General features: G+C 41.4%; 6 protein-coding genes across 7 annotated transcripts; 4 read left to right on the top strand and 2 right to left on the bottom strand.

Moving 5' to 3' along the window:
- The first annotated feature begins 37449 nt into the window (after nucleotides 1-37449).
- On the top strand, nucleotides 37450-83723 carry fam20cb (FAM20C golgi associated secretory pathway kinase b). The gene is made up of 11 exons (XM_026316240.1): nucleotides 37450-38740; nucleotides 38992-39167; nucleotides 42991-43069; nucleotides 75360-75452; nucleotides 78606-78721; nucleotides 79369-79549; nucleotides 79968-80077; nucleotides 80245-80326; nucleotides 80938-80997; nucleotides 81100-81250; nucleotides 81943-83723. Exons 1-11 carry the CDS (start codon nucleotides 38229-38231, stop codon nucleotides 82057-82059), a joined length of 1677 nt encoding a protein of 558 aa, XP_026172025.1. The 5' UTR covers nucleotides 37450-38228; the 3' UTR covers nucleotides 82060-83723.
- Nucleotides 83724-88168: 4445 nt separating this feature from the next.
- Nucleotides 88169-89834, top strand: foxl3 (forkhead box L3). The gene is made up of 3 exons (XM_026316424.1): nucleotides 88169-88275; nucleotides 88937-89105; nucleotides 89361-89834. Exons 1-3 carry the CDS (start codon nucleotides 88169-88171, stop codon nucleotides 89832-89834), a joined length of 750 nt encoding a protein of 249 aa, XP_026172209.1.
- Nucleotides 89835-94145: 4311 nt separating this feature from the next.
- On the bottom strand, nucleotides 94146-106425 carry tom1l2b (target of myb1 like 2 membrane trafficking protein b). Of its 2 annotated transcripts, XM_026315695.1 has the most exons (15): nucleotides 106307-106425; nucleotides 105827-105911; nucleotides 104988-105066; nucleotides 104551-104700; nucleotides 103349-103483; nucleotides 103082-103228; nucleotides 102066-102182; nucleotides 101755-101888; nucleotides 101509-101560; nucleotides 99709-99877; nucleotides 99015-99141; nucleotides 98763-98832; nucleotides 97730-97789; nucleotides 96795-96831; nucleotides 94146-96682 (listed from the first exon to the last, which is right to left on the bottom strand). In XM_026315695.1, the coding sequence occupies exons 1-15, from the start codon at nucleotides 106356-106358 to the stop codon at nucleotides 96534-96536; spliced, it is 1563 nt and encodes a 520-aa protein (XP_026171480.1). In that variant the 5' UTR covers nucleotides 106359-106425; the 3' UTR covers nucleotides 94146-96533. The 2 variants fall into 2 exon arrangements, with proteins under 2 accessions (XP_026171480.1, XP_026171481.1); XM_026315696.1 differs by lacking the exon at nucleotides 97730-97789.
- Nucleotides 106426-107160: 735 nt separating this feature from the next.
- On the bottom strand, nucleotides 107161-110137 carry atpaf2 (ATP synthase mitochondrial F1 complex assembly factor 2). The gene is made up of 8 exons (XM_026315783.2): nucleotides 109568-110137; nucleotides 109434-109478; nucleotides 109126-109274; nucleotides 108643-108740; nucleotides 108476-108556; nucleotides 108251-108363; nucleotides 107925-108040; nucleotides 107161-107615 (listed from the first exon to the last, which is right to left on the bottom strand). Exons 1-8 carry the CDS (start codon nucleotides 109683-109685, stop codon nucleotides 107478-107480), a joined length of 858 nt encoding a protein of 285 aa, XP_026171568.1. The 5' UTR covers nucleotides 109686-110137; the 3' UTR covers nucleotides 107161-107477.
- LOC113135609 (glucose-induced degradation protein 4 homolog) lies at nucleotides 110126-114793 on the top strand. Its single transcript, XM_026315785.2, has 6 exons — nucleotides 110126-110519; nucleotides 111818-111877; nucleotides 111979-112086; nucleotides 112198-112299; nucleotides 112397-112527; nucleotides 113626-114793. The coding sequence occupies exons 1-6, from the start codon at nucleotides 110328-110330 to the stop codon at nucleotides 113687-113689; spliced, it is 657 nt and encodes a 218-aa protein (XP_026171570.1). The 5' UTR covers nucleotides 110126-110327; the 3' UTR covers nucleotides 113690-114793.
- Nucleotides 114794-119334: 4541 nt separating this feature from the next.
- On the top strand, nucleotides 119335-122301 carry LOC113135680 (NADPH oxidase organizer 1-like). The gene is made up of 8 exons (XM_026315884.1): nucleotides 119335-119439; nucleotides 119531-119611; nucleotides 119742-119814; nucleotides 120046-120229; nucleotides 120313-120512; nucleotides 120671-120781; nucleotides 121035-121152; nucleotides 121361-122301. The coding sequence occupies exons 1-8, from the start codon at nucleotides 119365-119367 to the stop codon at nucleotides 122037-122039; spliced, it is 1521 nt and encodes a 506-aa protein (XP_026171669.1). The 5' UTR covers nucleotides 119335-119364; the 3' UTR covers nucleotides 122040-122301.
- The last annotated feature ends 640 nt before the right edge of the window (nucleotides 122302-122941 follow it).

Genomic DNA, 122941 nt, shown 5'->3' with positions numbered 1-122941 from the left:
GATTGCAACTATGTGCTCTGGAGCTACAAAGTTTTGAACATATCATGTATTTATTGCTGCTTTTGCGTTTTCCATAACTTTATTTTAGTGTGTCTCTGCTGTTCGGGTGTTAGTGCAGATTGAAGTGAAGTGGGAGGTTTTAGATGGATGTATTCAACTTCTGATCCAATTTACAGGCTCTCCAGGTAGAGCTGTTTCACATGAGAAATTATGTATGCAGCAAAACTAAGAGTGCAACAATCTGATTGGCTGTTGATGGGTAATGAAATAAAATAAAAATAAACTATGGCCTGTAAAGGGTAGCGCTACCAACACTGCAAAATACATCCATCCATCATCTATACCCACTTATTCCTAACCAGGGTCACAGGGATCTGCTGGAGCCTATCCCAGCTCTCTTTGGGTGAAAGGCAGGGGTACACCCTGGACAGGTCACCAGTCCATCACAGGGCCACATAGAGACAAACAACCTCACACACTCACACTCACTCCTATGGGCAATTTAGAGTCACCAATCAACCTGACATACATGTTTTTGGACTGTGGGAGGAAACCAGAGTACCTGGAGAAAACCCACACAAGCACAGGGAGAACATGCAAACTCCACACAGAAAGGCCCCTGCTGGGTTTTGAACTAGAAACCTTCTTGCTGTGAGGCAACAGTGCTAACCTCTAATCCACCATGCTGCCCTTGTACTTACTTGATATATAATATACTTAAAGTATATTTTGATCTATAAATCTAATTTTAAATTTAAACTGTTTATTATTTACACAGACACAGAGCAACATTATCATTCACTTAAAGTTGTATTACTAGCTCTCCACCAACCGCTGAAGAACACATTTATCCTTTGAGTTGCAAAATGTGCCACTATGTTCAGCATATAGTCACTAACCGTCTCTTTGTTGCTGGGCAGGTAGCATACATTGAGTTTTTTAGAGCTCAGAAATAAACGTGCTGTTGTTGGAAACAACACTGAGAGCAGTGAAACTGATCCAAAACAGTACAGTTGTCAGCTATGAAATCAAAAACAATGAGCTGCAAGATGCTAAAACCCTTCACAGAGGTAACTGCAGAGTTGAATAATTCTCTGTGGATTTGTCACATCATTTCAGCCACTGTTGATCTAAAAACAGGAATTAGGGTTGCTTCAAACCCCACATGTCATCAGAAATCTGAAATGTTTATTGCAGATGTATGAACATCTATAAACCACATTGTGCACTGGCCAGTGTATTTCACCCTAGTGACCTGCTTCAACAATTGATTATGCTGACTGGAAGCTTCCCCAACAAATGGACACACAACACCCACCATTGCTTTGACCCGTCACAGAGTTATTATTTTTCACTTGCTTTTTATTGCCTTTCTTTCCCCTCCGTTGCTTTCAGCCAGCACCCTGACAGAAGAGCTGTAACAGTAGCAAAAAATAAATAAAGAATGCATTAACATTATTGAAGTATTGCCACGGTGTGTCAACTTGACACAGCATCATCCATGCTGATAAATATTCACACCAGTGCAAACATTTAAAGATAGTGAGTAGAGTTATGTTTTATGATATAAGATTAAGATTGTTTCCAAATTAGAGCTGTGTTTTGTCAAATACTCAATCGCCTGTTCCAAATGAAGTGTATTTTAATCAGCCAGTCACGCCGTTATCAAAACAAAACTTTAAGAGCTAATTTATCAGTTCAGTTATACTTTCATCAGCTCTTTTTTTTTTCTTCATTCAGTTCCTCCGTTTATTCCAGCCAAGTATTTTTGGCCAGCAAGTCTGCTGCCTGTCATCGTGTTGGCCGAGTTTCCCTCCTCACTGAGCTCTGTAGGAAATGAATGGACCTCTGGTGACTTGTTGATCACGTTGCTCACAGTGGGAACATATGGGAACATCTTAGAAAACTGTGAGAAACATGTTGCGCCAACATGATCTGATCCGCAGAGGTCAGTGTGATCTATCTGTTGTTCCTGCATTTGTTTTGCAGTTACGCAGATATGATGATGATGAGGATGAGGATGATGATGATGGACGGGCAGGATGCAAAATGTTTATTTTTCTGTGTGATTACAGCTCATTCAAATTTATCAGCTCATGTACTAATGACTAGACTAAAACACACAAATGAGCTGCAGTTTATGTGCAGTTGTTAAATACACAAATGCAAAGCTGAACTTCGGATTCTTGGGTCATTTAGAGACAAGGCTGAAGAGGAACTCACTGCCCACAAGCCCTGAAGAACCAGAATTAAACAAAAATCCAGCAAAATGTGGCTTTATCAAACTAAACACCATCCCCAGCTTTTGAGTGTGTGAGCCCAACTTCTTTTAGGTTAAAGTTTATAACATAACCTTTTTTTGCACTGCAGAACTCTGCTTCCTAAGGCAATGAAAGGTTATTGTTGTATCTGGCCTCCACTTGACACAGTGACCGTTTCACTGCACTCCATCCGCTTCCTGGACTCCTACTCTACTGTTTGCTAAACTGATGCAGACCCTATTAAACACCTCTCAAAACGTCCTCTCAGTTGAATATCACTTCCAAGTCGATAAATAAGTCCTTTTAGAGAACACTCCTCTGATGTCGTGGGGGCAAGACTTCTCAAGAAAGTGATGAGGGGGAATGTCTTTAGTGTTTTAGATGTGTTTTAATGTGACAACATCAGTTTGGACAGAGCTGTTCCTTTCCCTTACAGATGCAACTGACTCTGCACAAACGCTTCAAGGCTGTTTGGATGTGATGAGTCTCAAGGTTTTCTGTTCCTCTCTCATCATCTGCAGTATTAGCCAAACATAGAGTCAGGATCTTTATTCTCAGCCCGTCTGTTATTGGTTGCCTGTGCCGCTGCGCTGCTGAATGTCACCCACGCCTGGAACAATTAGTCGATTAATTCATTGGTCTATCATCTATTTTGATCAACAGTTAGTCTTTTCAGTCATTCTTCAAGCAGAAACAGTGACAGGGTAGTAAAAACCCTCTGAGTTAAGCTTCTCAAATGAGGACTTGCTTCTTTTCAGTGTCATGATTTATTATAAATGAAGTGTCTTTAGCTTTTGGACTTTTGATGAACAAAACAAGATGTGACCTTGGGTGCTGGGACATTGTGATGGGTATGTTTTATTGTCTTTTCATAGACTGTGCATTTAATTGGAAAAATAATAAGCAGATGGATCGATAATGAAAACAAGCAGTAGCTGAAACCTTACATCTTCACTTTCCCTTCTTGTCAGTACAAAGGGCTCATTTTAAATTACTGAATAGGTCATATAATGTGGCATTAGACTGATATTATTCTTTGTCTGGTAAATCTTTCCCTTCACTTTCATTATTGTGTTGGAATTAATGTGAACAAATTGAGTTACAGCAGGTTTAAGATGTTTTGTTTAAAATCGCTGTGTTCTGTTTAGTTCCCGCAGCAAATTTCCTGCAAGCTATAATTAGTTGCATTTGCTTGATTGCACTGGTTTACAGATTTTTTTATTTATTTTTTTTGTTTGTTTTTGTTACACCATTATTGTCTAATGGAAACATAAAGTGGATTGATCTGATAGGTAGGGTAAACTAAAGGGATGTGCTGAACCCAAACGCACCATGTATTCTGGCGACGGTCACGTACAACACATGAAAAAGTGAATTTTGTTGCCCTGTAGACACTTCCCTAGTAAAGGCTCCATGCTCAGGTGGCAGTCAGACCATACAGTTTTTAATACTTATAGTGTATCCTCTAGCTTTCTGATGCTACAGCAGCTGTGAACTGCGAGGAGCTGTGATTCAGCACCTAATTAGATGTGATGGTTTAATCAGCCTAACAAGGCACAGTCAGTCAGTCACTCCGACAGGCTCCTAATAAGTGTTTGCACTGTGTGTGAGCTGACTTTTGAGTCCCGTGTATGGATGGAGAAGGGAAGTCTTTTTGCCTTGAGTGGGTTTTATTTTTTCCCTCCACACAGAATGTTATCAAAAGCCGATTGATAATTGAAGAAGGCCATGCTGATCAAACCACAGAAGGAGCACCTGATTTTTGGTCAGCTTAGAGGATTATGCAGACCAGTGGGGGAGAGGAGGAATAATGCAGACACCCTACATGGTTCAATATAATAACTGCAGATGTCATAAAGAATGTCCTTCGCTTTAAGGAGGGCTATTTAAATAAATTCCATTATCAATATGCTGAGACAGTTTTTACATCACAGAGAAAAAAGTGAGTGTGAGGGAAAAAGAGTGAATGACAAAGAGGAGACAGAGAGACAAGGAGAGCGAGGGAGATGTAAAATGGTGTCTAACAGAGATGAGGAACAAAAGAAGGGGTGGATGAGGGTGAGGAGATATGATAATAGATTCACTACAGAGCCAAACCAATTTCCATTCTTAACCTCATCCAGACCAGCTGATTATTAAGAACACAGCTGGGGTCACCTTGCTCCAATTCTCCTTTCTTCTTCCCAAATTAAAGGCACTTATGGATTCATGACATGCATACAATGGATAGAGATGCTCTCCGTTATATTCCAGTATGTAAATGAGGATGCTCAGAGTTAATAAGTGAGATAGGATATGTATAAGAGTATGTTAAGCAAGTATAATGTCTGTTTCTGGGCTGCATGTGAAAGGTTAGGTTTTAGAGTAATCAGGATCCGAAGTGTTGAGGTTCACTTGCGTGTGACCTTAGAGCTCGAGCTTAGTTTTAAACTTGCCATTCATATCTTTGAGAGGCACTCGAGTCATTAACTATTGCACCCTCATGAAGCTGACATGCTTGTTAGAGAGATGTTTAAAAGACTAATTCAATATTTCGAGAAAGTACATGCCAAAACTCTGCATCCTTACTTCCCATAATGCAACTTGATAGCACCTTTATTGGCCGATTTCTGCCACATCTATGAAACTCCTCAGCCCTAGTTCCCAACACCTCTAATTTGATGGAAGTATTTAAATAATCGTCAAATCAAATAAAATCATTGTTAGAGTAGCAGAAGTGAAAGTGTGTCCAGTATAAAGAAAAAACAGTTAGCTGCATAATCAGTTCTCTCACACACACCCAAACACAGGGTTAAACTCTCCAGCCTCACACTGGTCCATGTTAGAGATATTTCTGTGACTTAATGTGTTTCCCATTACGCTGCGGTGAAAAGGGACCATGATCTAATGAGTTTGGAAAGCAAAAAAAAAAAAAAAAAACCAAAAAAACAACGCAGCCAGTTAAGGCCAGGCCTCTAGGCAGAAAATTAAATGTGATGAGCTGAGAGCCAGAGAAAGAGACTGAAGCGATATATTTAATAAGTGTCAGTAATCTCTTGGATTATGTTCCTGATTATGAATTTGATAACTGTAGCACACGCAGCCATGTAACATGGAGGCCCATATACACAGCACCTCTTGATTGTATTTTGCTCCGCCCGAAGGGCACACATTACATGATTTCCATCAGAAAACACCACATTACATCCTTCCTCCAGCATCCAATTTCCTCGCGGTGTCTGTGCAGCCTAACAGGTTAATAGGTCCAGTGGTAACCCTCTGGTAAATTGGTTGCTCTGCAGTGGTTAGGGGAGTAATGAAAGAGGCTGATTGCAGCCCACTCACCTGTCCTGATCCCCGGGGTCGCACCATCAAACTGGCCGGTCACACCGCCGCTGGTGCTCCTGGCCTGGCCTGCAGATGGCTAATTGAATGAGCCGAGGCTTTCAGAGGGAAGATGGAGGAGATGGGAAAAGCCATGTGACAAAGGAGGGACGGAGGACAGAGACCGGGAGGAATGAAAGGACAGGAATAAGAACATTTACTGCAGATTTAATTATGATGATAGGCAGCAGGCTACAGGTGATGCATCAGGTATTGTTTGTGACTCAGATGCCTCTGATAACACACAAATTTAACACACTTTCTCTAGAAGTACTGAAGTTTGCAAACCACATTATCAGACTGTACAAATGTGGTGAGTGTGTTGGACATGAACCTTATTTTTTTTTTACCCCTTGTCTGCTGTCTGTAAAATGTTTGCTGATGGGGGGAAATTTAAAAAACATTAAATCAGGGATGAACCAAACCTGATGGAGCCATGTGACCGACAACTTTCCTCACAGAGAGTTAACAAATAGTTTGCTATATCACAAGTATTCACTTAAATCATTTAAAGCTTAAACCTCCTCTAAAGTATCGTATCTCACTCAAATAGGGAGCGTCACACTCATTTCCTGCCTGTTTGCTCTGACTTCTTCTTCTAACCTTTAGTACAAATTAAACACACATTTTAGAAAACTTTAAAAGGGGCTGGTTGAATTTTTTTTTTTTTATGCTCTACTCTCAATCACTTCAAATTCTTCATAGAGATGTGAGAATAATCAAAGATTATTTCACAAAATGCTATTCTTGAAGCAGTAATAACTAATGGTTTGTGTATCATAATCAGGCTCTTGTAATTAGAATGTATTAAAGTATCACTACACAACAAGTTCTCCTGTTGTTTTTCTTTGCTGCGATCTGCTTCCATACAACATAGAGAACCCCTTTAAATACTATGTACAAATGAAACAAAGCAGGCTGTAAGGCCATTCAATCAACATGACCAATAGCAGCCTTTTGCAACACGCCAGCAAACCAGTGTTTGAATAACCGCTGCTTTCCTTTTTTTGCCCAACATGACCCCTGGACTGTGAGTCTGAATATTTAGAATATTTATAGGGGCAACACGCAGAGGAAGGAGCTCTGCAGCACATTATCCCAGTGCGAAATTCATATGCTATTCCCTCTCACTGCAATAAATGCTTTACAAAGCATTTTTTAACCTAATAAAAAATAATAATGCACCACATGCAATTTTTTCCTCAGCGAGAGATCCATTTCAGCGCTAGCTCTCGCCAGTTTCCCTTGCTCTGATTATCACAGTGGCACTGATCTTTTTACCTTGAATGTCCAGTTATATCTGCAGTGAAGAGGAAGAAGTAGTTAATGACTTTGGTTTGAAGGACAAAAAGTTGTAAAGAAATGATTTACAGTCCCATGGCATAGATTCTGAGACTCTCTGATTTAATTTTTTTTCTTTCTTCGTACTGCACGACTGTTGACACAAGCAGGTAGGCAGAGAGACAGGTGTGGATACACACATAATCAGGCATTTCAGGCAGGCAAGCTGTTTGACAGGCCGATCGTCACACATTTCAGCCTTCGGGCAGAAATTCAAGAAGGTGATCAAATAGTCTAGTGTTCAGACACAAAGCCAGACATTTAGGAAATTTAATATTGATACAGTCAGACACAGTCAGGTGCTCAGACAGGTGGTCGGCCAGTTCAGCACTCAGGCAGTCAGGGCAGACGTTCGTGCCAGTCAGACAGACAGGCAGACGGTTAGATAGGCGTGCTGCTGTGTTGGGAATAACAATAACATTCAGCTGGTGCCGTTTCAGTCCTACAAACACAAGCAGCATGGCAGATTAGCCACTCTCCGCTGACCAGGAGCTCTGGACAAGCCAACAGAGCCATGGAGAAAGAATGAATCATTTAACAATGGGTCCCTCTTCCTGGCGTCTGTGGAAGAATGGCTGCCAAAAAGACAACTGTGAACACTGGAGGATTGAGCATGGCACGTTTGTCTTGGTTAGAGACACAGCGTCTGGTGGAGAATTTTCAGTTAGGTTCCAGAAATATTTCTGAGTGAAAACCTTGAGATTTGGGGAATGTATATGGAGAGGTATATTTTGTTCTCTACGTGATCACAATGCAAACTCCAGGCCCGACTGTTTGGTTAAATTGACTGGAATGGTGCCGTTTCAGCCTCATTAGTCAATCGCTGTTAGAATCGGCGCAGTGATGCCGAGTTTCTGGCTTGGACATTATCTATGACTTTCCCTCCACCAACATTAGTGATCAGTCATTCCTTTAATAGATCACTTCTAACTTCAGTGCAGGAGGTGTAGAAGGACATCCCAACAGCATAGAAACAGCAGGTTGTTGTACCTCTTATTAAAAATACAACATGACCTGTGCTTGACTGAGGCTGCTGCGGCTGAGGAAATGTGATGGATTTGTATCTGGTGCTTTTTAATTGTTACAGACTGATGCCAGAACGTGACATTTAGAGCTGAGATATTCTATTTGGATCTGCATCAAACTGAAGTGAACCGGTTGCATCAGCTGCTCGTAAGATTGTTTTTTTAAAAAAAAGTGTCAGTTATGCTGTAGGCCCTAAGTGGTGATTACTCATCAGCACAATAATATGATTTGCATCGCACAAACCAGTTCTTCTGTGTGGAAATATTTGCACCCATAACATTTTGGTCGGCACATCTGAGCTGACACTTCAGAATACTGTTTGATGTCAGTTGGGAGTATTTAATGTACATTTGACTAAAATAACACTTTACACCTCTAATTGCAGTCATTTTATTAGCATCTTTCACTCCTTTTCACTCTTTTCACTCCACACTGTATGAACTATGAAGTATGTGTATTTCTTCTATTGCAGTATGTATATAAATATGTCATAATATGCCCCACTTTAAAATCTGGCCTTTGGTAGTCAGGTGAAATTCATGGTTTATGGTAGAATAGATCAGACAATTATTAAGTTCTATGGGTTAGTAATCCCTAGTATAGTTACTAGACTAAGAATTTATGGGATTTACATGCAAACTTTTTTAAGGTTTTACAAGTAGCTGGTTCAGCTCAATCCTGGTCCAACTCACCTGGTGACCATTAAAGTCTGATTTTTCACTTCTTAAAGCAGGAAAAGCTCTGATGCTGCTCATAACATCAGTGACATCTATACAGATGTGACAAAAAGGCCATAATTAACTTCATTAATTAAAGCTGTGTTTCCTACTGAGATATATCATAGTACTGCAATATTCAGCTTTATCGTGTTCTTTGGGCCTACTTTGAATCTGCATAGTTAGCTCAGACACTTTAAATATATTCACAACTCTGCCAACTCTGTTAGCTGATCTAAATTCTGCTCACATACTGTACCTCCTTCTGCCAGGTTGTTTGTTAAGGTATTTTGCCAGCTTACAGCCGCTAAATGATAGAGAGAGATTTATTCCAACTCCTGCTCAGGTCAAAAGCCTTGTTTTGCTTCCGGGTGCAGCTTAATAATGCCCATAACGAGGGCTGACAGACAATTAATATAAATTAAAATGGACCAAACAGTGCCTGCAAACTTGTCTTCATTAATAGGTAAGTGACAATATAATTTTTGTGAGGTACTCTTGCCAAGAGGCTCGTACAATAGCCTGTGCACAGGCTGCCATCCTATGAGTTATTTCATTGTTTTTGAGCATAATTAGCTTTTGATAAAGCATTATGAGGGGGTGTAGATGAAGGCAGGAAAGAGAAAGGGTAAAATAAAACTGCTCTAACAGGGTATTAGCCTCTGGGCCCTGTCCTCTTACTGTGGGGCCTTGGCTTTTCATGTTGTGTATTGGGTTATATTATTTTAGAGAGTGGTATCTTGTGCAGGAGAGGGCGGTCCTCACTTTGATATTTTTCCCCTTGTGGTTTCCCCTGAACCATTTTTCATGTAGGTGCTCCACTTCGTATTGATCAGGCCTCATAAACTGTGAAAGCGTATAGGGGCAAGGGATAGGTCTGAAAGCAGCCCTAAATAGGTTAAGGCTGGGCAGAGAGAGCCAGCTGGGAGGAGAGGAGCAACAAGAGCCTCAATTCAGAGCAGCTCATTTGAAGGCACTGCTGAGACCATGTATAATCCCCTTATGAAATTAACTAAATGTGCAAGGAGCTCTTGATCCATGTCTGCCTTTGTCTCATGCAAATCTGTCTGCTGATATTTTACCTCCTGGATTTTCTGCAGGTCTGACACTGTCAGCGTGAAAAAGCTAAAAGATGCACAGAGTTATACTTTTTCAACTCTAAGCAGATGAATGTGAGACCCAGTGGAAATCTTAAAACACCAGGACCTGTGCCAGGTTCACAGGTTCCATCCTCAAACAAACAACAAAGATTAGTGATTTACAACAGTCAGATAGAAGCATAGGCCTGCACTCATGTTTTCTATATGTGTTTCAGTTTAGTCCATAAGTGCACAGTCACATTCTGATTCCACAGATCATCACATCTTAATCTAAATCCATCTCCCTTTATTACACTAGTGTCCTGGTTGTCCTTGCTACACGTACATGACTGTGGAGGGAGCAGAAGGCAGAAAATCTGTGTTTGACTGGTACAGTGTAAAGTATATTAAAATGTACATGTCTCGCCTATGGCTGTGCTGAATGTCTTACGTGTGTGTGTGTGTGTGTGTGTGTGTGTGTGTGTGTGTGTGCGTGTGTGTGTGTGTGTGTGTGTGTGTCCTCCGCCTCATCCGGTATATGGAAATGAAGTATGAGCTGTAATGGCGTAGCAGGGAGCCACAGTCATCTGTCTTTGTTCAATGCTGATGTCCTGTTATATATCAGAGGCAAAGATGAATTCGGTTAATAGACTGTGACACAGCCATTAACTACAGCTGTAATAGAAGTGTAATGGAATCAAACAGCCATTTCTCGCCTCAGCATTGGCAGTCACAGGTAAATGTTTAAAGACCAGTCGCTGTTCCTTTCTGCACTGTCCTTGCTGTGTTTCTTTTTTATTTCATCCAGTCCTTGTTCTTTTTTAAAATTTTTTTATTACATATATGCACATTTTCATTTGTATTTTCCCCCACCTGCTCCATCCCTCCTCAGTCCCCACACTCCCATGGCACCGCAGCCATCTTTAAACCGCACTCAGCCTCTTCACTCACATCAAAGACAGCAGACAAAAGTGCCCAGTTGTCCATTTTCCTACTGTTACTCGCTGCCACCAGACAGATCCATGATGTCTTCTTTTATCCTCAGTGTCTTGGGAATAAAATGTGACATTGCCCCCCCCCCACATATCCTCTCTGTAACCCCATTTGTAACTCCTTGTATATTCCTGTATGAAATTACGGTATTGATTGGTGAAATTGTCGTTTATGGCCGAGCTCTTGAGTTTCAGGAGATAATGGAAGTAGTGTTATGCACCAACCTCGACAGAAAATCATTGGGAAAAGGAGAGCGATCATATCTGTCCAATGAGAATATGCAGATACTGTATGACCAATGCGGTGGATATGCAGTTGTTGTTGTGCATTACTTTGTTCATGAATACATCACTTATGGCTGTAAAATGTAGAAAACAAGCCATTTGATATTTCTATTTAAAGTCAATGACTTTTGAGTTTATATATGTTTTTATAAATATATTTATATGTCCTTCATAAATGTAAATATTATATATGTATGGAGTAGGCTTTTCCCTGGACACTTCCTCCAGTTCTTCCGGGGGGGACACCTAGGCGTTCAAAGCGCCAGCCAAGAGACATAGTCCATCCAGGGTCCTGGGTCTTCCCCGGGGACATGCCCAGAACACCTCCCCAGGGAGGCGCCCAGGAGGCATCCAGAACAGATGCCCAAACAACCTCAGCTGGCCCCTCTCAATGTGAAGGAGCAGCGGCTCTATTCCAAGCTCCCCCTGGGTGACCAAGTCTCTAAGAGAGCGCCCGGCCACCCTGCAAAGGAAGCTCATTTCAGCCGCTTGTATCCAAGACCTTGTCCTTTCGGTCATGACCCAAAGCTCATGACTATAGGTGAGAGTAGGAACGTAGATTGACTGGTAAATTGAGAGCTTCGCCTTTCGACTCAGCTCCTTCTTCACCACGAACAACAAGATCCCAAGATACGTAAACTCCTCCACCTGAGGTAGGATCTCTCCCCTGGCCTGGTGACGGCAAGCCACCTTTTTCTGGTTGAGAACCATGGCCTCAGACTTGGAGGTGCTGATTCTCATCCCAGCTGCTTCACACTCAGTTGCAAATCGCCCCAACGCACGCTGGACATCCTGGCTTGATGGTGCCAACAGGACAACATCATCTGCAAAAAGCAAAGATGAAATCCTAACCCTTACCCTCCTCTCCAGCACCCTGGCATAGACCTTCCCAGGGAGGCTGAGGAGTGTGATCCCTCTGTAGTTGGAACACACCCTCCGGTCCCCCTTCTTAAAAAAAGGGACCACCACCTTGGTCTGCCAATCCAGGGATACCGTCCACCAGGTGGTGAGTTGACAGCTCTGCCCCTCTTTTCACCTGAGTATCCAAGACATGAAGGTCAGATGATACGACTACAAAGTCGATCATCGACCTCTGGCCTAGGGTGTCCTGGTGCCATGTGCACTGATGGACACCCTTATGCTTGAACATGGTGTTCGTTATGGACAAACTGTGACTAGCACAGAAATCCAACAACAGAACACCACTCGGGTTCAGATCGGGGAGGCCGTTCCTCCCAATCACGCCCCTCCAGGTTTCACTGTCGCTGCCCACGTAAGCATTGAAGTCCCCCAACAGAATGATGGAGTCCCCAGTAGGAGCACCTTTCAGCACCCCCCCCCCAAGAGACTCCAAAAAGGCTGGGCACTCACGGCCGAACAACAGTGAGAGACCTGTCCCTGCGTAGAAGAGAGTCCAACCCCTCTCAAGGAGTTGGGTTCCAGAGCCCAGGCTATGCGTGGAGGTGAGCCCGACTGTCTCTAAACGGTACTGCTCAACCTCCTGCACAAGCTCAGGCTCCTTCCCCCCCAGTGAGGTGACATTCCATGTTCCTAGAGCCAGGTTCAGCGTCCAGGGATTCAGTCGTCAAAGTCCCTGCCCTTGACCACTGCGGGTGGTGGGCCTACAGAAGGGCGGCCCCATGTCACTCTTTCAGGCTTTGGCCAGCTAGGCCCCATGGGGGGAGACCCAGCTACCAGGCACTCGCCAACGGGCCCCAACCCCAGGCCTGGCTCCAGGATGGGGCCACGGCTTTGCCGTACCGGGTAACGCCACGGTCCTTGCTGTTCTATTCATAAGGGGGTCTTTGAGCCACTCTTGGTCTGGTCTGTCACCTAGGACCTGTTTGCCTTGGGAGACCCTGCCAGGGGCATATAGTCCCAGACAATGTAGATCCTAGGATCATTTGGGCACTCAAACCCCTCCACCACGATAAGGTGAATCAGGGAGAAAAAAAAGCTTAAAAAAAGCTATTAATTAATTGTAATTACTGTACTGTAAAAAGTTATGCACGTCTACAGCGTTTTTTTTCCAAATGAACAAATAGGGACCACCTGAGAAATGAGATGTGTGAGAGCTTCCTTAAGTTCCTGTGTCTGATCCTTAACATTTGTATTTTTGACATGCAACATCAGATTACATTTGTGCTTCGACGCACAATGGAGGGATACTGAGCTGGCTAAGACATACATCAAGGGCCTGGGATGTGTGTTTGCATCCCATCCATTATCTCTTACTAAGAACTTCAGTCATTTTCAACCCGATTCCTCTTTCTCCACCTTACACCATCAAACCAATCGATTCTGACCAAAATGCTATCAATTGCCTGACTTTGGACTGGCATGCCTGTGCATGTGCATCTCTGCAGTACAGTGCAAAATCAATGGCAAAGCACATCTCCTAAACATACTGACATAAGATCTGTAATGAGATATGCCTTTGCCCCTTGACCGCAGCCTCGGTTTGTGGCAGCTAACGGATAAACTGAGAAATATTTTATAAATGAAATCTGTGGATATATCTTGTAGGCTGTCGCCCTTGGAGATGTGCTCAATATAAAAATAACCAGTATGTATCTCATTACAATACGAGAAGAGCTGTGCTGAAAGATAAGATCTGTGCAACTTCTATCAGTGCCATTGGCCTTGAAGGGCAGTATTGGATGTCGGTGGACTGTGAATCAGTTGATGAGATTGTCAGAATCAGCTTGCATGATGGGAAAATATCTGAAATGTTCCGAAGTGGTTAGAGTTTTATTTTTAAAAGCACCAGTTCAAACAAAGAAAAAAAAAAAAAAATCACTGGCCACACCTACACACCTCTTGCAAGTGATTTTCAGAAGGTTTACCTTCGCATGCTAACAGGGACATATTTCAGAGATGATTGAGGGTGAATGAGCTCCATGTTGTCCAGCTGAGAACAATCATGCAGTGAAATATGAATTGTGTCTGCTTGTTGTTTACCAGAGCTGTGTAGCTGCTTCCTGATTAATCAGACTCACCTGTTTTCGGCCTCGTCTGGGACTGGACAAACCGAGCAGCGCATCATTACCTGGTCTGATTAGACCTGGATGGCTGCAGACGGCCACCACGGGCCTCTGCACCTGCTTCTTCTGCCAGGTAAAAAAAAAACAAACAAACAAAAAAAACAAAACTGCATTTTAACTTTCTGCTGCTCCTTCATTTAGTTGGGTTGGTGATTGGTTTGTCTGTCTTTTTTGTTTCTCCTTTCAAAATTCACATCTTTTTAATTTCAGCTCATTGTTCAAAATTTGCTCTGCGTTTTCCTGAGATGAATGCGAAATAATGAATCTTTAATGTTAACATCTCAGGCTAACAGCTCCACTGTTTGCTCAAAAGTGAATCAGGCTCAATTTGTCCTTCCATCCACTGTTTCCCCCCCCCCTGTCCCGCATCAGTGTTATGAGTCATTGCTCTCCACAGTACAATCCACTATTCTGGCTGCTTATGTGGCTGCCTGCTCAGGATTTAGTAATCTGGTGAATGATGTCATCCATAGTTCGCGCACACATACACAGTCGAGGCCTCTCGTGTCAAAAAGTCCTGTTAGTCAGACAGGTGGAGAATTACAGCTGTGAAAATCGTGATTCGCTCACGTTCTGCAAACACTCACTCTAATGAAAATGCACCTCCAGTTCAACATGTGATGTGAAATAAAGATGTTTTCAAGTCGAGCTGAAAATTTTAGCTGGACCAGCGATGACTCACGTTAATATGAAGAGTGTGCCTGTTTTACGTTTTAGTCATTGCGTGTCAGTATTCACAGCAGGTGCATTTAAACCCATATAATCCAGAGGGGTTTTTTTCTTCCTCCTGGGTGAGTATTATCTGAAAAGTATGCTGTCTAAAGTGGCGGTAAATTTGGCACCGTTGCAACAGAGGAAAGTGCCAACCCCACTAACTAACCACTTTGTTAGCAAAAAGAAATGAAGCAGCCAATTTGGTGAACAAAGTTTATAGAAGATGGTTGGAGGCAGAGAAAAACAGCACTATCCTCTTCTGTAACAGCTTGTTACTTCTCTATATGCAATGCACATATTGTATGTAATAAATCAAAAAAAACAAAACAAAACCCTTCTGAAGACCTGTTGTGCACACAAAGAGGGAACATAATAAAGAGGATAAAAAGCGAGCATACATGTAGAGAGGAGCTGTGAATGAGATGTAAATGTGCTGCTCACCTTGGTGTTGCGGGATCTTACTGTGTTTAAAGCGTTTTATTTTGAGACCTGATTGCTCTGCTCCCTGTGAAAACCTGTTCAGGAGAATATCAGTGCAGGTGGAGACACAGGCGCTTTAATTGTTTGTGTCTATGCATTCGCAGACGTGCACCTGCGTGCGAATGTGTGTGCGTGTACTTTTTCGTTGGTACAAGTGTTCACATCGAGCGTGTTTGCACCATGTGTTTGTGCGTGTGTTCAATATGGAGTATGTGGATGGGGATTTGACTCTGTGTGTTTACAGTGTGTACACATGTTAGCGGGATAAATTATGAATCAAGGCTGCCAATGGTATCTCAAAGAGACAGGTGGATCTCATAGAAAATCAGCAACGTAGGCTTGTTATTTACATTACAAGTCTCCAGATCATAAAGCATGTCACGCAGGTCTTTGTGTCAGCATGTTTAACTCTTTAAAATGCGGCATTTGTCCCTTTTGAGATAGTTTGCAGTTCACCTTTGCAAATTCATTTGAGCGTGAAAGGTTGTGTGAAATGTATCTGAGCAGCAATGAATATTAGCAACTTCAAAAATGGTTTATGACACTGACACAACAACAGTATAGGAAACCCATGCCTCACAAGGAGCCTAGGAGAGAGAGAGAGAGAGAGAGAGAGAGGGAGAGAGGGATGCCACAAAACTCTATGGTGTCTTGAAGATAGTCAAACAATTTTCAAGACCAGCAACTTTCAAGTCTATAAAAATTGATCTGTTTGTCATGAGAGCAGACCCATTTGGGGTTCTTCAAGCGTGAAATCTTCGTGAAATGGCTGTATCAATCAGAAAAACAGAGAGACAGAGATTGAAAGATGATAGAGGGAAAGAAAGAGATGAGAGAAGAGGAGTGAGTGGAAAAGCCAGAGAGAGAGAGAGCGAAGAAAACGACAATATCACCTTAATTTAGTCCTTGTCTCAGGCTTCTTTCTAGAAGAAAGGCAGTCTTCCAGCTGTTTGTCTCTGAGCTAAGAGCAGCAGAATAGCACTACACTATCAGAGCAGTCAGCTCCTGTTGCATCTTGTATATCTTTATGTTCCTAATAATGCACGGCTGCTGTCAGATAAACGCTTTGTGTTGGTGTTCAGCATCTATGTAAATAAAATGCATTGTGACTTCAGCAGCCAAGAGGCGGATTCTTTTCTGTTGTCGCTGAGTTCAGACACAGATGGGAACAATAGCAGCTCAACAAGCACCTCTTCATGTTCACATTGCTGCCAGAAAACATTATGCACCAACAAAGTCACATTGTTGGCTTTGATTTTGAGAGTGTCTGAACTAAGGTTGATGAAAACCCCAGTCACAGGCTACATTTTGTGTATTTATGCAAGAACCTGTAGGAACAATGCAGGTACAGTTCACAGTGATGAAATCACTGTTTAGGGCTGGGGTATTTAATGAACAGTCAATTGTAAGGATTGGAATAATTCTGTTTTTGAAGATCAATTTGCAGGGACTTGTTTGTATCGAATGTTTAAGCCAAGCAGTGGGAAATCTCAAAAATAATGTTAATATAGAAGAAATAGAAAAGCCTATAGTTAATGCAACAGGAGATGGATCTCATCTGTGACATCTGGGTGAGAAACCAGGGGTCTCTTAGTGTTGGGACAGTGAGTTTGAATTGCCCACTGTGGCATAGAAGCATCTTAAGTTTTGCTTTTTAGTGTCAAAACCCTTGACTCTCTCAGGCTGAATGCATGTTTATATTTTGTGACGCGAGCGACTGCATCAAGTACCTTTGAATGACTCACTGTGTTAAGGCATTCACTTAAGTAGTTTGCAACACGCTAGTATTGGTTGTAAAGATGCAAACAAAGACGGGAAAGCAAAGTTCTGTTGGTGACTGGCAGCAGTGCAAAGCTGTCATTTTCTGACAGTCTGTGAACACATCAGCTTTGCTTTCTGTGCTTTATGTTATTCATGAGTCCAACAATGTGTTTTCTGTTGGTCTCACTCCGCCAGTTTTCGCTCTCCCCTCTTGTTTTTTTTTTTTTTTTTTTATAACCCCCTCTTGGTCCTCTGCCACATGCTCTCTGGAGGTTGTGAATGTGTTGTTAGGATCAGCAGTATGATGGTCATATCCTGTCTCTGTCTAAGGGTGACATTCAGGCGTTACCATCCTTATTTGAAGCAGACAACCAGCTGTCAGGGAAACATAATAGCAAGCTGTAACTGCATTCACTACCTATTATGGTCACAGAGAGCACCTTGATGTTTCTAAGACCTTATAAACTATATAATAGAATTTATGTATATAATTTATGACAGCTTGATGTTGTTTATGTTTTTTTTTTGACATTATATCTGATATGAAAGCAGGACACAGACATTTTTAATCAAATGATCAATATTAAATGATCATAAAATAAAATAAGAGAAATATAAATTTGCTTCACGTTTTTCAGGTGTTGAGATATCTGCCTCAGAGAATTTGTAAGTGGTGAATAGAATAGAGAAAAAAATACATTTCAAATGCCCACATTACGCAGAGTAATCCACAGTTAATATTTAGTCAACTTTTTATTCACTGACAACTATTAAGTTTGTGGATTTTTCAGAGTAACAGGGCTGTTGAAATTTGAATTCTCCACAATTTGCATATTTTTTTATTTGTTTTTTGACATCTGAGCGCTGACTTCAGAGCTAGAAAACACACCGTGAACTTTCATGCTTAAATGACTGAAAAACTTAATTCTTTATTGGCTATGAATGTTGATACTTGGAGCTTTGGTTTAACCTCGTTTGCATTCCTCTCAGAGCTAGCCTGGCCTGCAGTGTCACATGTAGCCTGAGTAAATGTGTAACTAGATAGCACTTCAATAAGTGAGAAAATGTGTGTTTTTTTTTTTTTCTTAATTTTGTGAGCAGACTTTTTGCAGGTTTATCTATGGGGCACAGACGATCAGTTACAGGGTCAGTTGCAGAGCACAAAAAGTGCACAGCTTTCCTAGAAAAAGATTTCACTCTGAACGCAGAGGATGACCAGCCGTCTCATCAAAAAAAAAAAAAAAAAAAAAAAAATTGTAGCCATTAAGTCCAATTTTAGGAGTATAGTTGAGGCTAAAAGCCCTAAAAACTGTCGGTGCTCATGGTCGGTGCTACTCCCCCCAGCATAACAGCAGCACCCACCTACCACCACACATACATACACACGACTAACACCTGCAGCTCCGCTGCTCTTCCTCCATTTGTCATCGGCCTCTGAGAACAGAGAGAGAGAGGGGAGAGGGGGAGAGAGAGAGTACCTGAAAATGAGTATGGTGGTAGAGATATAATTGCTTTCTTGTCTTTTTTGGTTCCCTCCCAAAAGGAGGAGGCAGAGCTGTGAGTGACTGAGGTTATCTTCACTGCACTATCTGCTGAAGAAGCACATTAATGAATAGTGCATTAAAAGTTTGAGTCTGTGCCGCACAAAAAAACACACTACCCTGCAACTACTGTAATTTGAAAACCACAATAGCCACTGTGCAATCTGAAAAATGAAAAATAAAGGCCTTTAGGCAGTGTGCACAGAATTTCTTTTTATTCAAACAAAGCAAAGGAAAACTAACATTCACCTATTTGTGGCTAAAGCCTAATGGATTTATTTCACAGTTCAGTTCTACAGTTTATTTCACAAGTACACAATTTTCTTTCCAATCATAGCATATAAGCAAATATACATTCAGGTAAACACAGAGGTTACAGTAGGTAACAGAGACTAGTGCAAGTAATGCAAACCAAACTGGGCTGCAGGATGTATTCAGGTAAAAAATGATGAGAAAAAAATGTAATCAGAAGACAAAAGATTGTTGATAATGGTAACATGATACCTTGTATCTGCACCTTGAACCAGTGAGGAGGCTGTTTGGGTGGCTCTGTGAATGAAAAACCCAATTACTGTAGTGTGAATGTTTGTTTAATTAGCCTTGTATGATAGGCTGCCCATCCATTACGTGGCTAATTGCCATCCTATCAGACCAAATAAAACGCACTATCACACTCCGGAGTCTGCATCATTGCGCCAGATGATATAATTTCCTAGTGAATCATCTGGATAACGAAAGAAGAAGAGTGACTGACGAGGTGGTGGAGGCTGAAAGTGAGTGTGTATGTGTGTGTGTGGTTGTGGAGGTGCCTGCATAAGATGGAGTGTAAGAATCCAGGGCTATAATTCAAACCTTAGAGCTGGTCTGAAGAAGGAGCCATAGCAGCAGCTAGAAAGAAGTGTTTATTTGTTTTAATGAAGTGTGTGTGTGTGTGTGTGTGTGTGTGTGTGTGTGTGTGTGTGTGTGTGTGTGTGTGTGTGTGTGTGTGTGCATGTGCGTGTGCGTGTGCGTGTGTGTGTGTGTGTCTGTTAGGACCACACCAGAAGTACTCAGTGTCTCCTCTAAGCTCCCCATGGAGCACAGTGAGTCTTGAGCTCATCTGAAGATAGATCTGCACTGCACAAACCCTCGTACACAAACTTACTTTATCTCCACAGCCAGCAGCACTTCTCAAATAAAGGAACTGAAAATTCCTGTTTCTTTACCAGCATGTAGATGCCACACCAGCTAACCCTGGCCTGGAATCAGTTTACTTATTCAAAAAAAAAAAAAAAAAAAAAGAACAAACTTCCCCGCCTTAAGTCCTCCAGTCATTTACTCTCATATTTGCTCCTTTTAGGGCCCAGCCACACTGTATTCTCCTGATGAAATTGAAGCAAAGAACGACTGAGTAGATTTTCACATCGGCTGGCCCATGTGAAGTAGAAGAGACTGTCATTATGCTGTTCAGTGGAGCAGCAATATCTCTAGCTGCTTGGGGACATCGGGTGCCTTAGCATAGCCGGCCTGCCCTCCTGCCTGTCTGCCTGCCCACCTCTAACCAACTGTTTTCCTGTCTGCCTGCCTGCCTGTCTGTCTGCCTGTCTGCCTGCCTGTCTGTCTGTCTGTCTGTCTGTCTGTCTGTCTGTCTGTCTGTCTGTCTGTCTGTCTGCCTGCCTGCCTGCCTGCCTGCAGGGTTGCAGGTGAGACTCACATTGCCAGACTCCTAGTCGGTCTCCCCTCACATGTAGTTGTGGGTTTACCTGTGTGTCAGAAGAAAGGCACGAGCTGTACCCCAAGGATTGGGCTCTCAGCTCCAAGACAGCCTGGCAGATAATAGGAGCTTCTCTGGAAGATTACTGGGCCTTATTCTCTCCCCATCGGCCTCTCAGTTTCTCCCTTTCTCCCAGCCCCTGTTTTAAACCCAGCTGGTAAGATTGTCGAAGCAATTCAACCGACTCTGTCAATGTCTCTGTCACCTTCTTTTGTGTTATTTTTGCTTTTGCTCACACTCCACTTTTTCCACCGTCTTTTCCTCCCACTTCTCCTCTTCAGGTACTGTATATAGGTTGGCAAATGTTTCAGGGAGAGAGGAATCACACATCAGCTGCTCATCCTCTCCTTCTTCCCATTCCTTCCTTATCATCCTTTGCTCTCTCTCCCCTGGCAGCCTATTCTTCTCTTTTATGTTAAGACCTTGACAGTTGTGTCCTCATAGACAGAATAGCAGCTCAGCCCGAGACAAATACAGATTCTGTCCAGTCCCATGATGCATTTTGTGGTTAAGTCTTGGTGCACTGGAGACCTGATAAATGATCGCTCTATCTGAGTTTAATTTCAGGCTTGTGTTTTGATCTGCTGCCTTTGTCTGCTTTGGAGAAATCAGTAGGAAAAAGCTGCCACACATTCTAGTAAAAATAGCTAGATAAGCATAGCAGATATCGTTCTCAGATTCATATATATATATATTATTTATAGGTGTCATTTTTGTATTATTAATGAATCACATGACTAATTATATGTGGAAGGTGTACTTCATCGTGATGAGCCCACAGTAATGAGCGCAGACTCAACAGCTGCACAACCCAGTAGTGACACACAGAGACTATCTAGTGAAGTCGTCTAGGAGGAGTTGGTAGAAATCAGCAGACTGAATATTAGGCGTAGTGTGCTCTCACACCTTCAGGCTTTAGTCTGTATAAATTCAACTCTACTTCATTTTCCCTCTTGGTGTGGTATGAACAGTGTTATTGCACTTGGCTGCAGACCAAAACAACTGCCCCGAGACCTTCAGTTTTTGAGCTTCATTTTCAAACTCCATGATTTGCCTGAATTTGTAAATGCAAGCAATTATAGTAAACAATCACTAGGGCGACAACCAACACGCGCAGGTTAACCTCCATTGGCAAATAGTCTCTCCCATGTCACAGAAACATGCAGTTATTAATTTTTTAAATCATTCGGACCAGAGCAAATGAACTAGGGCATGAAAATAATGTTAGATTTGCCAGAATTAGTCATGCGGGCAACTTTTTACTAACATGTTCACCATATCAACTTAAGTGATAGTATGTGAGTGTTGTGGTCACAGCTTCTGTTCACTGCCCCCAGATGGCCAAAACATTATGTACTGAAACACTAAAACGCCCAGACCTTCTGTTATTAGACTGCAGAATTTTCAGACCTATTCCCTTTACTGTTTATATAAAAAAAAAGAAACACTTCACAAAATGGGGATTGAGTAATGAAACTAAAGTTATGCCTTTAAAAGTCAGTTGTTTATCCGCTAGGGCTTATTACTTTGAAACGCATAGAGTAGTTAAAATATGGCTAATGAAGAAAACAGACTATAATTCTTAGTGAGTTTTTTTCCCCCTTTCCCCCAGTGCTTCTCCAGGCCCCGTGGTCCTCATCCTGACAGCCAATGAAATCAAGCCTGGCACCCACAGCCCAACATTATTAGCAAATGCATAAGAAACTCTGCATTTGCCTGCTGGCTCTGTCTTTCCCTCCATCTTACTCTCAGTCAACACACCAGGGCTACAATTCCCTCTGACAGGTTTCCAGCCCAGTGTGTGTGTGTGTGTATGTGTATGTGTGCGTGTGTGTATGTGCCGTGCGTGTTAACGTGTGTAATGGTGATAGTGTCATGTGTGCCATGATACTCGTGCTATAGAGCAGCTTTTTTGCTAATTGCAGCTATTAGGCCTCTAGAGACCATCTCAGAGACTAGCATGGTTAATGAGAAGAGAACAGTGAGATAAATGAGACATTGAATATCTCATGTTGGAACAAAGATGGAGTGATATTAGATGTGCAGTCGAGGAGCACTTGGAGCAGTTTTAAGCTTCGTGACCCTTTTTTCTAACTGCATTAAAGAGGCATCAGTCAAATGTCTTTTGAAAGGTAATAATTAAGGTTGTTATTCCTTTGCTCACGATCTATTGTGATTTATGCTGTTGTCTTCTCACTTCTTTTTCTCTGTGGAAACCATCCCAGCTGCTTTTTGACAGGGTTTCATAAGCCAGAGGTTGCATAGACGTTTGAACCCACACTTGCCTGTGGGTTCAAACGTCTCAAACCCACACTTAACGTTTAAAATATTGTCACTGTCAGGTTAAAAAACATCTGCAGCTCTAAAATTCTCCTTGTCAGGCAGTAAAATGTACAATTTTGACACTTGTTCCGACTGTGCATAAATTCATAGAGTGGGCCCAAGAAATAGCTAACTGTGCTAACAACGTCGGCTCCAAGCCTGGTTAACTGTCTGTCTGGAAATAAAGTGATAATAAGAAGCTTTTTGTGAGCACTGACATAATGGAGCCCTAGCCAAAGTCTATTTTTGATCATTACCTATTATAACTAAGTACACATGTAAAAAACAAACTTTAGGGATATACATTCTTTCCCCAAAAGTATGTTTATTTCATTTTTTGGAGAAATCTATTTTAAACAGATGGGGTTTAAATAAATCTAAACTTTACCTCGTACATTCCTGTCAGCTCAGGGTTTGACATTGGAAAATTAGAGCTATGTCTTTACATCTACATATCACAACCTCTGAAGTAAAGGAGGGCAGCACATTGTTCAGTATGTACATATACAACAGGAACTGTGAATAGAACAGTGAGAAAATGTGACTAAAATATTCAGATTGACATGTTACAGTTCACGTATATTTTAACAGGATTTCTGGAAATGTCTCTTTGGGGACTAATTTGCAATGAGCACTCATAATAACAGTGTGCAGCAGATGCTTTCAGTGATGATGATAGCCACATGGTGAGGCATGCTATAGCCATTCATCCCTGTCTCTATTGTCAGTCATAATGAAGTTATACTCTTCATTGTGACCGTTCAGATTGAGAAACATCAAAGTTCTTTGTTCCTTCTCAGCTCCAGATGAATATATTCGGTCCTTCCTCCTCAGTCTCCTCTTTTCTCTCCTGGCAGTTCTTCTCTGTTCTGCTTCTCTTTCAGGCTTAAATCTCTTTGCTGTCGCTCTCTACTTGCTGATGATGCCAGTTTTTTTTTTTTTTTTTCCTCCTCTGAAACTCATCTCCATTTGGGATTTTTTTTGTACAAATCGTTCTTTCCCATCAAAGTCCTTAATCTTAAGCCTTTTCTTTTCAAGACAAAATCAATACCTGGACACAGCAGGAGGTGAAGAACCAAACACTGGCAGCAACAGACAAAACAATTTGTATCTTTTAATTCAGCTTAGAGGTCGAGGAACTGGAGGTTTGATTTTTCATCCTCTGGACAAGTGAACTGATCAATTTAAAAGGGTAGCTTGACAGACAGGGCTGCTGCTGATCAAAAGGCCTCATTAACATTTCAGTCTGCCACTGCCCAGATAACACAATGATGGTCATATTGAGTTGGGTGCTGCCTGTCAGATGTGGCGGATGACCAATAATGATGGTGATATTTCATATATGTTATCAGAATCTCAATGCGTCTGTCTTTCAAATAACAGACACCACGGGCTTTAATGTGTCTACTTTGCCGTTACCTTTTTTTATTTATTTATTTATTTTCCAAATTTTGAAGAAAAACTGAGTAATTGCTGCTTTTAATTGAAGCTGGAAATTGAACATACCCAGGGTTCCCCAGGACTTTAAAATCCTTGAATGTTTCTGGAGACCAGAATTAATTTATCAATGCCTGTCAGCTCGCTGGACTCCCAAAAGATCAATAATTCACATCCTGAGGAAAACCATAGCATGGACTTTTTCAGTGATTCAGCTTTTTAAAAATCCACTTGACAACATTAGGAGACAAAAAGACACATAAGGTTAATTAAAGTTTGACTCCAAAAAAAAAAAAAAAACAAAAAAAAGTGATCATTTGACAGCTATGAGTATATGGAAACACTGATCTGTGTGGTGCTGTAAATGTCATATATGGTCACTTAAACAGGACATCCCTTTTATTTAATTTAACTTCCAGCAGGTATTTTTATGAACAGCGACTGACTAACAGCTGGAGGAACATGGTGACAGTGAGGTGAAGCAACAACACATCATGCCCTTATAGAGAGAGAGAGAGAGAGAGAGAGAGAGAGAGAGAGAGAGAGGGGGGGGGAGGAAAATGTGAGGAAGAGAGTGTGAGTGAAAGAGGAATAAAAGACAAATGGAACAGTGAATTTGAAAAACACTGACTAAAACACTCTGAATTTGCCAGATTGAACAAATATCAACAAACTAACCCTGTGACTAACAAAGATATGATCTTACCTACTGTACTTGTCAGCCAATACTATTATGATTGCTCTTCTGCCAAGGCAGGCCTGCTGCCATGTTTGACTTATGCTGTTTGGCTGCTGTTCAACTAAAATGAACAAGACTGAGTCTAGACACACACACACACACGCACGCACCACAGGAACTTAATTGCAGCTCAACTGGTCCGACCATTCAGTGTCACCTTCTGTGTCCACACTACTGAACAGGAAAGACTTGAGAAAAAGAGCAAAAAATAATGAAACCAGGACTCTGGCAGATGGTGATATGGTATTGGATGTTTTCCTGGCATTATTTAGCTCTATTTAAAAGGCCCAACAAGTAAGACTTTTACTACCACATAGAACAAAATGTCCTGATGGGGGTCGATAAGGGTTGTTGATCAATACTGGTGACTCAGTGATTGCTCAACCACGGAGGCTAAAAAGCCTTTTTCTCCAGACAAACAGGAAAGCAGAGCAGCTGTTCTGCCTGTATTCCTGTTGTATTTATAAATAACCTCACCCCTGTCATCTATGAAGCATATTTCGATTTTGTTGCAGTTTTGTGGCTTGTGACAGATAAAGTTTGATAGAGGAAGTAGATTACTGAGTGCCCCTTTTTAACTGCTAATAGCACAGCGAACATGCCAATAAATTTATGTCTGTGAGTGGCTAATGAAATGAAAGAAATTAAACCATAATGGGCCTTAATAGGACACCGCACCATTATGAGCCTTTAGACCAGATTTGGCTTCAGGTCTTCAGTTATGCTGAACCTCACTGAAAAGATTTTGGATTGTTCTTCCATATTTCTGTAAATACTGTGGTTTAATGTTCTGTTTACAGTTTTAGTGATAAAATGCTCTCAGGCACTGTTTAAGCAGTGCATTATGATCAGCTATCTGTCTTTCTCAGCACAACTTAAGGAAAATAATGAAAGAATGTATATGATACATGGGCGTAAATAAGTATTTTACATTTTGAATTATATTTAAGGTTTCCACGGTGTTGTGGTAAACTAATGTTTTGGTATTTTTTTGTGCATCCCACCTCCTGCTGTATGTGCTTGTACAGTTTGAAATGTTAATCTCCCGGAAGAATTCGATGCATAATCAAAGATATTTCATGAAGATGATTTATGTGGTTTATTTTGGATAGGTGCATTATAAGTTAGTGCATTCATCTAATTCTATCCAAATTCTACTAAACACATCAAACGGGGAACAGTTTTATTGGCCGTGTATTTACTTTATTGGCTCCCCTCACTATGCAATTACTGAAATCAGTCCAATCAGGTCAGTGTGCAGCGGTTGAGCAAGAACGCCTTACATTTAGAGGTTTTTTTTTTTTTTTGTCATTTGAGTTAGAGGAGGTGCATGGGTTCAGTAATATGAAGGCCTCACCATTAAATGAATTCACTATGAGTCATTTTTAACTAAGTCTACTTGTGTGATGGTGCGTGCTCACAATCGTGCATATCTTTCCAAACCTTCATCTCCATGTCACACTGCTGTGTTCAGGAGACAAGAAATCAACACATATTTCAACATACGAGTGTGTTATTGATCTGTGTAGTGTTGCATTACATGGTAATGGCAGGACTGTGGGTAAACTGGGCTGTTGAGTAATGATCAGTCTCAGCACCACTATTACAGTAGCTGAATCAGGAGTATTTGCCTTCCAGAGTTTGCTGGCTGGGCTGCAGAGACACTGGACACGTAGTTGCACTGTAAGCCGTTAAATATCTATATTCACCGTAGTGTAAGGCAAGCCATTTGTGAATTTTGCTGAACAGGGGTGAGCAGGCACTGCAACTGACTGCTTAGGAGTGAAACTTTTCAGTTTTGCCATGCTATCGACGTAACTATCGAGATGGCAGTGTCAGGTTGGTCATCCATGTACTGTAGGTCCAGACTTAAATATCTCAACAATTCAGTTTTCACATTGGTGGCCCTCTGAGTTTCCCTCCAGCACCACTACGAGGTTTATATTAGTCAGTTTGATTGACCTGACATCCATGACAAGTTTGCAGTCGCAATTTCAGTCTTGTTGATGAATACATGCCCTAGTTCTAGCTTCAAAAGTTACATAGTTTCCTTCTAAATGAAGCATCTGTGTGTGTTTCTGGGGTAAACAAAGTTTGCAAGCTAGTGTGTGTTTGTGGAAGTGATTGGATGCATCAACTAAATCAGCTCCTGTCTGTCCCATTTTCCCAATCAATCCCACTTTGGATACTGCAGCAGCCCTCCAGATATTTCCTCTGGCTGGGGATCAATAGTAGGATTGAATGATTGAAGACTACTAATCCAATTGCCCCCCATCCCCTCCACCCTTATGTGACCGAGATCTATTTAGAGACCCTGAATTGTTTTCCCTTGCGCTCTTTAATTTAAAGTGGTCTAAATGACAGATAGAGACAGAGGGTATTAGTGTCTTTGGGCTTGATTGTGATCACTGGCCAGAGTGCATCTAAGCTTGGTTTGAATTTGTCACTCTACACAAACTCTGCTGGTATCCATTTAGGTGAGCACTGTTACAAATCAGCTGGCTTTCCAGCATATTTACCTTGGCACAGTACCCACTGCTCTGAAATGCCCTGGATGCTGTAGGCGCTTCCTTTGAATTTGAGCCTCTTTGAAAGTCTAGGACACACAACACAACACGACCCTGTCTCTGTTATGTTCAGCAAACAAGCAGCACATTTGAGCCCTGCCGAAAACCACTTCAGCCTCACCATCTATTTTGGGTGATTGCCGGAGCCGTCCATATCGGTGCTGATGGAGAACGATGAGCTCTGCAGCCTTTATGTACTGCCATTGATATTTAGATGTATGCACAATCATCCAAACAGTTAGAAATATCTTGGTTTCACTTTCAGCCCTATAGGACCACTTGGGACTCAAAAGAAGACCCTGAATTTTCCACCCTGCTATACAGACCTTGGCAGCTCACAATAACCCATCTGAACCACCTTTGTTAATACCCCTTATTCATCCTCGGCCTTTTAGAGTTCCAGCTGCATCAAGTCTGCGAAGGACCTTCGGCAGAAGGAAATGAGACGAGGCGGGAGGCCTGAGAGAAAACCTTTTACTGGTTTAAGATCAGCCAAAGGCATTAAGCTGCTCTCAGAGTCCAGACAAGCTCCAGCAAAAAGCCCAGGCAGGCAGGCTGGAGCTCAGACATCAGGAAATCAGATACAGGGAAATAACAGAGACACACCGAGGCAAGGTAATCTTGGGAAAACAGAAAACTGAAGCTTAATGTTAGTTTTGTATTAAGAGGAAAATTAATGATCAGGAAATATTGATACTGATTTATTTTTATCATGTTGTCTCGAGCTTCTCATCATCATATCTATCTTAGGCTCATCTGGCTCTGTTGTCAGTCTGCACCTTTCAGCTCCCACATACCTTTCTTTATCTCGTACACTTGGAAGTTTTTCCCTTTTTCTTTCCCAGTAAACCACTGGCAGGTGGCAAGAAACTAACGCTATGCCGTTTTTTTTTTTCCCCCCACAGCGATCCAAGTGCGTCATCAGTCTAATGCAATCAAGGCCGGCCACCTGCCCTGGCCACCGCAAACCACCACCTATTACAACAGAGCTTTTGTCTTTCCAGGCTCGAGAGGAGGAATGAAGGAATGAGAGATGGGAAGAAAGGCAGAGAGACAGAAACTGAATCCAGTAAAGGCTTTTGCATGTGACAACCCTTCTAACGTTCAGAATTCAGTTATCACACTGATAAAATAACGTTTGTTACATGTGAAGAAATAAAATTTTGTTGATAGTGTTAAGTATAGGAAGCTGAAGGCGTGTTCCTGCATGTGCCGATCTATTAGGGGTAACAGTTCAATATCAGCATGAGCACAAGGGGTTTTAGCTGTTGCAATCTTAAGGGAAATAAGACAGGAACGATTTTATGTAAAGCTAAATCAATATGTCCTTCGAATGGCAAAACACAAACGCAGAGGCCTTGATTGTGTTGTCCATCTGATAGTGTTAGCAGGAATAGAGTCTGATGTATATGTTTTATGAGTAATACTTCAAAGTTTGTTGCATTTTGCTCCAACTGATCAGATCATCGGCTGCTTTTATAGTGGCAGAAATCATCAATCCTATAAGCTGTGGAAAAACAATATTCTAAATGCACAAAGTGCAGACATAAAGGCACACATCTTCTCTGGCTCTTGTTGGGAGGTGCATTGCAACATGTCCTATAATTTAATACTCTGTTTGTGCTTAATGCATTTACATGGTGGGAGCTATTTCTCCAAAAGAAGAAAAAAAAAATTATTTGCTCTCCAAGGTTGAGAAATGGATGAGGGTCAGACTTTATCGCAATTTTGCCTGACATTCGATAAGAAAAGTGGATGAGAAGCAGCCACCCCCTTTTCTCTCGCTCCTCCGTTCAATAAAGCTCCCATTGAGAGGAGGAAAACAGCAGACGCACCTTTTCTTTTTACCCTGAGGGGAAAGTACCTCACATTGAGGCTATCACTGAAAGGTCAAACTGCCCAGAGTCTCATGGAAACTCCATTCAGGATGCACAGTACCTGTGCCATACCGGGCTGCGTTCAGCTATCATCTCTGTTGCAATAACATCATTTCCAAGACCCGGCTGGGGGGATATGAGCTCCAGAGGCGTAGAGAATGTCAGGACAACGCTCTGACCTTTTGATCGTCGTGAATATAGACGGGCATCTAACACTCTGTTGATGTCGGAAATGCAACCTGTGTCTTTCGGATTTACCGTGCCCTTTCGCTCTGTCACTGCTTTTGGTGTGTATTTCTTTAACACATCCCATTTAAGCATTTTCATCTATACAGCACCTTTACGATGATAGTACAAAGTGCTTTGCAAAACAAACAAAAAGAAAGAGCAACCAACACACAGGATACAAAACACACACACGGACATATATACACGTATATCCTGGCAGCTGTACACCTGGTCGTTTGGTGTTAAATCACTCAATTGTTGCAGCTTTACCTGCATATAGAGTTTGCTGGATCCAAGAGCAGGCCAGTCCGTACAGAAATAAAACTGTTGGCACTAAAACAGACACTCGAATGAATGGTGCATTGTTGGTTAATTCATCATCGATCACAAGGTGCCCATTTGGTTGCACTGAAGTATAAAACAGATCATAAAAGGGGCTACAATATAAAACTAAGTGTTTTTTATTCTTTTATGGCCCAGAAGTACAATAACTATATGAAACAAAATCCTCGGATGCAATCCGTCAAACTCTCTCTAGTTCTGTGGCTTTGTGGTTTCACTCTGTGTGTGAGTCTAAAGGCCAGACTTGTACCTTCAGCAGAAACGCAAAAACAAGTGGCTCTTTCACTGTGTGACCATGACTGGTTATCCCCCAACACATGCACATGTGATTGCACGCAAACAGAGAAGCCAAGGCAGCGTTGCCAAGTTAGAGCCTGCTACCTCTTACAAACCTCATGTTTATGCAGACGTTTTCTGCGTTTCTGGCCGACAGCAGCGGGACTTTGTTGAGACGCCACAGCAGCGGTGACGAGATGAGCAAAAGGGGAGAGAAAAGCTGGGATGAAATGATATGAAGGAAAAGAAGAAACAACAAGTATGTTAATGAGAGGAGAGAAGAGGCCTGTGACAGGTCTACAGACGGCACTGTGTTGAAATAAAAAGAAGAAAAAAGCGAAGAGATGGAGACAAACTAAGAAGAGAGAGGCATGGGTTGCAAAGTCAGCAGCCAGGAGACCAGGGTGTGTGAGTTGGGGGGTGGGCTGCTAGGTGAGCTGCACAGATATGCTGCTACAGGCAAGTTAGTTAGTGTGTGTGTGTTGTCCACTGTGTAAAGACCCAGATGGAATCGGTTCATATATCATTCTCCTAATGGTGCTGGCCCTGAGTCAAGTCTTTGAGATATGTCTCTTTCTCTCTCATTATGACTTAACAATTTCAGTATCTGTCTCCATTTAGCACTATTTTAGCTCGGCTGTCATAACTGCGGAGATTTACTGGAGCGCGATTCCTCCACTCCCACCGCATTCAGCAACCCAAGCATGTCTCTGCTGGGCAGACAGCTGGATTAATAGTGAGATTTCAGTGTTTTCAAGCCATCAGGATGTTTATATCCTTTTTAGGCCCCAACATGAAGCGTTGCTCCTGCAGCAGGACTCTTTTTCCGGCCTGCACTAAAGCCAGAAAATGCTCTAATATAAATGTTGATTTTGTGAGATTGTATCTGTAAAGGAGGTCATGTAAAAGCATAGTGGGAGCAAAAAGTTGTTTAGCAAAAGGAGCATGTCAGAAGATAAAAATGTTTTTTTTCTTTTAACTCAAATGGGGGTTATAGTGTTTGCTTCAAATATTTGCATGAAATTAAATATGTGGGCATGTGGAAAAATAACATTCAGAATGTAGGATACGGACATTAGAGAGAAGCAGTTTAGCATGGAATCAAAAAGTGCTGCAGAGACTAGGAGTACTCATCAACTGGTGAGACTTGAATTTTTAGCTTAAATTCAGAAACACTAAGGCAAAATAAATCAAATTAAAATAAGCAAATTCAAGTTTATAGCGAACAGAATGAGAAACATTTGGACAGTGAAGATTGGACTTTCAGTTTTCAGTAAAGTTGGTTACTTAAAATCAGGATACAACTAATGACTTTTTCCATAACTGATGAACTGTTTACCATATAAAATATGAAAGACAACACAATGCCACTCTCACATCTGTCCATCAAATATAAAGCTACAGCCCCAAAGACTGTTAGTCATAAATAAGATGCTTTAGCTTAACTTAAAACATGAAGGTTAATTGGGACCTAACACAATTATGCATGCAGAGTTAATTCACAATGAAACATTTAGATTACTATCACCTTAGATCAACACCTCTGTGATGTCTCTGTGTTCAAAACTACAGCCGGGCAATAGTTAGCTTAGCATAAAGGATGGAAATGAGGAAACGTCCTGGCTTTGTTCAAAATGTTTATGATGCAGCACTGAAACCATCAAATTACTATGTTATACCATCCATCCATCATCTATACCCACTTATTCCTTATCCAGGGTCACAGGGATCTGTTGGAGCCTATACCAGCTCTCTCTGGGTGAAAGGCAGGGGTCCACCCTGGACAGGTCACCAGTCCATCACAGGGCCACATAGAGACAAACAACCTCACACACTCACACTCACTCCTATGGGCAATTTAGAGTCACCAATCAACCTGACATACATGTTTTTGGACTGTGGGAGGAAACCAGAGTACCTGGAGAAAACCCACACAAGCACAGGGAGAACATGCAAACTCCACACAGAAATGGAATTTTGTTTGGATTAAACATGTAGGCTATGTTGTTTATTATTGTAAAGCAGGTTTGTGTTATCTTTGTTCATGTGAGTGGTTTCAGTATTCTCAGGAAGCAAGAAAAATAAGCATGTTTCCCAAAAGGCTGAATTATTCTATTAAAATGCAGTGGTCTTATTATAATGCAGCATAACTTCGAAGGTGAACCTAAAGGGCAAGGAACATCTCAGGCAATCAGAGTGAAAGTTAACAAACAAATTTGCCAGAAATGACTGCAATTTAACGAGGACTGGGGAGGGTACTGGGGGTCACTGCTATATCAGGACCTGAGCAGCGAGCACCATGCTGGGGAGGCCTGTCGGGCGATGCAGCCGCACTCTAAAATAAACACACACTTGGACTGAAGTGATCCAAACAGGAACAGTCGTCCATCCAAGCGAGCCTTCATTAAAGTGGTCCACCCAAGCTCTAATTATAGGATTATAGGGCAGCCAGCAGGACAAACACAGCAAGGGCCTCTGGTTAGAGGCAGCTGCCCCAAAACGCACTTATCACTGTACCTGGTGACCCAGGTACACACACACACACACACACACACACACACACACACACTCCTGCACAAACCCCAAACACTAATTTACACAATGCCCATCTTTCTCTCTCTCTCTCTCTCTGCAGGGCGCTGCACACACTTGTCAGAGTTTGCACTAACACACTGACACCCCACACAAGCCAAACAAGACATACACCTGTGTAAGTATAGTGCTGACTGTGTGCCTCCCAAACAGCTTTAAAAATAACCCCAAGGTGGAGCAGTAGGGAAAGTCAGTTCCACAGTCTGATAGCAGAGTGAAGCAGACATGGTGAGGCGGACCCTTCTCAATAACATCTTATTATAGACACAGGCAGTCTGGGCTTTTAAGATGTTTTAAGAGATGACCCTGGGGGGCCTATATCACCACTTAAGAGGTGTAATTTGAGGTGAAACGTGCATCCTTTCCTTCCTTTCATGTTTCTAGAGTTCTGGTATGTTTTAGACAGTTATAGATTTATTCATTTATTATCCATCGACCTGTATTTATATGGCACGGTTGCTCAGTTGGCCCGCAGTCCACCACTTTGTCTCATCTACTCAGCATCTATTAGATAGACTGTCATTTTGTGCAGACATTCATAATTCCCAGATGATGCATCCTACTGACTTTGATGAGCCCCTGACTTTTTCTCCAGCTCCACCGTGAGTGAAATGTCTCAGCGGCTATTGAATGGGCTAATGGATTTCTATGAAATTTGGTACACACATTCATGTCTCCCTAAAGATGAAATATAATAACTTTGGAGATCCCTTAACTTTTCATGTAGCGCCATAATCAGGTATCATTTCATTATTTTTTCTTTCAGGTTTATGATCAAATACCTGCTACAATTCCCACCCTCCTCAATTGTACTTTCATAGAAATTTCTGTCTCTGTGCGTTATCTCGTAATAGGTTGGTGACCTGTCCAAGGTGTTTCCTGCCACCCTATGAAGGATACGCAGGTAGGGCTAAGGGACAGATAGTTATTTTCCACCCCGTAAGCAGAGACATTTGGAGGAAACTGATGTCTTGACATTTTATTTTGTGTCAGTGTACACATATCACTTTGATGTTTATTGTGCACCCTTTACATTGTTCAGGTATAAAATATCGGCTACAAGCAGCTTTAGTTAACTCAGTTATTGTGATTACACCAATGAGAACAAACCAGCCCACTTTAATTTGCTATACTGTAATAATTATTCATGAAGAAATATATTTTTTGATTTATTTTGTAAGCACACTAATACTTGCGTAGAGCTACGGATCTGTAAAGGGCTGCCAGGATGAGTCTTTTTAAGCCTTCAGGCATCATCTTAAAACACAGTAAATTCTCGTATGAGTGTTGCATTTTGTCTAAGTGAGATGCCAATTATTTTTATAAACAGTGTCCATCCCTCTGCAAGTGAGAACAAAGTGATGATCACAAAGAAAACACACCTCTCTCACACGTCCCTAATATGCAATCAAGCAGAATGTCAACTCTGCTTTGTGCTGACACTCACAAGTGATAATTGTGTAAACAAAAGGCGCATCATCCATGCAAACACTATAAGGAAATAGATGAAACAGCACAACAAAAGAATAACAGTATCAAGAACAATACTGAAAATAAAACGGGACACTTGGGTGAGGCTGATGCAGAAACAAGTCTGTTGATTTCAGCGAGTCCTCTGTGAGTGTGGGTGCTTTTACAGAAGTGATTATCCTGACACTTTAAATGTGTCTGTGTTTATGCATGTGGTTCCTGAACTGAGCACCTTTAAATGAAGCAGTGAAGGGGCTGGTAGAGGGCTGAGGAGACAGAGGAGCAGTGAGAGCGAGGTGAGGCTTATTGGGGCCAACAGAGGGCATTGTTATCTGTAATATCCATTCAAATGTGCCGTATCAGATGCAGTGAGTGCAGCGCTACTCAGGGATGGAAATTAGTCTTGTTCTCCACTCGGCCCTGGTCACGCCAAGGGCAAATTCAGACAAATGAATTTACTCAGACAATACAGATAGAACGCTGGCGATACAGAGGCATGTGTGAATGGCAGAAACACTGGAGGGTTATGAAGCAGAAGTCCGTGCCTCAGTATGCCATCCGACCTGTGCTCGCTTTTTTTTTTTTTTTCTTACAGTGCAAAACAACTGTCAGCATTTTATTTCCATGCAGCTTGAGGGTGACTTTCACTTTTTATTTTAACGTGGTATATTCCTAAAGCCTTTTACTATTTTCCCACTGCTGCAGATTTAATCCAGTGATGACTGCAATTCTCCATATAACAGCAGAGTTTCTTGTGATGATGAATATAATACATACATACATTTCACTCTTCACTCAACTTCCAACGGTGATTTGACCTTAGTTTGATACACCCTTGGTTTATACTGGAACTTAGACTGAGACAGGACTTTTTTTCTATTAGGGGTTTACTAGTTAAAAATGCACTGAGCTGTTCAAAATAACACCATAAGCAACGAAACATGCTTCTATTGTTTCATTTTATGGTATGCAATGAAAATAATAGCTCCAAGAAATAATGGTGTTTATTTATAGAAATATGAGAGACTAACCAGGTTTTTTATTTTTTTTACACTATACAGATGTATTATGATATGAAATATCAGCTAACAAAATGAAAATGTCATTTTGACTTTCTGACTGCTCTCTGCTCTTAACTCAATCTAATTTGCAGACTTTGTACAGTAGCAAAGCTCAGCCTTCACTCTGATAGTGCAGATAGGAACAGGAATTGTGCTATCCTGCTATCCCCCTGTGCTATCTCCCTAAGAGACACTGTGCAGTGTAGAGGACATAAATCTTGTGTATTTACGACCTACGCTGTAGTCAGCTATCTGTTAGGATACCCTGCAACTCTTCTGCTCTTCATACTATTGTCACATCAGAGGATGGTGTTTCTCAGTTGGTGTTTTATGGCACACGTGAACTGGAGAAGCTCCGTCAAAAAAAAACCAAACAAACCTTGAATTGTGTGGATAAAGGGTGAAATTTGAGCCTGGAAATCCCAGAGTTGGATCCTTTTGTCTGTAGATTTCTTAGGTTTTTTTTTTTTTTTTTGCACAGTTTTGTCATCATACCTTGTATCTCTGCCCAGCAATAGAGTAGGATTATTACATTGGAGTTGGCAAATTGTCATCACACAAACGTCTGCTTCTGTTACCACATCTGAAGCACTAATGTCATTTGACAGCATTAAAATGAGAGTAAAAAAAAAAAAGTGTTGACGTATCAGCCCAACAGCAAGAAAACAGGCAAATCAAGCAGTCCTCCTGATTCCTCCTGAAAGGATCAGCTACAATTGCACAAGACAGCCCTTGTGAGGAACCACTGACCCATCGACTGCTGTGATCCATGTCTGACTGACATCAATACACATTCATCTCTACTTGTTTCACCTCGGGCTAGTAGGCCATAGGCTACAGTGGCTGGCGTGAGATCTGGACAGGCAACAAGCATCACTTTGTCTTCCACACCCCCACTATCACTGACATCAAACACCAGACGGGGCGATCTGATAGACCGTTTGCTTTGTTGGGAATTAGTCATTGTTAAAAGGCCCCAAAATGTCAATGGCCAATGTGTCTTAGGTATGTAAACCCTCAATTGTGCCGTAACTTAGGAAGAAAACGTAATCCTTCCTTTGCTGGAAATAAAACAATGTTGACTTTATGTCTGACACCTGATGCTTTTTCCTGGAATCACTTCACACCACCACACACACACACATAAGTACACACTCCATTTAGAGCCACAGATTAGCAAAGATCTCTGTGCTGCTGTTTTAATTTTGCCTTTATATCAGCTTCATTAACATTCACCACTAATGTCGGGTTCCAGTGGGTAAATCCCTCCACGGAGCCTATCTTAAGCCATCTCCACTTTCTCTCTCATGAATCTGCTGTTAGAACAACAACCACCACCATCTCCCTCCCACTTTTTCTCTGGGCTCTTTTTAATTATAAATTAATCTAGGGAGGTAATCACAGGCAGCATGATCAATTACTCATGCATACATGCCATACTATGAAATGCAAGCAGGTTATTACCCTGCATGTTTACAGTCACTGGCATAGAGGATACAGCCATGATGCTGCGCCAATTAGCCATAAAAAAAGAAGCATTAGTCCACTGACTGCATATTGGAGAGGGCTGCATTTGGTTTTCATGGCAATTTATCTGGGTATATGTGCTTCATGTGGTGCACAGATTAGAAGTCAGAGCATCAGAAAAGCGTAGACTAAGTTTTTTTTTTTTTTTTTCTCAACTGCATGAGTCTTTTTACTTTCAGGGCTGAAAGGTGCTTTGTGGTTTTCATTTCATGCAGCCTTTAAACATTATTGAAGATGTGATAGCTGCTGAGTGGCAGCAGTGCAGGATGGAACTGAATCCTCAGACTGATGAGCAGTCTAATAGGCCTGTCTAATGTATCATCGATGGATTGACTGCCGTCTCGGAGGAGACATTTCAGAGGGATTCCAGCAGATGAATTTCAGAAAAGCTTTGCTGTTGCGGCTGTGCTGAATTCTGGCCAGCTGAAAGACGCCCTCTTGTTGCGCAGACGGGATGTGCACAGAGGAGTCATTCCAAGAGGAGTACAGACGACCAGTTATATGCTTCACATGGTCACAGTGTCTCACTATTCCTGTCCCTCTCTCCCTCTTCTCTCTCTCTCTCCCCTCAACCAATCTGCGCATGGTGACGCTGCGCAAAGGCTGGATCTAGTCTTGGCTTCATCATCATATTTAACACACCCACCCAGATTCACACATGCTACAAGAAGCGCGTTCTCTTATCCCGCTGTACTTCTAGATGTTGTCCGGACCTGCTGCCTCCTTTGACCCGTGTAGTTCATTCCGTCGGCTTGCCACGGCTGATTAGTGGAGACCCCATGTGTCAGAATTAGGCATCCTGGGTCGCTGAGGTGGATGAGAGCGCACACGTCGACTACTTCTCCGGGACTTTCCCTGAAAAAACATAATATGTGAAGAGCTGCACTCCTCGTACGCGTTCCCTGGTCACCGTCCCAGCTGATTCACGGCTGCTCTTCCAGCACAGGATCGAGGTCGGACGGTGAGCCTGATGCGCGCACTCGGACCTTTTGGACAAGCACGTTTAACGGATCGTTTCCCCGCGTATCTCAGCTGCTTTTGGATCCTACTCACTTGCCCGCTACTCTGTGATCGTTCTGAAGTATTTGGTGGCCGACAGGAGAGGGGAGAGCGGCAGAGTGAGGAGGATGTGGCTTGCGCAAATCGACCGCTGGTCTGAGCCGATTCGACCTGTTTTACCTGGACGCTTGCGGAAGATTTTGCGCTTCTGAAATATCGGCTGGACACCAGGCAAGACTCTGATGTTGAAAACACAAAGGCTGAACACTGAATCCTTTACTCAAGACGGCAAGTGAAGATGGGTCTTACGTGTTTAATGTATATTTCATTAGATTGGCATCCAGTCTAATAAACATCATCAGCGATGTAGTCAGTTTGTTCATCTGCGTGCTGATCATTTGCAGTAAATACTCACATCTGCTCAAAAGGGAGACCATGAAGATGATCCTCCTGCGCAAATTCCGGGTTTTAATCCTCATGGTGTTCCTTATTGCATGCTCGATGCACATCATGATAGACTTGTTACCAAAGCTGGAGAGGCACAGCAACAGCGGCTGCTCCTGCTCCCACACGCCGAGCGAGGAGCCTCAGAGCTGGGGGAAGCAGGGCTGGCCTAACAAGCACACCCTGCGGATCCTCCAGGACTTCAGCAACGAGCCCAGCTCAAATGTTTCCTCCCACTCACTGGAAAGGATCCCGGCTACAGGCGACAAAACGCAGGCTCTCAGGAGGCTGGAGCATCTCGGGCAGCGCGGTGACAGGAAGAGACAGTTCATCCAGGACGCCACAGTGACCAAGAACATGCCGGTTAAGGGTTCAAGGTTGTCGGCTCTGTATGACCACCCATTATATAAAAGATCCCTGCCACCTCTGACAGACGAGGACACACTGTTCAACGTCAACACAGACATCAGATTTGACCCCAAAGCAACAGAGGATCAGGCATGGTAAAGTGTTTTGCTCATAAAGTCAGTTTTGAAAAGCTCAAGAGAAGCAACTCTAATGCAAGAAAACCTGTTTAAACATTTAACACATTTTCTAAAGCACCAAACATCACATGAAAGGGCTTTTATTTTAATTTGTTGAAATCATACTCAGCTAATCTGCATCTGTGCTGATGGGCTCTTGCACATCACCTGCCACTCTTTGCATAAAAAACCTGAAAATCTCTTTGCCCCCTCTTCCTCCTCTCACCCAGGAATACTGATGGCACCATGGATGAGTTCAGCCCCATGGGGGAGCTGACGGCCGATTCCTACCCCAACTGGCTCCGCTTCCACATTGGGATTAATCGACATGAGCTGTACTCCAGACACAATCCAGTCATCGAGGCTCTCCTGAAGGACCTGGTCATCCAAAAGATCACCAGCGTGGGTGAGTAATAAAAAACATCAGAGGGGGTGATTTGATGGCAGCAGGCAGCAGCAGGGTTTTACTGCACAGATGGAAGGGCAAAATTACACTTTGCTCTGAAGACTCCAAGCGGTTATTACGGAAAACAGCTTGCACAAGTCATCATGACATACAATTCTTGGGAGTATTGATGTATGAAGATGATCAAAGTGTTTGCCATATGACACTAGGAGGAGGTCAAAGAGTTTACTAACCTTTCTGCCAAACTTGCACGTCACTGTTGGTCAATAATAAACTAATTACTAGGGAGTCCAGTGTCAAGGATACTTTGGCTACAATCCCCTTACCTACAGATATCTGCTGCACTCACGGATTTATCACATGCCACTGTAGCTAAACAATTGCTAGCAGTCACTGTTTATTTTGTACAGGTCAAAGTTTAATTTAAAGGGCCTCCTCTATGAAAAACAGTGGCAGCAATGTTGCCAAGAAGTCCAAACAGCACTTCAAATGCCCAGGTCATCATAAAAGTTACCGGATAAGTTTCACTTCAATAATAATGTAACATACCGATTATTGACATTGTCCACTTTGTCCTGTGGGACTGGAAATTAATTTGGCCCCTCAAATCCTCTCTGACATGTTCTTGTGTTTGGAAAAATAGACAAAGTGTAACCGTCAGATAATAGATTCAGGTTTCTGCTTTATTAGTCTAATTAGGAGAATCTAAAACCATAGTTACAGTAGCTAAAATGATCTCCACTAAGTGGATATGGTTATAAAAGAAAGAAAAAAAAACCACATCTTGTAACAGACGTGGCTTCTATTATAGAGCTATGACTTTGTAACTGAATAACAATTTGAATAAGAAAACTATGGTAATTAGTTTTCCGTTACTGTGTGTTGAGCCTGTCAGTCTGTCTCATTTATAATATTTGCAGAGGAGGAGGAGCATCCTCCATCTGTAAATTTTCATCAGGGGAAAAAGTCCAAATGGTACAAAATTAGCCCAAATCATCACACGCTGCCCAAATACAAACTTTATCCAGCCTGTCAAATCAGAAGAGGCCCTGTTGAGTGGAAAACAGCCCAATCTGGCAACACTCTGAGTCTTAACAGGAATCCAAAGGGGAATGTTTGCCTCTAATATGCAGTATCTGGGTCCATTGGTAAAGAGTGAGAGGAGAGCCTGCACAGTGATGTTACTAGTCACAGACGCGGAACACACTTTTTTAACACACACACACAAGTATGCATGAAAATGGAAATCCGCAGGCTATCATGCGACAGCTGATCAGGCTGCACACTCCTGCCTTACAAGGCTGAAAGCATAATAAAACACCACAATCACCACAATACATCAAACCAGAGAGAGCACCTGGTCTCGATGCAGATCACTCAGCTAGTGTGTGTCGCAGCTTCATTCACATCAAACACTGTGGCTTTTTATTTGAGCTTTCCACAGAAAGCCTCAAACCCTTACCTGACAGAGACGATAATCCATCCTGGGGAAGTTATTGTATTTGACTTTTTTACTTTTTTCAGCAAAGGGGGGTATTGCTTTCCCTTTTGGCACAGTCTAGCTCTCACATTCCAAGAGTGCTTGTCGACTCAAGGTCGCCCATCTTGCACTCACTGTAAAAACTGATTGCAGACCTCAGATATCTGCCAATGACAAAACTGTAACTGGCCTGTGGCAAAGATTAAATACTTATCTAGGAGGAGGATTAACTGTTTAGAAAAACAGCATTCCAGCCTGGTCACTACTATTTTTTATTTATTTTATTTTTTTGCTTTTTTTTCCCCCCCTGTCTTTCTACTCAAGATGTTTCCTAATTTTCTCTGATGTTTTTTTCCCTCTTGCTTTCTGGCTCTCAACCTAGGTGGAGAGAGGAAGCTGCTCTCTAGCCAGCTAAATACATGGTGGCTCAGTAATTACAGAGCCCTGCGGCAGAATACCAATAGAAGCCAACAGCAGTTGGTTATTATCTAAACGTAAGGATGGGAATGCTTGGATGTATTTTATATTGCAACTTAATTTGAGCAGTGTTCATCAATGAAGCCATAGCATGCAAAATCAGCAGATATGATAAATGTTGTCGCTGAGAGGAGAAGTCTGTTGCTTTGATGTGTGCAGCGTGCAGCCCAAAAACAGTAAGAGGTAAACATTTTCATAACATGAAGTCTACTGTGAGTGGAGGCTGAAACGAATCATTATTTTCATGGCCACTGCATACGATTTCTCTGCATGCATGAGTTCCTAGCAATTACAGTTAGATTTGCCTTTATTTAAAATGTCTCTAAAGCTCCCATTGAACACACACATGGCTTCACACAGCAGTGGGTGGGGTCACAGGACCTTTTTCTCTGTACACATTCTTGCTTGTCCTTATGATTCCCATGTGGAAAAATAAATGAGAGCGTTGATTGAAAAGGTTGTCCTTTTGCAAAAGGCCACCACTGTTTACAATTGATCAGCTGAAGAAATTACAGTCAAAGTGGCTGCTCTGCACTCTTTGACAAATTTCAGAGTATTTTAGCCCTGTGTATCACATACCCCAGCCCAGAGCCTACTCCCATGAGTGCCTTTAGACTGCATTACCATGTTCAGAAAGGGAGAATACATGAAGGCCGGAAGGATGAATAGAAGCACAAAGGACAGAGACAGAGAGCTAGACCCTCTGGAGAATACACAGAGAGAGTAAACAGTGGAGGAACAGAGAGCGTTGGGCGAGCACTGGCTGTCCTTCACCTCCTCACTCTCCCTTCCCATCAAACAAACACTGACTGTCTCTTCAGAGCATAGGCAAACACACATAGACACACAAACACACACTTAAGCACATATAACCTTTTATATGCAAGCGTGCACGTCACTAGCATGTGACAAAAAGTGAATTTTCAAGCTACATGTGTCTCTTAAATACTCGATGTGAAATTAACAGAATATGATCCCATGTTATCTTCTGTATTAGCATCTGATCTCTGGACTGTTTCTTCTCCCTATATTCTACTGATGCTGCACAACTCATAACTAATGTATGTTTGATGGTGAAATACTTAGTTGTTTAATTAATTAGTCATAAACAGAAAATGATAAAATTGGGATCACTGGTTAGTCTTAGAGCCAGTAAATACATTTTTGCAACTGATATTTCTCATGTAATTTGCTAATTGGAAGTATTGCTAGTTTATTTGAGGATCACTTAGTAAAGGCCAATAACAACCTAGATAGAAAGTTTTATTAAAGCATGGGTCAACTCCTTGGACGTTTTGGGGCCGTTCACAACACATATTTTCCACGCTTATATTTTTAAAGCATGCTCATAATAACCAGAGCGTGTCTACGCCACAGCGAGATGAAATGAATGAAGAATGCAGCAAGTGCATCATTGCAGGTCATGTGACAAGAGCCAGCCAAATCAGCGTCACTCTTTCTGTAACAACATCTGGTTCTCTGTGCTCCCCATCCTTTGTGCTTGAAGGATGGGAAGCACCCAGAGTGTGTGTGTGTGTGTGTGTGTGTGTGTGTTTTTTTTTCTTGTCCACAAACAAATCTAGTAGTTCTTTCTTTGGAAAGAAAGAGAAAGCTGGTGTTTTTCCCACATGTTTTTAGACACTACATGAACCGCCCCTAAAAAAAAACATTTTTCAAGAAACATGTCAAACATTCATTGGTTCCAGCTGGTTAGATGTGAAGATTTGTAGATGTTACTTTAAATTTTCAGGTTTAGGACTGATAGCTTAATGTGCATGTCATCTTTCAGGATGGCATTCCTCAAATATGTGTAGATGATATCAATTCATACATTATTAAGCAGTGTTGTCTGCTTGGATCCAACAGCAATGAAGTCTGGAGGCACTCAGCTCAAGCTCATCATGACCTTCCAGAACTACGGCCAGGCTCTGTTCAAACCCATGAAGTAAGTTATTTTGCTTTTCAGTGAAATGTATTTTATTGGTTATTTTCGTTTTTAAAATAGTTCTTCTTTGTGCAGATGTTCCCCATTTAGACAGGTTGTCCTCATTTGAAGCCACTCCTTAGTATCATGTCAAAGCCTGAGTGCTATTTCAGCATAAAACACCTGTGATGCATCTTTCTACCTCAGCTGACTTCCTTTTCATATCCCACCACCTACTCATTCTCCTCACAACATCAATCTCATTTCCTCATTCTCCTCTCTGGCTCTATCAAATTGCTTTCATTTCAGCATAACCTTGATATTCGATTGAAGGCCGACATCATTCTGCTGTGTCAGACCCAAATGTTGAATAGGAGTTTCACCTCACAGAGCTCTGAGGTGACACATCACATCCTTTAGTGGCCGTGTTGGAGGTCTGACAGTACAGGCTATTTTATTTTATGACTCATTCATCTGATCAGTTTTCTGTCTCTTGATAATGACCACATAAGCTTCATGTACAGATTGCTAATACTACATCTTGTAATGCTCACTGGAGCCTGGACCTATTCAGTATTAGTTCATGGTAATTGTTTGTCTGTACAGTTGCATTGTTTTATTCAGTGTGGCTTTTGAGATGTTTATGTTGATCTGTTGGTTGGTTCAGTTGAAGCATCTTTACAACTACTGGATGAATCAAATGAAAGTCTGTTCAGAGGATAAATCTGACCGACTTATTCTCTTCAGCCTGTTCTGAGTCAAGTGTCTTATGAATTGTAATAACTCCTGACTTGTCCTCTCGTGCTACAGTTAGGTCAGAAGTGCGGTTTGTCTAATACTTTAGCTCACAACCAGATACCTGCAGGACAAGTGACATAGCCTTGGTGTGTTTAGTGCTAATTAGTAAGTTAAGAAACTCACACTACAGCTAACACAACTAACTAACATTTTAAACATTACATTTGCTTATGTTAGCATTTTCAGTGAGAGTGTGTTTGCATTAACATTGTTTGCATTTGACATTAGCATTCATTTCACTGTGACCAAACACAGCAGCACAGAGCACCCAGCAGGATGGTAGACACACTTTAGTTTTTAGTCTAAAAACAGGGCTATTAGTGACTTGGATTTCTTTCATATTGGTTTGGGAGATAGTGAGGAATGGATCCGATAAAGACCAAGAGAACCAGTTTTGCTTAGTGTTTTTATACTATAGGTCCAATGTGCCAATTTAACAGCATTTAGGATTCAGTTTAGGGTACACAGTTTTTGATTTTGTGCCCAGCTTCTCAAGTATCCTCTTAGCTACATGGGGGGCTACATATTTTATCATTATTTTCCCATAGCGTGTTCTCTTCCACGGTGCCAGGGATCTACTCCTGAATCCTACTCCAAGTGTGATACATGCAGAAACATCCAACCAGTAAATTAACACATATCATTAAGGTATCATATAAAGAGGAAGAGCAGCAAAAGAAACACTTTCCTTTTTTTTTTTTTTTTTTTTGTTTAAGCTAACCTCTGCACACTGTGTAATACACCTTGGCTTAACTTCCACAGGAGATAAGTCTACCCAGTGGTGAAAACTGCCCCAGCAGTAGATTCTCAGTAATATTTCATTAATTCACATTTCCTTTATCCACATTGTCATATTTAGAAGATAACACATCCCAACAGAAGTGCTCTTTGCTCCTAATCCTTTCTCGATTGGTGGATTTAAATGTCACCCGTCCTTTGTTATGGTGATTGTAATTTAATTGTGGGTTAATGGTTTTCTACACAGGCCGTTGTCTGGGGTCCGCATGTTAGTATGGAGAGCAGGGTTAAGCCTGTGGATGATAGGTGGCGAGGTTTTCTGTGGGAGGAAAAACTATTCAGAGACTGTTGTAATTACTGCTTCAATCGTGCCACACTAAGTCAGACCAGACGCAACAAGCCTGAAATCATCCTGACAGGCTGGGAAGAGCGGAGATGAGAATGAGATGAGAGGAGGGAAGCGATGGGAGAGAGGAGAGGCATTGCGTGCAAGAGAGGTGGGAGGAGAGGTGAGGGGCCAAGCCTGGAGAAGATGGGGGGTATGGATGAGACACCGAAGAGGAGATGTGTGCAGAGAGAGTGTTGTCAATATACGGACAGTCGAAATCCACAGATTATCTCAGTGCACTGCCTCGAATTTGAACCCAGACGAAAATGTGAAATGACATTTTCCCAGAAAAGCATGGGGCGATGGGGTTGGATGTAAATCTGTTGCTTGCTTGGTTGTCAGAGCCGCAGTGATGTTTGATAATCCTGAAAAACAGCAAATGTGAAAGGGGAGGATTTTTCAATCCCTCTTGCTTGGATGCACTTGACTTTAACAAAATAGGGCAGCCCATGCTGGCATATGCATGTGTGTGCTCTTTTGGACTGCAATCAAGGCCTTGACAGATTTGCACGGTCATTCTTGCTCTATACATCATAGCCCAGCAGGGATCACGCATACACACACTGATATCCACACACACACTCACATATCCACTTAACACCCAACATCATCTCCTCATTCCCAAATCTGCTGGTGTGTTTCCACATGGTGCATCAAAGAGACAGAGGCTGGGAGATCAAAGACTTCTACGGCTGTGCTCTTCTGCTCGGCTCCTTTCAACTCAAATGCAAATGTGTGCCAGGCAATTAGCCAGCTAAGGCAGGCAGGCAGGCAGGCAGGCAGGCAGGCAGGCAGGCAGGCAGGCAGGCAGGCAGGCAGGCAGGCAGGCAGGCATGCGGTGTCTGGGTAACGATCGACCCTCCAACCATCCATATCTGTGGAAACCTGCACTCTCGCTGCTCTGCTCTATCTCGTTATCGGCCTTTCTGCCTGCTTTTCATTCTCAGTATTCTCCCGCGTTGGACCCCCGTCTCTGCAACTGTATCTTCTGTTTGTTTTTCTCTCTCACGTGTTCTTTACTGAACGGCACAGATTCAGAAATTCATTACCAGCCATTTAGCCTTTCTCTCAATTTTCCTTTTTTCCTCGCACAGAGAAAAAGATGATCAGATACTAAGGTCTGTGTTTTGTAGTGGGATCCACTGGCATACCAGGCTCCGCTCTGTGTGTCTATGTAACAACACCCACCTTAACACAATCCCACAGTTTATGTGACAGAGTTTTAACAAGCGTCTGCTGTATTGAGAAACCATAAAGTGGCCTACAGTATCTGTCCACTATGATGTAACACAGATGAATCACTCCGTCTACGCTCCACTTTTTCAGACACGGATAAACCCAGTCTTAAGTAGTCTAATCTAACTCAGGGCATGTTGGGAAATATTTGTTCAGACTGCGAGACTTGTGAGATCAGAGAAGCTTCATAGCATGACACTGAAAATCCCAACTGATGCCCAGCCCCGTGTTGCATAAACAGATGAAAACATCGCAGTTGTACTGTCTGCAGTGTAACCTGAATAACACTCAGTGTGATGACTGAGCTCAGGTATCGTCTCGGTCACCTCGTCACCCTCTGTATCCTGTGATGCCTGTGGCCCCAACTAAAATAACCACAATTTGTGGTATTTCAATAGTTTTTGGGATCATGTCAGACATCCTGCGTAGCCTCCTTTCAGACATTTCCTTTGGCTTTTCGATTGACCTCTCTCAATGTTCTGCTCAGTCATAGCTATCAATGGCCACCTTAATGCTAGGTAAACACAAGGGTCACCAGTTATGACCAGCAGCTTCCAAAAAACAAATTACAGCTTGAAACCGAACTGGTAGCCCGTGGTGGCACTGTGGAAAAAAGAATGTTCCTTCTGAAAAAGCACAGTCCCTTTGGGAAGACCATTTAAAGAACAAAACATTTTGTGCCTTCAAGCACTTACCTTCAAGTTCAAATAATACTAATACACATAATGTGCCTTTTGCTGTCACAAATGTCCATGTACCTTTTAGTGCACTAAAAAGGTTTGCATGTAATACCTAAAGGCTCACAAGGGATCTTTGTTACAAGTACCTTTGTGTAACAGAAATAGACCTGCTGTACTGTGTGTTTGAGTCCCAGTGGTAGTGTTGCACTTTACGTTACTTTAAATCCGAGTGTCGGCAGTGAACACAGTCTTTTTATTTTCTGTTTTTGTCGCTTCCTGCCTTTCCGTCTTCCTTTTGTCGTTCTGTCATCACGACTTTGTGCTGTGAACTGGGGAGGCATGATTGTGATGTTTACAGTGAAATTAGTCTCAGAGCACACAAAGCCCATTAGATGATGAGCACAGATGATCGACAAAGGAAGGCAGGGGAAGGAAAGATGATTGATATAATGATGGTCTTCCGTTCCTACTCGCTTCCACTTAATTGTATCGCTTGTCAATCAGGAGACAGTTGGCTCAGTCACAAGCAAATCAATCGGAGTATTCCTAGAAGAGATATATGCTCGTTCCGCTGCCCCTCCCCACCCAGCGATCTATATAGATGCTGCGTTGGATCCATGGGTAATTTTTTCATTGACACAATGGGGAGACAAAAAAAAAACAACAAAAAAAACAGGAGCCATATAATGTCACCTTGTTTGTGTCAATAACATATTGACAGCAGCACAAATAACAGCCCAGAGGTAATGTGTGTGTTAAATGTGAAATATCTGTGGGAGCTTGGCTGCGCATAATGCAAGAGTTAATGTTGTGCCATCAAGCTGCATCCACTGTGGGAGGTGAAAGAATAAGACTGAGGGAGCTTTGTTTGGAGACATGTCCCAACAAAAGCCCTTATAATCCTTCTTTAAAGCTGCCCAGATTTGTCCTTAAAAGAGCAAACACTGAGAGACTGATTAAAAAAAGCCCAACTATTCATGGATTGTTCCTTTGAGTCGCCAAGCAAAATGGATCTCAAGTAAACTTCTTCCAACGTCTTTCTGGACTAAAGTCTCAGTTTTCGTACCCCGTACTCAGTTTGGTTCTTTGTCCACGTGTGTGCGATAGTGTCTTCACAGTGTCTTCTGTGCCTGTACTGTGACTTTGAGTCAGGAAATAAAGGGATGAACTGCCTCAGGACAAGTCATTCAGAGCACAGATGATGAGTGCATCTCTGTTTGGAGATAGAGGAAATTCATAGCAGCACGGTGGCAACACCAGAGCTGCAGGGTAGAAAGCATCATGTTAACACTCACACTGCTGCCCCACATATCTGACAATGGTGCAACACATACTTTGGCAGCTGCACTGAATCATGGCAATAAATATTTAATCACTATCACAAGCATAACTGGATGAATACAGAACATATAATAATGAAACCACACCCTTATAGCTTATAAATGATTTATACAGGTTTTTATTCATGCTCAAATTGTGATCATGCCTGTGTGCACATACAAACTTAATATTCAGGTTATAACAAAAAAAGAATTACAACACATTACTTTTATACCTTCACATCTTAGTGGTCGGAGACATTTCCCAACTATCACATTTAAGCTTCTCATAAACAGAAAACGATTGTCTGGACACTAAACACAATCCAGAGATAGAGGTGCTCTACATCTTAAACACAACACTCGGGGATTGTGAGTAATAGCAGAATATTAGAATTGTTTGTAAACACACTGGCTAACCTCGGGAAATATCTGTTCTATTCATTTTTGTGTTACCACCAGTTCGGTGAGGAAACAGTTGAATAATTAATCTAAAATTAAAACCGCTGTGAGATGTGTGATTTAGCAGCACTTAAGACTCTGCACTGCTCGCCGCTTAATGTTTTGACTGTTTCCCCTATGTTAAAATTGGTATCACCAGGGTATTGTTGTGCTCTGTACAGTTTGTGCTACAGCAGAACTGAAAAGTGGTTATGGCAAATTGGAGGAACAACAAAAAATCTGCAGATGCTGATCACATGTTTCAGTGTTTCAGCAGACAATCAAATCCGACCTCCTTAGATTTTTCCGTGCAAAGACTGTCATTTGTGCAGAAGGAACATGCAGAGCACAGTTGCACTGCAATGTTAATATATAGTACATGCAGAGCACAGTTGCACTGCAATGTTAATATATAGTACTATTAACCAGTTCACTAATTCTACTAAGACTTGAGAACAGACTCCACTGTCAGAAAAATGTAAGAAAATTGATGTAATTTTCACAAAAAATAGAGAGGTAGAGTTCACAAAAAATTCTCTGTTCATTTTTACTCTGATAGAAAGTAGCACAACTCAAATGGTAAATGCTGGTGAAGGTAACTGTGTTATTTATTAGAATTGTTTTAATGAACATTTTTTATCCATCCCTACTGTAAAGGGTTTTATGCAGAAAACCCTTCATGTGCATAATAGCAAAAGAATGGCCCACTTGGAAAGGGTTTTTATCCCACATCAATGGCTCCTAAAAACTACAAAATGAAGCCCCTTTTCTGTACATGAGTAGGCAGAGTATTACAGCACAAAACATAAATCATTTCAGCTTGCTGCGTTAAGTGAATTTTATGTTCTCATATCGAAGTGGATCAGAACCTATTTACCAAGCAGATGCAACTATGAAATTCTGTAATTAAAAATGGAGTAAACTGGCCGATCATCTCTTAACATGTGGCTGAAGTTGACATGTAATGGACAGCATGTAGTGTAACCCTATGCCCTACTGTTTTATAGAAAAACATGTTTTGAACACTCAGTAACAGAAGCTTATGCAACTAATCTATGGTCTTGTGGGGAAGGGGTGGGTGGGGGGGAAGCTGCATGAGCAAGAGGCCTACTGTAATAATCTGTTAATGTACTGTTGGCATTCTGCCATCTACAGTAATCGGCCATCATGATTTATGTAGAACGTAAGATGTTTGCAAGCTACTGATGTTTTCCTGGCCAGTATTTTACACACAGTGCCACTTTTAATCAGTGTAGTTGATTAGCGTCATTGTTAAGGTTGGCATGTGTGTCATGCCAGCACCCACCGCTTTTCTTCTGTTCCTTTCACACCTTTTTCTGCGCTTTTTAAAAACTCAGCATCAGCAGCTTTCCTTCTCACAACGTCCACACTCTGCACCGCTGTTGAGTGTGTGTGTGTGTGAGTGAGATTGTCTCAGCCTTACTGCCACCTCTGACGACTTCGGACTTACGCTGTCACACCATTCATACTGTAGTTGCCTAGGAGACAGAGAGCGGTCATATTTCTTTGTCTTTGTGTGCTGATCTATGTGGGTTTTGTTGCGGGTGTTACTTATTTGTGTGTCTGCGTGCATATGAGCACCACTCTGCAGTGATACTGTTACAGCAAGTTCCACACAGCCCTCACTCAGGCCTTCCAGGAGCAGAAATGTCTTGATGATATTATCAGTCAACTGCCCCCTTCAGGTACATGTTATCAACTCTGATGTTGTGCTGGAGGAACGATAACACAGCGTTGTAGCCAACAGAAATGAGAAGCCAGCATCCAATCTGCATATCAAAGCCTTGACTAAATTCCTCTGTGTGTGAGTGCACGTTTGTGTGGATGTGCCCTAGCTGCACACGCAAAAAGACACACCCACAAGTGCACAAGTTTCCAATGCATGCTTTGCTGCCGTTTCCCCCAGAGTCTCAGAGGCAAGTTGTTCCTGGCCCGTCACACTTGCAGTTCATCCTTGATAAACTCATTCTTTGTTTCTTAGAAATAATTAAAAAGAAGCTTAATTACTCGCCCATAAACATTTCAGAAAACCCGATCTAGTGCTGTGTTTCAGTGGGAACGCGAGCTTTGATACCATCTGTCATCTTGTCTGTTTGCGTTGAAGGAGCTGTCACTCAAAGGCAGGCTTTACTCCCTGTCTGGACACAGTACACCTCAACAGCTGATGTGACAATCGCAGCAGACATTGATTCGTCTGGTCTGGGCCCGGCCCTCTATGGTGCCATTCTTATTGAGGACCAGATGCTGGAAGCAGAGACACAGAGGGTGTTTCATGACTGGAAATGAGCCTTTAATGTCTTACCAGAGTCTGTGAACAAAAAGAAAGCAGCACAATGTCATGTGTCCTGTATTTGGTATCGCATACTTGAGTTAAGTGGAAACACCAGCACTTTTGCATGCACAGATAGCAAAATAAATATTTATGAGGCTAAAAATGTCTTTTCACAACAACATTTGAAGTTTTTCTCACCTTTAATTTGGTCTTCACATAATCCTCCGCTTTTTTGGGCCCAACTTATGTGAACTATATTACATTTTTATATGTGTGTTTCTGTTACTCTGAGATGGATAATACCAGCAAATCAGGGTCCCACTGACTCGCAGTGTTCTTGATTACTGGACAGAGTTTTGGAAACATGTCATCTTGTGAATTTAGAGATTTTGGCAGCAGGCTGAATCTAAATAAGTCTAACTTCACTCCGTTTGACTCTAGCCAGGATTCATGGATTTGTTTACTTTCTGTGCTGTTTATATCAGTTTAACAGCATGTGAAGGAACAACAGTGTCTGAGCACAAGTCCTGACTGCAGTTTTGCTCGGCCACTGGCTGTCAAATGCCAGCGTTTGTCTTCGGGTCCAAACCCTTTGTTTTTCGGTTGTTTGTTTGGTTGTTGGCCTGGATACATTTTTGTTTCTAAGAAACAGCGCCGCACTTTTTTTTTAATCTAAGAGCTGTGATGGCCTGTGGTTCATATTAAACACGCAGCATCCGTTACAAGAAGAGGCAGCTCAAGTTTTACAGAAGTATCGAACATTTTACAGTGTGATGGAGCTTTAGTCTGGTCTGCAGGTCTCAAGAGTTTCTCCTGTGATCTTCCCCCTCGCTTTCTGTCTCCGTCCTCACTCACTATTAAAGCCTCCCGTTTCCTCTCACTGTCCTGGCGGCAGAAAAACTGATCCCTTTTATAAGCTGTAGTTAGTGTCAGGGAAAACACCTTAGGGGAATCATTAGGCTGTAATGAAGCAGGAGGTGAAATACCATGTTCACCCATCGCTTTCCAACATTCCTGATTGTCAGGTTTAATTATAGCACCGCAAGGTCTTCAGGCACTTTTTTAACTGCATTTATCTCATTTCTTCAACTCCCCCTCCCCCCTCTCCACCTCGGCAGATGGACACTTGGTCTAATTAGGCTTCCTCTTCCCCCTGAAGAGTCGCCCTCTGAGGGAGGCATTCAGTAATGTGGCATTATGAGGGAATGTTTTGATACATAATTAGCAAACAGCAGAATGGTGACTAAGGTTGTGGTGGGAGAGAGGTTGTGTGAACCACAGCTGTCAGCACTCCGGCGATGGTATAGATGTGGATTAAACAACATCTGTTTCACACTGCAGCATACTGTATGAGCTTGATTAAAGTAGAAAGATCTGCTCTTACAAATTCAATATCTGCAGATTCCCAGAAGCCTCAGCACTGACGTCCTCTTCACAGGGAAAGAAGGAGGTTGGATAGTCAAAACAAGCGATGCAACTAACCTCAGATGGGAAGATTAAAAAAGTCACCCATAACACCCAAGTCTCAACATGAATTGCTGCCTCTCATGAAACAGGCTGGAAAAAATGTTGGAAGTGCAGCACGCCTCAAACATCACCGGCTGTCTTAGAAATGAAGATAATTTAAACTTGATGACACTGTGTAATTTGTTTTATTTGGGGCATGCTGCTTAAGTGGCTCTATAATAAACTCAGACTGAGTTGCATATTTTCTTCTGGTGCACTTTAATTTTAATTCAGTTTCATTACAGTTTATAGGTGCTTTATTGGCACGAAATGCAAATGTACTCACTGCTGTAACAAAAACACCAAATAATTATACATTGACTCAAATAGCAACCATTGTGAAATCCGCCAAAACAAATTCAGTAATACGACATTTAATTTTCATCAGTTACTAAATAGATTGACTGAAGAACATACATTATTTATCTTTTTTCATTATGAGTGCATTGTTTGTAGGATTGCAACAAGCTAAAACACATTTACATATTAATCTTAGGGCTAACAGGCTAGAAAACAGTGGCTTATTTACACATCTAGCACAACATTAGCATTCATCTTTAGAGGTTTTTCTGTAAGTAAAGTAAAGTATTTATGCTTCTGTTTTGGTCTCTACCAATTCCTGAGAGATCTACCTGACTCCAAAATGCTTCACCATCTCCACCAGCCTGTTTCTTAACTTTGTTTGTTGGCTTCTTAGCGTGCAGTGAGTTTATTAGAGCTTTTCTGCTAAAAACAGCTGCCTGCTGCTGCTGGAAATAAGGTTGATGTGAGGAAATCAGGACAGTGATGTTGCAGGCTGCAAAACCAAAACAGTTTCCTTATCACTTATAATAAAATCTAGTCATATAAATTATTTTTAAAACCTTCCATTTTAATAAGAATCTCAGTTGCAGCTAAAAAAAAATAAAACACAAAATAACATTAAGATTATTGAATGTTGGGAGTGTTTTGGCCCCACAGTATACTGTCTCCCCAGTCCTACAGATTATTAATGTCAGTGGGGTGTGGATAAAGAAAGGATAAAGAAAAAACCATATGGTCGGGCTCACCAAAGGATTATGATTTGTTGCTGTTTGCAAGAAGAAAAAAAAAGTGCGAGAGAGAGAGAGAGGGAGGAAAAGTGACTTCAGCATTGTTAGGCCCAGCGAGGAGAAAGCAGCTTGGCAAAATGGCACGGATTAGTGTGCTGCGAGAGTGTTTCCCTACCAGCTGCGATGCGGTGCTGTGTGCTCAGTTAACGCAACACAGAGTAGGAGGGGGAAGGGGGCTTTTATGGTGTTTGTCCAACGCTTATTCAAATATGAGCTTTGGAGTCTCAGTTCTTGTTCAAGCACGAGCAAACTTCAGAGGGGGGTGTGGCCATCTCATAATTTAAAGTAATGATGCGGTAAAATCATAGTCCAATTCAGGGCTGGGCTTTCACCTTTAATTCCACCTGTCCTCCTCTAATCCACTGTTCACCAACAACTCAAGCAGGCGGATCACTTAAACATGCGGCATGCATTGTTCAAAACACTCCCTCCTCTAAATATAAGAGTACAACTCATAATTTATTAGGCAGACTAAAGAGGGGCTTTCATATCTGTCAAACCATGTAAGGAAACATTAAAAGCGGTTTGTCTGAGCTCTCAGCCAATATTCGCTCCTTTATTCTGCAGTGCAGTAATGGAAGAGGTGTATTTAAGTGCTGCAGACTTAAGAAAAGTCTGCGTACTAAAGATGCAAATTTACACGTCTTTGTGGCCATGTTTTTACTTCCTAAATTAAATGCTCATGCATTTGTCAGCGTGTACATCATTAGCAACTGTTGCCAGCCACATTGCAAGCCATATTTTCTCAGTGCGGAGGGGAACTGCCATGTTACATGAGGATTTACTGCTCGGTTCTCTTGTTAGAAAATGCATATTGAGCGACTAAGAGGCCGTTTGTGTCTTGGCTGCAGCACATTTCTCCTTTACTCACACACTTTCTCTGCTAATGTGGCAGATGCTTTTAACTGGATGACACTGATACTTTCTGTCCGCAAATATGAAAACCTGGATTTTAGAATACGTGTTCCTCCGGCACTGATTTACTCTCTAGTTTGCTTAGTAGGTTCACATTTCTTTCAAGTCTGGGGATGACATGCACATATACAGTGACCTTGATGATTATACATTCATGGTCTCCAGAGGATGACTCCCACTGAGCGTCACCGTGAGGTTCACAGTCATATTCTGGATACACACATTCATATCCTTGTGCTTTATTTGGCTTTTTACTATTTTGTTTTGTCATTCACCTCTCTGCCATTTTTGTAACCTTCCCTAGGCTATTTCCTGTTTTTCTCTGTCTGACTTCCCTCCCCGTCACCCCTTTTCACCATCACTTCTTTTTTTCCTCCAGCCACACCTCTCAATTTCTGGCGTTGGTAGAATAGAAAGCGAGAGAAGAGCACTCCTTTGTCCACTCATTTTCTCCTAATATGACATGAGGGATTCTGCTGGGAGGGAGAGGATCACTGTGTAGTTTGTTGTCCCTTTCCTCTTGTCCTGTGAGTTTCATTCTTTGGTTAATCTTACAGCCCTCACATCTCTGGAAAATCTGAATCTGTTGTTTATTGCTCTTCTTCTCACAAAACTTGTTTTTCCCTGCTCATAAAACCCTCCAGACAGTCTTTATAAATGCTTTACAAGGTATTATAATTTCCATCCGTCCGGCTTCCCTTTGTATTTGTGAGGTAATAATAATGGTGCACTAAAGAAAAAAGCTTGGTTCCTCTGAGTTTGGAGGAGTAAGATGCAGCTTTTCTCTTTGCTTACTGGTCTTATGTAACAAAAGAACTGATTCATGGTGCTAGCGAGACCTGATTAAGCATATGGCTTGTATATTTTGTAGTTAGGTTTCCTGGATGCTATTTTCACTCTCTGATTTGTACTCTCAGCTGTTCTTTCTCTCCTTCTTCTTATAGTTTCCTATGCCTTCCTACCTCTGACCATCCCTCTCCTTTATCCAGCTGTGTTTTTCCCTGAATATTTTTGCTGTAGCTCCAGTGTGGAGCTCCCACTGTGCCCTTGCCATGCTAGTCCCATGGCTCCAGGGTTTCCTTATGTGTATTTATAGTGTATTTATAGGCACTGAGCCCTGTTTTCTATCTGCTTATCAACAGCCACCATGTACCCCACCCACCAATTTACCAGACACAACCCTGAGATTTCAGGACACCACAGGCCCTGGCTGCAGTCACTCACAGCTCACCACACCTTGATGCCTGCCCTCCCTTTCTGTCATCGGCTGCTTTTTACAAAATTCTTTCATATCCCTTGATTTGTCTCCTGCTGATTTTGTGTCTTTTTTCCCTCACCACCCACTTTGTGTTATTTTTCTCTTTTACAATCTCTCTCTGTTTCTCTAACCAACTTTTTATGGTTTCTGTCTTATCAGTCAGTGCTTTCACGAAGCTTTCGTAGCTCTGAGACTAAAGAGTCCCTCACTGCCCCTCAGTGGTTTTCTCCAGTAACAACAGAGGAATACCTGCTTAGGCACTCCTCTCTCCTGCCTCATGTGTGTATTACTTTGACTGTGAGGTGTGAACTGTAATCCACAGAGATTTGTGTGTCATAAATCAGACACGCTAGTCATGCTACCATGTTGCACATTGCCATATCACATCAGTGCATATTTTTGCACGATCTCTGTGTTTCTGCTCTTGCAGTAATATGTGAGTCAAAAACAGGAGATACAGAGGCACACAAGCTGGATCGTGTTATAGTGGCATGCCATCGCCCTTTTAGCCAGGCGGCAAGCAGTGTAATTAGACTGACTGTCTCAGCAATAAATTGCCATCCAGACATGAAAGATTTTGGGGGAGTTAAATTACTAATTACTCACATAGTTTGCTGCCCATGTTTGGAGCAATGAGACAAGACATACTGTAGATTTAATGCCAGAGATTGGCACAGTGGTAGATGGTGAGTAATTTTAAGCCAGGGCTGATTGAGGTAACTCACAAGTTGAGGCACAGTTAAATGAAATTGTGCACAGCAGCCACAGGATTAAAAAAAGTACTGTGGTTGTTTGTAGCCTGCTGAACGGCTGAGAGAGAGGGCGAGAGAGATAGAGACATCGTGGGAGGTAGACAGGAAGAAGCGCTGCCTGGCAGAATGGGCCATTTCAACTGGATTTAATGGCACGTCGCTAACGGATGTATGAATGGTTTATCTTCCTGTGTCTAATTCAGCTCCACTCTGTCCTTATTGTCAGGCTTTCTGAATGAAGCAAAGCGATGCAGGTGAATACAGGAAAAATCCTTTAATCCCAACATAATGACAAGTCAAATGTGCTGCTTCTAGTACAATGTACTTGACATATTGCACTTCCCATAATCAGGTTAGTGAATATTTCATTTAAAATGCACGGACCTCCCTTCGACAATACCTTATGGGTATATTTTGTTGGTGAATTGTGATTACAAGACAAGTCTAGCACAGAATAAACGTGTGAAGTGTTCTGTCCTATTGTATCGTACCCGTTTGATCCATACAAAACAATTCAATAGGTTGTGGTTTAAGGGCATTGTGTCTTGTATACTTACTCATTACTGAGATTTTGTGGGGATTTTTTTTTAGCTTTGTACTTTGAACCAGTGCTAGCCATCTGCACACATTTCCAGCCTGTATACTAAGCTAAGCTAAGGTGTGCTTAGTTGTGCTAACTATGTCATGTAGTTGCAGGCGTTCCTAGCTTTGTAGTCAATGGACGGACACAAGAGTGGTTTCGCCCTTATCTCGGCAGCAAGCCAAATAAGTTTTTATAGTTTTGGACAGTTTTGTTTTTATCGATTATACAGAACAGAAAAGATGAAATACCTCAGCAATGTTTAATTAAATCCAGACAAGTTTTTTTTTTTTTAAACCGTGGAGCTGTACATTTATCATCCTTACTTATCGAGAGGAGATGTACTCATTTAGCCCCCATACATTATAGACACTGCCACTGTTGAAGATGGACTGATCTGATCCATTGCACTTAAACATTCCCGACTTCAGTTAATGTTTGATAAAAAATGGACCCTTTTGTCTCAAATTCAGGACTCTTAACAAGTCACTACGTTTTACCATCACCAGCATCTTTGGGTGCTTTTTCTTTCTTTCAAGTCCAAAGCCACAGGAGATGAGGGAAATCCATTAGCTGTGTGGTTTTAGCCGTTTCCCACCCCCCTCTCTGTACTCTAGTCCATTGGAAGTGTAGTCCTGCCCTGTGGGCCTGCATGACTAGAGCAGAGGAAATGGCCAGGCATTAATGGCAGCTTTGATTACTCTCCTGTCACTAATGTAGCCAACATGAAAAGACAAGAAGAGGAGAGGGATGACTTCAGCCCCAATCAGAGGCAGTCTGATGACATCTACATGTGGCCAGGCCATACTCACTGTGCCATTTGGAAAACACACAGAGGCTCTCAGGGGCTACATTATTTAGTTACCACATACCTCCAAGCACACAGCTCTCATCTGTATATATATGGATAATCATTAGTTACTCGGGAGGTTACAGGAGTTTTGCTCATATCTCTGTCCTCGCTCCACTTTGGGAAGTCTGAATGGTGCTGCTGTTTTTGCTGGAGGTTTTCTGCTGTTGCAAGTGACTGTCTGAGCTGTGTGGTGGTGTGAAGCTGCAGGGATATGGACTAAAGGGGTGTGGTAGCTAGTCACACAACAAGACATAGTGGGAGCTTAATGTTATGAAGCTGAAGAAAGCTGAGGTGGAGTAATATGCATATGCGAATTATGTTGATTCTGGGTAAATAATGTTTGTTGAATGTGCACTCACCTTTGAAAGTTTCCTTGATGCACCTGTGTTAATATTTGTAATGTGCAAAAGACAAGATACACATTGCAGGAGCCGAAAGTGTCTGTTGAGAATATAATGGCTTAGGTAAATAAAATATTTGCCTCCGGATTTTAAGATTTTGTATTGGATCTGTGTCAAATCAGATGACTATTTTTTAAACTGAAGTGACTGTAGTTTACGCTGTTTGCTCCTGCTCCTCTGATATGCATCTGTAATGCAGTTTAGTCATATTAAACTGGGTCTCTCTCTACATCATAACTTAACCTACTGTATCCTAAGCCAGTCAGATGACCCAAGAAAGTCACGTAGAGCTGCTCATTGGTTGAAATGAAATTATTTAAATAACCAATTGTTTAAGTTATATTTCAGAAAGCCCTACTATTAAATAAAATAACCATTATCTGCAGTCCTATTCAAACACCAAGTCTAATGCATGAATGAACAGAAAAAAAACATTACATTTGTATTTTCTGGATCTAATTTATGAAGAGCCTGAGCTGCTGTACTGCTCACTGGGTTTGCTCAGATCTGCCTTCTAACAGACTTTGGCTCCTTGAAATATTTGAATAACTATATTTCCAGTTTGCTACATGCATGTCCCCAGGGGCGCTGCTGTGTCATATAAAACCTGATCATGTGCTCACAGTGGAGACATGTTGTTATTCATCCACTTCACAATTGGAGCCTGTGCTCAGTGGAGCCATTTGTGTGAAATACAAGAGCAGCGTGGTGGCCTGTACTAGTCCTGCCTGTACATATTGTATAGACACAGGCTTGCACATAAACTACTGAATATTGCAGTGTTAAATGGTGACATTTAAAGAGGATGACTACATTTAAATTCAAATGCTTTCACTCAATCTATTTGGGAAAAAAATACATAACAGCATGTTTAGAAATTGCAGCAGACTTTATTTTTGTGTGAAAATATACCCATCTTATCAGTGACAAATTTATGGTTTCAGTGGATTAGAACACTCTGTCCCATCTAATTGAGTTGCTGTAATTTGCCTTATTTGCCCAAATTATTGATGATGGTGGGAAATCTTCTCAGCAGACCCGGGTGATGAATGAGAACTCGAGAGCAAAATACAAAGCTGTCGCATAAATTGCAGCAAGCAAGTACTTTGTAGGGAGGAAGGTGGACTCAGCAAAGATGTCTGAACCTGCTGTGAAGACAATTTTGCCTTTTGTGTTTGAGCTTAATTTTCATGCCAGTAGTCATTTCGTGAGGAGCAGTATTTGTGGACTCTCATTTTAGACCAGAACTGAAACGCTAATAACATTAAAGTGATTTTGGGGCATATAAATAATTTTTTAAACACAGTTCAGGCATCATGAGCACACATTCTCTTCACTGTACACAGCATGAAGGTGCATGTGTGGAAGACTCATTCAGCATCAAGCATGACTGTGACCATCATTGCCTGAACTTCTCTGCTCCTCTTTCTCTGTCTTGCCTGCTCTTCAGTCACAGATGTGGATGTGGCTCCTGCGACTGCTCTTATTCCGCGACTGAGAGTTCGTTTTAGTGTCAGCCATGGGCTTATTGACTGGATCCTGTATAATAGCTGCAGTATATGTCTACAAGACTGACGTCTCCTCTAGAAATGAATCCGCTCTCACCAGAAACATGGCTGCCGTTCTCTTCTCCTTTCAACCCCTCCTCATAATTCTATTAGCACGTCCTATTCAGGAATGGCCTGATATGTCTGTGGCACAATGAGCGGCACACTGCAAAGGTTCTTCTGGGCTTTGGATGGCGCTGGCCCATGTGATGTTTCATAGAGCTGTGGCTTTGTTCTCAGTAGCGTAGCCTTTAGCAGCATCTGCTACTAGTACAGTAAGCTGTAGTCTGTCAGCTCTGAGAGGCACTTGACGAGATTAGAAAAGGCCCATGTCTTTGCCTGGGCTTTCATTCTGTTCCTTATGCCACGAATAGCACGACACAGCATCTTCTGTATGTGTGTGTCAGTAAAAGGCATATGGACATACATAAACATGTTAAGCCAACTACATATATGTAAATGCCACAGTACATCCATGCATTGCACACATGCACACTCAGAGACTCAATCACACTGACTTGCCACTGCTGCCTCAGGGAATATGTACGTGTGGCAGTGTGTGCTATTAAGCTGTGTCAAACGGAGCGCTATAACCTGCAATGAACACTCTCTGGCATGGATATATTCTGTTGGGTTCAATGATTTAGTCACGTCATTTTTCAACCTGTTTATCTGACTGGAAGATGTGTGTGTGTTTGTGTGTATAGTCATGGGGTCCAAGCTTCACTCTTAGGATGCAATGTGATGACAAACGCAGTCCATTAAACTGCTGCTCTTGTGTGGCTTTGGCAGTTGTTGAAAGGCAGGTCCATTCACTCTATATGAACAGTGAGAGACGGAAGCAGAGAGAGACTGAAGGTTTGATGGACGAATTGAATGTCAGAGGGAAAAGAGAAGACAGAACAGGCTCAGTGCAATAAAAAAAAACATGCACATATCTGAGTACAAGCACAGTATTAATGAAGCCACACAAAATTGTTAAAACACAGTTCATCTTTCTGCATGTACACAATATAAAAATGCATTTTAAAGAGCATGCTCTGCTCCTCTTTTTTCCTGTCTCTGCTGCCTTTTATGTTTCCTCCCACCATGTCTGTTTTACCTCCGCCCCAAGTATTCCTCTCCTCATTCCTCCCTCTTCCTCTGCTTCCTGCACCACGTCCATCAGGATCTAAGCACGGTAACACCGGGCCTTCTTGGTAATACATTCTAATAAATCTATTGCATGCTGCGAGAGCAAAAGGGTGGATGAGGGGATTGAGGGAAGGAAGAAGGGAAACTGTGAGGAGGAGGAAGGTGGGCATGAATTATGAAAACATCCAGAGCTCACGCTGTCCCATCAGGCCCGGCATCCCCCTGTGCTGTTTTGGTTACAGGCAGATGAAGGCTGCGTGCATAGAGGGCCACAGAACAATGGCCGGAGAAGTGAGGGATTGGATCTGTCCTATGTGCTATCAGTTTTAACGGTAGGGGCTGAGGAGAACACAGCAAGTGATAATTAGTAGTAAATATTCATGGAGGAGGAAAAGGGTAGTTGGGTTTGGGTTTCATCTTGGGAACGTCTGTTTACGTCTGAGAGTTTCTCCTATTTACTGAGAACGATTTAATATTATATTTCATGTAATCCAATCAGCAGAGAGAAAAATTGATTGACTGCTGATCATTGTAGTGACCAATCAATGAATGTTAAAAAAAATGTTAATGTTAAATGTAAAAAATGTTAAAAATGCCCCCTATAGTTTCCCACAGCCCAAGGTGAACCATCCAAAACCCAGATTCAGTTTTACTATAGAGTAAGACAAAGAAAAGCAGCAGCATCTCACAGGAAGCTGGAAACATCAAATCTTTGGCATTTATGCTTAAAAAAAAAAAGAAAAAGAAAATGAATTTATTAGCAAAATTGATTTTAATGGATTTATTGTTGTTTGACAAAATGATTAATTCACCGTTTCTTTCAGCTCCATGTTTTATTACCCTCAGGTTTTATGATCAACTGCTGATATGCCAAATAGTTTTTAAAAATCTGACAACCACTTTATTGGATTTTGTTATTAACGTGTGCACAGGTTATTCTCATAAACACATATACTGAGCAGGACTTTTTACTTTGTTGATATGAACTTATGAGTGCCCCCTCAGTGACGTATAGACATTATTTCTAAATTTCAACCCATTTTAGCTTTTGAAACCTTAACCCAGTGTCACCACATACTGACTGGCTTTTTAACCACTGTCACAAAGATATGCAACCAACAACTATAAACGGTAGCAGCTTTTGGAGGCTTGGTGAAGTGGCAGTTAGAGCAAATTTAGCTTCAGTAATGTGACGTGTTTATGGGGTGAAGAGAAATATGTGGGACAGCAAATAATTGTGAGAGGCATTTAAATCAAATCATTCAAATCCAACTGGAGCCCTCAGAAGTGAGCGCGGTTCAGAGGATGCTGAGCAATATGGAGCTGCTGAGGACTGAGGCCTCCATTTGCCTCACTGTATTGTTAAAGCAGAAGGATGGAGAAATGAAAAGACACCGCTTTAGTGATAAGAAAATGACTTTAAAAGGTCTGCAGACTGAGATCCAAACACCTCTAACCTATGAGCTTACTCTGCAAGATACTGTGCCCAGAAGGTTTTTTATATGGTGGACCAGGTTGGCTAGTTATTGACATTTAATTGGATATATTTATGTAAATAGAGCAACACTGTGGCTTGGTGTTTAGCACTGTTGCCTCATAGCAAGAAGGTTCCTGGGTTCGCAACCCGGCCTTTCTGTGTGGAGTTTGCATGTTCTCCCTGTGCTTGTGTGGGTTTTCTCCAGGTACTCTGGTTTCCTCCCACAGTCCAAAAACATGTATGTCAGGTTGATTGGTGACTCTAAATTGCCCATAGGAGTGAGTGTGAGTGTGTGAGGTTGTTTGTCTCTATGTGGCCCTGTGATGGACTGGTGACCTGTCCAGGGTGTACCCCTGCCTTTCACCCAGAGAGAGCTGGGATAGGCTCCAGCAGATCCCTGTGACCCTGGTTAGGAATAAGTGGGTATAGATGATGGCTAGATATAGATATCTCTGATTACATGATGATTCATTAAAAATATTTCAGGTTTCATTGTCTTTTTACAACAAAAGCAAAGGATTTTAATATAAAAAAATACCCCAAACAGTTGATGTTTTATACATTATATTAGGATCATCAAACATCAACAACGATCAACATTTATTTTCATGTCACTGCATCTTTAAAGCTAAATACTGTTTGTGGTCACGTATTGTAATGTTCTTTCAAAGTCACAACCCACATTTCATCAGTTATATCTCAGATAGCTCCTAAAATATTACATTTTAGACAGCTGGAGCTACATTTGTATGAGAAAGTACAACCTCTTCACCACCTAACAAATGACTGCAGGTTAGAGAGACAGTCAAAACAGGATTAGTACACACACAGCACACATCATGTCATATGTGGAAGAAAAAATGTTACCTGACTGACAAAGCATCCATTGAAGACCTGACACATGTGCACTGTAAAATAGAGAGCTATAAAGGCAAGCTTCCTTCTGCACAGTTGACTGCCTGAGGGGGATAACGGAGAGAGAAAAAGTGAAGTTCTAACACAGACATAAAGTGAGAGAAAAGAGCCACGACAGAGCTGTAAAGGAGCAGGTCTGTGTGTCAGCTTTTGTTGCTGCACGCTGGAGAGGAAAGCTGTGTAGATGAGCGAGCTCACAGTTGATGGAGAAAATTGCAGAGTATTGAGTAGAAAAGGTCACTTACGCACAGTCAGGGTGGCTTTCGGTGCAGCTCGAAACTTAAGAGACTGATTCCCCTCTTTTTTTTTGCACGTATTTGGTGATGCTTCTGTGGCTAACTTTTAACCCTCAGGCATCAACCTGAATCTCATTATCGCAGACAAGAGAAATCGGTTTTCTAACCCTGCCTACCAAGCTGCACTGTTATATGGATGAGCTGCTCAATTCCAATTACACTGCAGTGATTGCAACATCCTGTGGGAGGTGCTCCAGGAGTATGGGATCCGGGGCCCTTTGCTAAGGGCTATCCGGTCTCTGTACAAACGGAGCAGGAGCTTGGTTCGCATTGCCAGCAGTAAGTTAGACCTGTTCCCGCTGCACGTTGGACTCCAGCAGGGCTGCCCTTTGTCACCGGTTGTGTTCATTATAGAATTTCTAGGCACAGCCGGGGGGCCGGAGGCAGTCCAGTTCGGGGACCACAGGATTTCATCTCTCCTTTTTGCAGATGATGTTGTCCTGTTGGCTCCATCGAGCCAGGACATCCAGCTTGCGTTGGGGCGATTTGCAACCGAGTGTGAAGCAGCTGGGATGAGAATCAGCACCTCCAAGTCTGAGGCCATGGTTCTCAACTGGAAAAAGGTGGCTTGCCATCTCCAGGCCAGGGGAGAGATCCTGCCTCAGGTGGAGGAGTTGATGTATCTTGGGATCTTGTTCTCGAGTGAGGGATGGACTAAACGAGAGATTGACAGACGTATCGGGGCATCGGCAGCAGTAATGTGGTCGGCGTACCGGTCCGTCGTGGTGAAGAAGGAGCTGAGCCGAAAGGCTAAGCTCTTGATTTACCGGTCAATCTATGTTCCTACTCTCACCTATGGTCATGAGCTTTGGGTCATGACCAAAAGGACAAAGTCTTGGATACAAGCAGCTGAAATGAGCTTCCTTCGCAGGGTGGCCGGGCGCTCCCTTAGAGATAGGGTGAGGAGCTCGGTCACCCGGGGGGAGCTCGGAGTAGAGCCGCTGCTCCTCCACATCGAGAGGAGCCAGCTGAGGTGGCTCAGGCATCTGTTCCGGATGCCTCCCGGGCGCCTCCCTGGGGAGGTGTTCCGGGCATGTCCCACCAGGAGGAGGCCCCGGGGAAGACCCAGGACACATTGGAGGGACTCTGTCTCTCAACTGGCCTGGGAATGCCTCGGTGTCCCCCCGGAAGAACTGGAGGAAGTGTCCAGGGAAAAGGAAGTCTGGGTATCCCTGCTTAGGCAACTGCCCCCGCGACCCGGCCCCGGATAAGCAGAAGAAGATGGATGGATGGATGGATGGATGGATGGATGGATGATTGCAACACTGTCAAAAGCTTACAAAGACTCTTCAATGGCGCACAACCACACACACACACGCTACCCCCTGGAAAGCAAGAGTGAGTGGGTGGTGTTGATGCAAGGAGAATTCAGAGAGGCTACATCAATCTTGTCATCAAAAATCAACATGCGTGTTAGTCTATGTCTGTGTGACTATATACTTGGGCTTGGTTGTGCCTGGTTCTGCAGCTGGATGTGTGTGTGTGTGTGTGTGTGTGTGTGTGTGTGTGTTTAGAAATGAGATTCACCTTTTGGTCTGAGCGAGGTTTTACTGGACTGTGGGTCGATAGATCAATGTTGAGTGGAAGGCACACACTCAGCAGAGCCAGAATAGCTGCGGAAAGGCCACAGCAATCAATCTTAGCCAAGCCTGTCCCCTAATCATCCACTGGAGATCCTTGTTGTGAATGGAGGCTATTTTTATAAACTGGCACTTGAAGCACTTCCAGTGAAGTCAAATATGAAGCAATTACAAATCTGGATAATTGAATGTGATGAGGCATTCACTGTCCATCTTAAACCCTGGTTGTTTATTTTGTATTGCTGCTGTTTAATGCTTTTATTCACCACTGAATATGGCACGTATGAATGTTATAGCAGCAGGTCAGACTTGAAGTTAATCTAACAGTCCTCAGAGGCAAAGAGCAGTGATATAATCTCACTGCTGGAGTTAAACCTAAATGGGCTAAGCCAAAACCACAGATTGCTAGCTGGCAAGCAATAACTCTGATCAAAATGACGGGCCTTTATCAAGAGAGTGGGGCTTTATAATAATACCTTAGCTGCTCTCTCTCTCCATCACTGTGACTTAATTTAACCAGTTATGTTTCTGCTTCAGAGAAAACTCTTGTTTAACCAAAGGTGTATTTACTGTATTTGCTTCCCAAATGAAGCAATGCAGATTAGTGGTTAGCACTGTTGCCTCACAGCAAGAAGGTTCCTGGTTTGAAACCCAGCAGGGACCTTTCTGTGTGGAGTTTGCATGTTCTCCCTGTGCTTGTGTGGGTTTTCTCCAGGTACTCTGGTTTCCTCCCACAGTCCAAAAACATGTATGTCAGGTTGATTGGTGACTCTGAATTGCCCATAGGAGTGAGTGTGAGTGTGTGAGGTTGTTTGTCTCTATGTGGCCCTGTGATGGACTGGTGACCTGTCCAGGGTGGACCCCTGCCTTTCACCCAGAGAGAGCTGGGATAGGCTCCAGCAGATCCCTGTGACCCTGGTTAGGACTAAGTGGGTATGAATGGATGGACTGATGCTTCTCAACTGCAGTTAAAATCAGTCATCTGTAGCTGTTATTATTGCAGCTTGAACTGTAGTAATTTTATTAGAGAACATTTAGAAAATGTTAGTTTGGTTAGTTTTACAGGTTGCTGAAGAAGAACTTGGGGGTTAAAATGTTCTCTCTTTTTACCATTAAGATGGCTCCTGCACAAGTGTAATGTAATTTTCTCTCTCCAACATATTTCAAGCCCTTAAAAACAGATTCTGCAGAAGAAGTTGTAGTTACCCATGTGTCACAATATCACAAACGTACATTGCATTCACAGGCCGCGTGATCGTGCAGCACAGTGGGATTATTTGGTTAAGATGCATCCTGAGCCGCTCCGTGTGAGCCGAGTGACGGTGGAGCCGCTTCGTTGATGTTGTTTGTTTGAAAGGTGAATGAAGAGTGCAGATTAAGGATGATCTTTTATGCTGTACGGAGAAATTCATCATCTCCCCTTCCCACACACATGTGTAATCCACCTCTGCTTTAGAAATGGAGATTAGCAAGCAGTTCACTTGTCCTCTTATGTGGGAATTCAGTGATGCATGTTTACATTACTGTTAAGAGATTCAATTTCAATCTTTGCTATGTTTTGTTGTGCTCAACACTTCAGCCTTCATGTTTAATTTCTTGGTGTGGTGCATGGAGAATGGGATTTCTGCTCCTCGTAAGAAAAAATATTTGAATTGCCAAACAGAGAAAGCCTGCCTATCTATCTATCTATCTATCTATCTATCTATCTATCTATCTATCTATCTATCTATCTATCTATCTATCTATCTATCTATCTATCTATCTATCTATCTATCTATCTATCTATCTATCTATCTGTCCGTCCATCCATCTTTGTCTGTCATGTAACCATGTTTTCACTCCATAATTGATTCTGATGCCTTCATCCATCTATCACTCAGTCCATCCTTTCCACTCCATTTCCAAGGTGGAAGAAATGGCATTAGGTGCTCTGCAATACTTAATTGCATTGCCAAGCTCAGTTTTTAATCAAAGGCATTTTAATTAACTTGCTCCCTTCCTGATTTCCTACTTGCTTTGATGCAACAAATTAAGAAATGATTGGATAGTTCCAAGGAATACTTTTCAGCGCTGGAAGTAGAAGTGTGTGTGTTTTTTTTTTTTTTTCCAGTCCAACTACAAAAACCATATTCCAAAGGAAGAAAAATAAAAGAAAAAGCATCATGCGTGGATGATTGTATTTTTTCTGGATGGGAGCTCTAGATGAAGTGAAAGCAAAGCTGACAGACAGAGGTAGTAGGGTTTAAGGGTTTAGGTTTTTTTTCTTCTAATAAATAAAGACTTAGAGAGTAAGAAAGACAGAAGTGCAGAGATGGGAGGTGATACTGTATTAGGATGTGTTCTGTCAGAACGAGGCATCATGTACAGATAAGTAGATTGAGCTGGCTGTCAGAGACAGCAGTGTATCTGTTTCAGATTCTGTTGAGATGATGGCTTCATCTTTTCGTCCTGTTTATCTGCCCGGGATATGTACAGGATGACATGACAACAGCTCAGGGAGCAGGAGAGGAAGTCAAGGCTGGATGGAGCATTGTAGCTGCTGCAATGTTACTGTGTACTCTGCCTGTGTGTGTGTTTACATGCTTGTGCCTCTCTTTAAAGGATTAATGCAAAGAGAATGACAATGCAAATCTCTGCAGACTTAAACTAATAGCATGCACATTCCACGTCTCTGTCTCTTGTCTCTCGCTGTCATCTAAAAAGCCTCTCAGTAACAATGGAGCTGAACGTCCCTCTTCCTGCGTTTTTCCTCCTCCTCTTATAGCTGTCACTCTTCATGGTGTCTTGCTGCACGCTAAACCTCTAATAGCTGTGTTTTGCTCTGCGATTTTCATTTAGTGTTCTTGGGTAAAGCACAGGCCCCTCTGAAGTGGCGACAGATAGAAAAAAAAACACAGCCTGTTGTGTTCTGAAGGCGTTGGCTCTTTATTCCACATGGCTGCGTTTTGTACGGTGCCAGCCCGGAAGACACAGAAGCTAAACTTATAACAGCATGTGGTTTCTTGTTAAAAAATTATTGCTGTTGCATAATTCATCATATTGACATCATCTGTATTCATAGCCAACGCGATCTATGTGAATCATGGTTATGTTCATGAATTGGTCTCAATGAAGAGGCTGCATTTAACATGAATACATAGCTGTTTTAACGGAGAACAGTTCACTTCAAGAAAAGCGTCAGGATGTAACAGCAGCTTTCGCAGTGATTGTGTGTGTGTGTTACTCTAGTTGTCACTACTCTATACTGTCATCATTTGGGTTCTTTTTAAAGTGTAGTCTATCTATGTCTATTTGTGGCTCTCTCCTGTTCCTTCTGCGTGTCAATCCTAATCTGTCTCTCCCAAAATGTGTGTGTGTGCACGTACTTACCTATATGTATGTGTGTGCCAGAGAGACAGGGAGTAATGGAGTGAGAGGTTTGCTGGAAGGAAACAGCTGTCTCTCTGTATGTCAGGCCTGGGATCTAAAGGGGTGAGAGAGTAGAGGTGGAGGAGGAGGAGGAGGATGAAGAGCACTGCAGTGCCTGGGGAGCTATGACACCTATCACACTTAGAAAGTGTGACACACACACGCACACGCACGCACGCACACACACACACACACACACACACACACACAGACGCACACACACACGCACGCACACACACACACACACACACACACACACACACACACACACACACACCTGGATCACAGTTTGTAGATTATTTATAGAGCCCATGGGTGTTTGTGGTGTGCTAGTTAAAAATCCTTGAGTGAAATCTTTACTACCTGACTCATTATGGCTGCACACACCACAGTTTGACTTTATGGGGTTTTGAAGGCCGATGTTGATATTTTCAGAGTGTAATCAGTTGGTGTTTTTTATATTGCACTATTTTTATTTTAAGTATCAACCGTTTTTTTTTTTAAGGGTTTCTAATTGGCACTGTGATAAAAAGCCTGTAAACAACATTACCATGTTGCTTAACCTCTATTGTGTTCAGTGGTGGAGGCTTTTAACCAGGTGAACAGTTAAATGAGTCAATAAAACTGTACATTTATACTTAGAGTTTTAATGTTTTTGTGATCAGTGTGGGACGTCCATCATATCAGCAGCAGCTAATGTCACTGGCTGATATCCAACAATAAAAGCTAATTGTTATGTTACTAAACCTCTTTTGATGTGAACTGTAAGGGGACTTTTTTCTCTTACTGTATTTTCATTGTATTTTCTTTTCCATTGGTCTGTCTCTTCTTCTTTTTTTCATTTTTCCTCCTTCTTTCTTCTTGTCCTTGCTGACCTGTCTCTACTTTTTACTTTTTTTACCTCTTCTTTTTATCCTTTGCGTCTTTCCTCTTCCTTCTTTTTGTTCTTCTTTCATTCTGTTCTTCCTTCTGGTGTTCTTTCTTTCCTTGTTTGTATTTCATTCCTTTCTTTCTTCCTTCCATCTTTCTTCCCTCCCTTCTTCACTTCTTTTATTTGTGCGTTTTTTTCCTTCCTTCACTCTATTCCTCTTCCTTTGCCCGTATATCCTTCCACTTACATACACCAAATGTCATCTCTATTTACCACCTACAAGCAGTTACTCATACAAAATAACCTGTCACAGCTTCCCATTTGAGCACCAAGACCTCGTCGCAGACATAAGATTACAGCGGAGGGTTATAGCAGCAAACCGCAATAAACAGCAACACATATCGTCAGATGCAAACACACAGGTACGCCCGTCTCTTATGCTTCTGAAAAGCTTTTTTCTCAATTTATCAAATGTCATTGCACAAAAGGTCAGACTTCATACACATTACGCTTGAGATACAACAGTGTACCGCCTCCTCTCATCTCCAGCGTCCCCATGGTGGTGATGGTGGCCTTTTTTCTTTTTTTTTTGACCCACGGATGGGATTCGCTATCTTACCCTCTCATGCATTTGAGGCTTACCTGCCTCCTCACAGCACACCCTCACCCTTGAGGTTTTAAAAAATGCTTTCAAACTTGTTACCTCCTCCCTGTACATGTGTGTGTGTGTGTGTGTGTGTGTGTGTGCATGTACAGTACAGTATGGTTCTGCATGTTTGTGTATAATGTGTGTGTGTGTGTACACACCATGGCATGCCCGTGGGTTTGACGGATGATGTGTGACAAGTGTGTGGAGTCAGCCCTTTGGTGGAACCCACTGGGGCTGGAAGATGCCCTTGTCCTTTCATATTTTATACTTTTTTTTTTTATTCCTCCTGCTTCCCCTGTATGCTGTGGCCTACAACCATAGCTGTAGGGTTAGAGTGATCGATTAGGACTTTGACTTTGAAACTAGATCAAACAACCTCTCTGTGCCATACCTAAATGCACCATGACACAGTGGGCCCTTTACATGACTTTTATAAAAAAAATCACTGTTATTGCAAAGTTAAAGGAGCCAACATTTTGACATGGTGTTTCATTTATATAACCCAGATAAGTTTCAGATAAAACTGAATAACTTGGGAAGATACAGGAATTTACAGGAGTTTAAGAATCAGCAGGTTGGACCATGAGAAAAATATGTATATTCATTTTTGTGGAAGAAAGGCTTTGTGCATAGTATGTTTGACCTGTCACAACCTTTGGATTCTTTAAAGTGACTTACACCCACTCAGATGCAGCACCACGGTCTAAAAAGAGCAAAAAAAAAAGGTTTTGCACAACTGAAATTTTATTTGTTGGGTAATATAGAGGTAGGGGATTTTTACATTTTGTTTAGGATTTTGTTAAATATGTGTAGTATGAAATATAAACACAGGCAACTTGCATAATTTTGCATTATGGGAAACTTTCCAACCAACACTGATGTTTGCAAGTAACCATAAAAAAAGCCTTCAATTTTGACTATTCTTTTAAAAATCTGTGCCCTGTTCAGTTTTATCATTGGCCATAATTATGCTAAATACTGAAGTGCTGGGGTACGCCTTTAATTGTGTGAAAAGAATCTTATCAGCAAACTGCAAACTAATACTACAGGTTGATGGTGGTTTTAAAGTCAACGGGACAAATGACCTAAAACTCAGCTTTAACTATACTAATCTCTTGTTGCTGCGTTCACTGAATGTGACAAACAAACACATTGAATCTGACGAGTGTGTTTTATTTTGCAGCATGAGGCGAAATACACTTTTCTGACTTGATGTCAATAACAGGGCAAAAGGAAATGCTTCTTCCTTATTTTTCCCCCCTTCCTCAATCTCTCTCTCCTGCTGGTGTTGCAGAGGTCAGCTGTGTATAGTATGCACAGGTCGATTTTCCAGATCCAATGCTCTCATTCACCTTTATATTCTCACACCACTGTGTGTTTGCTGCTGTAGACCTCTGCTGACCCGCTGGCTGTTGGGGCCCCACAGAACGGAGAGCGGAGCCAAGAAACTGTCTGACCACCCAGTGTAAACTATGTGTTTACAGTGGGGCCAGGGTCACACTGGGCATGCTCAGCTATGTGTCTCACCTGCTGCAGATGATAAAGGGTCTGATGTCGGTGTAGACAGGCGGCTATAGTGGCGCCAACAAATCCCACTTAAAACAATTTGCTATTGCGGTGCTACTATGCTTTACTGAGAAATGTTTGCATCTTCTGTCGGCTTGCTGCAAGGTATCTACTTATCATTCATCATTACTCCTCTGTGGATTTTGTAAATATTCCAAAGGCTATGCTCAATGAGGCAGTCCAAAGTGAAAGGGACAAGTAGTTCTTGAGCAACCAACATCTTTGCCCTCCTCTGTGTTTCCTCTGAGCTTAGTGCATACTGGGTACTCAAACATTTATAGACTTTATTATGTGTTCATGCATTTATGTATGTTTCCTCTGCCTTATTGATGGCACGGCTTCCTCCACAACATGCCCCTTATGGTTAGATGATAAAACATGCTCAGATTTGCCGGAACACAGGTGCTGGTGTTAAAAGATTCAGACATAATATAGTATAATGCCTAACAGATGCATATTTGTTAGTTCAGAGAACACTAAGAGACATCTACTGTAGTTTGACCCCTATTTATCCCTGTTTAACTGCAGGGCCTTTGTCACATTGATCTTCTTTCCTGACTTTACTTCTTCCTCTCTTTCCTCTTTTTTCTTGTCCTCTCTCCCAGGCAGTGGGGAGGTCATGCCATGCTCTAAATAACTTTATTGGCATTTGAATTGGATGTGGATCACGGTAATTATCCAGCCTTCCTGCTTCCTGGTTGGCATTCAATGAGCGGAGAGCGTCAGTGCAGCCACATCTTAATGCTGGGCCACAGGCAGAGAAATTGGTCTCCAATGCAGACACATGCTTGTATTCACATGCTGTTCACTCATATTATTGCTCACTTCCACACGTCGTCGGGATGTATCTGTATCTTTCCCTTTAGAGAGAGCAGTGCAGTAGGACTATGTGAAGAATGCTTGTGGATTTTTTTTCAAGGCTGAATGCTCATGAATCATTTCACTAGACTATTTCCTCATGCTTATCATCCAAGAAATCTCTGAGTATGCTCCTGCACGGTCAGCACGGAAAGTTGGAGTCCACCATCGGACGATTTGTCTCTCCTCCTATTAGGTCTACATCCTTCATGCTCAAAAGTCTACGGATTGTTTCACATGAATGTATTTTCTTAATGCTCTGCCATTTTGCTGATATGTATATCTCCCCCAAATCTCAGTTGTGGTTTTTTACAGATTTACATGCACTCATGCAGAGATAGATCATAGTTCTACCTCTTTAAAAGTAAATTAAAGTACATGTGTTTAGGTTTTAGTGGTGCTGGTAGGTAGTTTTTGTCATGAACATAAGTTTAGCCAGTTAACCGGCTGCTAGTATTTGCTTTATGGAGGGTATTTGTCAAAAAGTTGCAATCAACTAGATATTTTCAGCTGACCAAAACAAAACAAAACAAAAAGTTTATTGAAAGAGAATGGAGAGCATCTTAAACATATTGCCTTTAAAATCAGTTTCTGATTTCATTACATTGCAGTTTTAATCCTTGACCTCACACTGTTACCTGAGACTTCCTAAATCCAGGATCTGACTTTTCGCAACCATGCCCACCAATAAATCCGTCACTCCACATGCTGGACTGAGCGACGCTGTGTGTGTTACTGGGCTGAGCGGCGACAGCGTAAATAGACACCGCTCTCTGCTTTCAAAGTCAGTATTGTTTTTGCTTGATCTAGAGCGAGCGCTGCGTCCCTGAAGCAAGGCTGTCGAGAAGAAGGGAGTGATATAATCACCCGGCCTTTACAGGCAGAACCTCAACGGCCGCTCAGAAGTGAGTGATGAGCAGGAGACAGAGGAAGAGAGGGAGGAAAGAGACTGAGAAAAAGAACATATAAATTACCATGATATACCACAAAGATAATAGTCTAAAGATGATCATAGTATATCTTTTTTTTTTTTTTTTGATTACCTCAGAACCATATTCAAAGCTATTTGAATATAAAATCTCTCATTCTTATCTTACGTTTCTGCTTACTTTGGTCAAACTTGGCCACCCATCTGCAGCTCGCAGGGAGATAGAGGAGGGAGAAAAATTGGGACGAGGGCGATAAAAAGAGAAAGAAATTAAAGAATTTTTAGCGGATGAGTGTATTGCAGGGCTCCATGTTGGGTTAGTTAATGGCTGGTGCATATGTCAGCCACACAGCTGTGGAGTTACAATTAGCCAGCCAGCTGAGGAAGAGAGCGAGAGATGGAATGGAGAGAGGGAAAGAGAGTGAGGCAGACAGATATAAAGTATTAAGCTGTGGATGCACAGAAAAAAAAAAAAGCAGGGAAAACAGTTCTGCATGAGGGAAGAAGGAGAAGCCGAGGAGGTGAGATAGAGGATTTTGAGCGAAATAAACAGCGAGAGGCATCCTGAGGGAGTAGAGAGAGAAGGAGAGAAAGAGAAGCTGCCAAGATAGTTTCCATTCTTCTCATCCTCCCTCAACTAGCTGAAGCAGAAATGGCAGAGGCTGCAGTCCCAATCATTGCACTCAGCTGCCTTCCTGGAAAGTATTTACTGTCAATAAAAAAGCAAAGAGAAGGCAGTTTGTATAGAAGGAAGAATAACTCAAATATGCAGTTTTTCTGTAGAGTTGATGGTGGACTGTGCTGTTTTCTTGTATTTATCAAAGACATTTGCATATTTTCAATACCCAGGAGTCTTTTCACCTCCACTTCCTTTGACTTTGCCTTTTTTACCCCGGCCGTCCTGTCTGTCCTGCCCCGTCCTGGCCCATGTTCCATCAGCTCTGGGATTTAAGCCTTTAAGAGCCTCTTTCTCCCTCCAGTAAGAGCTTTAAGGCAGAATGTGTGTGGAAAGCAGTTTTCTGGGGAAGGATCAGAGCCAGACAGAAATAGGTACGAATTGAGAACAGGAGTGGATGCTTCAGGAGGAAGTCTTTGACCTTGAATTGTCCCGACTCTCCTGGTTGCCCCACAAAACGCCCACAGTAATTCAGTCGAGAGCCTCTTTTGTGAGACGAGGACACTGGTTGACTGTGTATTGGTTATTGCTCACGAAATGCTGTACACAGTATTAGGTGTGTGTTTTATCACACACTGGCCTGAAACATCTTTGTGCTAAAGACACTTAAACAACACACGGACTGGCCTGAGTCCTAATCCACCAGAGTCAGTGTATAATATGCTGTACCCAGGAATACACACACTACTACTACTACTACTACTACACTACTACTCTCACTACTCTCACTACACTGAGTTGTTTTGCGAAACCAGACCCTAATGTCTTACATCACTTCATTAAATGATAAGCTGGACCCAGGAAAAAAAAAAGCAGGAAAATTAAGTGATTAATGATTTAAGGCAGGTGGAAAAAGGTGTAGAGTAATTTCTTTTTTTTTTTTTTTTTAATGCAAGTACACTGAGCATATTTATCCTGTGGACTGTTGGTCACACAGGAGAGGTAAAGATGTCTTTTGGCTTCTAGGATCTCTTCAGACATTTTATAGCTGCTTTGATTAATTGAGAAAATAATTGGTTTACTAACCGTCCTTTGAAACTCTAATTTAATGTTTCCTCGACAGCTTGACACTGAGCCTTTTGCTGAATGCAGATGTGTACAGACTTTGCATGGCAATTGCACCTCAGCTCTAAACCTGTTCTCTTGTGCCCCTGCAGGCAGACCCGGGAGCAGGAGACTCCTCCAGACTTCTTCTATTTCTCGGACTTTGAAAGACACAATGCCGAGATAGCTGCCTTTCATCTGGACAGGTAGGTCACAACAGCTGGATCATCACAACACTCACAGACTCTATGTGTGTGTGTGTGTGTGTGGGTGTGTGTGTGCTGTATATTGTATTCGAGACATCACATTGACACACAGTAATCTGTCTTGGCCACACATCCCTGCTGTGGGCTAAACTAGGTTCTGGATTCACAAACATTACAGTGAGTACAGAATATTCATTGTTGGTTTTAGCCTCTGTATGAAATTAGTAAAAAAAATAAATAAATAAAAACACTGGAAAAGATTTGCTTTGTCCTTTAAAATATCAGTCACAAACCTCCAGAAATGGCCCCGTTGCTGGAATCATTTTTAATTAAGGAGAGGAAAAAGCTAATGTTCTTCAATCTACTTCTTTCCATCCGTGAGGGCCAACATCCTGCAGGTTTTTGTTCCTCCCTGACTGCTAATTAGCCTCTCCTCGTGTCAGCTCATTATCCACCTGGGAGGAGGGGGAAAAAAAGGGGGGGGGGGGGGGGCAAAACAATTTTACTATGAACCTTTAAGAAAGGTGTTTTTAAGGTCCCCCCAAGTGCAGCAATACCGATACAGTGTATGTGTGTCTGTGTATCATGCACAGCTGCAGGCATAACCATTTTTCTTCTGTGCATCAATACCTTCCATGTCCTCCACTTTCTCCACGCTTTCTGTGTGCTTATTTGTACATCTGCTTCTCCTTTTCACCGTTGCCGTCCCTCAGAAAGCCGCGTTCTTTTTTTCAAACACAGTGAGCGGTGTGAGCCGGGTCCGTTCGGTGGAGGCTGTGAGCTCTGAGAGGCCATGAGTCAGAGAGAATGAATGCCGCCCTCCCGCAGCTAGCATCTGACTGAACAATGAGTGCAGCCTCCTTGGTTAGCTAACCACCACGCTCTCTGACTTCACTGCCTTTACAAGGCTAACACTTTATGGCTGGCCTGCCCTCCTGCCTGCTGGAGAGACTTTAATGAAAAGAGAAAACCTCATGAGGCTCTCTGATCGACCAGAGAAAGCCATTAGTTTAGCACCGGCATTGCTATTAAAGTCAAGCTGACGTCACTGTGTACTGTATGTTATCATGAGCAGAGGGATTGTGTTGTAGCGTGAATGCTGGTGACACAGGGTGACACTGAGGTCATACACACACACACACTCACCTATTCGCCCACATACACACACAGTGATGTTCAATCTGCTTTTCCTTCAGGCACAACACCACTGTTGAGCAACTATTGCATTAGCAGCAGCTCTCTACACCAGGCTGCTACACATCTGGTCCTCACACACACACACACACACACACACACACACACACACACACACTCACACACTCACACACTCCTGGCATATGTGTGGGTTAAAGGGAAGCGGAGGAAACCAAAGGCATGAAAGGCCCTGTGCCCATTCTAAATATAAACCAGGCAGGGTTTGCCAAAAGCAGCACTTTATTTTTTTTCCTTATTTTGTCTGTTCTAAATTAGAGCCTGACTACAGAGCTGCTGAAGCTGCTGGTGCAGAGGCTTAGGCTACACTGCCTCCCAGGGGGCTCACAGACACACACAGGCTCTTTTAAAGCAGCCCCTGCGTGAGCACACATGCCCACAGAGAAACACTGTCTTTTCTTATATAGGATAGACTGCTTTAAGGGTCATTAATTATTTGATTGGATTTAAATGGGAAGAGCACTTGGTATTGCTGCATTAGGTAGTCAGCAGATACAAAGACAAGACAAGGCCCAATATGACCTTAAAACACTAAACCATATAGCTCCAATTTCATGAGACCCACTGGGGTCTTACACAGTCTTCAGCTGGGACTAAGTGAAATGATGATCCCCACTGTTGTCTGATGCAAAGCACTTTCAGGTCTCATAGGCCTGAATATAACACACGTTTAAAATGCCTACTGTGGGAATAAGGTTTGTCGGGACGGGGGGCAATCCATCAATTGGAAGAAAGGCCGCGTGACTGATGACGGACATTGTTTCCTTTTGCATGGCAGCAGGCCCAGGCCCAGCAGGCCAAACAGTGCTGTACAATGCTTCGTCCTGTGTGCATCTGTCTCACTCCACCTGCCACTGCTGCTACTCTCTCTTTTTTTCTTTTTCTCCCTTTCTGCACCTGGTTTTTGAATGTCTTGCTGTTACTTTTCTTATTCCCTGGCCTCCATTTTAAGTCTGTATCTCTTATTCTATGTCTGTCTGCCCTCAGGCTGTGGCCATTAAGTGTTTCCAAGGGTATCAATTTTTAAAGAGCCCATGCTGATGTTGTAGCTGAGTGGTATTGACAACAGGAGGGCTAGACATGCATAAGCTGTGCGGGCGGCACGCACACAGGAAGGAAGCCACGCCATCTTTCAGCACAAGACAGCTTTATTAAACCTTTCTCTCTCCATACCACAAACATAAAACATAGACGTTACGTTTCCAACGAGATGATGCAAAGACCAAATATCCAAGACTGGTATCACAAGGTTCCCAAGATATCTCAAAGGATATCAGGACATTGTATTTGTGTGTGTGAGTGTGTGCATGTGTAAGTGAAAAATATGTTAAAGCATCACAGCCACATAAAAACTGCTTGCAGGTTTTTCCACCGTGTGGTTCATCACTTATATCACAGTGCCCCCTGCTGGTGAAGATATTGAATTACACCTGTTCTTATGTGGCCTCTGCTCCATGTTCAGATTTATTCCTACAGTGCCATAAGTTTGTTCCACGTTGGTGTGTTGGTGGTTTGTTCCACGTTGGTTTTTAGTGCATAATTTTGGAAAGACTACATTTATATCTTCATTTCTTTATTTTAGAGGGTCTCCCTTTAGTAGTTTACATATCAGAGAACTGTCACCATTAAAAATACAGCAAGTTAGTCTGTAGCAGTTCCTCTTTTCAGTGTGGTCATGAAAGTATACTTAACTCCTACTGGATGTCTTTAAAAAACTTTAAAGGGAAGTTCTGGACTTATAAGAAGTGTATGTTTTCTATGATTTGTAAACAGATTTGATGAGGGAGTGATTTTTGCCACATTCAGGTGAAAGGTACTTCAATTGGCTCCATGAGGTGTGTGTTTGAAAAACTGAAAGCGGAATATAACCCTGTGTGTGTGTGTGTGTGTGTGTGTGTGTGTGTGTGTGTGGGTGTGTGTGTGTGTGTGTCTGTCCTGTAGGATCCTGGACTTTCGCCGTGTCCCCCCTGTGGCCGGCAGGCTGGTCAACATGACAAAGGAGATCCGAGATGTGACACGAGACAAGAAGCTGTGGAGGACCTTTTTCATTTCACCAGGTACACAGATGTATCTAGAAGTGTAAAACTTAAACCAAGATGCCCTGAGATTGAGTTTACTACACCCACGAATTTGATTAAAATTCTGCACAAATTTCAGTTGTGTTCTTTTTTCTTCCAGTGTACTCGCACTGTAAAAAAGGGGGAATTTCTGTGACAAACATAAAATAATAATAAACTCTCCTCAGTTCAGTGCTCAGTAATTTCCTCAACATGCAAAAAGTTCAAACCCAGCAAAAGTGAACAGTTTCATAATGTAGAGCAAAGCTAGTTCTGTGACCTGAATTACTGGGATATTCATTTGCATGAGATTAGTATTATCAGGGGACTTGAGCTTGTGCCAAAGCACGACAGTTAATTAGCTATGCAACTTTTACTCCACATATTATACACATGGAAAATTCTCACAGGATTACAATTACTGACAATTACTACAAGTCATTGAATGTCCCCAGGTAATTTTAATCTTGAAAAAGTTGGGTTTTAAATACAGTGGGCATTTAAAAAAGGAAAAAGAGGGTGTAGTCACTTTTAAATGATGTAACACTGAGTACAATAATAGGTGTATAAATAAATAACTTTATTGTCATTAATAAGGTTTTAACAAAGCAGCCACGACAATCGGTGTTCTCTTTCGCAATTTTCAGCCAACAACGTTTGTTTCTATGGAGAGTGTTCATACTACTGCTCCACCGAGCACGCTCTGTGCGGCAAACCGGACCAGATCGAAGGATCCCTGGCTGCCTTCCTCCCAGACTTGGCTCTAGCCAAACGCAAGACCTGGAGGAACCCGTGGAGACGTTCCTACCACAAACGCAAGAAGGCTGAGTAAGAGATCGATTCCGCACTGAGACAGCTCTGCATTCATTGAACGACACAGACACTGGGGCACTAAACATAGAGTCCTGTAGATCCAGCTCTCACAGGATCATTATTACACTTGTTGTCAGTTGCCAGTAGCAGAAAGCTATAAGAGCTGAGCAAAGAGATCTGTGGTGTGTAATATACTTAGTGCTTCATGTGTCCAAATAAACTTTACACATCTTTTCACGCCAGCACTTATTGCAGCCCTGTAATGATAAAATACACAGCTTGGTTTCCCCAAATCCTCTCAGCTCAAGAATAAATAGGAACAGACATGGGAAACTATTGTTATTGAATTTTGACCATGTTTTTGCAGAGCAGATAAATTTTGATAGATTCAAAATATAAACTAGAAGTTTGTGTGATATTTTAAACTCTCCAGATGGGAAGTGGATCCGGACTACTGCGAGGAGGTCAAACAGACTCCACCTTACGATAGTGGGACACGGCTGCTGGACGTCATGGACATGACCATCTTTGACTTCCTCATGGGTAAGTTGGAATGTCTCGTGCTTCAGAGGGACACAAACACTGCACCACTAATTAGTGGTGTATGTGCTTTCTAATGTATAAGCAGCCACACAGTACACACATTAACACAGATTGACTCTTTTTTTTGTTTGTTTATTGGTGAATTATTTACATATATTCAAACGCAGGAAACATGGATCGCCACCATTATGAGACGTTTGAAAAATTTGGAAATGAGACCTTCATCATCCATCTGGACAATGGCAGAGGGTAAGCCACTGCTGGAGGTGCTTTTTAACTTGTCATTCAGAATTCGGCACCTCTCCACATCTACTAGCAGGTTCAGCTGTAGTGTATGTGCTCGTCCACATAATACGTATAAATGTGTTATGTACTGGCTGAGTCACGGCCAAAACAAGAGTGAGTGGGGGCTGTAAAACACTTTAATGCATTATATATGGAACTCATAAGCTGTATATGCCATTATAATGAGTTCATGTGCAATTGGTCAGTGTGTATAATAGTGAGCATTTTGACATTTTAGTAAGAGTTTGTACTATACAGACATTAGATGCTTATATAGGTTGTGTTTAAGTCAGAGCAAGTCTAAATTGATCAATAGCTCATTCAATTGCAAATGTATGCATTTATTTATGAAAATGCCATAAACTGCCTCAAATTCTGCAATGTAACAATATATCAACATTACAACAGGCACAGAATAAATTATGATAACAAGGCAGCAGAAGCTGATGAACAGCAACCACACTAATCAAAACCATAGCACAACAGAAGTTACAGGCAAACAGCAGGTTGCACAACAACGCAGAGCAAATGAAATGAAATACCAGTCAGTCACCACTTTCTGTTCTTCATTCTAGCTTTGGAAAACACTCCCATGATGAGACGTCTATTCTGGTGCCACTGTCCCAGTGCTGCAGGTAAGGTCCTCTTAGTTCTTAGTGTTTTTCAGGTGCATGGACATAAGAGTGCTTGCAGCAACTGCGTATCGACTCGTCTCCCTGGCTGCTGTCTTTCTGCAGGGTAAGGAAGTCGACCCACTTGCGTCTGCAGCTGCTGGCTAAGGAAGAATACAAGCTGTCCACGCTCATGGCAGAATCCCTGGTGAGGGACCGTCTCAGTCCCATCCTCATCCAGCCCCACCTGGAAGCCATGGACCGACGACTACGCCAGGTCAGTACTTCATGCTCATTTTAAACGGTGTGCCTGTGCAGTGTTCAGCTTCCTCTCTTTTAATTTAATCGTTACAGCAGACAAATTTAGTTGATTAACCAGTTTGAAGTCTGCAACATTAGACCCCTGTGGTACTAAACCAAATTCCTTTAGACTGGCTCTTAGTTGGAACAAACAACATTCTGAAACCCTGTACTGGGCTTCAGGGAAATTCTAACATACTTTTTACTACTTGCTGACATTTAAAGACCAAAATGATGACACTGGGAAACATGTTTTAACACTTTCTGGCTGCAAGTTAAATATATCTGTTAAGCCTGAGAGCCAGCAGTCAGTTAGTTTAACTTAGCAAAAAGACTGGAAACAGTGAAACAGCTTCCCCAGCTCTGTCTAAAGTGTCTAAAGGTAACAAAGTCCACTTACCAGGACCTCCAAGTGTTTTACACTTCACTTTGTGTTCAGATTAAAAAATAAAAAGCTATACTGTGAATTAGTGAGCTTTAGAGGTGCTGATAAGCCTGTTTTGTTCCCTATGAACAGAAAAGCTTTTTCCCTGTTTGCAGTCTAAGCTTAGCTGTCGGCAGCAGTTTCATATTTAATGTGCAGTCATGAGAGGCTGCACTCTGACCGCATTTGACCTCTGACTGTGACCACAGATAATGAAACCTCTCATCTTGTGGCGCTGTCTCTAGGTGCTGAATGTTTTGACAGAGTGCATTGAAAAGGAGGGCTACAGTTACGTAGTAGAGGACGACCTCCAGGGGGACCAAGGGTCAGACCACCCTCACAACGGCCCAGGACGGAGGTAGCTGTCTGCAGGTGCTGCTAGCTGGATAGGACTGAGTTCTTGGAGATAGGAGACTGGACCAGATCCAGTGTTTCTCTTAAAACTGACCTAAACTGAACACAGATGAGCTCCATCTGTACTGAATTTCTCAGAGGGCTTGGTTACTTGCTGAAATAAACAGCGAAGCCGAAATGTCTGAGGTAGATATAAGCTGTTTGGAAATGGAAACCTGCTGGATAGGAATGGACTTGATGTTTGAGACACAGGTGATGTTGAAGACGTCCGCACAGATCTGGGGCAACGGCACATCACCTAGACTCCTTAAAATATCCACTCCTGACTCTAGTGTAGGATAGTATCACCCCAGCTTACCCCGAACACCCACTGACCCACCGCAGCACTACCAAACCATGAAAGTCTTGCAAGAGACGCCTTCTCTCTGTCTTGTTCTGGACCCTTTTTTGAATTCAGTGAATTCTGAGGGACTTGTGAAGAATCCCCCTCTTTCCTCCCTCTCCTATCTTCACAAGCTGAAGTCTGTGTTTCTACATGTTGGTGTTTCAGCTGAACATTCACAGCGGAAGCGGAGGTGAGAGTTGACTTCCTGTTGTCTTAATTATCAAAATGATGGGGTATTTTTGAGTTTTGCTGCAAAATGTTTTATTGCATAGTGTCTTTTGTATTTTATTTCTGTTTCAGCTTCTATTCTTGGTATTAGGGATGGAAATATTTGATTGGAGTGCAGGTTTACTCCCGGATTTGGTAATTGTTCCCATAAAAGAGTATTTATTAAAATTCATATTTATTGTTTCAGATGAATCCTAATCAGTAACATTAGCTAACAGTAACCATTTTTTTTTCTGTTAAAGACAACTATTGGATTTACATCACAGAGATGTATTTCTTCATTTATCCATAAGAGGGCGAACTGAGCTTGTGCAAAAAGCAGCTGCCAGGTCTTTAACGCTCAGTAAAATCCACCGTCTACATATTTCACCCCATTCCACATAACATGCCTGCTAGTGAATTGGTTTATAGCCACCATAAGTATTGGTTAGATTCAAATGGGTGTCTGCGCCTGTGTTTACAACATTTAATCCAACTACTGTTTCTGTTTTCTTTCTTTCAGTGCAACAGATATGAGGTTAGATTAATGGTACCAAAAGCCAAATGTGACACTAATAGTTTTATATTATTGTTTCTTTGTAATATATTTGATGTCCAGATGTTGCTGTTGTGGAGAGATTATTTTTCAGGATGTATATTTCATTCAGCATCAACAGCTGATAGCTTAACTGTTGGTGTCAACAATTCAGTCACTGGCTGAAAGTTAATATATACAGTAGGAAAAATCTAGTGCCTGTGCAATGATAGAAATACTTGAATGTTTGGTTTCATAGCAGAAAGGGTTTAACTCCTCCTGGGTACAAGCTATAGGTAAGACACAGAAGTCTACATATATGTGTGTATTGACTTCATGTATTCCATAAGTTTCCACAGTCCTGTGTCAGGTCAGTACAGCGTGTATGGACGTATGGGTGGATCCACGGAGAAACTTTTAGATGATGTGTTCATAAGGTGAAAATGCTTCTTTTTTTTTTTTAATTCAACTCATTGTTTCTGTGGATTTTTGGTTTTGAATTCTTTGCATCATGGTAAAAGTGCAATAAAACAAAATGGGCAAATGACTCTAGTACTGCTGTGTTTTCTTCAGGAGTAGGGTACACATCTAGGTAGTGGTGAGCAACAATGACTTCATTTACTTAATATTTACAACATGAGTATTAAATGTGTCATGTACCTCATAATTTAACCGGGATTAAAGAGGGGCATTAAATACATGTTACACATAGTTTATTACAGTATAAACTCGTCTTACTTTACGGTGTACAGAAACTAATACCTGTCTAAAGCTCTCAGACTGCTGTTGTATTGGACTGAATTTGAATGTACAGCATGTGGTTGTGAACAATACAAATTAAATTACATTTTATCACAGGAAAACTGACATTTTAAGCAGCTACCCAGAATATACAATATTGTGAAATGTTCATTTTTATTTAAAATCCATCAAGTCAGGTGTGTGTATGAAGCTCTCAGTCTTTTTATAGGAGGCATCCACACAGAGGGACTTAAATGTGGTAAAACTACCTCATTAAATGTTTTATTACCTTCAGGTAGAGAATCATCCATTTGAAATCCACTTGGTACGAAGCCTAAAGTATAAAAACTAACATATAGAATTTAGATTGCGCTCAGTTAAGGCAATATACAACTCCAAATCCAAAATAGTTGGGATGCTATGCAAAATGATTTGCAAATCTCATAAACCCATATTCTATTCACAAATGAACACTGACAACTAACCAAATGATTAAGAAGATGTACCATTTTAAGAAAAAATAAGGTAATTTTGAAATTGTTGGTAGCAGAAGGTCAGAAAATATACCTCATTATAGTGTGATATCAAAATTTTGCCTCATTATACCACATGGTTAAAATTACGCAACTATTAAGCCTTCTTATAATTTGAGGTAAAATTATGTCTTGGTAAAATATTACTGTGAAACTGATGTGTCAGTATGGTATCAAAATTTAATATGTGAGGAAAGTTTTGCGTCACTATAGTATGTTGCAAAAATCATGTCTTAGTTTATTATATTATGAAAATTATGTCTTAGTATATAGGTCCATCATGAAAAACTGCCTTGATATGTCATATGGTTAAAATAATTCCTTATGATACTTGGTGACACTCAGGTTATGAAGTTTTAGGTCCAAAAGAAGCAATAGCACACTGAAAATATAATGGTTTACTTCCATTCCTTTGTAGCACTCCTCTAACACTGTAGGATTCCCCCTCCTCATGTCTGCAGTCTGAAGTCCTGCGTCAGCAACCGTTCTGCAGGACTCAGCAGGGCTTGGTCCTCTGGTGTGACAGACTAGGAAGAGGTGTCTCCTTCGTTCCGCTCGCAGTTTTGTGTTCTGTCTCTTTGGGATGTTTCTAGAACATCCATGTGGAGCTGCCAATGTAAAATAAAAAATAAATAAATGTTTGTAATACTCAGGTGGCAGCTGTGGTGGACAAGGAGTATCGGTGTGTATGGGTGGGTGATTTAGGGGGAAAGAGAAAAACATTTTATATTAATAATCAATAATCAACCAACACCCAAAATTAGATTCAAAATAACGCACTATATTCCCAGTATATTAGATGAACACAGTGATTTGTGAAACAGACTGACACAAGTGAAGGCTCTGGCTTATTCGCGCTACATGTGTGCATACTGGAGTGTAGGAAAGTGCACATACTGTAATACTGTGGTGGCAAAGACTTGAATTAACATATCTTAGGTAGCAGCGTTTAGGTTTCTGTGCTACTAATCAACTTGTAACAAATATCCAATGTCATTCTGACCTGTTCTGCAGGTTTGCAAAGTAGAACTCCACATATCTCCCAGTGTGATTTGACAGGGGATGGTGGCAGTGAGGATGGCTGCACAGAACAGCGCAAAAGAAAATGGCCCTCAGTCCCAGCTCTGTGCATAAGCATGTTTACAGTTCCCAGCACACTGTTGTGTTTTGATAACCTTTCCTCACAGAACAGCCCCCGGAAAAGCTACTTGGTTGGTTTACATAAATCCATGCATGTATGTACACACACACTCACACACACACACACACACACACACGTGTGCGTGGGCAGACAGAGCTACGACTGGAGGAAGTGGTGTCTGAGACAACCATCAGAGGGACACAGAGTGACCAGAGAAGAACTAAGGGCTGTAATCGCAGCGGCCGGCCGCAGACAGGACGCCAGAGGAAGCTTCGTCATGGGAGTGAGCTGTGAGGTGCTTATCAGATCTGAGTTCAAACCAACCTGATACGGTGACCTCCTCTTCTCCCCACACTGCTTCTCTCTTTGGGTCCTATTTACAACCTACTGCAGTAATGTCCAGATAACTGAACAAAACTGGGTGTGCAGAAGCATTAATTGGGAACGTTTAATTTATTTCAGGTAAATATCTACAAAAAGGATTTTACCAAAACGTATCAAATAAAAGGTGCGTAAAGGTGTGTTCATTTTTAATCATGAACATTGGCAAATGTTTTGCCCTGGGGTTCCCTAATCAGAGTAAAAGAAATTACTTTAAAAATACTGATGAATCCAGTTCATCCACCAAACATTGTGACAGGTCAACAAAAATGGAAGAAAACTGTATCTAAAATGTTTTAGCAAATTCAACCCCCAGACTCAGAACATAAATAAATAAAAACAGAAGGATGTGACCTCATTGTCCTCTGTGGTAGCTCCGGCCCTGTTACACCCAGCATCATGGGATTTAGCTGACCTGTACTTCAAAACCACAGCTAATGAGAAGAACAAAATCATACAAATGATATATATATGATATATAAAATGACAGAGTCCTTTCAGTGCTTCAAGTTGTACTACAGCGTTTTATGAAGCCACTTAAAAACTGGGCCGGCACCGAAAATTGAGTCCAGCACTGACCTTTTAGCTGCCTCATTACCAGAAATAAACAGAGCATTGCTTTAATGTCTCTGTGTCGCAACGATATAGTGCCTATAGGCTGCTAGGCTCACCAGCGGGGCCACACACAGAGGCCTGGCAGACCTCAGGCTGTTTTCCCGGCCTCTGTCGCCTCACGGGAGACCTCCAATTGCCCCATTAAGAGCCCTTCAAAATACACATCCCCCTGTTTCATAGACACGGAAACAATTTATGGCCATTATAGAGCATTATAGATAGCATCTACAAAACTTCCCGTTGTTGGCCAAATGTCTGCCAGAATGGACACACACACACCCCTAAGAGTTAACAGAGAGAAAAAGAAAACAAAGATGCAAAGGATCTTGTTTGTTGGTTTGGGGATAGCTGTTTTAGTACAGTTAGAGAGATTAGGCTATAAAAAGAAGCTAAATAAAACACGAAGGCAGTCTACAAGGCCCTGGGACCACCCAGAATCCTACTGGAGGAGGAGGAGGAGGAGGAGGAGGAGGAGGAGGAGGAGAGGAGCAGTATGTCCAGCACACTCCCTCCAGGTTCATGCAGGACGGGATGCTACCAAACTGCATTATGGGCAGTCAAACATCTTTGTGCTTGACCCATTCTATGGACAAGAAATCTATCTGCCGCAAAGCACCAATGAACGACAGAGGTGACTTTAAAGGTCGTAATTAATCCATGACGATGGACATTTTATACAATTTCATGTAAAATGAAAACTCTACAGATTTTACTTAAGCTTACTAATCCTTATGCTAAATTGGTGGCAAAATTTTTCAAAGACTTCGTCTGATTTGGACCTAATGTGGGAACCCACATTCATCGCTCGACAGGGGCCAGCACAGCCCAGGGTTGTTGTGTGCTGCTGAAAATACAAGTAAGACTGCACAGCCATTGTACGTAGCCTGGAGCAATTTTGATGTGCTGAAGCCCACTGGCTCTACCCTTAACCACTTCCTATTTACTATTTCACATTTACTCAAAACTCTCAGGTATAGATGTGGTTGCAACACCAAGATAATGATAATGATAATGATAATGATAAACTGCACAAACGCACCTACAATATTTGAATCAATATTCAACTTTATTAAACATTTTTAGAATGATTATTTCCCTCTCTGTTAACGTTTAACATTAAAAGAGAATTTTTCTGATGTACCCCCCCCTATTGCTTGAAACATGCTTATAATAGGATCTTTTCAGAGATGATATATAGTAGACAAGTTTAAATGTTCTGTTCATTGTTTTTTACAAAAAAAAAAAAGCACCAAAATAAAAAAAATACTAAAAAAAATACAAAGATTTGAAATATGAAATTCCTCTTAATGGCGAAAAACACTCACATAGCACAACACAGAGGCCAGATTTTCAAGGAGCTTGGAGAGGTGGTCCTGAGTCCTGCAGCTGGGACAGGAGGGGAGAGGGGGGCTGGAGGGGCAGCCGTCATCAGCAGAGCTCACAGTGAGTGTCAGCTGGCTGAGCAGAGCATGGTGGCGGAGCAGAGCAGCAGGACAGGGTGTTGCTGCTGGGCTTTGGCCGGGACAGTCTGAGGAGCCAAACATTTTGGATCACACATCTGACTCCTCAAAGTACAGACATGTTTGATAACTCTCACTACCCCTTCAACTGTTTTAACTACGATGGAGACGGATACCCTTCTTCAAGCACCGACGAAGAGAAGAAAATGTGCAGACCTGCGTACAGGTATGTCGAATTTTGAACTCATTTTTTCTTTCTTTTAAAAAATACATGTAATGACTGTTTTATACCAATTTATCTACTAGTATAAACAAATATATTTAATTTTAAGTAATTATAAAGTCATTTTATCTAATAGTTGGCCCTGAACTGTTTTTATATGATTTTTTTTTTCATTATTTCATCAAATCTCATCAGAAAACAAAAGAAAAAAATATCACAGTCAATATCTGGGACATTTTGTGCACATATGTAAATTCATTAAATCATAATAACCACAGCATTTACTCTTATTTCCCATCAAAGGTGCACTATGTAGTAGAATGTTTTTGTTTTTTCATGTTAAAATTATTATCCTCTTAATATTTCAGTGATTTTTGACATGAATTATTTTATTATTTTAATATTCTACTGGCGTCCGATGTTTAAACTAAAGTGACGTTCTGAATTATATCAAAAACCTCCTGTTTTCATTATTTGACCCTAATATTCCCTTTGGATGTTCACTTTTTTTGTTTTGTCAGCGTAATACATGACATACATGTTTCCAAAAAAAAAAAAAAAGTTTTACTGTAGGACCTGGGGAGACAGGTAAACACAAAAGCTTAAGCATTTTTGTAATGTAGTAGCTTATGTCTTTTTTCTTTTTGTCTTATGTGGGTGTCAGCTACATCGCCCTGATAGCCATGGCTATCCAGCAGAGCCCCGAGCAGCGGGTCACTCTGTCGGGCATCTACGAGTTCATCATGAAGAGATTTCCTTACTACAGATCAAACCAGAGAGCGTGGCAGAACTCCATCAGACACAACCTGTCCCTGAACAGCTGCTTCATCAAGGTAAAGACACACAAGACACTGATATCGCCTTAATATGGTCTGTTTGTTCCTAATGTAAATCATTTGTTTTGATGACCTTTTAATTTTTTTTTATATAACTGTTCTAATACTAATGGTACTATAGTTTTCTCCATAAATAATAATGGTACTATAGTTTTCTCCATAAATAATAGCATATTTTCTTTTTTATTCATCTTAGTATTATTGATTGTCTAAACATTTTTTTATCATGGAATATTTTCTATATGTCCCCAGGTTCCTCGGACAGAGGGCAATGAGAAGGGAAAGGGGAACTACTGGACTTTTGCCACAGGCTGTGAATCCATGCTTGACCTGTTTGAAAACGGCAACTTTCGGAGGCGCCGACGCAGGAGGAACATCAAAATCGGCTTCCGTGATTCAGGAGAAACTCCTTTCCATCCTTTGGAGAGCCACAGTAACCAGCACACAGCCGCAGCTCAGCGCCCCGAACCCGACTCCACCCTCTGCCCTTTGAACCCTGACAGGCCGAGGCCAGAACCCCAGCAAAACCACCTTACACCTAACTCCACCCAGCAGGGAAAACCAGAGTCAGAGATCAAGTTTAGCATTGACTACATCCTATCCACCCCCAATCCACCCCTGCCTGGGTTCAGGTCCTCACATGGGCCATTACACATAGGCCCTACAGGGCCACCTATACATGTTCTGGAGCCCCAACATCTGAACCTGCACTTCTGGACTATGTGACCAAATGAGAGGAAACGAAAGAAGAGACTGAATTTTAGTCCTTCATTATCATATGTGTCCAAACGTGGGAAGTATAGGCACATCCAAAGACAAGAGAAACTCCACAAGAGGGATTGTACTTGAAAAAGTAAATGAGGACCAAAATAAAAAGGTACAGTACTGCGTGATCCATTTTAGATGGAAAAAGCCACTTGAAGAAAGTATCATGTTGTCTAAGAATCCACCCAAAACGCAAAATGTGAACACTACAGTAAAGTATTTACATTGTCATTTTACTGTTTGTGCAGTGTCTAGTGCTGACATAGACTAGGTTTACAGTATTCTCATGTATAGCTACACAGATGCTTTGAGCACAAATATAATGTGTTGAAATAATATTTAAAAAATCAGATCAAGTTCAGTAGATTTGTTGGATTTTCAGATCAGAAGTTAAAATGGCTTTCTGCATAAAAGAAGAATTCTGTGTTTTGAACAACACATTAGAGCCTGTTAGATCTAAATACGAATGATATAACTTGTTTCTGATTATTGGCCAATTTTCTGTTTTCCTTCATTTCAGTTCAGGGTTGAGCTTTAAAATTTTTCTCAACTTCATTGAAAATTTTCTTTAAAAAAAAAAAAGATCTGCCTGGTTATTGATTAAAACTGTATTTTTCAACACACGTTCCTAGAAACTGACTGTCACAACATTTTTTTTCTGGTGAGTTATGGGCTGTGTCTATTACGTGTCGCCACGTGCACAGTTTGCATTAAAGATGGCACGGCACGAAAAACACAGTAACTAAAAATAACTTTTCAGGGTGCAGGTGTTGCTCATGCCTGGCATGCCCCAAATCTATATTGCATGTTACTTCTCTGCAGTATTTATGACATAAGTTACTGAACATTAAAATTTTACTCTGTTCGACTTAATTCAATCATTTCAGGCCTTCACTGCCCATATTTTTGCTAATTTTTTCACTGACCTTTTGAAATCCGGGTTGAATGACACTTAGATTCAAATCCAGCCAATCCTTATTATAATGCATTGTATTCATGCACTTAAAAGAGGCCTAACAAAACAGAGGGCTGCCTAACATTTCTTGCCTGTACAAGGGAGATCAATCATGGCGTGTTCCTGTGCTGTTGAAGGGACATTTTTCAATTTAACCTTTATATTACGTCTTGACTACATCAGAGGAGGGTTTCAACACACTTAACATGAGTGGCATTTAATATAGCATAACACTTGCAAGGTGAGGCCGAGATGTGACCCTATTTAAATACAGGGGCCCCTTCCTAAGCCTCGGCAGCAACACCTCCCCCAAACAAACACAAACACACACATGCAATTATAATTAACACACCTTATGCCTCCTTTGCAAATGCCCCTCATCGATCTGTGGGTTTTTAACATTCATATGTGAAGTGCCCCCCAGCAAATGTCTGCGGCAGCGCACACGTTTATGGATCAGCAAGTTTCCATTAACAAAGTTGTTGATGTTGAATAGTGGGGGTACTGCTGCCATGATGCCGCGGATATATTTGGGTAAATTAACTTAGCATAAAGTGCTCCAAGGCTATGGGGTCTTTTGAGGCAGCTAAAGAGAAAGCAAGGCACCACTCAGGCCCGAAAAGTCAATGCACATATGTTGTCAGTGAATATATGAAACTGTAGCTGCTGGCACAGTGTGCCAATGTATGGCCTCTATTAAATCACTATGAATCTATCCCCTTTCTTTCATTCCAGGTAACCCTTCTACCATCTTCAGCCACTTGTTTATAATTGCAAACTTACACGATAATGTTTCTCATTTGTAGGAGTGTAGACGTTTATTGTGTTTGCTACTTCATTATGCAGAAGCTGCCAGGTAAATTGAGCAGCTCGGGGCAAGAAAGAGTGGGTCTGCAGGTAGGGTAAAGAGGGAAACCACTGATCTGCAACGTTAAGATAAAAATAAATCATAAACACAAATAGGTCATTTAATCTTAACTGCTTGTTTAGTGATTGGATTTCACTGAGGAAGCAGTGAAGATTATGAGTATGAAGATAAATATTAGTGTATTGTTTTGTTCTAATGAAGATATACCTGTTTATTGTAATTTCTCCATACTGAAGTGTTGATTTGAGCATTGACTGGGGGAGACGAATTATCAAAAACATTGTCATCACCTTGAGTTGCTGGCTAATTAAGATCAGTGTAGCCTGAGGACTATGATATACAGTACACACATCTCTGCTCTTTGCAGTTTTGTGGCAGGTGCCGCTATTGTTCATTTTCAGTCTGGTATATACTGTTATTTTTAAATGGCTTCAAGTGTGTGTGTGTTCGTAATGAGAAAATCAACACAGCATGTCAATCAATGGAGAGACATGTTTACATTGTGACTGGAAGGACGTCCCTGCTAGGAGTCCAGTAGACGTGGTTGACCGGAGGTGACTAAGGGGGTTTTCAGAGAGAAAATGGAAAATAGGGAATTTAATAAAAGGGCCTGACATTCAAATAAAAATAGAACTCAGAAATCTGCCAGATATCTGTTTAAATTTGTCACATCTCATTTGATAAACATGCTACCGCTAGTAAAGGTTCATAATAGCTTCAAAGCCTTTCTTACACTGGAACTGATCCTTTGAGCCTTTCTCAATATTTTAATGCCATCTGTGTGGTAGTTTGAATACAGACATTTCATCAGAGTCAGTACCAATAAGAAAAATGTACAAAATACACACCTACACAACTAAATCAGAATTTACCCAGATAAGGTTGTTTTTCCATTGAATTCCCTTCGTAATTACAAATTTGGTCCAAATCTGTCTATGCACTAACAAAGCTCTACTCTGGCAGTGGAACATAATATATGACTGCATGGGCTTTGGGGAGGTTTTCAAATATCCATATGTTGTTACTGATGCAGAATCATGTAAACATTATTAGACATTATTTGCAGGAACATCCCAAAGTTAAACATCACACAGGAGTTGACCAACACTAGCCATGATTTTGTCTTTTACAAACACACACAGGCTAGTGACGGTGGAAAATGTCATAACGGATTATGCTTTGATTGTATGTGTTGGTGCTGATGGTTGAGTTGTGCTATGACCAAGTTCTGTGTTGCAAAGTAGATCCATTGCACTGTGGTAGCAGAACATGCAATGCAACTACAATGCACCACAGCTCTGGCCAGTATTTTCACCCCTACCTGACACCTTTGGTTGTTTTTAAGGGTGCCAGACAGATTATCCTAAGCAGCAGTTTCCTGCTGATTTATTGTGAATAAATACTGTACATGGTGAATTGTTCTTCATAACTGGACGTTTACTTCAGATTATTGCAGTGATCCAGATCCTTATTGGAAGTTTGTCATCAGGCTCAGTCCATCCACCAGGGTGTGCTATCTGCTTTTGGATGGGAGTCAAAAACACCAAGCTGGTGTACCAGTCTGCGGAGTTGAGCCAGAGAAAACGTGGATCGTCCATATTTGTGCTTTTCTGTGAACCTCATTCAATTCTTGAGCAGCTCCAAACACCCAGGCCTCTGCAACAGATGTTAAGATGTTAGGGCTAATGTGACGGTTGTTAGAATAGGACCAATGTCTAATGATCTGTACTCACAAGAGATATCAGTCACACACAGGTCATAATGTGTGTAGATCTTTTCCAGATGTGTAACTGTAACATCAGCAGTCACTTAACACGTCAGTATGTTGTATTATCACAACATTACACAACCTCACAACCAAAAAAACAACACAGTATTTCAACTAGTAGCAAAACAGGATTGGCTTAACACTGTATTTAACCTTTAGCAATTTAACAGCTATACTAAGGTACATTTTCTAAAAATCCAGCCAGTTTGGTTTCAATCAGATTGGCTGATTAATAAAAGCATCTGTTTACCTTTCAAAGAGAAATCCACCAGTAACTATTGTATATGGGGATTTTAAATTATTGCGCTACTTACTCATTTAAAACAGCACATGTTCAGTTAAACAGAGATCCTGTGTACTGGTGTATTCCAGTCTACTGTCTGACAGACACACCCCTCTTTCTTTTTGACCGGGAAAATGCTCCAGTGACTGAGGGGCCACGTTGTGGGATGGGGCGATTCCAGACAACCAATGGGGAAGCCTCTGGTGTAGGGCACACAGGCCTTCAGTGACGGGGGTGCAGAGAGGGGGCAGCTTCAGCTATTACAATCTGAAGAGGGATTCAGGAGAAGGATGGTATGGCAAGGACAGTACTGGAGTGGTGGCAGGACACTGTAGTGTAGAAACCATCTGAATTTATTACACACACACACACACACACACACAAAACAAGTATGCAGATCACACACTGCTAATGTTTTATTAGAGTTCATGCATAAGTCAAACAACACAAAGAAATAAGAGATGAAGCAACTCAGGAAAATAGCAGTCACACTGCACAGTCTCTCTTATCAGCATATGTTTTCCAGTGGCATACAAAGAAACGCATTGTTCCTCTGAGATAACTCTGGCAATACTGAGAATCAGTTACAACTGACTGACAGAGCACACAATAAAGAAAACCAGGGCAGCATCAAACAGATTAGTAACAACATGTATTCTTTTAGCACACATTTGGAGGCTTTTTTTTTGTTTGTTTGTTTTTTCAATCAACGGAGATAGAGCATTTCGGCATTACAGGACAGCTGACACACGTTTAACACTAAAAAAAGAAAGACGAAGAGAGGAAGTTTCCCTTTCAAAATGTGCACTGTTGATGCTTCTTTGTCCAGTGTCCAAAATAAGTTATCTATGCCTGTTTTGTCATCTGCTAGTCAGTCCATAAAATTATGAGTGACTGAAGCTATTCAAAACATATATCCTTCATGAAATAAACGGAAACAACCAGTGTGATTCTCTATTACGGGTACAAACCTGTGATGATCTGCACTTATAAACCATGTCCATATGTTTACTGGGTGGACACATTCAACCAACAAGAATACCCACAAGACCAATAAACACAACAAATAAGATATATTAGCCAGCAGCAATGTATAAAAAGGAAAGGCTGAACTCCATAAACAAAAGCCAAAGACACATATCACGACAATTTCCCATTCCTTCCCCAAACACAGCTCGTTTCCCATTTGCCTTTTATACAATAAAATGATTTAAAATACTGATCTGCAACAAAAAACTTCTGTCGAATAAATTATTTCTACACCTCTGCTAATATTTCCAAATGTTTCTCATTAATTACATCTGGTTAAGTGTTATCTGATTTACAGTGCAAGTGAAAGGTAACGCAGCTGTCAAAGTGCACGCTTGTTTTATGCTTGTTGTGATTGTGTAACATGTCGCATTTATTATTGTAAAGAGTAAAAAGTCTCATTTGTAGCACTACATCTGCAGCGAGCTCATTTCTGAAAACAAATGTCATATTAAAAGGTCAGGCCTTTTAAGATGTCAGCATAAAGAAACAAAGGAGAAATGCACTTAAAACAATGCGCAAACAGCTTTTTGTAGTGTGAAACTGAATTCTCATTATGTCCCTGGACATAAAGGAAAAAAAAAAAAAACAAACAAAAAAAAGAACAGAGAGGGCTGTGAACGGACAGCCAAATTACCCAGAAATATTCTTCACTATTCAGCAACAGATCAAAAAAAAAAAAATTTGGTCCTCTAAACTTTATGTTAAGAGAAAACATACAGCATTATCCCCTCAAACATCATGTGTCGCTTCAGCTCCCAGTAACTCTCACTGGGACTATCTTCGAAAATAACGTTACCGCTCCCTGTCAATGCATTTGATGACACAAAAGCATCTTACTATACAGCATAAAGAGGACTACATAAAGGAGAACAATTAGACAGTGTAGTTCAGCAGATGGAATCAGAACCGACTACTACAGCTTTAGGCAGATATTTCAGCAAAATAATCCTGTATCTGCAATGACAACACAAAGAACTGCAATTAAGTTTCTCAAAGCAAATCTGCAAGATGAGGCAGAGGAAGTTAAAAGAACAATTATGCCTATTACAAAAACAAAATGTCCTTCTTCATCTTTTTTTTAAATTAGGTTTTGTAAATTCTTAAATGTTGCTATTCCCTTTACTTGTGAAAAAGTCAACCCAGTAAAATACAGCTCTAATGTCAGAGCAGCTGGAAACATAAACCCGCTCCGAAACCCTTCAAAAATCTACATTAAATCAGCGTCTCTCCCATACATACTGTAGCTTAAATATACACACTACTGATAAATCCGATTTGTCATTTACAGATTTACAATTCAACTCATGCAAAGGGTCTGACATACACACCGATCTCTGTGTTAGTATGCTCTCTGTTAACGGTCAATTCTGCAGTAGGAACCACAGTGTTTCTGGTGGTCGCTCATTGCTACTATAAAGTTAAATGATCATAATTGATAGTGTTAATCCATCCTTTCTGGGCAAGGACTCTAAATCAAATTCTCTGGATTAGCTGCAACATGAAACTTAGGGTGGACTCCATATTCTGGTATCAAAATACACCTTGTTTGATTTTCCCTTTCTATTAACAAATTAATGGACAGCATGAACATTCCCTTTTGAAGGATGACAGCATGTATAAAACTCTGTAGTGTAAATAAATTGCGTGAATCAAAACAGATGTGGATGTGTTTTAGTCAGGTCAGTCTGTCTGCACGTGATGCTGCTCGGCTGGTCAGGTCTTAGGCTTGGGGTCAGAGGTCATAGGTGGAAGGTCTACATGGCGAACAAAGTGTCCCCTGGTCTGTCTGGATTCTTGCGGTTAGGGGTTCCCTGTGGTGCACCAGGTTCGTCACTAGGTGGTGACGGTAGGCTGGGGGCCATCTCAGCAGCTTTGGCTCTCTCTTCCAGGAACTTGTCAAACTCTGATATCATTGGAGGAGAAGAAGAAAATGTGAAATGGAAGAGACGGTCAAAATATAACAGGCAAGTTTAATGAAGGAAAAATGAGAAAACTGGAGATTTCAGGTGACCCACCTTCACTAGTCACACCCTCTTCACCTTCATCCCCTTTCTGTTGGAAAAGACAGACAATGTCACACTTGGGAGTTGACTCAACAAAACCACTGCACGCCACTGCAAACCAAAAAAAGCTGCCCACAACCACAATTTCAATGAAACCACCCACCACAGATAATGAATCCTTTAATTATCAGCAGCCAAGATTTATTACTGTATAAGAGACACTTGTCCGTCCTTACTGATGCCCATTTACATTAAAGATTGGGAATATCAAAACAAATTCACCAGTTCTATCCACGACAGCTTGGATAGTAACCCTCATTATTGTAACAGTCCAACAAATCTGTATAAAATATGCATGAACTCTTAGCTTCAGCCCCATATACATCTGTTGCACTATTAATCTGTATGTAACAATGTTTTGGTATGGTCGCTGTTTATCAAATGTATTTATTCATCATTCTGGACTGGAAACATAAAATTACACTTCTTTCTTCCTGTTTCCGTTAGCTTTTGGATATTCTTGGCTAAGTCAGATATGTTGGTTAAGATTTGGTTAAAGTCAGCCAACAAAACCTATCTGATTAATGTTTGATGTTTGATTAATGGACACTTTAAACAAATATAAAGCAAAAGTAAAAATCCCACACAGTGAAACAAGCTTTATCCTGCACAGAGAGGTGAAGACAGACTAAATCCCGATTATTCATGCTCATTTCACACTTTTTGTTTAAAACATTACTGATGTCAGATTGCCTTCCCCCCAACATGCTGTTAAGTTTAAAGTGAATTAGGATGTTACAATGTAATCAGAGAGTGAGAAATGTGTTAGTATATGGCTTCAAAAAACACTTCAAAAAAGATGAGGGATACAAAAGTACAAAAGAGTGGAAAAAAAAGGAAAGAAGGAGAGAAACTGCAGGCAGAAATAAAAATTATGATGGGCTCACCACATCAGTACACAGCCACTCCTCTATGTCATCCATGACAGAGGACTGGCCACCGACACCCTACAGGGCAGCATCAAGACCGCCACAGGTGGCCGGAGAACAGAAAAAAAAAAAAAAATCCCATCCCCCAAACACAAAAGAAAAAATGACTTAAATAAACTTTAGTGTTAAGTCAAATGCAACTTAAGAGTATTCTGTTAGGAGAAAAAAACAAAATTAAAAACGGAACAAAAGTCAGTGTTTGTGGATGGTGTGGCACATCACACGCACACACACACACACACACACACACACACACACACACACTTATGACACCTACTAGCAGGCTATAATGGAGAATCCAGTCACACAAAAATATTCTGCATATAGCAGCATGCAGATTAAGCTGGGAATGCTGAGTAATACTGGTGAAGATGAATACAGCAACGTCATATCTGGCTGCAAAGCTGTACTGTTTTCTGGACTATAAGTCGCTTCTGCGTATAAGTTGTAGGACAAACCAGAGGAGTAAAAAAAAAAAACATTGTGACTCATAGTCGGAAAATACGGTAAATTAACCGTATCAAGTGACCACAAGCAGAATTCAAAGTCTACTGCTCATAATTACACAGAAAATAGAGTTTAATGATGAAAAATAACACCCTAGAAATAGCCATGTTGCAGCAGGTAAAAGAGATGTTTTCTTTCCTGCTAGTGATATGTGAAACAGAAAAGGCCACAAACAACTGAACTGATGGGACAGAATCTATATCAATCTTGTTAGTAATGAAAAACACAGAGTTGGGAGATATAATATTCAAAACATTCCCATAAATCTGCAGGATCAGTTAAAAACAGACATTTTCACAACAGATTTAAAGTTATTTTTTCAATTTAAGTACATTAGTATAGCTCAGCAGCACCAGTGTGATAAGATTCATGATGGTACAGTCTGTACACATACACATGCTTAAAATGTTCATTGGGTAGTTATGAAAATGCTGAAATTATAGTCCACACTGGACACAAAAAAGCCTAAGCTACTGAAACTCACCGTTCCTGCAGTTGGTTGTAAGACATCCAGAGTGGGAGGAGGTTTGTCAGTGGCATTTTCTGCTGTAGTACTGAGACAAGACACAGATGTGGGATAGTTAGTGACCCCTTGAAAACAGGAGATTTTCCGAATATGTGATCAATGGCTGATGTTGAGAGATGGACAGCCAAGCTTAAGGTTCTTTGTTTAAAAGATGATTCTCTGATGCTCTAAAATGAATATAGAGTAGAATCAGCAATAATGCATCCGTACGTCTTGCGTGGTTCAGACATAGCTCCAGTCCTGGTCTGAGCGAACACATCAAAGTCATCCTGGGTGGCTGGAGGTTTACAGCTGGACAGAGAGCTGAGGGTGCTGCTCACGCTGTCTGAACCCATGTCTGCAGGAAAAAATACACCCGATTGTCAAGTAAGCTCAAATCAAAAGAGCCGATTTTACTATGCAGACTAGCTTTTTGACATATTCACTACAGAGGCTTCGCTACTGTATCAAAAATCAAAAGTCATGCAACCCCGGAGATCAAAGCTTGGGGCTGTAACAGTCTGCAGTATTTAGAGAAATAACCCTTTTTAAATAGCCTTGAGGCAAATTTGTGATTTGTAATATTCAAATAGAAAATAAGATTTCTGGAAAATACGCTTATTTGCTTTTGTCTTGAGAGTGACATGGTAGGACTGACACCAATTTTCATATCTGAGCATTAAATGTGGACTAAGAGCTGGATGCTTAAATTTTATTATCATTATTATTAGCTTCATTATTGGTTAGCTAACTAGCCAGCAGGCTAATTGAAGCTATCCATATTGGTGTGAATATGTGTAGCTCTTACATATCTTTAAAAATCGTCCTCTCTATACATTTACAGTATATTGTATCAGAAAAAGAACGCAATATTTGTAGAGTCAAAGTGAACATTTGGATTATATCTTTAGAAGAACATGCATACCAAGCCCAGCCAGGCGGGAGGCCAAGGTTGCTGGGGAGGAGGGTCTTCCTGTGGGGGCTGTGACAGAGGCAGGCAGGCTGGCTGGGGGTGCATTAGGCATATTACTGACCACTGCTGGGGAGCCTGGGCCAAGGTCTATGAGGTTGTCTTCTGTAGCCTCACTCAGGACCTAGTGAAGAAGAAGTGATGAGATACATTAGCTCTTGCTTCATGTATGCACAGTGAGAGGGATTTAGGGTTTCTAGCTCAAAAGAAAAAGGGACAAAACAATAAGATTTATAGCAGCCTAGGTAAAAGCAAGATTGACAATGTTCAAAAACAAACAAAGAAAACATTTTGTCTAAACAAAGAATGGTGGCATGGTACAAAAACAAAACAAAAAAAACTTTGGAAAACCTGTTGGTTAGCTACAGGAGAGCATGAAAATGTGTGACTGAAGTAAGGAAATAAGTAAGTCCCTTAAAACTGTTTCTTAAGGGGGGCACAAAAAATAGTGTTTTACTTTAAAGTTGTATTTAGTTTTCAGCATTATTGCTCATTTAATTAATGGACAAACTTTCCATTAATTTTTAATTTGGGGTTTGGTTATGATAGATGCACCTTAAGTGCTGCTGTTCCACAAAGACAATACAATCCCCTTAAGAAGAAAGAGAGCAGGAAGAGAGGAGGAAGACTGAATCTATGGGTGCAGGGGGAGCTACTCTATCAAAGTCATTTTGCCAATCTCCATCCCTCACTGTTTGAGATAATGCAAACACCAGGACCAAAATTAAAGTACCCTCTTAAACTTGTTTCACTGTCAGTCTACCTCCAGATTCATCATAACATTGGCTGTTGGGGGCTGCACAGTCAAAAACATGCCATATGAAGTGAAAGATATTGGTGGGCCTATAATATTTAGCCATGTTTTAACAGTCGCTGTGGGGTGGCACTGGTCATTTAATGACAATATTTTCATACTTGCCTGTCTCAGCTAGCCACAGAAACAGAAGAACAGAAAGAAAGAGACAGTGAATACCATTAACATGCCTGCGTAGAGACAAAATGTAATGGAACCATACTGTGGCTGATTTACCATGTATAACTAACTGGAAACCCAAGAGAGAAATGAAGATGTTAGAGCACACACTTGCTTTTCATCATATTTCTCATAGCTTTTTGATTGTTTTGAATATTGGTGCATAACTGAGAATATGTAAATCAGGATTATACAGGATTAGTATCACAATGAGGTAGAAATACCAGAAAACTAACAAAGGGTATGAAAGTTCACATAAGCAGCCTTCGACGTTCTCACGTAGACCTTGGTATTAAATGTTGTACAACACAAGTGCATGCCTAAATACAACCACCTCAATTACAGTAATTCCCAAAATGCAACACATTTCTTTGCACTGTACGGTCACAGTCAATGTTTCCCCCTACTGGACAGGATGTAAATACAACAGACCTGCTGTAGAGCCACATCACTACAGATAACAGAATATTAAAAAATTACTAATGAAAAGGAAAAAAAAAAAAAAAAAAAGATATTTGCTTTATATTTTATGATGAAAGTCTTTGTTGGGTTTCCATTTAATTAGGTTTGTACATCTGGTAAATCATTGGCTGCACTTGAAAGCCTGACTGATTAAGTAACATGCAAGTCAATACTACCATCACACATTAATGTGGGAAAATGAGCAGAAAATAAACACCATGACATGGAAAAACTAATTCAGAGGTTTTAGACAGGTAATCCAGGAATGAGAAGCATGATGCATTGGGCGTGTTCATCACCGAAGATAACTGATGACTCACCCCATTGTTGGCACTTTGAGCAGAACACCTCCCAGACCTAAACCTCTCATACCTAAGGCCAAAGACAGAAAAACAAGCAAGAAATTAAGAACTCTTTAGTTTACCTAACCAAATCTGTGCAAACACACAGTGCTTTCAAGTTTGGTTTTCAAGATGAGTTTGGATGAGTGCACTTTTTGTGGGCACAAACAAACAAACAAAAATCATTGTATGCATTTCTATAGGTGTTTGTTGAGGTTTTCTAACCTTTCATAGCGTAGGAAAATGTTGTTGAGGTCATCATTGACATGCAGCAGCTCCTCAGTCACTGCCTCATTAGAAACACAGGAGATGAGCTCCACTATTCTCTGCTGCATGGCTCTACAAGTCCTGTTCAGCTCCTTCACAGACACATGCACACAGCACATATAAATACAGACACTCGCATATACATAATGTTCTCAAGTTACTGCTTTCTTTCTTTGTGTGGGTTTGTTAAACAGAAAATATTAGTCATTTGGATTTGTAGAATATAGAAACAGTCAGACAAGCTGAGACACACAGAAGTAGTTACTTGCCTGTAGTAACTCATAGTCTGAAGCATCTTCCTGTCCTGGGACCATCTCAGTCAACATCTCTGACATCACCTTAGTGTTTCCACGAACAACGTCCAACTCACTACGCAGCCGACAAATCTATGACCAAGAGATCAATGAATCTACAATTAGCCAGTTCTAGCCACATTTTTGTGTTAAGGAAAATAAGAATAAATGCAGGTATGCCTGTAGCAACATTAGCACTAATATGTCTGAAGATTCTCAGTCGTCCAGGGAAGGTTATCTAGAGGTAGAGTCATGGCAACTGGACTTTCAGTTTTTAAGGCTGAAACGTTTCGCCACCCATCCAAGTGGCTTCATCAGTCTGAGAAAGGCTGGACTGGAACCCAGGTTGGTTTCACTCCTCCCCCTAGTCCCATAGGCTCACTAGGTGAGCTAAGCAAATCAGGTGAGGGTCGTTGGATCTAATGGTGGACTCATTCTGATTCCCCAATTGTCTGCAAAATAGAGTTCTGAGCATTCTTCCTTACACTGTATGGCATACACCACATTGTAAGGAAGAATGTACTGAAAGTGCAGTTGCCATGACTCAACCTCTAGATTAACACTAATAATATCGCAAAAGTATGTACTCTTACATAACGAGCAATGTTAAATAACATCCCGTTTATAATCCATTCATAAGTACATATATGGAGCACGACAAGTGGTGTTGATGAATAGGTAACTGAGCTCATCTTACATGTCTGTGGGAGCACTTCAGGTAAGAAAAAAAAAAACAACGCTGGCTCACAACATTTTCACAATAAGTATGCTTGCAGCAGGGTATTCAATCTCTGGAGTGTTTAATCACTTTGTTTGGTTTGTTTGGACTGGAGCAAACAATGCCATTTTGACATGAATGACACCAAAGAAGAAACCTAGTATGTAGGAGTCCGTCCCTTTGTAAGTGAACTGCATATTGCTCTAGGGCAAGTACATGACAGAACCAGCCGTTTCAGTGCGGTTTCAGTGTATGTATGGGAGTAACACTGCACCTGTTCAGGTGTAGGATTGATGGATCCAGATGCATGAATGTTAGGGACCTGAGGGCTGGTGTAGGCCGGTGGGACAGCATGTGGTGTGGGTTGAGCAGGAGTACTGTATTTGTGTAGGGTGGAGTCACCCTCTGGAGCAGATGCAGCCTAGAAACAACAAAGAAAGAGATAAAATCCATAACTTAATGTAACAAATTGCCTGGGTAGATGATCATACTATGCTTGGTCTCAATATACGTTTGAGCTGCTTAGTCTGATGCCACCTACTCGTTGAGGTGTGTGTATAGGTGACAGGGTCTCCAGGTCTGACATAGGGAACTCGATGCCTTTCCTCTTCAGCTCCTCGTAGATTTGAACCACGCCTGTAAGGTCTGGACTGCTTCTGAATGCATCAGCCCATGCCTGCAGGAAATGAGATGGAGAAACTAAAAAAAAAAACAATGGGCAAAGGGAGGGCTGACACTTCAAACAAAGCAATGGATGTCACAACAGTCAAAGAGGCCTCTTTTCTGTTTGACTGCCTTTAATAGATTCAGTCAGAAAACCAGAAAGCTCTTGGCTTTTCTCTCAGAAGTGCAGAAGGACAGGCTAAGCCATGACTAGGTTATTTCAACAGCTCAAACACATGACCATAACATACCTGTAAAACAGCAAGTGCACATAAACATCGAGGAAGATCTTGGTCCAAAGGTCACTTCTAATCAGTCACTTCACACTTCAAGACAGTTTAATCTATATTCAGATTTATACAAATGTCCCCTTACTTTTGTTGAAGTGATTCTGTAAGCTAGTCAATGCAAAACCAGTACTGAGATTGGCAACAGTGGCTATAGAGTATTAATAGACAGATGATCACTTTTATCAAAGGCACACATACTCTATGTACACCTGAGAGACAGGTAGTTATGGAGCTGCACAACAAAAGCAGTCTGTCGCCCAATTGGGCATTACGCATCCTGCTAACAGAAATGTCAACAATACTGTGGTTGCTGTGTAAAGTGAGTGTTGCTCAAAATTTTCCCACAGATTTGTTTGTCTAATGACTAGACAAACAACTAACAATTACATGTACACAACCCTCTCACTATACTGTACTACCATCTAGGATCAATGGTGAAATGTAGTCACATGATTTCCCTGGTGGAAATAAGAGCATCCCACAAAGGCCTCACAGGGTTACCTGAGCTATGCTAGGTAACTAGAGCTGCTCCTGAGGCTTTGCTTGGGGATGACAGAGCACCTCCTGAACTGCTGCACAGTAACAATAAAAACCTACATTGTAAACTTCACCACACCTTTTACTAATTCGATTAGAAAGATCCATTTCCACAGCATTTAAGAAAATGTACACACTCAATACCTGTCACGGGAAGAAATCTATTATGGTTTATGACATGACCATAATAATGTGATATGCAACATAAAGCAACATACCCACACCAGATCACACAATTTTATGGTTATCTTACCTGAATCAAGGCAAGTACTTTATCTTGAACGATGGTGGGAGGGTTGTTTTTAGGGGAGATGATTTTAACAAGCACACCATCAACAAAGTCTCTGCTAGTGACAAGAACATGAAAACGATGGCCACAGTTCTTCACGCATGTCTCTAGGACCTGAGGAGAGGAGGACCAGAGGAGTAATGGTATTCAGAATAGAACAATGCCCGGCAATCTGTGAATCAAATCCTGGTACAGGCAAGTTTGCTACCCAGACACAGAACAGAATGGGTACGATATGCACCGTAAATTCAAATAACATGATACAAACAAATGACCTCCTGTAAATAATATAACATTATGTGGAAGGAAATATCCAAATGTGACATTAATAGAACAAGGCAAAATTCATAATTATTCTAACATGTGGATAAGGTAGAGCTGCTCTCCTCCTGCCCACTCACCGTTAAAGCCAGCATCACTTCCCTGTAGTTCCTGTTGCCATTCAGCCTCTTCTTCACTGCCCTAATGGCATCTTTTGGCCTGCACACACATATACACACACAAGTAGAAGCACATTAAACACAAGGTCTGTACCTAGGAGCATTGTATATGATGCACAGAGCTATTAAATGGAGTGGAAATTCATTTTGAGCAGAACACACGCAGTTAGTAAGAACTTAATGACCAGGGGCTGTAAGGAGCATTTCTTATGGCACTGACATGATGTCCAACATAACTGCACCAACTGAGATGATGAATATCAGACCAAGGCACATCACAGTGATTCCTTGACATTTCTCTATCAATACATGGGCACTTCGATTTATGTTTTACTGTACTGTAGAAATAATTAGCTTTCATATTATATGACTATGTCTAACACAGTAGTGGGTATATGAGATGCTTTGCATGCCACAGAGACACAAAGAGAAGGAGTCAGACCTCTTTAATAAACTGCTGATATACAGTACAATTCATTGCACCAACCTAAAACCCACCAATGACAATGCCAACACAACCCACTAATCAAACAAGACCTGGACTTCACACAGCAGATTGAGCATACACTACAAGGTTAATGGAGCAATGAGATAAGCAGCAAGGCCTTATATAAACCCACAGCGAGGCTTTTTCTCCTAGTAACACAGATAAAGCAACGAGAAAAAAAAAGGGACTGACTAACTGATTATATTGCTGTAGATATTCACCGTGTAAACAGCACCGGGTAAAGAGCAATGGGATTAAAACCCGTGCATATGAAGGAGTAAATCAGTAACATACATACATCTTCATTACTCACCCATCCTCTGTCCCATTAATGATGTCACAAATTTCCATGTTGAGGGTCCAGTCTTCACTTTGCAGGGAGCCATCAGTGGCTCTCTCTGTAGACACACAGAGACGAGTAACCTTTATTAAAGACGTGTCAGTAAAACCACTGTAGACTAAACATATGACGATGACTGCTGGCTAGCTGTTACCTACGTTAACTTAGCTATTAGTTGTCGTTTAGGGTTAGTTCATACCATTGTTTATAGCGGATTAGACCTTTGACAATAGCAATAAAAAGACCAGAAGACTTGTTAACTAACATAATGACAGAAAATGTTATCGAAACGTTAACTACTAGTTAGCTAGGCGGCTAAAGAGAACTCATTCAGGGACGCTAGTATGCTAAAGGTAGCATGTCCGTAAACGACTACAGCACAAAACGGGCACATTTCCGGGACACAGACGTCTATAAACACGCATGTCATTTCCTAAATATCTAGTTACATACCAATACAGTGTCCCACTGGGGTGCTATAAGGATTTCCCAAAAGAAACTCCATCTCGCTCGACAACAAACAAGTCAGTCCATGGGAGGAGGGTGAGGATGATGATGATGATGATACATGAGGAAACGTCCAGCAAGTCCCGCCCACAGAGCTACGCGATTGGCCAAGAAATCCTGACCTTTCTCGTGATTGGACAGCCAGGACTTTCATCATGACAGTTAGAAGATTGTAAATAAAGGCACCAAAGGTTGCATCAATAAAACTCAAATAGCGAGTTTATGGCCGCAGGTTCTTAATTTGGCTTTGAATAACACACTTCAGAAAATGTAGGGATGACTCACGACTAGGAGGTACATGCAAAAGGTTTTGAATTTTTAGATTTTAATTCACAAACTCCAGTGACATTTTTGCTTATGAATAGTGGAAAGGAAAACAACAAGCATGAGTCAGATAACGCCCGTCTGTTAATTACTCGCATCCACATCAACTGTAATATCGACAAATATGTCATGAAAATGACCCAGCAAGGATTCAAGACACGTTTCTACTAAAAACGTACAAACAACACTGTCAAGTGGAGATTACACCCGCGAATAGTAATTCTTCACATTTAACCTCTGATAATCTTACCATTAGAAAAGAAAAAGATGGAATATATTTACCTATTGCAAGTGAATATTTTTCACATGCAGTATATGCTTTTACCAAATATCTGCATTGTGTGTAGTTAAAATAAACAGTCTGCTGTTGGATAGCATGTGCACCTTCTAGTACTGTAATGAAGCACACACACAAAAATAAATTCAGAATAATACTCCCCCTCAAAACAGCAACACTAATCATTTTTCTGTTGAAAGTATGTGCAATACCCATGGATGTCTGACAACCTACTGGAAACCAACTGGGAAGGGTGTCACACCTGGTAGCTGACACATAAATACGGCAAAACAAGTCTGGTGTGTTGGGGTGAGATGACTCTATAACACATCACAGAAAAAGCAGCTGTCATTACTAAACAGAACAAAGAGGGAGTGTTGTGTTTGTCTGCATGAATGAAGAAGCATGGAGAAAGTGAAGTGATTGGGGCGTTTTCAGTTTCATTTCGTTTCGTTTTCATTTGCTGGGCACTTTTAAGAGTTTTATATTTCGGCTGATTGAAGTTCTTGTTTCTTCTCAGTCCTGCATAAGTTTGTTTTTGACAGTTGAACTCTCAGATGAAAGGTGAACAAAAAGAGCTCCAGCAGCTGTCCGTGCTCTCAGTTCATACATGTCATAGTCATGGGCCCATTCCACGTTTCCCCAGCATCGAATCTGTGCAGAAGAAGAACCATGTTAAGAGAAATAAATAGGAATAACCAATGACTGTCAGTGCAAACGTACAGCAGGTTTTAGATACAATACTATCGCAAAATCATTGACATGTAAAATCAGCCTTGTTGCTGCACTGTATATTCTGTGCTACCAGGTTAGGTAAGATGGGAAACACTATGGAAACAGAAGATGGCGCTGTTTCTGTATAGCACATAAAGCAAATCTTGGCAATGATGCATGAAAGACACACTAAAAATATGTCAACAATACTGACTGAAAGTCACTGAATAATTCTGGATGCTCTCCTACCTGGTATTCCTCCTCCAGTCTGGAAAGCAGAACAGCCTGCTCCACACTCAGATGTCTGTCAATCAACCCCATTGATAGCACAACAGACTTCAGCTGTGTGATCACATACTCAAGTCCTGAAAAGAAAAAACATGTTATAGGATAGCCCTGCCATAGTAGTACTATGACTTATTACAATAAATACATGAAATGAATTATATACCAATGCTAGTACACTGACCTCGCTTCTGCCTGTTTTTGTTGTACAGTTTGCAGTTACAACACAATCTAAATAGAGAACACTTCCTTAAAAGTGACTATCATGAATTAGATTAGTAAAGTTTCACCTGTCAGAGACCAGAAGTTGTAAGAATTCAGGTGTTGTCTGAACCTGTCCTTGGTTGCCTCTGGGATCACAGGACCCAAAATACTGGATGAGGAGCCAATAATGACATTATATCTGCAATTGAGTTGAATTAGGAAGAAGTTAAGTACAGGAGCTTCATTTATTACTGCTGTATCAGTGTCTTTAAGGTGACTATGACTATGACAGAGTCAAACAGTGCAGTTACCTGTTTTCAATCCAGCGCAGCACAGGGTCCCACTCATTATTCTGTAGTTCGACTAAACCATGGGGCTCATCTACCCTGTAACTACACAGAACATTAACGCCATATAAGTACAGAATATTAAATTATTAATATAAGTTAAAAGGAATAAAAGTAAATGAGTAGTATACCAGACAGTGTCAGTTTCCAGGAACTTGAGCGCAGCGTTGATCATTTGTTGTTTGTTACGCTGGGAAGGATTGTCCAGAGCTGTGTTGCACAGTGTAGTCTGCAGAAGGAGTTTATCAACATTTCAACATCCTTTCCCATGGAAGCATAAAATAACTGAAAACATGGCAAGAGCTTCACATTTCAGCTTAAAATCAGTTTACAGTTACATCTATGTCACCTGTGGGTTAGGTGAAGATCTTAACTGCAGACCCTCATAACACATATTTCTTTGCTTCGTACACACTAACAGATCAGAGCTTCTTATTTTGTGTAGAAGTGTATGCAATTGAAGCGTATAGCTGAAAACACATTCTAAACATATCAGCACAGCTGGTTTAAAAGTAGACTTCAACTACATATCACGCAAATCCTAACTGAGTCTGAGCCTGAAGATAATAAATGATGCTTGTGACCTTGTGCAAACCCCAGGTCAAAGGTCATACCAGGTGCATTGTGTAGAACTTCAGTGTGTCCCCTTGAGCATCCCACTCTGTTGCCACGGCAATGGCAAGCGCTTCATTTGGCACAGTGAAAAGCTTCCCTCCAGGAGTTTTCAGTTTCCTTCGGTCCAGGTTTATCTCGTATAAACCACCTGGGAAAATGCATTAGATAGAACAAATGACAAGTATGGTGAGTGACTGACTAAAACATTAAATGATCTGTTATTCCCAACAAGAAATAGTGGAGAACATCAACCCTGTCCTGATTAAGGAAACACATCTGACACTTAAATTAATATCCTCACACTTACCATCACCTTGGGATATGCTGACATCTTGATAAAACCTCTTTCTCTCTGGCAACGTAAGGAAACATCAAATCAGTCACACATCGGAGGGAGGTAACACAAATGCATTGGCTTGGTCTACACAGCCTATATCTTACCTGCTGCGGCTGTGGAGTATTTCCAAGCAAACCGAGAGTGCTGATTTCTTGGGCACACTTTGCTGAGAGAAAGGACATTTCCAAACTGACTCTGGAGTCTGACCAGCCCCTTAAACATAGTGGCAGCTAAGAAAAGAGGTGATGTTGGTAGGAAATGCGAGCTGAGCAGAGAGCCGACAGGCTAGGTTCCCTGTTTCTGACTGCAGGTCGTTGGTTAATGTCCATGAAACATTTTATACATAGCTTTTTTTTCTCATTAGCACCAATTCATGTTTCTAACGTCGCTGTGTCTCTATTTACTAACAGACATTTCTGCCTCAACTTCCATACACAGCCCCTGCGTTCAACAGCACGCGTGTGACCTTCCGTGCTTACCAGATAGCGTCGTACACACGCACGTACAGGTGGGGAATGTAGTTTTTTAAGTGAGTCTACGCAGTCGTACACGTCAGGAAAAAAACTACACACAAATGCTCCCATGAAGCCTTCAGTAAGGCGAACCAATCAGCGTTGACGATCTAAGCAACTTGAACTCAGCTGACCAATGAGAGGGGCGGATGCTGCTGCCTACGGCTCTGCGTCGAAGTCCACTTACTTTTCTGGGAGCTTGGTTCTTGGTAAACTAAACTGTGCAGAGGGATCGGGGGATCTGAATGTTGGTGGAGCTCTTTGGTCCTTTTCCAGGGACGTAAGCATCGATAGACGCCATCGCCCGTACGGCCATTGACGCGGTCAGGGCTCAGCCAGCGTAGCGGGAGCCATGCCTGTCCCCGCTGGATACCTCAGCGACTCCTCCGCCGCGGCCTTCGCATCCTCGGCCTCGCTTATCCCCCCGCCACCGATAAACACTCAGCAGCCCGGTGTTGTCACCTCGCTGCTCTACAGCGGCTCCAAGTTCAGGGGCCACCAGAAGAGTAAAGGGAACTCTTACGACGTGGAGGTTGTTCTGCAGGTGGGGCTGTGGGACGGACATGCCAGGGTTGAGGCGACCTGTCAGGGTATTTGGTGATCTGTCAAACAGGCGGGGTGATGACTGACAGCTGGGAAATCAATGAGCCCTGGCCTGTCATTGGGTAACCTGCTGGGCTAGCTGGGAATATAGCAATATAGCAAACAGCCCACTCTCTACTTCATAGAGACACATTTTATTTAGTCTTATTATTAAAACACTGCTGTTTGGTAGAGTTGGAATCATATTAGTTGCTGCATTTGTAGGCAGACCTTTCCAAACGTTTAGGCCTGTTTTGTGTAAAAAGCTTTTAGTGGAGATCATGTTGTAAAAGCATGTAACAGCATATTCACACACCTTCACTTTATTGTAGACTTTGTGTTTTAGGCTAAAACTGTAAAAGCCTGTATTAAAAAAATGAAAATGCAGATCAGCCTACACTAACTAACCCACAGTGATGAGGTGTAAACAGTCACACCCATTCATTAAAAATAAAAAACTGAAATCTCTCAATTACAAATCTGTTCAGACCTCTAATTCAGTACTATGGCAGCAGACACATTGAGATATGGCACATTCTGTGCTTTGTTCACCTGGGCTTGGGTTGTGTATCCGCTTTTCCCGGCAGATCTTCTCAAGCACCATCAGATTGTTTGGGAAACATCTGAGAGCTGCCATCTTCATGTTTCTCCACAGGGTTTAAGTCTGGGCCACTCATGGACAGTTAGAGACTTATCCTGAGGCCACTCCAGTGTTGTCTTGGCTGTTTGCTTCAGGTCATTGTCATGCTGAAAGGTGAGCCAACCCCCCCAGTCTCAGGTGGCTGCTCTCTGGAGCATGTTTCCATCAAGGACCTCTCTGCATTGGCTGCATTCATCCTTCCCTCAGGTCTGGCTGGTGTTAGCAGGTGATGAGTAGAGTCTGGTGTTTACCAGATATAATGCTTGGAATTCTGCCCAAAGAGTTCAGCTTTGGAGTCATCAGACCCAGCAAGTTTTTTTTCTCGTGTTCTCCAAGCCCTTTAAAAATCATTTGGGAACCTCCAAGTGGACTGGTACATGTCTTTTACTCAAAGTCTGCTAAGTTTCAGACATGTCTCAAAGAAGGCTAAAGCCAGCAGGATATACCCAGCAGCAAAGGACCAGAATGCTCTTGTGATGGAGAGATTTCAGTTTTTAATGAATTAGACACATTTTCAAAAGCACGAGTGAAAGGTGAAGGTGTCTGAATACTTTCTGAAGCCACCGCAGATATGAAGTACATGTCAAAAGTCTGTGTTCTCTGTTGTGTTTTCTGTAAAGCATGTCACCATGGAGGATTCCTACTTGTGTGGCTACCTGAAGATAAAAGGCCTGACTGAGGTGAGACAGATGAGAGACAGACAGAGACAGATGCTATGTTGTATTCTACAACACATTCACATACACACATTAAGACACCTCTGCTGCGTTTACTTTCATAGGAATACCCGACTCTGACCACATTCTTTGCTGGAGAGATAATCAGCAGAAAGCGGCCATTTCTCACCCGGAAATGGGATGCAGATGAGGATGTGGATCGTAAGCATTGGGTGAGGCAAAAATCTGATTCATAATCCAGATTCTACGGCCAAGTGGTTTACTGCGGCATGATCAGTTTTTGTTTTGTGTGCGTGTGTGTGTGCATGTGTGTGTGTGTAAAGGGCAAGTTCCAGGCCTTTTACCAGTATGCAAAGACATTCAACTCTGATGATTTTGACTATGAGGATCTGAAGAGCTCTGACTATATTTTCATGAGGTGGAAGGTAAGATGCCACCTAAGTTGAGCTTGATGTCACATGATGTAATAAGTCACTTCCGAACTGCAGCCGCTGCCATTTCTCACGGTGTCCGTCCTCTCAGGAGCAGTTTTTGGTCCCAGACCACACAATCAAAGACATCAGCGGTGCTTCCTTTGCTGGATTCTACTACATCTGCTTCCAGAAATCTACAGCGACGATCGAGGGCTACTACTACCATAGGAGCTCTGAATGGTAATGTTCAGAAATTTCTGGAATATTAAGAAGCAGGCTTGTGACTGAAAGGTCGCCTGGATGAATTTCAGTGTCTGAATTTTCAGTGAATGCAGCAGTCACACCCACAGACTGCTGCATTCTGTTTATGTGGTCATACTGCCTGGTTACAAGCAAACTGTAGCCTGCTTCTACTTTTATCTTTAGGGTTTTCATATTTATTTCACATTTTTGGGCATTTTTTTCAACTCACTCTGCATTTAATGGTTTAGTTATTACTACACCAACCCACTGATGTCATGCCAATCAGTTTTTCATTCCTTACTCTGACCAAATACTTGGAAGCAGTTTTGGTCTCCTCCCCAACTGCAAATACGTTTTCAATTTAAAATTAAACATATGCTGTTTTTTAGAATTGGAAAATGATCGACAACTAGTGCTTATGTTAGCACTTAGCATTATGTGAGGACTGAAAACACCGTGCAATTATTGTTCATGTACTCACAAGTAACTACTTTATAATATCAACATCATGTTCTTTGCTGCCATTCACCATTTGGGTGTGAACTGTGCAAACAACACATGAAGACAAAGCTGCATGTGAGCATCAATCCAGACTATGGTTTGCCCTCGTTTCATCTTGTTCCTCATGTGTTTCCAAGCACAATAAGCAGCTGCCCAGATGTCAACATTGATCTACTCATAAAACCCTTTGATTTTGGGTTTGTTCTTGTCAAAATGGACCGCAGTTGTGTTGGAAGAGTCAGCTGAAGTTTATTGATTCAAACCAAAAGAATGAACAGTAAACAGAGAGGCTGAGATTGATGAGATAAAATTATGGATTTACATACCTGCACCCTGTTGCTTTGAATCCTTTTTTGCATGGGATGGGAGCTTGAATCTGGTGATGGCAGACCACAACACTAACACTAAAAAGATAATAACTGAACGTAAACACATTGAAAGACAAATGCTGAAACAATCCCAACCATAAATAGTAAATAGTACATAAATAGTAAGGATTTACTTTTAGCTAAATAAACCCATTTTGTTAAAGGTGAGTTTATGACATATATGTGTACGCATTCAAAGCTATGTTTTCTTTTTGTTCCACCTCAGGTACCAGTCATTAAATCTCACCCATGTTCCCGAGCACAGCGCAGCCATCTATGAGTTCCGGTGACCCAGGCCACTATTTTGGATTTTGTTTTCCTTTTTTTTTTTTTTGTGATGGACAAAGACCAGCTGCGGATGCTACTGAGGAAGAAAAGGAGAAGCAGGGAAATTTGTACATGTTCTCAAAACGTGGATGGACAGATGCTTGATCGGTGGATGTGCTATAGGACAAATGAATGTATGTATGGATGAGATAGGAAAGAAAGAGCATGATGAGTTATGCTCCCAGGTTGGAGCTTGTAAATTTAGAACCAGCAGCAAAGACTGGATGTGGTCCATATAATGTACCCCATACTGCATTTGTTTTAATGTCTGGTTTTAAAAAAAAAAAAAGAGTGCTTGGCACAGTATCTTGAGACACTTTATAAGCTGAGTTGGGAATTCCTTCTCATTTTGCAACTAGAAACCTTTCCAGCTTTCATCCAGCTGATGCAGAATAAGCAACATGATTGAATTAGACTTCAGTTGGACAAGGATTCCTCTGAGGAGTCTGCTCTTTTAAGAATTGTTTCGCTAATTCTGTGTGGAAGAAAAGCAAGAGCAGCGTTTGGTTTCATGATTAAGGCTCTGCAGGTTTTAAAGTTTGGAGCTTGAACCAGCCATAAGCTAGAATGACAGTATTTTTTATTTTTTATTTTATTTTATTTTTTGTTTTACAGCTAAGCTGGTTCTTTCTTTGCCTGCCAAGAGGATGTTCTGTTATTCTACTCTATGATGGTGGATGCAGAGTGGAACTTTAAAGGCTGCAATATGAGTGATACACAATATGAGCTTTTCCTCTGGTGATAAAACTGCTTGGGAGATTGTTATCACATGTGATTGCTGTGGATCTTGTTCTTTTAAGTTACATTTGCACAAGGTTGGACAGTGTGTTACTAATGCTTGCAGCCGGGATCGTACACTCGTGTTCCAGTACACCACTTAGAGGTGGCAAGTCTAGCTTTTTAAGGGTTTGGAGCCAAAACAATCACAGAAAAGTATTCCAAAAGAGTATTTTTACCCTGCACTCTGCATTAACAAAAGAACTTTTAGTCCCTATGTGTCATTTTAAATTAAGCCCCCCCCCCCCAATCCCTACATTTGTCTTCTTAACTATGCAACACTTTGAACATAGCACTCTCCAAACACAAAACCTTCAATTTTCAGAGACTGAATTTTATTCTATCCCTATCCAAAAAAAAAAAAAAGAATCTATCTTCATTAAAGAAAATATTTTTGTTATATTGCCCATGAAAACACTCTCCTTCCTAATCATGTTCCCTTTCCATGTGACGGTGCCATGTTTTTAAAGCTTATCAGAGTTGTATTATAAGAGATCAGAAGTGTGTTTGAGAATAAGAATGAACTGTGGATTTAAAAAAAGAAAATTATATTAAAAAATTCTGAGTGTTTCATTTTTCTGATTAGGAATGCTATGTTCTGTCTTTTTACAGAAAATAAGAGCTAAAAGTCAAAAAAAGGGCATGAATGTGTGTAGTAGACTTCCTGGCAATCAATCCAATACTTTTTCTGAGATTTCACTGCTCATAACGTACAAATGCCAACCTCATGATGGCGCTAGAGGAAACGTCATTATGATGAAGTAATAAGGAGATGCATTCACAATATGTTGAATCAAAGTGCTGTACAGAAAGATGAAGAGGTGACATAAAATGACAGCTCTTCCCATAAACTCAGCCACTTAAAGGAAGAATTACAAGGACAAAAGAAGCCTGTTACTTATTGACGCTGCCTTCCATGTGCGTAAGCATCCATTACAAATATGCTAGGGTTTTAAAATGTGCATGGTATGCAACTGTGTACTTCAAAGGTGTGTTATCTGCAGAGGCCTAATATGTTGCAACTCACATTGGAATGCAAGTCAGTTACAGTTTAGTAACTTATTGGAATAATACAGAATATAGCCTATACAGGAATGTGGAGTTTCCAGTGACAGGGAAAGTGAAATAGATCCTTTTTTTTTTCTTTTCTTTTCTTTTTTTTTTTGTGGTGGGTGGGAAATCTGTCCTGAAGATGGCAGCAAAGGAGCGCTGTGTTGAAACCTTTGTGGTTAATCATCTGTATAGTACAGAGGAAGCTCCTCTCAGGTTAATCTTAAAGTCTACATTGTTTGACTGGTCTTAACTTTTTCAGGCTTTGTCAGAACTGTGGCAAAAAGCACTTGGGAGTAATCAAAGCTGACTTGGCTAACAGTGCAGTTTAAACAGCATCAGTACGGAGGATTATAAACAGAAGCCTTCTGGCCCATGTTGTCTTTTCTTTCGTTTCTCAAAATAACCTGAGTTTATTCTTCCATTGCTTTCATTTTAAGTCATTCAGCAAGAGGCTTAAAAAAGTCATGTTATTGCACCAGCACAACAGCGGTGGTTCATTGTGTCATTTTGGCGCAGTGAGGACTAGTTCCTTGCCAGAAGCAATGTCTTATCGCTTTAGAAAGTATTTTTGAACTGCAGTTTGCCTGATAAATGGCAATAGCTTCTGCACATCACATCATCACATTTACAAGTCACCACCTTTTAAAAATCCATTACAAATAAGGGCATCAGATGTAGCAAATAAACCTGAATGCATGATAATAATAAGAGAAATGCTAAATACACTGTAAAGGCAAAGTAGGACATGCTGAGATTGTAAGGTTAGAAAAACAGATCAGAGTTTCCTCTGGTTGGATTCCTTGCAGTCTAACAAAATAAAGATCTTGTCAGTGATAGATGAGGTTGATGTTTAGAAAGAAGGTGGGTAAGAATTTGGACAAACAAAAAATAGCTTGGCAGTAGAATCAGTGCACAGGTTCAGGTGAGGTAGGAAGACAAATGTGTAAAAGCTAATGCAAAGAGATAATAGAAAATAAACTATATTAGATAGTAAGAAATAAAACGTGCAGCTGCAGGAACGGCAAATCACATGTTGCTTCAGTTTTTTTTCTGTTTATTTTTGTTCCTTAGTGGGTGTGGTAGGTACAACAATGCAATGATTGTATGAAGTCATGAATTACACCTTGGGTGTATATATCTATGAAGCTAACAGTGTTTTCTGGGAAGCTGCTACATAATTACAGTCACTGGTCTGTTTACTACTTCTCCACTTCCCTGTCCATGTGATAATTGCTATCTACAACCTTCTCAGAAACTGTACACTCATACTCACTGAGTCTTACTCCACCTTTTCAGTACGTGAGTAAGTTTACTGGATAAATCCTAAGCCACATCACCAAGAAGAACATGACTTCAGTGTTTTCCCACTTTGTTGACATTAAAAATCTGCAGCTTCCTTGTGGCAGAGTTTTTAAAACTCTGTGAGTTTACTGACCAAGTCAGTGCAGAACATCTATTCTATTTACAGATATTTCTGTGTATTCATCTTTTCTTTAACTTTGCAACAGGTCAATAAATACATGAAAATCAGTTTTTAATTTTTAGAACATACCTGATGAATATACAGGTTTATTAAGTAAGATCTTTTCTTTTTAAATATCAGTGGTTGTGTCAAGGTAAACAACTCAAAGCAGATCATGTGATCACTCCATGTAACTGGAAGAAAACATCAGTTTTATGGCTTGTCTTATTTCACCTTCTAATGCAGAGCTTTACAACCTAATGAGTTTGGCAATAGATATGCTGCGCTACAAGCCACAACCCGTGCTTCGTGTCACGTCGTCTCCTGTGGCTGTACTAAGCTGAGTTTTACAGTTATCTTAAAGAGCAAGGGATTTGCTGTTATAAAAGAAACAGAGTGACTGTATATGGTCAGACATGACAGGAAAACTATGTTTGTTTCCTTCCCAATACTTGCAGTCAGTCATAAATTACGATGGACACTTTGTAATATATGACGTATATTCATTCTCATTAAAATGCAAAGGAATTGGTCAAGTCAGCTTGGCCAAGAGGTTTGGCTAAATGGTAACACACATAAATATATAAGTACTCAGCTACAATATGAGCCATGCACCTGGACAGTTTTTCTGACATTTCCATTGTCTGTTTCAAGGAAACCAAAACAAAGAAGTGATTGTGAAGCCAGAATAAACAAAATGGTGCTATGTGAAAAATTCTAATCATATTTCCTCAAAAACAAGAATGAGGCCAGAGGAGCTTAGTGTAAATATTCACATCTACAATAGGACAATTGTCTCATTTTGCAGGGATATAACTTTTTAAGGGCGTTGGTCGATTTGAAATGTCAGATCCATAACGAATAATGCAACAAGCTCCAATAATGAATGGATTATTTCCTTCATAAAACACATTTGTTTCAATGATGAATCGTCTGTTGTTCGTTCTTCTTTGCTGTAATGACCCTGTGGATGTTAAAAGATTCAATGTGAGCAGGGCAATGTGAACAAACAGCTAAAACAAAATAGAAAAGTATGTGTGAGCCAGTACGTGTGTGAGTGTTTGCACTGAACCGAACTGAACAAGCTCCAGCAGTGAACTGTTTTTGATTGTGCGTGAGTTGTGAGTCCTCATACAGTGCAATACATTTCATGGGTTTTTTTTCTCAGTGCCTCTACCTGGATTTGTGTCAACAACAGATGCCCAAAGAATTAAGAGTCAGGGTCTTCAGTGGGGAAAACCGCATGTGACTTTACACTCAGGTGTCTTCTCAGATCATACGCAAAGCTGGACAGTCCTGAACTCTGACACCATAACACTTTGTGTGTTTGTGTGCACGTGTTACAAAATCCTGGCACCACTTCAGACAAAGACTCCACATTCACATCTATCTGATGAGAGGCTGGGATAGCCCCTCCGACTCTGGCCATCTTATACAATCCTCACTTTGAAGAAACACCTGCTGCCCCACCCCTCCTCCTCACACACACCCACACACACACCCTTAACTATTTTGTTGGTCTCAACAAACACACACATACTGTTGGCACACAGCTCTACACACTGCTTTTCTGATAAGGGATATTGCTGCCAGATGACAAGTGTGAAGTGACTGCACGTGCGGCTACATTTTTAATTATAAACCCTAAGAATGCGGGAAAGAGCAGGAAGTGACTGTGGAAGATGTGACTGCAGCAGCTGATTACAAGAGATTCCTAAGTGAATAAAAACACGTTTGCTTGCTTCAATAATTACCCATAATAAACATAAAGAGCTTTGTTTTCGTATGGGCTGTAAATTTGAAGTAAAAAAAAAAAATTACACTCATATGACAACACTGCACATAATAAACTGCTCTGTGAGATGGGGATGAAACATAAATATGGTCTGTGATGGACCTCTTAACTAAAATATGTTAGAGTTCTATGCAAAATATAACTTATTGAAGGTTTTACAATATCTCAGCTGCTATCCTTTAAGCTCAGCTTTTCTGAAAGGTGTATAAAGTTGTCTTTCTGAGCTCTTGGTAACTGAATTTTGGGATTTTCAAACTGCTAAATTCACTAAATCACATCCCTTTTAGTCAATCAAAAGGTCTTCTTTGAAATTAAAAACTATTATTAAAATTCATATTCCTCCAAAGAAGCCTTATGTAAAACCTTTACAGGAAGAACATTGCACTGCCTTAGAAGTCCCATCAAGGCTACACGCCCTGAGGCTGTTTGCATCCTTTTCTCTCTTTTTTTTCCACTTGGCTCCGCCTTGTGTGGCTATATTTACCCACACCTGACTCCTTGACTAAAAGAGAGTTCGCAGAAGAGGCTGTTCATCCACAGAGAAGCACACTATGGCAGGGGACCAGCGTTTTGTACTCAGTGCCCGCATTATTGGAGCTGTCCACAGGGACACACCAAAACTCAAGGTGAGTGAATGCCTCTATTTCAGCTAATTGAGTGAGAGATCTGTTAGAGTTTGGTCCTTCCTTGACCCACTGCTGTTTTTAACACCCACAGGTGTTCATGATCTCTGTCCTGTGGTCTGATGGGGCTGAACTGGTCATCTATAGGTCTTTCCAAGATTTCAAGAAATTTCATGTAAGTCCAAAATCAAAAACATCAAAATAATTATATTACACAAAATAATTATAGGATAGAACTGGTCTATGGACAGTGAGTAATTATAAATGATAATATATATCATTATAACATTTTTTTTTTCCAACAGAGGCAGCTGAAAAAGAGTTTTCCTCATCTGAACCATTTTCGGAAGAACGACAGAGTGATCCCCAAATTTAGAGGTAAGATAATTTGTCTGACTGATTTGAAACCACCTGAAAGAGTTTAATGTCTGCACAAATATTTTTTAGCTTACTTCTCTAAATCTGGAATGATTAAAGCCTTCTGTCAGGCCAAATTACTTTTGTTCATCAAATACTTATTTTCTGATAAATGAAAAGCATGTAAGCATCTAGAAAAGTCTTCAATGGCAGATATGTTAATTTTTGAAACATTTCTTCTTCACTTTCCAGGAAAGGCCAGGAGGAGCAGCCTTAAACAGAAGGGATCCAAGAGATCCGTGCAACGCATGAAGTTCCTGGAGAGCTACTGTGACAAACTGCTCAAATGTGATGAAAGTGTGACTTGCTCTCCAGAGGTGACACGGTTCTTCTCCCCCAAAGACCATGACCTGCAGTCAGACTTCACCAAGAACAGGTGGGTAGTCACGTCACGTCAGTTCGGTAGAAAAGTGTTGCTGATTATAACAAAACTGCACATAACCTCTCTGTCTCACACAGCATCATGATCATGCTGTCTGATGATATGGCTGATGGGTCAGGAGGAGACGTTACTCAGCAGTATGCTGGCAGCATCACCCACCCGTTTCTCACCCAGACATACCGCTGCGTGGCCAATTATGAGACAAAGGACACAAAGAATCGTCCATTTAAAGTAGCAATAGATGAGAAGCTGGACGTCCTGATCAAAGACCCTGCAGGTCAGTGCTTTAACTTTTTTGACTTTTTTTGCGTGTTACTGAAAACACAATGATAAATGGAAAAAAAAGAAATATGAAGGCACTTCATCTTTCCAGCTACAAACTTCTCTGAACCTTGAGATATCTTTATATTAAGGTCTGTTTTTCTTTCTGTGCAGGTTGGTGGCTGGTGGAGAAAGAGGATAAGCGTCTTGCTTGGTTTCCTGCTCCCTATTTGGAGTCATGGGAAGGACAGGATGGTGATGATGACGACAGATTTCAGATGGCAGGTAAGATAATCTGATCTCATCTAACAATCTCTACTGTATAGCTCTCTTTTTATAGGCCTCACTATGATATGGCCCTAAGAAGAAATTGGCATAATTTGTTTCAATTCCAGACGCACAGACTGAGCACAATACTGTAAAGCCCTGTTTTTACAAATAACTAACACTAGGGAGCACTCTTGCACCATTCAAAGTTGAAATAATCTGTTTCATTCCACTAAAGCTCTGTACACTGTCTCTTGCGTGTGGCCTTTAGGTGTCCTGTACTGTGCAGTGAAGAGTTATTCAACTAAGAAGGATGACGAGGTGTCTGTGACCATTGGCTCCGTGGTGGAGGTGCTGAGAAAGTCTGACGATGGCTGGTGGTTCGTCAGGTAACCTAGTAGTCTGTTAGCACTGCAAATAACTGAGAATGGGAATAGAGAACCCATTTAAAAATTAGTTTTCAAGCTTTCATTAATGCATTTAAAACAGAATATTTCTCAGTGCAACATCCTTGAAGGCCAAATTAATTTTCATGTTTAAAGTAGTTATCTGGCATTTAGAGGTTGAAATAAAATCTCTTTGCAATCCTCTCTTCAGATTCAATGGAAGAGCAGGTTTTATCCCTTCCATGTATCTGCAACCATACAACAACCCACGAGTAGGCCTTTTCAGTATGCAGAAAAAGCTACATAGCTCCTCTCTGAACCTGGCAACCAGCAGGGAACATCAGGATTCTTGCCCAACAAGTGTCAGTGAAGAAACCAACCCAGAAAGAGATCCTGCAGGTCAGTGCAGAGATGAGACCACTGTGTCCAGGCGACTCCCCAAGGCCCGATCCCTGGATGTTCTCTCTGAGACCTGGTCGCAGATGGAGAAAGAAGCTTCGACCTCAGATGGCAACACACGCAGGATGAGCAACACCAGCAACAAGTCCAGATTCTCTGACTTCTCCTCCAGCAGTGAATCTTCCACCAGTTTAGAAGAGGAGCAGCAGAGTCAGAGCCATCCAGCCTGCCACGCAGCCTCACACCTGCCTGACAACAAGGACAGCAGTGCTGACCTCAGGTTCTCAGACCGTCGTGGCTCCAACACCAGTTCTGGGAGCTCTGGGTCAGACAGCTCCAAACACAGTGAGACAGGCTCAGTCACACCCAGGGTACCACCCAGACCCAAGACTGAAGAGATTCTGACCCGCTGCACCACCATGACCCGCAAGGCTGCACTGGCCACCAAGACTCGGCTTCAGATTCAGAAAGAGTCCAGACACAGCCGTTAGAGAATTACACAGCTGTGTTATGAGTAATTCTTTTGTTTACTCAAATATATTTGATTAATGATATACTCATGTAAAATATTTAACCTTTTCAAGTCCACAGATCAATAAGATAAGTGTGTTAGGGCAGATGCCAACTTTAACAAGGGAAATGTATGCGGAACTTAAAAGAATGCAAATGTAGATCTTAGGTTTGAATATTTGAGTCTGTATAATGTAGCTTCAATGAAGCGTGTGAAGGTACACATACAAGAAAAACATATTTATTTGACATTGTCATGAAGTAGTAGAAAAATATTTTTTCCAATTTTTAAGCCACTTGAGGGGAAATGTTAAATTGACGCTGAGGAGGTTAAATATTATTTTCCTCTTTCCTGCAAATGGCATTTTTGTAGAAATCAGCGAATCGCTATAAGTTCTAAACTGTTGTCTGATTAAAGATGATATCACATTATTATACACATTATGTAGTTTTGCTTTATCGTTCACAGCAGTACTTTTTAAACCACCTTTATCAGCTTATTTACTGTATGTGAATACAGTAGTTTCACCAAACATTACGGAACCTGGAGCCTCCAGCAGAGCAGACGAAGAACCCGTCAATGAACAGTTGTAATGTGACGTGGGGCCGGTGCTTTTGATCCACTGCCAGATTTCATGGGTGTGATGAAACAAGCAAACAGAAAGGAGTGTCTTGCCAGAACAGGTTATTATGATTACTTTCAGTTTATGTTTCTTATTAACTGATTATGTTTTTATTGTCCCTTTAACTACAGTATATATTTAAGGACAATCAGTATTTAAGTTCAATTGCAGCCTTGTATGCAAGTCTAACATGATACGGTCAATTAAAGCTCAGGTAGACATACTAGATGTCCATCATTTATCGGTGATTGATGAATAGA

Source organism: Mastacembelus armatus, chromosome 19 (genome assembly GCF_900324485.2).
Source record: "Mastacembelus armatus chromosome 19, fMasArm1.2, whole genome shotgun sequence".
In the NCBI taxonomy this organism is placed as follows: Eukaryota; Metazoa; Chordata; class Actinopteri; order Synbranchiformes; family Mastacembelidae; genus Mastacembelus; species Mastacembelus armatus.
Note: the sequence above shows the minus strand (reverse complement) of the source record. Positions and strands in the feature narration are given on the sequence as shown.

Bases quoted from the DNA above. Each gene is read 5' to 3' on its own strand.
- fam20cb (XM_026316240.1), top strand. From the start codon at position 38,229: ATGAAGATGATCCTCCTGCGCAAATTCCGGGTTTTAATCCTCATGGTG. The intron at 38,741-38,991 runs GTAAAGTGTTTT...CCTCTCACCCAG, and splicing joins GCAACAGAGGATCAGGCATG to GAATACTGATGGCACCATGG. The intron at 80,998-81,099 runs GTAAGGTCCTCT...GTCTTTCTGCAG, and splicing joins CCACTGTCCCAGTGCTGCAG to GGTAAGGAAGTCGACCCACT.
- foxl3 (XM_026316424.1), top strand. From the start codon at position 88,169: ATGTTTGATAACTCTCACTACCCCTTCAACTGTTTTAACTACGATGGA. The intron at 88,276-88,936 runs GTATGTCGAATT...TGTGGGTGTCAG, and splicing joins ATGTGCAGACCTGCGTACAG to CTACATCGCCCTGATAGCCA. The intron at 89,106-89,360 runs GTAAAGACACAC...ATATGTCCCCAG, and splicing joins TGAACAGCTGCTTCATCAAG to GTTCCTCGGACAGAGGGCAA.
- tom1l2b (XM_026315695.1), bottom strand. From the start codon at position 106,358: ATGGAGTTTCTTTTGGGAAATCCTTATAGCACCCCAGTGGGACACTGT. The intron at 103,229-103,348 runs GTAGGTGGCATC...TGTTGTTTCTAG, and splicing joins CTATACACACACCTCAACGA to GCTGCATCTGCTCCAGAGGG. The intron at 97,790-98,762 runs GTGAGTTTCAGT...GCTGCCCTGTAG, and splicing joins TACAACCAACTGCAGGAACG to GGTGTCGGTGGCCAGTCCTC.
- atpaf2 (XM_026315783.2), bottom strand. From the start codon at position 109,685: ATGTTTAAGGGGCTGGTCAGACTCCAGAGTCAGTTTGGAAATGTCCTT. The intron at 108,741-109,125 runs GTATGACCTTTG...CTCCTTCTGCAG, and splicing joins AGTTCTACACAATGCACCTG to ACTACACTGTGCAACACAGC. The intron at 107,616-107,924 runs GTAGGAGAGCAT...TCTTCTGCACAG, and splicing joins GACTGGAGGAGGAATACCAG to ATTCGATGCTGGGGAAACGT.
- LOC113135609 (XM_026315785.2), top strand. From the start codon at position 110,328: ATGCCTGTCCCCGCTGGATACCTCAGCGACTCCTCCGCCGCGGCCTTC. The intron at 112,300-112,396 runs GTAAGATGCCAC...CCGTCCTCTCAG, and splicing joins ATATTTTCATGAGGTGGAAG to GAGCAGTTTTTGGTCCCAGA. The intron at 112,528-113,625 runs GTAATGTTCAGA...GTTCCACCTCAG, and splicing joins TACCATAGGAGCTCTGAATG to GTACCAGTCATTAAATCTCA.
- LOC113135680 (XM_026315884.1), top strand. From the start codon at position 119,365: ATGGCAGGGGACCAGCGTTTTGTACTCAGTGCCCGCATTATTGGAGCT. The intron at 119,440-119,530 runs GTGAGTGAATGC...TAACACCCACAG, and splicing joins GGGACACACCAAAACTCAAG to GTGTTCATGATCTCTGTCCT. The intron at 119,815-120,045 runs GTAAGATAATTT...TTCACTTTCCAG, and splicing joins AGTGATCCCCAAATTTAGAG to GAAAGGCCAGGAGGAGCAGC.